Raw genomic sequence first — 134,293 nt, 5'->3', positions numbered from 1 at the left:
ATTTTTGTTAAAATGGATAAAAAAAATATAAAATTTATAGTTCCAGTGTCTTACGTTAGCACTAGGCTAGGATATATCACTAAAACTTCCTAACCACCCCCATTATCTAGTAGGTATAATTCAGCTTTACATTTGTTGTGGGATAATGTACAAAACCCATAAGTAAGTTGAGTGTTGAGATGGGGCATTAAGTACCCGGACTTCACTATATACTGGTAAAACCCCCCCCCCTCCTAAAAGTCATCAGTGTCCAAAATCTTTTAAAAAATAATATATGCTAACAACTTAAAGACTAACAAAAGACTATTATTGTTATTACGTATAAATGTGCCTTTACTTTTATATATGTACTATATGTTTTTTAAATTTTAATAAATAATTTCACATTAATGAGTAATAATTTCACCCAAATTGTATTCCTCCCCCCAGTCTGCTTACAACTTTAAATAATATTTAATTCACATGAATACTATAAATGATATTTAAACTATAGTAATAACAAATTGTAATTTTAATTAATTTGTTAAAATTTTATTATATTGAAGATATTTAATATCAATCAAAAGAATTTTAAAATAAATAAAACAACCATATCTTAATACTAAATTATTAAGTCTTTAATAAATTATGACTTAGTAGATAATACTAAAAAAAAATCTAATATGGCTTAAATCCTACTGAAAGGTTAGGACTTGTGTTGCAAAACCTAAAATCACAGGCAGGAAGGATGGGGTACATAGACAGGGGAGTAGGGCTCATGATGATTAAATAAGCTGCTAAGTCTTGTTTAGGCTGGGAAGGTATTGAAGCAATAGAATACTAATTGTTCATTTTATGACTAAAAAGTTCAAGGTATCAGTTATAGTAGTATATGCCCCTGTAGAACCGACTGGATGGCGATGGCGATGATGGCGATAGTCGTGACTTTCAGATGAATTTTTGCTTACAATTCGGAGCAAATAGAGAGGGTCCCAGGCAGAAGTATGTTATTTTTACTAGGAGGATTTTAACGCCCAGATCGGTAGAAATAGGGATAGATGGTATCCCCAGCCTAGGTAAACTTGGTGTAGGAAAAGAAAACAGCAATGGATACAGACTTTTGTAATTTTGTAGGTAAAACAATCTAGTTATATCCAAAGCGGTGTATGGTCATAAAATGGCTCATAAATTTACATGATATTCACGTGATGGTAAGACAGCAAACCTTATTGATTATGTTATGGTAAACCGAAGCACTGGCAGGATCAATACAGGATGTTAGGGTATATAGGAGTGATGTTATTGATGCTGAAAGTAAATATCTCCATCTGGTTGTGTCAAGGGTTAATTTAAAGCTCAAGTTTCGGATGGGTAACTACCTTCCGGGAAGTTATGATGTTGAGTAGACTCCAGGATGAGAATTTGAGAGAAACTTTCCAGGGACAGTTGAATACTAAACTTAAGAGTTTAAAATTTGATAATGTGGAAGATGGTTGGAATAATTTTTTGAAAAATCATTTGTGAAGTTACTGAAGGTGTCGTAGGGAAGAAAGCATAACCTCCGACCCATCCCCCCCTACCAGAAAAAATCCCCCCCTGAAAACTTCTGTATACTTCCCAATAGCCAATACTGTATGTCAACATTGGGTAAAGTTCATAACTTTCAGCCCTCCCCCCGGGGACTTCGGGGGACTAAGTCATCCTGAAAGACATAGTTATCATATTTTCGACCACGCTGAACAAAATGGCAGTCTCAAAATTTTGATAGGATGACTTTGTGAAAAAAATGAGCGTGAGAGGGGGCCTAGTTGCCCTCCATTTTTTTTGGTCACTTAAAAAGGGCACTACAACTTTTAATTTTCGTGCCAATGAGCCCTCCCAAGATATTCTAGGACCACTGGGTCGATACGATCACTCCTGGGAAAAAAAAATCAAACAAACAAATAAACACCCATCCGTGATCGTTCTTCTGGCAAAAATGCAAAATTTCACATTTTTGCAAATAGGAGCTTGAAACCTCTACAGTAGGGTTCTCTGATACGCTGAATATGACGGTTTGTTTTTCTTTAAGGTTCTATAATTTTTAGAGGGTCTTTCCCCCTTTTTTCGAAAATCAGCCAAATTTTTTCAGGCGCGTAACTTTCGATGGGTAGGATTAAACTTGATGAAACTGATATATTTGAAATCAGCATTAAAATCTGATTCCTTGTATGTATCTATTGGTATCAAAATCCCGTTTTCTAGAGCTTCGTTACCATTAAGCCGGATCGCTCCTTACTTACACTTCGTTACCACGAACTGTTTGAGAACACTGTAATTGTTCCATTTTGAATATTAGAGTTGCATATGTTTTAATTTTATAAGCTTGCAAAATTTTGAAAATTTAATCAATTTAAGAATCGTAGTTGTGTAAAATCTTTATTCAGGGTGATAAAAAAAAAACTTTATTGATCGAGAAAATAAAAATAAAAGTTGTACGAGTAAAATTTGCATTTACCGGAATTATAATTCACTAGAGTTCAGTAAACTATTCTATTCGCAAAGTCACACAGAGTATGAATAAGCTGGAGGAGATTTTTACCAAATATATCAAATGCCAAATTCACATTTGACCCGACCATGTAGAAAAATGGTAGGAAATACTTACGAAGTACATTCTTTAGTAAAGAACGATGTGGCCGCAATATATTCTTTCTTATCCCCTCCCCCCTGCTAAATTTATATAGAAGGGATGTCATAATCATTGTCAAAATATCTGATCTACTATTCGGCCTGGTCATAATCATGATTAGACGGAATAATAGTAAAAAATTGTATCGGCATGTCAATAAATTGAGAGGGAGTAGTCAATCCGGACTTGGCCCAGTTAAAGATGGGAATGGGGCCACAATCAACGATAAGGAAAGAATTAAAGAGAGATGGGCAGAACATTTTGAGAATTTGCTAAACCGAGATAGAGTTGCAGGTAACGATATAGAGGAAAAAGAAAAAGTATGTGATACCTTGGATGTGAGGGAAGATTTGTTTTGCGAGGAAGAATTAGCGACAGTACTAAAAGGATTAAAAAATAATAAAGCTCCAGGTGCTGATAGGGTAGTAAATGAGTTTCTTAAATAGTGGCTCTGAGGTTACAAATAAGTTTCTGAAGATTATGAATATGATTTTTGAAAAAGGGGAAGTACCAAATGATTTTAGGAAAACCTTAATTAAGCCACTTTATAAGAAAGGTGGTAAAAGTGAGTGTCGTAATTATCGAGGCATTAGTCTGGTCTCTAGGTAGCAAATTACTTAGTAATATGATACTTTTTAGACTGAGAGAGGGTGTAGACAAAGTTTTAAGAGAAGAACAGTGCAGTTTTAAAAAAGGTAGAGGATACGTCGACCCAATTTCCACTCTTAGGTTAATAATTGAGAAGTGCCTAAGTTTTCAAACACCTTTGGTCCTTAGTTTTATAGATTATGAGCAAGCGTTCGATTATGTTGATAGAAGAGCTTTAGCAAAGGTTTTATCCTTGTATGGTATACCAGACAAATACACTAAAGTGATTAGTGCTATGTACGAGAATAACACTGCTGCGGTTAAGGTAGGAAATGACGTTAGCAGCTGGTTTTGTATTAAATCAGGAGTAAGCAGTGTTGTGTTCTACCTCCCTTTATATGGATTATTTTGATGTATTTTGTATTAAGAAGCACAGGAAAGGCAATGGGAGACAACGGAATCAAATGGGGAGGAAAAAGTCTCCTGGACTTAGAATATGCTGATGATTTAAGCGTGAGCAAAATGAATGAACTTTTAGAGGTTTTGTGAGTTCAGGGTGCTAAAATAAGTTTGAAAATTAATGTTAAGAAGACTAAGTCACGACGGCTAGGAATAAGTGAAGATGAAAAGGTTACGATGGGTAATGAAAAGATTGATCAAGTGGGCAGCTTCACTTACCTTGGTAGTATTATTAGTAAAGATGGTGGGAACAATGAAGATGTTAAAGTAGAATAGCCAAGGCTCAGGGTGTTTTTTTTTTCACAATTGAAAAAAGGTTGGAAGAATAGGAAGATAAGTCTGCTAACCAAGATTAGAATATTAGAAGCTACAGTGATAACAGTAGTCGAATGGCTCTGAAGCATGGGCTCTTCGAAAAGCGGATGAAGATTTGTTAGACGTTTTCCAGAGAAATTGCCTATGGATTTTTCTGGGTACCTGGTGACTGACCGTATTTCAAACAATAGGCTGTACGAAAAATATGGTTCAATTCCGCTCTCTAGGGCTATAATGAAAGAAAGGTTGAGATGGCTAGGGCACGTTGTGCAGATGAAGATGACAGATTGCCGAAGATTGTTCTGTTCGGCCAACCGTCTAGGGCTAAACGGAAAGCAGGTCGTCCTCGTCTGGGGTGGGAGGAAGTCATAAAGATTGATTTAAAGGGAATGGAAACTTCGTGGGAGGGGGTAAAAGGGAAAGGTTTGAATAGATTGGGATGGAGGAGGAGCGTGCGTAGCTGTGTTAGCCTCAGGCGGCTTGGTGCTGCGGTGAGCTGTTAGTAGTAGTAGTAGCAGTATAATCATGATTACAGTAATAGCTTCCACCTACTGTTTCTAAGAAATAGTTTAGTAAGAAGCATTTCCGTATTGACGTTAATTCAAAAATATGAACTATCATTCAGATTTAACAGAATAGTTATTTGTAAAGATAAAAATAAGTAGAATTAAAAAAAAAAGAGCTAAGAACCCTCAAAATGACGACAAAACAAAATGAAAAATGTACTTTTTGTATTTTTTTTTTCTCCTGGGGTGGTCGGGCTGAACTAATGGTCGTAGAAAATCGGGGGAGTGGTCAATTGGACAAAAATAAAATATTCAGTGCCTTTTTTAGCTAGCAAGTAAGTTGTACCAATAGAAAGTGCCTTGTTCTGCAAGTTTGTGCCGCAAAACTTCAATTCTAACCAAAACATAGTTAAAAATCGGGAGAATCTAAACTCTGAGATAGCCAAGTTTTGAGACAGGCATCAAGCCCCTTCCCTCATCTTAGGTTGAAGATACTTGTCACAGATATTAGTCACGGATGGGTCTGTGATTTTTTTTTGGGGGAGGGGGGTCATATCAAAAAAGTGAAAGTAGAATGTCGATGAAAGAGCGCATAAGAATCGAAGTCTTAAGCTCTACTGCCATTTTCCGGGTTCCAGCGGTAGCTAGCAACCGAGTAAGAGACGATCACGTCCATTACTAGGAAATATAACAACCCATAACTCCTAAAAACAGAATCAGAAGAAAACAAGATATACACTATTAGAACCGCCTTATCCGAGACCCCTATACAGAAATCTTACCGTCCCTTGGCTTGAACAACAAGGGAAATATACTGGCTTGAATATCGAGAAAAGTGGCTGAAACCACGATATTCTGTATTCTGTATGCGGCATCCTTTTTTTATTCTTTTTTCGTTTTCTCCTTAAATTGCTTGGCACTGGAGCATCGTAAAAAGTTGCTTAATGGCTCATTTGAAACTAAATTGATGTGGTTAAAAACCATTTGTAATTAAAAAAATAGTTCTTAAAATAAAATAAAAAATTTTACCAAAAACTCCATTTTTCTATAACACTGTCGTAGCTCATGTCATTAACAACAGGAATTTGTCACATCTACGTACTTTCGTATTTAACAAAAAAACTATTTAAAATATAATCAGTATTTTTACAAAGAACTTTTACCATTATTAATAAATAAATAAAAAAATCCGAAAAATAAGTTTTTCAAAGAAAAGTAAAGGCCATTTTAAACTTAAGCTCAGCAGATAGAAATACCTTTTAAAATTCAAACTCAAAACGGCCAGAAATTACTATTAGACAATAAATGAAACCCAAAACGCACAGAAATTAAATAAACAATCGTATCAAAAACATACAACAAGAAATAATATAAATGAACAAATAGATTTTAAAGTGAGTAATGTTTAGACTGAATATGAAAATGAAACTTAAAACGAAAAAAAATATTTTCCTATTGAATTATAAATGAATCTTAAAACGAACAGAAATTAAATCAAAAATAATGCAAACAAACATTCAATAGATATTAATGTATATTAATAAAAAATCTTAAAACGAGTGAAACCTAAACTTAATTTTCAAATAAAGGTTGAAACGCACAAAGATCACAACAAACAAGAGTTTGGGTAAGACCTTCTTCTCTCACTCTATAAGTCTAAAACCTACTGCGTTACTAGTGCTCTACTGAAAACCAATTTTATTTCGCATATTTTCTTTTGTATTTAATATTGAAAATAAACATTAAAATTATAGTAACATTTGGAACTGATGAGCTCTCAGCAATTAATATCAATATACATCAAATATTCAGTTTAATTTATTAGCTCTTTTTAAATTGTTAAAGACGAATATAATTTCACTACAAACAAGTGTTTGGATGCTGCCTTCTTTCCTAACTGTAAATAAAAACCAAAAGCCTACTGTGTCATTGGCTCTCGACTAAAAAAAAATTATATTAAAAATATTTTCTTGTCCAGTTCTTACAGAACTGAAAATAAAAATACAATAACTGTAGCATAGATATTTGAACTGAGGGATCTTTCAACATTTAAATTGTTATACATCTAATATTCAATTTGATACTGCGTATACTTTACAATACGGTTCAAGACACATATTATTTTTCAGTAAAGCGCCACTGACGCTGTAAGTTTTACACTTATATAATAAGAGAAGGGGGTGATGTCCAAGTTCTTGTTTGTGGTGACTTTTGTTCATTTCAAGCTTAACTCGCATATTCAATTTAAGTTTCGCTCGTTTTAAAAAAATTTATTAATTTACATTAATATCTATTGTATGTTTGTTTGCATTGATTATTTGTTTAATTTCTGTTCGTTTTAAGTTTCATTTATACTTTAATAGGAAATTTTTTTTTTCGTTTTAAGCTTGATTTTCATGTTCAATCTAAGCAACACTCGCTTTAAGATCTATTTGTTTATTTATATTATTACTTGTTCTATGTTTTTGCTATGATTATTTATTTAATTTCTGTTCGTTTTGGGTTTCATTTATTTTCTAATAGTTTTTTCTGGTCGTTTTGAGTATGAATTTTAATATATATTTATATCTTCTGAGCTTAAGTTTAAAATGGCCTTTACTTTTCTTTGAAAAACTTATTTTTCGGAAAGCTTTTTTTTTATTAATTTTTGTTCGTTTTTGATTGCAAAAAGTTTCAAGTTTTTAAAAATTCCTTATTTCAAAGTCAAACTTAAAAAAATCAAATATTCATCAAAGTATCATAACTGATATCAAAGTATTGAAGTTTATGCGACGACCCCTTCTATATGAAGTGCCTCTGGGGAAAAAAATAAATGGAGTGTGGCGGGAGGCTAGCTACCCTCCAATCACTTTTAACTCTTAAAAATTGAATTACAACTTTCAATTTTTAATCAAATGAGCCATCTAAGAATTTTATACGAGCATCCCCTCCATAACAACCATATATGCCCCCAGGGCATAACTTACAACGCCTACCCCCGGGTCCTTGGGGGCTGTGTTGACACCGGAGTTTTTTGTTATCAGAACTTTGAACTATTTTTAACAAAAAGCTTTTTGAATTTCCAATCGAATGAGCTTTTTCTGAAGTTTCTAAGACAACACCTTCTATAAAAACCTTATATGCCCCTAGAGCATAATTGAATACTCGTGCCCCGAGGGTTGTAGAGTATTCTCTCCTCAAAAACACGTTTTCTATCGGGAAATCAGCTATGCTGAGCAAAATTGTAGTCTCAAAATTTTATTGATTATGTTTGAGGAAAAGACGGACGTGGGGAGGGGGCTAGTTGCCCTCCAATCACTTTTGACTATTAAAAAGTGTATTATCCCTTTGAATTTCCAATCGAATGAGCCTGTTTTGAAGTTTCTACGACAACGCCTTCTATAAAAACCTTACATGCCCCCAGAGTATAACTTAAAACCCTTGCCCTGAGGGTTGTGGGGGAGTGTCCTCCTCAAAAATATATTTTATATCTGGAAATCAATTACGATGAACAAAATGGCAATCTCAAAATTGTGTTTGGGGGAATGATGGGCTTGAGGGGAGGGGATAGTTACCCTCCAATCCCTTTCGACTATTAAAAAGAGTACTATCCCTTTGAATTTCCAAGCAAATGAGCCTGTTTTGAAGTTTCTACGATAAAGCCGTCTATAAAAAACTTATATGCCCCCAGGTTATAACTTAAAACCCTTGCCCCGAGGGTTGTGGGGGAGTGTCCTCCTCGAAAAAATATTTTCTATGTCGAATTTAACTACGCTGAACAAAATGGCTATCTCAAAATTTTGATTGGATGTGTTTGGGAGAATGATGGGCGAGGGGTGGGGGGGGGGGGCTAGTTGCCCTCGAGTCACTTTCGACTATTAAAAAGGGCACTAGAACTCTCGATTTTCAATCGAATGAGCCCCCTTTGAAGTTTCTACGACGACCCCTTCCGTATGAAGTGCCTCTGGGAAAAAAAAAATAATAGTAATGATAATAAATAATCAAACAGTTCGTGGTAACGAACTGTAAGTAAGGAGCGACCCGGCTCAATGGTAACCGAAACTCTAGAAAACGGTATTTTGATACAAATAGATACATCAAAAGAATCATACTTTAATATTGATTTCAAAAATACAAGTTCCATCAAGTTTTCTCCAGTCTATAAGAAATTACAGGCCTGACCTAGTGTAACTGATTTTAGAAAAAAAGGGGGAAAGACCGCCTAAGATCTATAGAGTCATAAATAAAATGTCACCTTCATATTCAGCGTATAAGAGAACCCTACTGTAGAGGTTTCAAGTTCCTATGTACAAAAATGTCGAATTTTGCATTTTTTGCCAGAAGAAAGATCACGGGTGCGTCTTTATTAGTTTTTTTTTGTTTTTTTCTTTCCCAGGGATGGTCGTTTTGACCCAGTGGTCCTAGAATATCGTGGGAGGGCTCATTGGAATGCCAATTAAAAGTTCTAGTGCCCTTTTTAAGTCACCAAAAAAATGGACGGCAACTAGGCCCCCTCCCACGCTCATTTTTTTACCAAAGTCACCCGGTCAAAATTTTGAGATGGCCATTTTGTTCAGCATGTTCGAAAGTATTATGATGTCTTTTAGGATGACTTAATACCCCGAAGTTCCCGGGGGAAGCGCTGAAAGTTATGAACTTTACCCAGTGTTAACATATAGTATTGGTTATTGGGAAGTATACAGAAGTTTTGAGGGGAGATTTTTTCTGGTAGTGGGGGGGGGGTGGTCGGGGAATATGTGGGAGGATCTTTCGATGAAGGAAGTTTTCATGGGGGAAGGGACATTGCTATGAAGGGGACGCCGGACTTCCCAGCATTATTAAAAAAAAGATCAGAAATTAAATATAAAAAAGAAGTTATTCAGCTGCAACAGCAGCAACATCAAAACTTTAAACGAACAGAAAATAATACAACTATGATTGGGTTCATCCTCTAGTCAATACCTCGCTCTTTAAGCCAAAGATTTTTTAGTACTTTCATAAGAGCTATTTATTCTAATTAACGGCTTTTGTGATTAAGCGGTCATTTTTAAAGAATTGGAACAAAATTCGAACTTTAGCATAAACAGCAAGGTATTGACTAGGGGGTGAACCCCCTAATAAACGTATGAAAAATATATGAATATAGAAGTTCTATAGGTAAGTTAATTCGTAAGTTACGTAAATTTACTACTAATAAAAACGTTCGTAAATAAATTAAACAAGTTTCGAGAAAGCCATTTAACCAAATAAAAGTAGAATTAATATGCAAATTTTGTTTTATTATTCATGAACGGTGAGCCAAGATCAAAACCTGCATTAATTCAAAAACGTTCAAAAATTAAATAAAAAAAAACAAGTTTTTTTAACTGAAAGTAAGGAACGACGTTAAAACTTAAAACGAACAGAAATTATTCCGTATATGAAAAGGTTTTTTTTATTTAATAAAACATTGGAGCCGTATGACCTTTACTATAGGCAACGCAATAGCGTTGCCTCTGATAGCATTGTTATTTACTATTTATCAAACACTCGCGTTTTTATATTTAATTTAAATGCAAAAACACTAATTTATTAGTATACAGAAGGAGAATACACGCTGTGAATATATGTCATAAATACTAGATTTATAAATTCAATAAAATATGCCGATAATTCAAGTTGAATTTTTGACCGCGTTCGATTAATGACTAAGAATAAAGTATAAAAGAATAAAGGTGGGTATTTTTAAGACAATTTGCTTTCGGGATATAGGTCATTTAGACATTGCTCCACTGATGTTTGCATTTCAGTGCGAAATTCAGACTGTATGAACAAGGTTTCTTAAATCAATTACAATCGTATTTCCAACGTGTAACTGTGTTAAAGTAGTTAATATAGATTAACAGCCTACTTAGAAGTTGGCTGTCCCAACTTCTGACGAAATTTGCAGCTGAACTAGCGTCCTTTTCTAAAGAAAAGCAGATACAAATCAAATGATGAGCAACAATTATGATGGGCTCCATTTTTTATTGTTTTTTTTTTTTTTTTTTTTTTTTTTTTTTTTTTTTTAAGAGGAATCTGGTCCAGAACAGATCCAGTTCATTAAGTTTATCAAAGAGTTCATGGGGCAATTTGCCCATATTGTTCACATATAGTATTTGTTATTGGGAAATATACGAACATTTTTCGGGGTAATTCTTTGCGGGGAGGGGAGTATTTTTCAGGAGGAGGATTTTCCATGGGAAAGAAATCTTCCGGGAGAATTATCCAAGAGATATTTTACACAAGAGGGGGGGGGCTAAGGGGATTTCCTGGCATATTTTGAAAAATTAGTCAGAAATTAAATAAAAAAAACAAGTTTTTTCAACTGAAAATAAGGAGCAATATTATAACTTAAAACTGACAGGAATTATTTTGTATATGAGGAGGGGCTGCATCTTCCTCAACCCTCACTCTTTACTATAAAGTTTGACTTTGTGACCTAATTCTTTGGGAAAAACTACTCGAACACTAGGCCCTCGATTTTGAATGAGAAGTATTTTTAAAGGTTTTTAAGGCTTTAGCGTAAAGAGCGAGGGTTGAGGAAGAGGCAGCCCCCCTTATATGCACAATAATTTCTGTTCGTTTAAGGTTTTGATTTTGCTGCTTACTTTCAGTTGAAAAAACTTGCTTTTTTATTTAATGAGAACCAGGAACATAGTTCGAAGTTTATTTGTACTTTGTGTATCTCATTATGCCATTAAACAGTTTGACCATGTTAAACCACAACAGTCCAATTTTTCTCTTTTAGCAATTTGACACTATTCTAAAAATAAGACTAAATTCAATTTCACAGCTTAGCATATGCTATCTTGGTGTTAGAAATTGACGTTGTCAATGCCCAATCTATAGCTAACTTGAATAAGAAATGCCCATGCTTGACTCCACATTTTACGTAAAAGCGAGAATAAGCTCAACACCCGCCCTCATCTTAACTTAGGGCTGTTTCAACTTCAAACGCAATTCTCAGCCTGACTAGCCTTGGAGCCCTTTTATAAGAAAAAAAGAAAGAAAATCTGATGCAAATCAGATAAGGGGCAACAATTCATGTAGTTACCATTTTGCTTGTTGTTGTTTTCAGTTCTTTAGTGGACGTTAGCCTTTAACCCTGACTTGGAGCTTCATTTGAAGAGAGAAAATAACTTTAAAATATAATCAGTCTTCATTTAATCGAAAAAATAAAATAAAAAATACTGGTACCAAACTTTCTAGATATTGATGAGGAATTCATGGAATTTCCAATAAGTCTAAAAGGGAAATAATTTCTGAAGTGTTCGTAATATTTATAATGTTAGTGTTCTACGTTTTTTCTTTCTCCTCCCTCTCCTCTCCTCTCCATCCCTCTCAAATCGGTACTCTAGAAAGGCGCTTGTCTTAGATGTTTTTCTAAAAATTAATTAAAAAAACTTTTTTCACAAAATAAGTTTTTCAAAGAAAAGTAAAGAACTCCATTAAAAAAAAATAACCAAAAATAAAATCAAATAATCTACCAAGCGTGAAACTACCATAAATCAGCATCGATAAATAAATGATTACCCAAAACGAGCAGAAATTACAATAAGTAACCGAGTCAAACTCAAAACGAGAAGAAATTAACATAAGTTGGGCTCAAAACCCCTATGCCTTCCCAAGGCCAGAACATAATTTGCACTTTACAAAACAATACAAATGTATGTGCATTGTCAGTTTAATATACATTTACTGATGTTTAGTAATCAAAATCTTAATATTATTTGATTTATTAAAGTTATAAAAGTATAAACATTTATATTTTTTTCAGTAAAGTGCAAATTATGGACAACACTTCCTATAAACACCTTATATGGCCACAGGGCATAAATTACAACTCTTACCCTAAGGGCTGCGAGGGTGGTTGTCATCCTCTAAGACCTAGTTTCCAAAACTTTCAACTACGTTACTCAAAATGGGTATCTCAAAATTTTTATTGGATGTGTCTAGGAATATGGTGGGCGTGAGAGGAACGTTAGTCTTTCTCCAATCACTTTCAACTATGAAAAAAGGCACTAGCCCTTTCAATTTTCAATGAAATGAGCCCTTTTGAAGTTTCTACGACAACGCTTTCAATAAAAACCATATATTCCACCAGGGGATAACTTAAAACCCTCGCTCTGAGGGTCGGGTGGGGGGGGGGTTGTCATCCTCACAGACCTAATTTCCAGAACTTTCTACTACGTTGAACAAAATGGCTATCTGAAATTTTTGATTGAGTGTGTTTGGGGGAATGGTGGGCGTGAGAGAGGGGTTAGTTACCGTCCAATGACTTTCAACTACTAAAAAGGGCACTATCCCTCTCAATTTCCAATTGAATGAGTCCTTTTTGAAGTTTTTACGACAACTCTATGATTAAAAACCTTATATGCCCCCAGGGCATAACTTACAACCTTTGCCCTGGGGACACGCGGGGGTTTGTCATCCTTAAATACATAAATTCCAAAACTTTCAACTACGTTTAACAAAATGGCTATCTCTAAGCTTTGATTGAATGTGTTTGGGGAAATGGAGGGTGTGAGAGGGGGGTTAATTACTCTCCAATCACTTTCGTCTATTAAAAAGTGCACTAGCCCTTTGAATTTCCAATCGAATGAGCCTGTTTTGAAGTTTCTACGACAACGCCTTCTATAAAAACCTTATATGCCCTCAGGGCATAACTTAAAACCCTTGCCCTGAGGGTTGTGGGGGAGGGTTCTCCTCGAAACATATTTTCTATGTTGAAATCAACTATGCTTAACAAAATGGCTATCTCAAAATATTTATTGGATTTGTTTAGAGAAAGGATGGGCGTGGGAGGGGGGCTAGTTGCCCTCCAATCAATTTCGACCATTAAAAAGAGCACTAGCCATCCCAATTTCTGATCGAATGCGCCCTTTTCCAGATTTCTACGACAACTCCTTCGATACGAAGTGCCCGGGTGGAGAAAAAACACATTGTGCCCACATCGTTCCTAACTTAGGCAGCGCTAGCGCGCTGCCTATGAAAAGGAATTAATTGTGGGAAAAGAAAACAAGATCTAACTATTATTACATTTTAAAGTATTTTTTGGATATATTCTTATTTTCGTTTTCGTGTTATATTCTTTCTCTAATTCTTGAAACAGAAATACAGTAGCACCTAAAACCTGTTTCTGTAAACAACACACAATGTTTCCATAAAATAATATACGAATATAATGAAAAAAACATAAATATTTTCATTTAAAAACAAACAAAGAAACACCGATAATTCTCATAATCATGATAAACATTATTTTACAACTATGCTATTCAACAGCGCTGTTGAATCTACTTCTTCAAATATTTGTTTTTGTTGATGAGTTAGAAAAAGAACATTTACTCAAAAACCTATATTTCTTAATCTTAGGACCTTCCAATAGCTCGAAAGATGGTGTTTTGCACAGACGCCATTCTTACCTATCACGTAGAATCTTAAGTGGTAATACAGATTTCTGACTTAGCTACACAAAGTAAGCGGTGGCGCCAATTCACTATAATTAGAGGGGGGGATATATTTTTTCAAAATTTAAGGGACATTTTTCTTGTGTTTTAGTTTTTCAACTCAAATACAGGAAACAGGAATTTTTCAATGAAAACGCAAAAAAGGTATTTACAAAATCTAGGAGCAGGCACATACCCCCAGCCCCCCAATTGACGCCAGTGCAAGGAACAGAATTCACAGATATACTCCCAGAGCAGGGTAGGGATGGAGAGCTAGTATACATTTCTACAAGGGGGCAAAGGTATGAGGAAATTGCTTGCTTCCCTGAAAGCACCACATCTCTTTCGAATTTCTCAAATTTTTGAAGTATTGGTCTTCCTTGTGGGAGCGTCCACCTTCCTGCTCTCTATAGGCGCTTCTGGTAAAATGAGAAGTCTATAGTATTTATCATTTTTTTCTATTTGACATATACAAACCGAGATCCTTATTTAACCTTCGTCTTTTTCTCTTCTACTAAAATCTCTTCTTTCCTCATATTTGTTTATTTTTGCTTTAAAATTTGAAATAGCCCGAATTTAAGGTCTTTCTCCCTCAAAGTGCTAAAAAAAAGCAAAAACAAAAAGGCGCATAAAATACTTTTAATCTCATGAAAACAAATTAAAACAAGGCATTATATAATTTTTAACTATCATAGTCTAGTCTTGACAAAGACCGATTCTAAAATTTAGCAACGATACTGCATTCAAACTAATGACTAGTATACAAAATAACAATGGAAAAAGTGCTTCACAAACGAAATCACAGTTTTATATAATCATTTTATTACCTTCGTAATGTCTTAAAAGATACATTTGAACTGAACATCAAAACCTTAATCGTTTTTAGTAGATTCGTTGCCGACGCTTATACGCTATTAACCAAAGCTTAACTTTATATTTTCTGTTCGCAAAAAATGGACAATGAATATTAGGATGTACTAATGGAAAAACAGCTCCATCAATCCCTTGAAAATCCATGAAGATAGTAGAAAAACCTTTACTTGAAATGCAAGGCCGTATCCAGGGGGGAGGGGTGGGGGCTTGATCCCCCGAAATATTCGTCCGACTCTTAAAACGTAATAAAATGAATATAAAAAAAATTTATGCGTTTTTTTGTAGACCCTCCCCCCAAAAAATTCTTTTGTAACTCCCCCCCCCACCCCCTGGATGCAACCTTGTTGTAGTGTATCATTTTTCACTTCCTTTTTTCTACAAAAGTGGTCGTATTCTCGTGGGCTTTACGGGGATTCTATTTTGAAGGGGTTTCATAATTAATTCGAGTTGGGATAAGGAGTGAAGCAGGGTTCTTTAATGTAAAAACAAATATGACTTTTCAGATTCCAGAAATAGTACATATAAAGGATATTAAGGTAATTTACTTTTGGGAGGAGGGGAAAAAGTTCGAAAAGAACTTGAGAAGGAGGAACTTTGTTGAGAATATATATTTAAATGGAAAAATCCTAAGAATTTAGAAATCTTGATCAAGTGTAAGGGCCCGAAAGCATCCCTTCCTCTTCACATTGTGCCTACCTTAGACCCCTCAACTGGCTATACTATTGTTTGTAGCCAAGAGCGGATCCCGTATTTTTGTACGGGAGGGGGACCTACGAAAAAACCTTTAAAAACGCATCAAAATTTGTTTATATATATTTGTGTTAAGTTTTACGAGTTGGACAAACTTTTCGGGGAGGTTCAAGCCCGGTTACCCTTCTCCCTGGATACAGCTTTGTATGAAGCTGTTTAATTGCCAGTTAAGGTATTTCTCAATGTGGTGAAATAAACTAGCCATATCTAACGGTTTTTTGGTTAGCTGTCAATTATGACGTCACTTCGCCTACTTTAATTAAAACTTTACCAATGAATTTATTGTTTTATACGCTTGATCATATTTTTATATTAAAAAATATGGTGTCTGGAGGAATTTTGTCATCTAAAATTTTTTATTTCAAGAACTTGGTTACACTCTTAAAATCTTTCTATTTTGAGCAACCTTCTTAGAAAGTTCATGCATTTCACAAACCGTATGAAAAAATTAAAAGACATTAAGACATATCAGTATACAGAAAGATGAAAGGTAGAAAAAGAGAGTAAGAGAGAGGGGGAAGACAGAGAGAGAGAGAGAATCTTACAATTAATACTGCAAATAACGTTACTCAGACACCATTTGGTCTTTTTTTATTTGACGGCCTGGCCATTAAATGCCGAAAGACCGAACGTTACACAGAAGTTTAGTTTAGATGAAAGAAACGTTTGGTTTTTTTTAATAGTTTAATAGTCATTTTTTGCATAAAACATGTACTTTTTAATTGTGCCTATATTTTGGGCAAATAAAAATCTTTTCGGGTAATATCAACCCCCTAAACAAAAGTGTACAGCTATATACACACGTAGATTGTAAATATAGTATTCTAGATCAATTGGTTTGACTTTTCAGAAATATTTAATAATAAAGAAAAAATCCTTAACAAATCACACTCTCATTCAATTTTTAACAGTACCGAATTATTAATTGCAGTATATACGGTAATACAACTTCGAAAGTGATACTTTCCACTTATTCACAAACAAAATATTCTTGTATATAAAACTAGATCTATGCGACCAACTCAGTTAAATGGTTTCTTATATCACATATTCGCAAGGTTTATGCACACTATTTACATTCTGGGTAGCTTTTTATCTCCTAAGTTTCAAATATTGGGGAGCTGGGGCTTCCATAACCACTAGATGACCCTCCTTCCGGTGAGCCGGATGGCTTTGGTCCTCCTTGTAGTAGCTTAAGATTCAACAGGATGTTGGAAGTTCCAGGGTGCATTGGAGGTTGTAAACGTGGATTAGCGTCTATATGTCGGCCAGGTATTTTGGCGGAAGAAAAAGATCCCTCATTTGACGGCTGCTAAAAGAAAACAAAATATGATAGTTTACTAAACAAAAACGAATATGATGTTTCTTTCCAACGAAATAGCCGAAAACGTTATCTCCCTTTCAGCGTTTAGGCGTAAGAATATAGCTGGGGGAGGGGGACAGCCTAAACACAAGTTAGTATGTAGAAATTGAGGTATTTTACAGTATATATTTATGATAGTTTACAAAACATGATAGTTTACTAAAGAAAAACGAAATTGATGTTTCTTTCCAACGAAATAGCCAAAAATAATATCTCTTACTGAATTTTTTTTTTAGCGCAAGAAAGGCTTATGAATATGACTGGGGGAGGGGGACAGCCTAAACACAAGTTAATAGGTAGAAATTGAGGTATTTTACAGTATGTATTTATGTACGTTATACAGCTGTTTAGTCAAAAACAACAACATCCTCAATATCATATATGATTACTGAAAAAATAATTCTTCGGGGTAAAATAGCCGAAGTATCAAGATTTTCAGACATTTTAATGTTCTTGCTCCATTCTTAGGATGGGGTTATCGGATGGAGCTTACCGAAAACCCTTCCTTCTCCTCTCTGTAGATATGATCTTGACTATTTCATGAAGATAGGAGTCTCAAACCTCAGTTCTATTTCTGAACTTGTATCCAGATTTTTTCCCTTAAAAATGAAGATACAACGAACGATTTTTCGTTTTTGAGAAAAAAAAAAGAAATTTTCCTTTCTATCACGTTTTAAGACTAATTTTCCGATTTTTAATATGAGCAATAGGGTGACAGCTCCCCCTGATTATATCCTTTCTTATATTTTCATTTTTACTTCATATCTCATCACAATGAGGTCACGGTGCACCTTTAAAAGCATACATTGGATCCTGAAAAACATGTATCTTAACTTATCATCATTAGTAGAAATTTTAAAGAAATCATTTTCTTAAAAAAATAGTAATAATAATAATCTCCATTAGTCACAGAAGTGCGAGACTAATTAACAGAGTGCTGATGCAGTAAGCTAATGCTGGTTTATTCGTAATTCCTTTTTTATTGTCAACGGAAGTAGGAATTAACAAGCTGAACTTGCGAAAATTAATCTCATTTGGCAACAATACACAGCCGTTAACAATAAGGAAATGACTATGTTAAAACGAGGTAGCAAAAATTTGGAAAATTGAAAAAAATGGTTCCTGCGTTGTTTGTCCAAGAAACAGCAGAGTAGCAAGAGGAAGAGGTTTCGATTCTTGAAAGATAACATCATTTCTACTAAATCAGAAAACCATAGGCACGTACGCATGATTATTTTTCTAAGAGGGGTAAATAAGAAAATTATATTTAATTAAGAAACAACCAGAAAACCCCGAAAATCTTAGGATTTTCTTGGTCCTGGGCAGTGGCTTCAATTTCAGAAAGTTAGGGGGTGAGGTGGGGGGTGGGGTGGCAATATGTTTTCTAAAAACTAGGGGGCAGTTTTGTTGTAAGCAGATATTATTTCAGAGAAAAAAATTAAACTTATTTTGACTTTTAGATAAGAAACGCTGAGAAAGTCACGATAATTTTAGGATTACGGGGTCCTGGGCAGTGGCGTCAATTTATGGATATTACATGCTGTGGGAAAAATTTATTTTTCAAAACCTAAGGAGGGGGTAATGTTTTTGCTTTTTCAATTCTTTCAATGAAAATACCAAAAGCGTCGTTTTTCAATGAAAATGTCAAAAGAAGATATTTTTGAAAACCAAGAAGATAGGGAAAAAATCTCGCAGGAGGGGGCAAATTCTTCCTTCCAATCGAAGACACAGGTCCTGGGTCTCAGCAACCTCCCTCGCCGCCTGTATACGTCCCTGAGATACCAGACTTGACGTTCTAAGTCCAAATACAATACGTAGTTTTGCCTTAAATATTTAAAGTATTAAACATATTTACAATTTTAATTTCAAACTTTGAGACTGATAACAGATTTAAAAATCATTATAATTGTTTATATTCGAATCCTTTTCTATTGTCCCTTAAAGCAGATGAACAAGCTGAATTTGCAAAAGTATCTATCTTTATAGTAAGTATACATCGGTAAAATACAGTCGCTATAAAAAAAAAATATGACCATACAGAAAAGAAGAGAAAGAGCAAGAAAAAAAGAGCACAATTGAAAATAATTACGATCCAACAAATTCCCAGAGTATCAGGTATTAAAAAAAACTATCCTGTAAATAAAATTGTCCAATGGTAAGATGGCACATTTGAAAGCTCTCGATGGGATTCAAATAACATATATTGATTATCTTCTTACTTTGTTTTCGTTTTAGGATTCCATATCGCAATGTCGCATATCGCCATATCGCAAAAATCATAAAGAAAGATTTAAAGGAACTTCGTGGGCGGGTGTAAAAAGGGAGGCTTTGAATAGATTGGGGTGGCGGAGGAGCGTGCATAGCTGTGTTGGCCTCAGGCGGCTTGGTGCTGCGGTGAATTTCTAGTAGTAGTAGTAGTAGTATATCGCAATGACACCTATGTAGTGAGTTAACTCAGAAGAGTTTGTATTCAAACAAGTTCGGAAATTCGGAAACTATTTGTGACCTATGTTCACAAATTTGTGTCAGGTAGGTTCACATATTTTATGTCTAATAAAAGAAAAAAAATGCGTGAAGCTCTAAAATAGTTATGATAAAATGGTGAAATTGCTACTCGATCAACATCAAGTGCAAAGTATTTTTTCGCTGGAGTTTTTTTTTTATTGGAATCAAAGTATATTTGATTAGTATACTTGCAATGGAATTGTTGCTGATTGCACAAGGGCAGTGGTATTGTTTTGGGGGGAGGGGGTATTTGCCCCCAAAACAATTTGGAGAGAAAAATTATTTTAAAGCTCATGCCCCTTGACTCTCCGGATGTGGACCCCTCTTGCCCTCCAATAAAAGTGCTGGAGCTAAGCCCTTGCACAAGTGATAGCCTATTGTCAGGGTTTTTCGCTGCTAAGTACGAAAAGCCAGATAGGTAAGGTGTCTTAAAACTTCTTCTTTTCACTTAAACTCTTCTTCTTTTTCCTTATTTCTCTTTTTTCCCATTTCTCTCTAACAGGGACGTGATCTTCCAAAAACTAGGAGAGGGCCAACATGCGGCTCGAAGTTGTTCCATTTCATGCTCAGAGTAACTTATTTCCAGAGCTGTTTTCGTGACGTGACGGGGGTAGTTTGTGCACATCTTTTACAGAAATGTCATTTCAGTTTCCTTTTTGGGGATGCGAAGGTATTAGTAGGGTGTAGATAAAACTGAAGGAAACCACATTTCAATCCAGCTGAGATAATATTCTTTATTTGGCATATTTTATTTGTATTTCGAAACTAAGGCGTATGTGGCGTTTCTGGCAATCGTGAAATTACTTCCAGGAAATCCTGAAAATAAAAATTAAAACCGACTTACAGGAATATCACTCACTTGTTTTCGGGCTTGAGCTAAGGATCCAGGACTGTAAGCCATACTGGCAAATACCATCCTTTCTTCATAGTCGTATTCACATAGTATTTTATTGTCACACAAATAAAACCGATCCCCCACACAGAATCTGAAAAAAAGGAAGTAAAATCAAGATGTTGAAATATTCCTCAAAAGGTTATCCGAATAATACTAGTACTGTCATAACTTCTGGTGTGACTTCTTCAATTTATTGTGTGTTTGTTTGTTATTTGCTCTTTTTTTCGTTCACTTTTTTTTTAATTATCACTGTAGATTAACTAAATATTCTTCAAAAAGAGCTAATTATTTTTTATGCAGCCAAAATTAAGATTGAACAAATTTAGTTCGGCATTTAAGAGATTTATTTTATTTATTTATTATTATTTATGGTCCACTTTCTTCACGGGTAATTGTACCGGGCATATGTTCAAACAGTTCGTGATAACGTACTGTAAGTAAGAAGCGACCCGGCTCAATAGTAACCAAAACTCTGAAAAACGGAATTTTGATACTAATAGATATATCAAAAGATAAAGGTCAAGTGATCTTAATGAAAATCACATCATCAGGTTTAGCATATCAGAGAACCCTACTGTACAGGTTTCAAGCTCTTAACTACAAAAATGTGGAATTTTGTATTTTTTGCCAGAAGAGAGATCACGGATGCGTGTAATTTTTTTTTGTTTCCCTAGGGGATATCGTATCGACCCAGTTTTCCTTGAATATCGGGAGAGAGCTCATTCGAAAGAAAACTAGAAGTTCTAGTGCCCCTTATAAGTGATCAAAAAATTGGAGGGCAACTAGGCCCCGCCCCCTTTTTCCAGAAATCACCCGACCAAAATTTTGAGATAGCCATTTTGTTCATCATAGTTGAAAGGCCCAATAACTATACCTTTGGGTATAACATGACCCCCCACAAACCCAAGGGAAAGGTCTTTAAATTATAAAATTTGCCCGTTGTTTACGCATAGTATTTGTTATTGGGATGTATGCATACATTCCGGGGGGGGGCAAATTTTCTGCTGGGGGGTTTCCACGGGGGGATTTTCCATGGGGGAAGCTTCCAAGGAGTGAACTTGTCAGGGGATATTATACACTCGGGGAATTTGCCAGAATTGTTGTACAAAGTTCTTTTTATGTGTCTTGCTTTCTCTTTTCCGTCTCAATTTTCCGCAGGCGTTGTTAAGAGTAATTGTCTGGGGGAAAGTTTTCACCGGAATTGCATGGTCTAGAGGATATATCCGTGGGAGGGGTTTCTCAGTAGAGGTGGGGCATTTTTATATATATATATATATATATATATATATATATATATATATATATATATATATATATATATATATATATATATATATATATATATATATATATATATATATATATATATATATATATATATATATATATATATATATATATATATATATATATATATATATATATATATATATATATATATATATATATATATATATATATATATATATATATATATATATATATATATATATATATATATATATATATATATATATATATATATATATATATCAAATTCTAGTGTCAATCAAAAGCTAGCAAAACATGGCCGTGCCTAAATAAATACTGTCTTGGAATTGTTGTAGTCCCATGTTAAAATATATACAAATATTTTTGCAACTACCAGTTTTTCGTTCTTTAGGCAATTTAATGTCTTGTCATACTGAATCTATTCAAAAATATTTGACTATTGCAGCAAGTCCAATTTCTAACATCGATTTCTACTAAGCTTCCAACTTTTGGTTTTCTTTTTTAAGGTTTTGAATTGTTGTAATCCCTTGTTAAATATATATACAAATATTTTTGCAATTAGGCTACCCGTGTTTTGCTCTTTCCCCAATTCAATGTCTTTTCATACTGACGTCTATTCAAAGATATCTGATTATTACAGCAAGTCCGATTTCTCAAAACGATTTCTACTGAGCTTCAAACTTTTGGTTTTCTTTTTAAGGTTTTGGAATTGCTGTAATCCCTTATTAAAATATACACAAGTATTGTGTATTGCAATGACAACGTCATTGCAATTTGGCTTCAAACTTTTAGTTTTAATATTTTTGTAATTACTAGTTTTTTGCTATTTACACAATTTAATGTCTTTTCATACTGTGTCTTTTCAAAGATATTTGATTATTAAGTAAGTCCAATTTCTAACAGTGATTTCTACTAAGCTTCAAACTTCTGGTTTAATTTTTTAAGGTTTTTGAATTGTTGTAATCCCTTGTTAAAATTTAAACCAGTATTTTTCAATTACTAGTTTTTTTGTTCTTTAGGCAATTAATATCTTTCATGCTGCAGTCTATTCAAAGATATTTGATTATTACAGTATTTCCAAAATTAAGGCTTTTAACGAATTATCCCAGACTTCTGACCTATCTGGATCATTTTTTATGCAAGAATATCCCAGGATACCAATTTTCCCGAAAAGATATAGAGCCGTTTTTGAGAAATGAATACAATTATTGCTCACATGTAAAGATAATATATATATATATATATATATATATATATATATATATATATATATATATATATATATATATATATATATATATATATATATATATATATATATATATATATATATATATATATATATATATATATAATACATATATGTATATATAGCATAAAAATAGAACATAAAAGAAAAGACTAACCTTTTGAAGTGAACTCTGACAAGACAGAGTTTCCTCTGTCAGTATTTCATCTGTCTTTTTAGAGTTTACTTCAAACGGTGGTGATTTTTCTTTTCTATTCTTTTTTTGGTGTGTTGAGCAGTGAGGACAACTTGGCGGAGATCTTTGCCGAAACATTTGCCTTTTCTTTTCGCTTTCACTTTTTTTTCAACAGGCTGAAAATGCCCTCGTTTTTTGGTTCCTTAATTAGTTTTATATTGTTTTGTTTTATATCAAACACAAGAACAATAAAATTTGCTGCCAATTTCAAGCGTTTATTTATCTATTTCCTTTCAAACAATTTGCTCTTAAGGTTTTTTTTATTTCCAGCCTTACTGAAAACCATTCATTTGAATGCACTTACACTGAATGGATACATTTAAAAATATTCGCCGTTTATTTTTTTCTTTAGAGGGAGAAATAGAGCAAAATATATATTTTAAAGCAGAAATACTGTAATATAAAGAGCCAATAAGTTGAATGACCCAAAAGCCGCTTTAAAGTGCAAGTTGAACTTTAATATAGAAAGCAGGGAGCTGAAGGGTAGTAGAACCCTTTATATTTAGAATAATTTGATTTCATTTTAAATTTAAACGTCACTTTTTGTTTTCACTGTCTTAAATGCCTTATATTTCCATAATTACTTCGCTTATTTCATTTTTCATTTGTATCTTCTCTACCGACAAAAACAAATTAAAAAGTTACAAGCAATCTAGAAACAATCCAGAAGTAGTGTATCACGTACCCCACTTTTGTTGATTAAATAACAAAATGGAATTTTTCAGAATGAACTCATTAAGTTAATTGCGTTTCCTCGAGTTTGTAAAGACGGGAAAAAAACTAAAATTCTGAAGCAATTTCGAAAATAAACAGATACATTCCATTCTTCGGTCTTAAGTGCTGGCATTGTTTTCTGTTTTGATTATGAATAAAATATTTCAATAGAGTAAAAGTTATCAAATTATGTTTTTTATACTTGGACCCCACCCCATCCAAAATGAATCAAACTATCTTGAAATGTAATCCTGACTGCGGCCCAATTATCATGTTTACTAGTACAATTGTTATCAGCATGTCTGCTTCTGTTGCAATTGCTGCTATACTAGTTCTCAGCATGAACATATTGGTAAAGCAATTTGATAAAATAATGACAATATTACCACTAAGGTTATTAAGATGCAATTAAAGTTATTTCAATAGAATGTGCCCTCAACGCAGGGTTTTATTTTAGAGTAATTGAAAGCTTTTCATGTGCAACATTTAATTAGCTGAATTTTAGTATCAAGTGATTTGGGGTTGATAATTGCTTCCCAGACAATATTTTCTTTAATATTAATGAAAGTCATATAACGAGTCAAAGAGAAGGAATGGGAAATAGATTTACATATCTTTAGGTATTATAGCATCAAGCCTTGTAAAGGCAAAATTTTCCCCCAACGCTTTTACTAAATCAAACCACCTTTTAAACTAACAGTGCCTGACAAGTAGCTCAGCAGCTATTCAAAATAAACACAGTGTTGGCACATACTCAGTATATGACACGATCAATAGCAATACCCACCTGTACCGCATCAGTGGCTTAATTGTCTTTAAAAATATCGATACTTTTGATACACACATATTACATCATTTGTCTAAATATACATATATTCCAAGTTTTTCTCGAGGGAGCCTAAGGTTCTTCAGATACAAAATTATACAAAAATATAGCAAGGTTCTTCAGATACTTCAGATACAAAAATATAAGAATTTTTTTTTCAGTACCACTTTGGAAAAAATGAAAGAGCACAGCTCAATAACTGTAAGAGCAACAGAGAGCTTGGATTTGACTTCTAAAATAAAAAAAAAAAAAATTTCAACTGAAAAAAAGGAGCGACGTTAAAACTTATAACGAACATAAATTATTACGTATATAAAGAGGGTTGCCCCCTCCTCAAAACCTCCCTCTTTACGCTAAAGTTCTTAGTACTTTAAAAAAAGCGTCGGTAATGTTCTATTAACCGGGCTCTTTTATATAGTGCTAGTTTGGTTAATGCTAATAAAATAAAATAGGATGACTATATAATAGTTTAGAAGCATATTTGGGCTATATATTTGCAAAATAGGGGCTTGGGGGGTAAAGCGCATAGCATACATTAAATACGTAACCAAATCTAACCTAGGTAACTTCCCCTCCTCCCCCCCCCCAAAAAAAAACAACACTTTAAATATCGTAAACGCAATTAAAACCACGCTACACATTGTATTTCTCTACAGCGGTGTCTTGTATCATCCCGTTGAAAAACAGGTTTTTCAACGAGTCTCGAGTTTGAGATATAAAAAGAGTCTGGTTAATAGAACAGTACCAAAGCGTCTTATTGTTCCAATTAAACGGGCCTTGTGTTTCAGAAGTCATTATTAAAGAATTGGGAGAGCGAGGTGTTGAGGAGGGGCAACCCCCTTTACATACGTAATAATTTCGGTTCATTTTAAGTTGTAATGTTGCTCCTTACTTTCAGTTGAATAAACTTGCTTTTATTATTTAATTTCTGATCATTTTTTAAATAATGCCAGGAAATCTAGCCCCACCTTCACAGAGAAACCCCCTCCCCATGGAAATATCCGCTAGACAATTCAATCCCGTTGAAAATGTACCCCGGACAATTACCCTTAACCACTCTGCACGTAAAATTTAGACGGAAAAGAGAAAGCAAGACATAAAGATTTTTGAAGAAGAATTCTGGCGAATTCCCCCAGAGTATAATTTCCCCTGACAAGGTCACTCCCTGGAAACATCCCTCCCCATGAAAAATTCCCCCGTGGAAAACCCCCCAGCAGAAAACTTGTTTTCCCCCACCCGCAAATGTATGCCTACATCCCAATAACAGATACTATGCGCAAACAATGGGTAAACTTTATAACTTAAAGACCTTTTCCCTGGGGCTGTTGGTGGGGGGGGGGGCTCATGTTATACCCAAACGCAAAGTTATTGGGCCTTTAAACTATGATGAACAAAATAGCTATCTCAAAATTTTGCTCGGACGTTTTTGGGAAAACCGGGGCGGGGGAGGGGTCTAGTTGCCCTCCAATTTTTTTGGTCATTTAAAAAGGGAAGTGGAACTTTTGATTTCCGTTTGAATGAGCACTCTTCCAATATTCCAGGACCACCAGGTCGATACGATTACCCCTGGGGGAAATAAACAACAAATAAACACACATCCGTGATCTTTCTTCTGGCACAAAATACAAAATTCCACAATTTTTGCAGATAGGAGCTTGAAACCTATCCAATTAGGTTATCTGATACGCTGAATCTGATAGTATGATTTTCATTGAGATCAATTAACTTTTAGGGACTATTTCCCTTTTTTTGAAAATCAGGAAAATTTTCTCAGGCTCGGAACTTTTGATGGGTAAGACTAAACTTAATGACATTAAGGTTATCTGATACGCTGAATCTGATGGTGTGATTTTCATTGAGATCACTTAGCTTATGGAGGCTGTTTCCCCCTTTTTGAAAATCTGACAAATTTTCTCAGGTGAGCTTTTGAAGGGTAACACTAAACTTAATCAATTTTATATATTTGAAATCAGCATAATAATTTGATTCTTTTGATATATCTATTGGTATCAAACCTCGAACTATTTGATGCATGACCTGCAATCGTGTTTATTAGAGACGCCCGCGTCAAACAAACTGCAGTCGTTGTATGAAAAGGTCACAATCGTATCTGGATTGTCGTTGCTTCTGACATGGAATTATCCACCCTAAGTTGGTTTTAGCCCTTCAATTATGTAGCATTTGGGTTATCAGCGGCTTTATTTCTTTAACATGGTTTATCTGTAAGATGTTCAAAAAGTCCATATTATACAAGAAAGTTTAGAAGAATATTAGCAGAGGGATAAACAATATTGACAGCACCTGGAAAATTAGTGCTTTAGAGGATGGCTAAGAGCATCAAAAGTGAAATAGTAAAATAAAACCGAAACGATGCAAGGTTTACTTTGATGACCAATGAAGATAGGGGTGTTAACACTCAACCTTGTCAATAATTCAGCTTGTTAATAATACTCATAATAATAACTACCACAAAATTTTCCAACTGAAAGGGTGTCTAATATAGTGTTGAATATAAAAATTGATTAGAAAAAATTATTGGCGACATTTTTAAAGAGTATTTATTGCGATAATAATGCTGGTGTTGAGGTTAGTTGAGGCTAAATACGGCAAAATAGTTGTTATTTTTTTATAGAAGAATAGTTAGAGAAGGTCTTAAATTGAAAAAAAAAAAAAACAATAGCGACTAAACAAACTGACAGGGGCAAAATTAACCTAGAAATTGGTTACACAAATTTGTACCTGTGATTACACTGCTGACAGGCGAAACATTCAAGGTGATAGACATTTGTTCTCGCACGCATTACCATTTCGAATGCAGGAATAACCTTGCCACATGCTGAACACGACCCAGTAGTCCCAAAAAGTCTAGAAAGCAATTATGGAGATTGAAATATGCTTAAAATCAAATATAACGTAACAATCGTCATCAAGCATGTGCACTGGAGGGAGGAGGCTCCAATCCATCCCCTCCCAAACACAAATATTTTGACAACTTTCCCCACAATATTTTGAATATTTTCGTTGAATTTGCCTTTTTTCTTGGTGTTATTTTTTCACATTTTAGTATCTCTTTCGACAAGAGCTCTGGCCTATTTGCCTGCTGGCCATCAGTTTGACCTTTCCTATGTTTATGCGATCACAGATGAACAGGAGGGAATGTAAAGTTGCAGCAATACTGCTGATCAGCCGCTGATCAAAAAAACTATAGGCCTAGCGCCTTTATACAACAATCCCGTAAATTTGGAGGAACATTTTAAGTAAACAAATAATTGCCGCTAAGAACTATATTTATCAGGTCAAGCATAGATATTTCCGTTTGGCTGACATTTACTCTATAGCTTTACCATCCTGAACCAAAGTACTTACGGTTAAACCATATGTTATATTATCCTGTTTCTCTGTCTCTTATAAGAGGTGGTTGATTTCGACATTAAAGATCCTCCTCGAATTTTTTTACTTATTATTCAACCATATTACACAAGATGCTCGAAGATCTTTGACCGTGGCCGTACATCGTCGTAACTAGAGTTCAGACTTTACTAGAAGACTTTTAGAGATAAATTGGCATCAGTCTTATATATGGATCAAGTTCAAACACAAAATGGTTTAGTATTTATTGTATTTCAATATGACATTACTTGTTAAAGGAAGAGTTCTTATAAATCCTATTCTAAACTCCTTCAAAACGGAAGTCAAGACTCAAAATTAGATTAAAACGAAAAAAGGCATTTGATTAACAGCATACGCCGTGGATAAAGACCAGAATAATATTTGTTTTTGTGTCAAAAATCGTAATTTGTTTATTTTGCATTATCTGCATGTAAGCATAAAAAATTAGAATTCAGTTTCTTATACATTTTAAGAACAATATTCCCTTCAAGAATTGTCAACAGATACTTCCAACTTGAGATAATACAAATCTTTAAAGAACCGTCTTAATTAAGGGGCGTATGGATTCTACTCCTTAGGAAGCTTATACACAAATTACGTGAGCAGATATCGCCCTGCCTTAATTCACGAATAAAACTATTAGACGGCGCCGTCCCCCGCATCCTCTCCTTTATTACCCTCCTTGTTAATAGATAATAAAAAAGACCACGCCTTCCTCACTTTCCGAACCAATAGCCACTCTGACCTTGTAGCCGAATATTGTTTCGGTACTAAGATAAATAAGAAAAATATAAAGGTCTGCTACTTGAGCGTTATTAGTGCTTTTCGCCTTGTTTGTGCTATTATCAAAAATGAACGATCGTTATTAACGTTATTTGACAATTAAGGAATGTCATTAAGCTAATTAAGTTCAATTTACTTGAGGAGGGGAGGCACTTTCGGTACAATCCCTTTATATGGGCCTTTCTAAAAAATCAAGTTTGGTTAATGGTAATGAAATAAAATAAAATAGGATGACTATATAATAGTTTAGAAACAAATTTGGGCTATATATTTGCAAATTAGGGGGGGGAGGAGCATTGCATATATTAAATACGTTACCTAACCTGACCTAGTTACCTTTTTCCCAATCTAAACACCAAAAAACAACACTTTAAATATCTTAAACCACGCTAGACAACAAGGCCGTATCCAGGGGGGGCACCCGGTTTGAACCCCCCCCCCCCGAAATTTTTGACCGAGTCGAAAATAAGTCAAAAATTAGCAAAACCTAGGTGAAAATCAGTAAAATTAGTCGAAAACTGAGTCAAAAATTAGTAACCCCCCCCGAAAAAGTCAAAAATTAGTAACCCCCCCCCCCCCCGAAAAAAAAATCCTGGATCCGCCCTTGCTAGACAAGGTATTTCTCTCGGCGGTGTCTTGAATAATCTTGTAAAAACGGGTTTTTCAAAGCGTCTCTGCCGTTTGACTGTAGCATTTCTTGTAGGACTTCTCTAGAGAGGCCCATATAAAAGGATTGTACCGCACTTTCCGCCACCTAGTTTACATCTTAGAATGCTAGCTGTGTCGCTAATTCCCGCCACATTTGACACAGTTTCCACCACGCTTTGCACAGCTTCCTCAATGCTTAGCACAATTTCTGCCATGCTTGCCACGAGCCACCTAATGTGAGTGATCTCTCAAAGTGGTTCCAAAAATATCCCCCATAATCAAGTTCGCCTATATTCGTGTTTTTTTTTTTTTTTTTTTTTTTTTTTTTTAATTAATATATTCGTGTTTCTTTGGAAATGCTCCTGCCCTTGCCGAAATAAACTTTTTCGTACATGTCTGACCAAAGGAGACAACGCAACTACCGGTACATCTAATCTTAAAAGGTGCTGTGAATTATGATCTAAAAATAAACAGCATATTTTTTTCGTAGAATATTTCATTCGTTTGTTTTGTATCACTTGAGTTAGAGCGGAATAAAAATGGATTTCTTGATGACAATTCTTGCCATCAAATTTCAAAAATAATTACACGGTGTCACGAAAGTTAATACACGGTATCCAGCTTCGTCAATTATTTGATAGTAATCAAACACTAGTGTGAATTATTCAAGTAAATTGTTTTTGTTCGTTTTTCTTGAAATCCTATATCAATCTCATTATTTATACTAAGCACACACCCTTCCAATTTCCTTCCAGTTTTTTATACGAACTTAATAACCGCAACCACAAACAAATCAACTTAGAAGTTGAACTAACATGCTTCATGGATACAATGCAATTGAAAAAAATGAAAATTAATTTTCTTTAGATTGAGAAGTGTGACCACAAAATAACATGAGCTGTAATCTTTAGTCTATAATTGAATAAAAATTTTATCATTTCCTCGATCTTTTACAGATCTAGGTTGCACCACTGTCTGGCACATACGCCTGAAAAAAGGGCGGGTGAGAGGAGTTAACTTCTCAGAGATTTACAGTAAAAAAAAAAAAAAACATTTTTGTGGTAGTTTTGACGAATGTGCTCCAAGCAATAAACTCACAAGTACGTGCTTCTTAAACCCTTCTAATACAAATTTCGTTAAAAGGTAACAATTCTCAATATGGGCACCCACTAATAGGATATATCAAACAGTTCGTGGTAACGAACTGTAAGTAAGGAGCGACCCGGCTCAATGGTAACCGAAACTCTAGAAAACGGCAATAGATACATCAAAAGAATCAGATTTTAATGCTGATTTCAAATATATAAGTTTCATCAAGTTTCATCAATCCTACCCATCAAAAGTTAGGCGCCTGAGAAAATGTGGCTGATTTTCGAAAAAAGGGGGAACGACCCCCTAAAAGTTATAGAACCTTAATGAAAATCACATCATTATATTCCGCGTATCAGAGAACCCTACTGTACAGGTTTCAAGCTCCCATCTACAAAAATGTGGAATTTTGCATTCTTTGCCAGAAGAAAGATCACAGGTGCGTGATTATTTGTTTGTTTGTTGTTTTTTTTTTTCAGGGGTGATCGTATCGACCCAGTTGTCCTAGAATATCGTGGGAGGGCTCATTGGAATGAAAATTGAAAGTTCTAGTGCCTTTTTTAAGTGACCAAAAAAAATGGAGGGCAACTAGGCCCCCTCCCACGCTCATTTTTTACCAAAATCACCTGATCAAAATTTTGAGATAGCCATTTTGTTCAGCATGTTCGAAAATATTATAAGTATGTCTTTTAGGATGACTTAATCCCCCGAAGTTCCCGGGGGAGGGCTGAAAGTTATGAGCTTTACCCAATGTTAACATGTAGCATTGGTTATTTGGAAGTATACAGACGTTTTCAGGGGAGATTTTTCCTGGTAGTGGGGGGGTCGGGGGATATGTGGGAGGATCTTTCCATGAAGGAAATTTTCATGGGGGAAGGGACATTGCTATGAAGGGGACGCCGGACATCCCAGCATTATTTAAAAAAAGATCAGAAATTTAATATAAGAAAACAAGTATTTCAACTGCAACAGCAACAACATCGAAACTTTAAACGAACAGAAAATATTACATATACAATTGAGTTTACACCGTAGTCAATGCCTCGCTCTTTAAGCCAAAGATTTTTTAGTACTTTCATAAGAGCTATTTATTCTAATTAACGGCCTTTGTGATTAAGCGGTAATTTTTCAAGAATTGGAACAAAATTCAAACTTTCGCTTAAAGAGCAAGGTATTGACTAGGGGGCGAACCCCCTAATAAACGTATTAAAAATATATGAACATAGAAGTTCGTTACGTAATTTACGTATATTTATTACTAATAAAAACGTTCGTAAATAAAATTAAATAAGTTTCGAGAAAGCCATTTAACTAAATAAAAGTAAATTAATATGCAAATTTTGTTTTAATTATTCATGTACGGTGAGCCAAGATCAAAACCTGCATTTTTTTAAAAACATTCAAAAATTAAATAAAAAAAACAAGTTTTTTAAACTGAAAGTAAAGAGCGACATTAAAACTTAAAACGCGAACAGAGATTATTTCGTATATAAAAGGGACTGTCCCCTCCTCAACGCACCGCTCTTTACGCTAAAGTTTTACTCTGTCTCCCAACTTTATTTTTTAAAACAATAAAAAATTTTAGCGTAAAGAGCGAGGCGTTGAGGAGGGGACAGTCCCTTTCATATACGGAATAATTTCTGTTCGTTTTAAGTTTTAATGTCGCTCCTTACTTACAGTTTAAAAAACTTGTTTTTTTTATTTAACCCAAGGGGCTAGGCACAAGGCTGCATCGTATAACAGTACGTAAGAAAGCCAGCCATTGCAGCCTATACGATAGTGGTCATGACTATGAACAGGGTGGAAAGTTGTTACCACCTGGCTACATTAGCAGCCGACAACGTTCTATTACGAAGGGCTACAAAACCTAGTGCCTTGTTGAAAAATAAATGTTTAAAATAATTGTAGGGACTATTTTGAAAGATGGCTTATTATATTTGTACATATTCCTCAAATAATTAGTTGTTTTAATATGTATCTAATCTGTTGTTATCGGACGACTGAAATTCCTTTCTGGATGTCTCTAGTGCAAACCCAGCTGGTTACGTCTTGTTTTCTTCTTCCCTACTTAGAATACGTTTCAATATCACAAGGATTATCTATTTAACTAATCCTAACTTCCCCGGATACAGTCCACATCGACAATGCTTAACCAGCCACGACTTATCAGAAATAATTTGAATGATGGGTACACTAACCTAGTAAAAAGCAAACCATATATAATACTAATCTAAAATAAAAAAGAAAACCTCTTTGAATAAATTTTCAAACATAAAAGAATGACTATTTGACATTGATTAAGGAATGGTAGATATTATCTATGTTAAGCTTAAAATTAAAAAGTAGTGATGACAACAAATTTATGGGCATTTCGAAAAAGTACTTCAAACCCCTTGAAAACGGTGACAGATCAAAAAAAAAAGTATACAAGTGAAGCCACCGTAGTTGAAATCCTTCAACCATAAATTTTCAGCCCCAAATTTTTGAAACTGAAGGAAGTCACATTTTAGTTGGGGTAGCAGTAATGTCTCCTTTTTTCCGGGCGCTGGTGCGCACCGAGATATCGTAGATAGTTGTTCAAGGGCTCATTTGAAAACTACGGTAATGATTTTACATATGGACATTTTGGAAATTTTTCTTGATGTAACTAAAGTGAAATGCAATTTTTTCTAAAGTGAAGATCCTAGTAAAGATCAATGGCTTCAAAAACACCGTCTAGTAGATTCAAGCTAAGACGTAACCGAAAAGTTTTCCTCTGTGTGATATGCATTATACTTTAGAAATTATGGTCTAAACGAAAAACAACCCTAAAGACCAAACTCAGGGTTTGTTCAGTTTATACAAGTAAGGAGCAACCTTTGCGAATAGAACTGAAAAACACCCAACAACCCTGAACGTAATACTAACATTGAATAGCAGAAAACAGGAAAGGCGTAAGTTACTATAAGTGGACAAGGACTACGAGGTTAGCCCTTTCATGCTTATATTCGTTCTAGGGAATAAAGTTGTTGTTTACCGGCCAGTTTATTTTGAAGGTGCTAGCAAATAATTAACGCGCATTAATGATAATTGAATTCTTGAACCTACTCTTATAGTCTATGTAGGTGATCTTTCTCCGTAGATTTTGCTGAGGCAAATTTTACATGAACAAGGTTAAATGAACAAGGTTACATGAACAAGGAACACTGGTTAAATTTTTCGTGGGTTTCATTTGAATTTGTAGAATTTGAGCTTTGTTTGGTTAAAACTGTTTGGGATGAGTTTTTTTTAAATTACCTTTTCCTTAGGTTGGGTCTTGCCGGGTTGAGTTCAGCTCGGTAGACTTTTACTGCAGGGAGGAGGGCATTTGGAATTGGTTGAGTATCGTGAGAGTTAAACTTTGTTTGGGTTGAGTATTGCTCGATTGAGTTTTTCGAGTTTTCTTTTCTTAGAGACGGAATCTGTCCAATGTCCAAGGTAGGCTAGAACATTAGCAAACTGAAAAGAATATGATATCAGCTGTATTCCTTGCTTGGCTTGCTTTTTTCCAGGATTAGGAGGCGTAAGTCATCCTGGCCATTAAGATGATTCTTCTAACCTCGGGTCCTTATTACTTTTGAAACTCCAATGACAAGTAATCTTGCCTAGTGGATAAGGAAGTTCAGTGGAAAATAAAATGCCAACGTCATTGTTGTTAATAGTTGTCATTTCACAAAAATTTAGGCTACGAAAAATCTAGGCGTCTTCTGACAATCAGACTTCTTCAGTATGCTAAACGATGAGATATTAATCGCTGCTGCTTTTACTTGCTAGTGTTCGATAAATTTGAGTTGGTTAGGAAGAAAAAGCAGTTATGTAACACTAACATATATATATATATATATATATATATATATATATATATATATATATATATATATATATATATATATATATATATATATATATATATATATATATATATATATATATATATATATATATATATAAATATATATATATATATTTATATATATATATATATATATATATATATATATATATATATATATATATATATATATATATATATATATATATATATATATATATATATATATATATATATATATATATATATGTATATATATGTATATATATATGTATATATATATATATATATATATATATATATATATATATATATATATATATATATATATATATATATATATATATATATATATATATATATATATATATATATATATATATATATATATTTTGAGCAGCTATGTATTCAGACGGTGAGATTGGTTATATTTATTCAGTCGATATTAATTTGCTCTTAATCTTTATTCATTAAATATTCTCTTAAAACTCTTTAATGAATATTTCTTCTTTTCAGGTTTGCCTGATCTTACTTTTTAGTGGAAATATCCATTGGAGTTTTATTTGAACGCTTGTCGATGTCATTTTGGGTCTTATCCCACTGAGAAGCTATTCGATGAAACAAAAAGGTGTATATCTCTTAAGCTTTTGGCAACTTAAAAATTGCCTATTAATCAAGTATTTCGCCTAAAAATTTTTCTCAAAGGCCAGTGCCATATTACATCAATACGGCAAAAATGCGCAGGATTCCCAACTAAAAACAGTTTCAGGGGATAAAAATAAAATGTTAGAAATATATATATATATATATATATATATATATATATATATATATATATATATATATATATATATATATATATATATATATATATATATATATATATATATATATATATATATATATATATATATATATATATATATATATATATACATATATATATTTGTAATTGATTTATTATTCAAGGTCTAAATAAGCTTTCATTCCTCTATAATTTATTCAATTAATTCTAGTGCTTGTAAGTACATACTTACAATAGCATGAAACCATACTACATGTAAGCAAGCATCAACGAACGTTCTAGTGGGAATTTCTAAGGGATCGTTAAGAAAAAACATCAGCTACGTTGAGCAAACGTCAACTCAACATTCTTTCAGTAATAGTCCTAATTGTTTTTTGTGAGTTTCACAAGAAATCAAATAACCAGTTGCACGTTACAGTCAAATCTAAATCAGTGAATTACATCAATGAAATGTTTTACTTCAGAAAACTCAGAGATACGATGAACCCGTTAAACCCCCATTCCTCAGTAGCCAAACTTTAAAACTAGGTTTACCATTACTACTTTGCGTAAGACGGGCGGTACCTTGCTTTCGATTAATGGTTTTATTCACCATCCCCCCTTCACTAGACAAAAATTATCATTGTTCCAGAAGAGAGTTGCTAATGACGTAGAAAAGGGCTGTACTGAAGATTTTTGCTCAGGGGAAGGGGTTTAAAGTTCTTTTTTACCTGCATTTCAAAATCAATTTACAAGTTGGAGTAATATTTCTGGGGGGGGGATCAAACCCGGTACTCTTCCCCTCATGAGCAAGCCCCTGGCGTTGAGGTAACCTGAAAAGACACCAACTTCACCTAGACATTTCTCAAATCGTCTTCTTCAAAAAGTAATTACTCTCCTAACGGTCGTATACCACGTCAAGAATCACAATCCTGGACAATAACGCTTTTCCGTCGATGCATACGATGTCGAGTTTAATTATAAAGGAAAACATTCCACCTCCTTATAAATTCCAAACTACTACCTTACTTAGTGATGATACAAGATATATCACATGATATCAAATAGCAGACCATACAGAAAAAAAAGTTAATACCACTTTATTTAATAGCCAAATGTTAATTACTACTGATACGTTTTTTTTTCTCAGCTCAGTATGAGATAGTCCAATCGATTTCATTTCCTATCATGGATATTGCAATTCTATCCGTGATCCAAGCCTAGCTCATTTATCAAAGTTTTTATGATCTCAGCGGAGGTTTGTCTTTCATGGAAGCAATCTTTTCTTATTGAGTCGTCGAAAAAAAATTCTTATATTACTAATATGATTTGTAACTCATTTATAGAATGCTAGTAAAAGAATTTTTTGCTGACTTCGTTACCAATTCTATTAGCAATTCTATGAAAACACAGTTCTAGTCCATGGTTGTCGAATACGATATGCAAAGGATGATTCAGATTTTTATCAGAATTTAAATCATATTTTAATCATATATAATAAAAAGTATAAAAGAAAGCTGCGTAGTATTTAAAAGAATACATTATCTCTTTATACAGAATAAGAATACAGAATACAGACTATATGTCAGAAAAGACGCAAGTGTTATAATGGGATTAAAGGTAGAAACAATAAAAATTACAAATTTTAAGCCGCTAAAAATCAGAAAATAATGCAAATAATTCGGTCTAAACCTCCGCTCAGCCTTCCTTGGTACAAAAGAAATAGCAAATGGAATATAAAAACTTGAACAATTCGGTCAAGAAAAAAAAAACGTGAAAAAGATCAAAAATACTTCAATGTGACTAAATATTAAATATATTTTTAAAAAAGCTTATATCTTGAAAAATTTTTTTAAACCAACTTTCCCTGTTTTGGGAATTAATGCCTTCAAACTTTTTATTGTTGGGTGATAGCAGGGAGAGGGGTGCCAACTGAGTTGCTCCTTGACTTTAGAGGGAAACATGCTCTTGAAAAAAGACCCTTCTCTGCCAACTAAAATGATTTTTTTTTTCATAGACCCTTGTTGTGGTAACTGGTGACTTTCATATATTAAGTTCCGTAACAAAACTCGCAGTCCAGTTCTCTTTTTTTCAATTAAAATAATTAATAGTAACCCAGGCTTATATTTCAAATTTCCTTTCAATAATAGCTTGGCCAATTTTTATATCAGGGCTTGGTCCTAATTGAAAATTTTGTCTAGTAGAGATTGAATTTCATGTGGGTCTGATTATGACGGGAAGTTGTGAATTGGTGTTTCTGATTAATACGGACGGATCAACTTACATTACATACTATGTTCTCTGAAATTGTTTGTGACATTATCAAATTGTCTAGAGTTTGATATCGTTTGATACTATGTTTCTTATAAAGTTTTGAGCCGAAATTAGTAGAATAGCCCGTCTTGCTGTTTCAGTAGCCTGCCAAGGACAGTAAAATGAAATTCGATAGTTTGAATTGGTCAAATGGAAATTTTAATAACCTTTTAATAAGAAAAAAAACACCGTATGCTATTGTGCACAGATACTGCTATTAGTGGCAAAAAAAAAAAAAAAAAAAAAAAAAAAAAAAAAAAAAAAAACTGGGGGTGTGAAATCAACAAAAAAACAAGCCAAACACTTTTATCACCCAACAACTTAACAAAGCCTAGCTTTTGAAGCTGTAGTTGTCTTTGGAAATCACCGAATTGTTAATGTTTGAATTTTCATGGACAAAACTTATAAAATTTGGCATATGAGTTTTGCTTATTCCTTTTTAATGCTCAACTAGGCAACACTGACAAAAACAAACTTCCACAACCACATGAAAAATCTTAGAAAATCGTGGTGACCATGTATTAACAGTCTTAAGAATAGTCCAGGGGGGGGGATATATTTTATTTTGATAAACTTTGGTACTATTACTCTTCACTTTAATAGGAGACAGACTTCGGTCGATTGATTTTATCTGCGACCTGGAAGTAATTATTTCGTTCTGTATAAGTATCAAATAAAAAAACAAGCTTTTTCAACTGAAAGTAAGGAGAAACATTAAAACTTGAAACGAACAGAAATAATTATGTATATGAGGGGGTTCACCCCCTAGTCAAAACCTCGCTCTTTGCGCTAAAGTTCAAATTTTGTTTCAATTCTATAAGAATGACCCATGAATCACAAAGGCCGTTTTTGATAGTGCTAAAAAAAAACTTTAGCGTAATGAGCGAGGTATTGACTAGGGGGCGAACACCCTCACATACATAATAATTTCTGTTCGTTTTAAGTTTTAATGTTGCTCCTTGTTTTTTAATTTCATTTCTGATCGTTTTGTAAATATTGCTGGGAAATCTGGCACCCCCTCCATTGAAAATTCCCTTCCCCCTTGAAAAATTCCTCCATAGAAAGATCCTCCCACGTAACCTCCTCCCCCACTAGAAAAAAATCCCCCTGAAAACGTCTTCATACTTCCCAATAACCAATACTCTATGTAAACAATGGGCAAAGTTCAAAACTTGCAGCCCCTCCCCTGGGGACTGTGGGGGATTAAGTAATCCTCAAAGACATAGTTATTAGATTTTTCGACTATGCTGAACAAAATGGCTATCTCAAAATTTTGATCGGGTGACTTTGGGAAAAAATGAGCGTGGGAGGGGCCTAGTCGCCCTTCTGTTTTTTGGTTACTTAAAAAGGACACTAGAACTTTTAATTTCTGTTCGAATGAGGCTTCTCGCGATACCAGTTTCTCACTTCACATCTGGTTGACAAGATTTCTCAAACGAGCCATATCCTTTAGCTAATAGTATGTTTGCTGTTTAAATATCGTTAATTACCACGGGAAAAGCTGTCTTGGTCATTAGCAAGTCTATACCAATCCTTTAAATCCTGCATGTTCATTCTTATCACAACTGCAAATACGAGTCTATGTATGCACACTATTATTTGAATGAAGGGACATTCAAACGTCGCTTTTATCACTTCTGTTGACAGTAGAGAGCTTTCAAATATTTGCATATAAAAACAGGAGGATGATCTCATTTTTCCAAGTGTACAAAGCCTTTTTTCCCCATCTTTGATAATGCACTTTTCTAGATTAAAAAAAAAGACAGCTTTAGAAGAAAGCTTTAAGTAGCTATTTGATATGGGAAGCAGCAATCCGCTCAAAAATGCTTTTTTTCATGAAAGTAGTTTAAGAGGCATTTCGTCAGAATAATTTAATTGTACCATCGACAGAGATGGGGGCAGGATGTCCATTGGGATGGGGGAATATTTTTTAATGACTGTGCGGTCTACCAAGATACATACCCTAACTGGCGGATCCAGGGGGGGGGGGCCGGGAAGGAACCCCCCCCCCCCCCCAAGATTTTTTCTGGTGCCCTCTTATCCTGTTTTTTCTTCTTTTTCTACTTTTTTTTTAATAAATTTGTCAATTTGGTCAATTATCGGCATCTTTGTCACATTGGGCCCCCAAAGATTTTGCTCATAGGTGCCCTTGTCAGATTGGGCCTCTCCCAAGATTTTGCTCTAGATCTGCCCCTGCATACCCCTATTTTCATGATATTCCAAAATTATCACAAATGTCATTTTGTCTATTCTCTTCTCTAATAGAATATTCCTAAAATTAATCCCTTCTCCCAAAAAAGTACTACGCAACGGCGCAAGGATTTGGACGCGAAGTCTTAACCAAGTATAGCCACTTGCTATCTGATTATCAAAAAGTTCGTGGTAACGAACTGTAAGTAAGGAGCGACACGGCTCAATAGTAACCGAACTCTAAAAAATAGAATTTTGATGTCAATTGATACATCGAAGAAGTTGGCTTGTTTTGCTGATTCCAAATATATAAAATTCATTAAGTATAGTGTTACCCTTCAAAAGCTAAGCACCTGAGAAAATTTGTTTGATTTTCAAAAAGGAGGGAAACACCCCCTAAGAGACAAGGGATATTAATGAAAACCACATCATCACATTCAGCGTATGCAAGAACCCCCTTATTGAAGTTTCAAGCTCCCATCTTCAAAAATGTAGAATTTTGTAATTTTTTTTTTTATCCCGAAGAAAGATCAAAGATGCGTGTTTACTTGTTTGTTTGTTGTTTTTCCCCAGGGGTAATCGTATCGAACCAATAGCTCTAGAATGTCGGGAAAGGGCTCATTCAAACGTAAATTAAGAGTTCTAGTGCCCTTTTTTAAGTGAACAAAAAAATTGGAGGGCAACTAGACCCCCTCCCAACCCCTTTTTCCTCGAAGTCGTCCGATCAAAATTTTGAAATAGTCATTTTGTTCAGCATAGTTTAACTGTCCAATAACTATACCTTTGGAGAAAACATGACCTTCCACAGCCCCTAGGGAAAGGTCTTTAAGTTATAAAATTTGCCCATTGTTAACGTATAGTATTTAATATTGGGAAGTATGCATACATTTTTTGGATACAGGGGGGGGGGGTATTTTCTGCTGGGGGATTTTCCACGGAGAGAATTTTCCCTGGGGAAGGAAGTTTCCTGGGGGTGAACTTTACAGGGCTAATTTTACACTGGGGGAATTTGTCAGAATTCATATATGAATTTCTTTTTATTAGTCTTACTTCCTCTTTGCCGAATCAATTTTACAAGTGGTGATGTTAAGAATAATTGTCTGGGGGGAAATTATTACCAGGTTGGAGTTGTCTAGAATATCTAGAGGAGGGATTTTTTACGGGAGCAACTTTCTACTAGGAAGCGGGGTATGTACGGAAAACTTTTCCACAGGAGGGGATTTCCAGAATGATTTTAAACAAAATCTTTTCAAATGTAAGTCTTTTCCAAATGAAAGTGCAATAAGAAAAGAAATTCACCTAGAACCGTCTCGAAGAAATTTTTCGGGGGAAACTTTCAGCTAGAATTGAATTGTCTGGGAGAAATTTTCCTGGCGGGGGGCGCAGATTTTTCGTGGCAATAACTTTCCATGGAGTGATTGTCCTTGGAGAGAGGGCATTTTTAATGGAGGATAAGCCGGATTTCCCGGCATTATTTAAAAACGATCAGAAATTAAATAAAAAAAACAAGTTTTTTTCTCCTGAAAGTAAGGAGCAACATCAAAACTTAAAACGAACAGAAATTATTAATTATATGAGGGGGTCTGCCCCTTCTCAATACCTCACTCTTTACGCCAAAGTTTTAATTTTTGTCCCGATTCTTTAAAAACGACTCCTGAAAAACAAGGACCATTTAATTAGAATAATAAGTTTTTTTTAAGTTCAGAAATACTTTAGCGCAAAGAGCAAGGTATTGAGAAGGGGGGCAACCCCAGAAGCGCATCCAGGATTTTGTTCGGAGGGGGGGGGGGGGGTTTTATAAATTGTTTTTAGGGAGGGGGGTTACATAAAAAACCTAAAAAAACGCATACACAGTTTGTTTATGTCCACTTTTGTTACGTTTTTACGAGTCAAACAAATATTTCTGGGGGGGGGGGGAGTTCAAACCGGATAACCCACCTGGATAAGGCCTTGGGCAACCCCCCTCATATAATTAATAATTTCTGTTCGTTTTAAGTTTTGATGTTGCTCCTTACTTTCAGCTGAAAAAAGCTTTTTTTTTATTAATAAGTTTCCGAGAAGTCACCTTGGTATTGGTGTTAACCAATACCAAGTTTTTTTCAACTAAAAGTAAGGAGAAAAATTAAAACTTAAATCGAATAGAAATTGTTCCGTATTAGAGGGGGGCTTCCTTCTCAATACCCCACTATTTACGCTAAAGCTAGGTCTTCTGTCCCATTTCTCAAAGAACGACTACTGAAACACAAGGAGTGTTTAATTGGAATAGGGGACTTTTTTAAAGTTGCTTTAAAACTTTAGTGTGAAGAGAAGGGTATTGAGGAGGAGAAAGCCCCCACTCATATACGGGATAATTTCTGTTCGTTTTAATTTTCAATGTTGCTCCTTACATTCAACTGAAAATGAATGTTGTTTTTATTTAATCACTGTAAAGGCCTATACAGCATACAGTTATGTTTGTTGTTTATTTGTCTCGATCCAATAGCATGTCCGAATTCATACTGTTTATTTCAATAGAAGATAAATATAAATGGTATACCACACCTTTTCGCTTAAACTTGGAAAACGAATCTTACCTTAGATAATCCCTTCGACACAATATCAAATTGGCTCGAGTGAATAACGTAGACCCAACTTCTCCAAGGCGACAGTCGCAACATCCACATTTTAAACAGTCTTCATGCCAGTAGCCATCCAAAGCCTGTAAAATTAAAGGTTGCAAGGAGTGTTTGCGATGAGAAGCATGAAGAATTTTTTACATATACATCTACGATCCTAGGGAATAATTTTGCAAAAAATACACGAAAATAGGGATTTTTGAACCTAAGAACGTAATTCGCAGAATGAGTACTCACTCTAGATTTTATTTTGAGTAGAGAGAGGGAGGAAGATCTAAGGGATTCAAATTCTTCAAAACAGACACTTCACATCTAAATTGGGAGGAAAAATCACTAATCATGGGACTTATTGGAGGACTAAAGCCCAGGCCTTCCTTACGCGCATATCAGTTTTGCGCGTATCAGAATCTCCTTTGAAAATCATCTACCCCCACCCCCTCTCTTTAAGTTCTAGCTTCCTACCGATGATTACGTGATTAATTTTTCATATGAAAAGAAATATAATATATGAGAATAGAAACACAATATATGAGAATAAATAGAACAAAAGAATACATGAAAAAATAGGAAAATACAGAAAGTTTCGCATGTGAAAAATTTCTCCGAAAACTCCAGAAAGATTAACAAAACAGAAAACAAGTTTCAGTGCTTAATATTCTCAAATATCCTCTCTGGCACAGCTTCTTTTTTACTTATGAAAGAAAAACCTGTAGATAAGACAAATTCTAGAGAGGGGGGAAATGTGGGGGGAAGATATGATGCTTCAAAGGGGTACTTTTCCTCTTTATTTCTATCTCTGGTTCTACTCTCAAACGAACTATATTACGTCAATTTAATATCGCAAAGAAAAAAAAACTTCAATTTAAAACAAGGGGGAGACCGTGGGATTCAGCCATCTTACTATCCCTTAAAAAAAGTTACTATGTTTGCTTTGAGAAAACTATGTAGCAGTGTTGAATGTAACGTCTCCGTTAAGCAATTGCATACACACCAAAGCCAGATGGCCTTACGTAAACGTTAATCTCCAGATTTTTCGATTAGTTTTTGTTCAAGTCACTGGTTTTTAACGGTTTTTGGCGCCGCTCCGCTAAGTAGACATCGCCATATTGTCTACTTAGTACTGAACTGAGAGGTCCTAAACTCATCCTCTTCACCAAATGTGGGAAGTACGAACCTGACAGAAGAACCCTCTAGTCGAGTCTCACCCCAGAGGGGGAGGACATCTAAGCAGCGGACCACTTGAGGGAAGATTGGAGGCTATTTACTGATGCCCTGTGTGCCTCTAGACCCACTGGAAGAACTAAAGTCTAAGGAAGGATCTGGCCTTCAAATCCCAGTTATTCATTGGTTAAGAAACACTACAGTGCCGGTAGACTGTATCATGTTGCTTTAGAAAGAATTTTCCGACATTTAGAACAATAGATGAATAATTTTTTACTACTTTGTCTTATTAAAATTTTAATGAGTTTGGCTTAATTTATTTTAATTAGTTTATTATACAGCTTGGTGGGCATATCCTTCCATGTTAAGAAATAATTAAATAAAACATCAAGTAATTTCCTGGTCATTCAAAGGACTGCGAAGAGGCGGATCAATTAATGAATTTCAATTATCAACAATACAAAGAAACAATTACCACCACAAATCTCATCTGAATTTCTATTAACTTCCTGTAAATATTAATAAAGCGAGAAATTAAATTTCCAGCCCAGGACTCACCCAAAGAACATCATGAAATGTGAAATTTAATAAGAGGGAAGCGAACGTAAATAAACCAAAAGAAATGGGAGGTAGGGAGACTTTAATTGTGTTAAATATGAAACTGTGACGCCAAACTTGGGGATATAACCTTCTTTTATTAAATTTTGGTCCAGGGCTTGAGAAAATTAAAATTTTTAAATTATAGATTTTCCTGTCTTAACAAGACTGAAAGTTTTATGGTCCAAATTGGGAGATTTGATAGATTTTTTCAATAGGATTAATTTCGGAAACGGTGTCGGCATATCACCGGAGTCTTCGAAAAACTTAATTTGAAATTGGAATTGTGGAAATTTTAAAGCCAATTAAAATGGACCCTTTAAATAGCTTCGCCAGTGGATCTATTTTGGCAGTGGCAATATTTAGGATCAAATGATGCAGGATTTAAGTGTGAAATCACCCTTCTCAAAGGAGAAAAATACGCAACTACCCGTACCCCCTAAAAAGTGAGCTTTTGGATTTTTACCTGCAGGTAGAAAGCGGATTTTGAACAATCCCCATTCCAAAGTTGATCCCCTATCTCCTGGAAATATGACCAGAAAAACGTTACTTTGTTATCTGCTGCTAATCAAGCCTGAACACTAGTCTTAATAATGTAAGTTCAGGAGGAAGGTGGGCTAAGTTTGTTTAATACATTCGGGTTTAATCCCATATCAAATTTTAATATTTAAAATGAAGTGCCAGGTTGTGTGATTTCAAATTCTTATTGGTACTCGTTTAGAACTTGTTGCTTGTCAGCATTAAATCGATCAAGTAAGCATTGGCACATTAATAAGATTTGCTCCCTCCCTCCTCTTTCTTTTAACATTGAATCCCCTCAAGTGTAAAGGTAAAGAATACGGCATTGGACTTTACAGTCCCTACCGGCAGTGCTGATCTCCATTTCTTGGCCCTTCAGCCAGGAAGCTCAATGCGGGGTTGGGGACCAACCATCCTGTGCTTTCACACACCCTATCTTGTTTACATTCCCCATTTCTCCAGGTACCATTTAGAGCAGGGTCGACTCTGGCTGAGCTTACAGAGTCACGCCAATGACTCCCGTCCCAAACCAAATAATTGGGTACACTAGGATTTGAATCCTTGCCCTCTCGGTCAAAGAATCCTAAATCCAGCACGCCAATCCACTTGGCTAGGACGGCTTCCCGCTAAAATTGTCTTAAATCTCAAGTAAACATACCAGTTTGTTATTTAAAACGTATATTAGTTTCTCAAATCATTCTAAATGTTTGTTTTTACTTTATAAAACAAAAAACCAATCCTTTACCCTTGATATACCTTCTTGCATCTTAATTGCTGACGAAACGCGAGCATGCAATTTTGACTATTGTATTTTGATACCTGCCATTATTATGCTTATTTTGTTCTGCATTTTTAATATATTAACATAACAATAAGGGATAATAATATTGTGGCCTTAGTTTCTAGTCCTCACTAGTCCCCACTAATACCTGCACTAGGGCATGGAATCACACACTTACTGCTGATAATTAACAGCAATTTAGTTTTTTGGGCCATTGGGAAAAAGAGTAACATCATTCAAAATTAGCATGTAACTTAACAATATTGTGCTGTCTGTATTCATCTTATCAGCAAAATGAATGAAAAAGCCCGTATTTTTCGTCTTCGCATCCGGAAACTTTTATAAACGAATAAAAAACTAGACTAAACAGCTAACACTCTAGGAACGATATCAATCTTCCAATGAACCATTGAATTTCGTCGTGTTTGTATTATTAGTTACTTTGATGCATTTTTTTTTCATTTTAATGTCTCACTTAGTAGTACTACATGAGAATAAGAAAGCTTGGCTCACAGACAATGTTCCACTGTAAACGACAATTCCCTTATCCTTCAATAACTGAGATTCAGATTTACCTGTCTACAAAATTACATTTTTGAAAGTTGCACTGGTTTTTCTATAGATTGAAAAATATGTTGAAAACAGACAAATAACATGGAAAAATAGAAAAATTCTTCTGTTTTTCAAGTGTGTTCAGATCATTCTCTAAGAAAAAGACTATACAATATCATAATTCTGGCTCGGTAAACAATAAATATAGAACTACTGAATCCAAAGATATGATGTCCTTTCAATGCAAGTTACAGGTGTAGTGTAGACTTGTTGTGAAGTTGCACGTTTCAGAGGAAACATAAGCCTTAAGCTGTCTGAGCTAAAGACGTTGGCACGCACTTCTCCTCCGCCGTGCCCTAGCAATGTATTTGTCCATCCACTCTTTGCATAATATTCTGCAACTATTCTAAATTGTTTTAATCATTTTATTCATATTTAAAAACGTATTTATTATGAACTTAAGGTTTGACCATGGATATGTTATGTTATCTTAGAGATTTTTAATACCAAATTTTTATTCAAACCTTCATGGACCTTCCTCTTCGTAGAAAATTTCTCAGGAAAACCCTAAGAAAATTTCTACATCCACCAAGGTGCCCTATTCAATCTATTTTACTTCTGTTGATGACTCGAAACCGGCAACAGTTGACAGCTGTGGTCAGGTGATGGATGACATGACAAAACTAAGCAACTCCATTCGTATGGTGCCATACTAAAACAAACTCAAGGATTGTCTCGACATGGTGACTGTCAGTTTTGGACATAATTATTCATAATTATTGCGTTTGAAGGAACGTGTATGACCGTACGCAGCAGACTAGAACGAACCTCCAAAGCATTTTTCTTGCAGTTGTAATAAGGGGGTGTCCACTTTTAGGAATCACGTACACCAGGTGGTACGTACCAAGCGTGACGTAAGTAAACCAAGTTGGCGCAAACTGTGCCAATGCGGGTGGAAACTGGAATAAGCGTGGCAGAAACTGTATCAAGTTTGGCGGAACTGCTTTACCGGCGTGGCGTTCTGATATATGTGCCAGGTAGCTTAAAGTGTCCCCCCTGAGTTGTTCCACATAAATTATTTGAGCAGGCATATCTGAAAAAATTCCATTCCACGGGTTCATTGATTTTGAAAACTATCACTTTGCGGAACGATTTACTGAAGAACTCTCACATAAACTATTTTAAAAAAAGAAAGTTAAATACCTGTTTTGTATTTCCATAGAGAATTTTGAAAAAAAATAGCTCACTGCACATTTTAAAAAGTACATTTTGTCTACCCCATAATTTTCGCGAATCGACGCCATTGCACATACAGTGTAGGGTCTGGTGACTTCATTTAAAAATAAAAGATTCCATATTTTGCGTGATTAATCTGGATTGCAATAGTATTAGAGCTGAGACTTATCTCTGAGTGGTCATTTATCAGTATCTTTTTATTTTAAAGAATGATTTAAGCGAAAATTCCGTCTGCACTAAGTAAAGCTAGGCCAGCTTAGGGAAATTTTTGGAAGGTTAATTAGGCTAGTTGACTGTAAGCTGGCAAGCCAACTAGTGACAAAACCTTCTTTCTTTATCCTTTCCTGCATTTCCAAGTATTTGAAAATACAAATATGCAGCAATTTTGGGTAAAAAAAAATCGCCAAAAGCTAGATGGCGCTGGTGATTTTCCTTTTCGAAAACTAGCCCCAGTTTTCACTCTCACAGTTTCCCCTATTCTTTGGTTTCTGTCAATAAACAGTGAACTAAATGAAAAAAAGAGTAAGGTAACGCACCGAATTTTGCGTTAATTACCTGAAGCAGAAACCTGTCAGCAATGATCTTTCCACATCCGCAACACTTGTGTGGTTTGTCGGATGCTGGTATGGAAATTATCCCAGATTCCCTCTCAGAATTCGGTGCACTTGAACGCACCATCCTTATAGCCTAAAATAGTAAGTTAAAGATTTATTATGGCAGTCTTATTTACCCAGAATGAAAACTATTGACTTTTCTATCCGTAATATAAGTTATCTTTTGGGATTTTAGCTTTGGCTCCCTGTAAATAAGTTTAAAACAAGAAAAAATTCTATGCCCTAGACGTTCCTCCAGGTCTAGGCAACGGAACGCTGTAAGTCATGATATTACTGACACTTTTATACTAATCTTGTTTTATTGCAGTCTTCTCTTATCATGCTTTACAGACGTCCAATATTCAAAGACTAAATCCCAAGACTAAAACAATAGAGAGAATGTAAATTCAAAAAAAAGCTTGTTTGAGGTAAGCAAAATTTCTGACGTTGGTAGGAATATATAAACATTTGTAGTATTGCTCGGTAGAGGGCTTATAAGGGAAAGGGATGAGCTTTAGACGTTCCTTAAATCCGGAGAACAACTTGTAAACAACAATTTTGAAGACAGTGAGTATTTCAAGGCCATATTCAAGGGGGGCTATGGGGTTTGAATTCACCCCCCCCCCCCAATGTTTTTCCGACTCGTAAAAACGTAACAAAATGCATATAAACATTTTTTTTATTTCTTTTGTACCACCCCCCCCACCTTCCCCGGAAAAATAACCCCATCGAAAAAATCCTGGATACGGCAATGAATGTGTGGACATCAATATTTAAACCGAACAAGGATTAGCATAAGTAAAAGCGAGGATGCCAGGAGTGTCGAATATCCAAATTGGACACTCCTGATTATCAATCGGCTACATTTTTTACATTCTATAATGCTTTCAGTAAAAGTCCAAGCTAAACTTTGGTTTTGAATATTCTACTTTTTACATCTTCACTTCATTCAACATCCTTACTAGTAACATAATCCAGACAAGAAAAGCTACCCGCTTGATTGATATTCTCGTTAGCTAGCATCACCTCCTCAACTTTAGCATGACATTCTCGTTATAAGGCAAAAAATGGCTGAAAACTGCGATTTACTGTGGGATTTTATCTAACAAACAGTTCGGGGTAATGAACGACTAGAACGACTCTGTAATACAAGGGTGGTTTAATTAGAACAATAAGACATTATTTTTTAAATTACTAAACAATTTAGCGTGAAGAGTGAGGTATTGAATAGGGGGCAACCCCCGTCATATACATAATAATTTCTGTTCGTTTTAGTTTTAATGATGCTCCTTGCTTTCAGTGTAAAAAACTTTTTTTTAATTTAATTATTATTTAAGTTTAGTGCTAGAACTAAAAATATATGCTGAAATGACACAACTTTCAATATTTTATAATCACTTATTTATTACGATTATCCCTGAGGGGGGGGGATTAAATAAACACTTGTTCTTAACCTTCCTTGAACACTAGTACAAAATTTAATATTTTCATATAAAGAAGACTGAAATACTTCTTTGAGGATGCCCAGATATGTAAACCTAGACGGCATAATTTTAATTAAGATTACACTAATTTCAGAGGGCATTCCTCCTCCCTTCTAAAACCCGGAAATATTCTTAAAATAACTTTGGTTAATATTTACACAGGTTTTTCATCACTTACAGATCATTACCATGACGGATTTGATGTAGAATAAGGCAGAAGAAAGGCTGATGAATGAAACATAGTTTTTATTCACAAAAAGTGAATTATTTGTCCATCCTTCTAACATATTCCGGAGAAAGATGACGGTTTTGGAACGCTTACTCATTCTCTAATCTTATTCAAGCTCCATTACCCTCCTCAGAAACCGCTATCACCGATAGAAACTCCAAAGGATAGTATCAGTTCCCACAGAATTCAGCCATGAATTTTCTTGGTCTATTTAACTGAATAAGTTTAGGGTGACAGTCTTGGGTGAGATAGAACTACAAATACTGCCGTAATGTAGAAAGTAGCTAGCTTTTGAATCGATAGGGGAAAAAAGAGAAGTAAAGGCATAGGAATAATTCAAAAATGTGTTTGAGACTTCCTTGAAACGCTAAAAATTATATGCAAGATAGATATCGAACTAAGTATAGGGACAATGTAAAAAGTAACCAACTTTTGAATCACTATGAAAAATTCGGTCGTAAAGGCTTGGGAATCACTCAAAATTGTTTTCGAAAGCCACTTGAGTCCCTAAAAACAATATATGAAGTAGCTCTGACACTATATCTAGGTTCAAAACATGGATGCTATTGGATTTGTAATAAACAAGAACAGACGTATAATTTGAAAATTATAAGTTTCATAATGCTTCATTAGTATAGTTCAGTGGTTCTCAAGCTTATTTAGACACTGTACCCCTTTTTACCCAAGAAACAATTTAGGTACCCCATCTCAGTTACCGGTACTAATTAAAATATAGCTAAATTGTAAATACAATTACCAGTCCTAGAGCTAAAGGGTTGCTTTTTTTTTTTGGCTGGCCGCATACCCCCTAAAAATTGTTTGACTATTCACTGACAGTTCATGGATGAGACAAAAATAAAACTACAATCAAACAGTTCGTGGTAACGAACTGTAAGTAAGGAGCGACCGGCTCAATGGTAACAGAAACTGTAGAAAACGGAATTTTGATACCAATAGATACATCAAAAGAATGTGATTTTAATGCTGATTTCAAATATATAAGTTTCATCAAGTTTAGTTCTACCTATCAAAAGTTAAGCGCCTGAGAAAATTTGGCTTATTTTCGAAAAAAGGGAAAAAGACCCCCTAAAAGTTATAGAACCCTAATGAAAACCACAGCATCATATTCAGCGTATCAGAGAACCCTACTGCGGAGGTTTCAAGCTCCTATCTACAAAATGTGGAATTCTGTATTTTTTGCCAGAAGAAAGATCACTGATGCTTGTTTATTTGTTTGTTTTTTTGTTTTTTTTTCCCAGGGGTGATTGTATTGACCCAGTGGTCCTAGAATATCGTGGAAGGGCTCATTCAAAGGGAAATTAAAAGTTCTAGTGCCCTCTCTAAGTGACCAAAAAGATTGGAGGGCAACTAGGCCCCCTCCCACGCTCATTTTTTTCCCAAAGTCACCCGATCAAAATTTTGAGACAGCCATTTTCATCAGCATGGTCGAAAATATGATAACTATGTCTTTTAGGATGACTTAATCCCCCAGAGTCTCCGGGGGGAGGGCTGAAAGTTATGAACTTTACCCAATGTTAACATATAGTATTAGTAGAGGAGGGGGTCCGACTCCGACGATCACCACGTGGTTTATGGTTTTCTCAGTGAGAATGAAAAAACAGGAATTTTCTCACTTGAAAAACCATGAATTTTGTCACATTTATGGTTGTTTTCATGGATGGTTATGTGTGTTGTTCGATTTATTTGATGTTTTTCTCAGATGTCAACATCAAATTATGGATGTTTTATGGTTTTTGTCAGTGAGAATTGGAAAAACAGGAACTTTGTCACATTTATGGATGTCAACAGCAATTCATGGATGTTTAATGGTTTTTGTCAGTGAGAATGAAAAAACAGGAATTTTGTCACATTTATGGATGTCAACAGCAATTCATGTCTGTTTCATGGATGGTTTGTGTGTTGTTCGATTTATTTGATGTTTTTCATGTCTGTTTTATGGATGATCCAGAAATAGTATTTGATGTTGTTTCTCGAGCCAAATGTTATGACTTTCCCGGAAACAGTTAGATCACGTGTTTCCTTCTGAGCCAATCAGCGAGTCGGATACATCCTCCTTCTCAGCCAAACAGTGGGCTTGTTTACATATTAGCTGTGATGGGAATATAGGCAACGGGTTTTTTTTTGCTATATTTTTATTAGTCTGTGAATAGAATTCAATGGAGTGAGAACTGTTTTGACTTTACTCAGTTGGATATATATTTGTGTTGATGGCGATGAGTGGAATGTTTACTCTATTAGAAGTTGATAGTGGAGTTGATGATAATAGTACAAGTGCACCAAACATTGCGATGGAAATCACGAAAGGATCGCGGATTTGTCTGGAATGGGATGCAGTATATGCAAGAGATGTAATATCCTTGAACAAATTTAAAATGGAGGATCAATTATGTTTCGCTGCAAAAGTTGATATAGCACATGTGAATAGACTTCAATGTGCTTTAAGTTCATTAGTGAAACATATTGAAGACAATAAACTCTATCACTAATTGTACATGCTTTTCTGGTTAGAGCTGACGAATCAGGGTCAGTCTAGAGTCACCAGTCAGAGTGAAAGGACCGAAAAATGAATAAATTTGAGAAAGAGAGAATTAGATCAAATCTAGTGTTTATGGAAAAACATTTGATTTTGGATGATGATTTTCTCGAGTTATCTCTTAAACGCAGGATATTCTCTTGTCGGGCAACACTTGACAATATAATGAGGAGTGATTCCCCCCCATTGGACTATTGTATGAAATTTTTAAAATGTGATTCAAATGCTTATAGTCAATTTATTGATATATTAATTGGAACAAAGCAGAATCATATTGTGGATATACTTTTGAAAACATTGCCAATGGATTCAATGTAGATGGCTCCCCCATCATTCGAAAGAGTTAACGTCACAGAGCTACTCCTCTCTCCCCCATTTCCATCTCGTTGAATTTATCGAACGAAGAGGATCAGTTTCGTCTTATCTATGAGTGAGTTGACATTGGAAACCGAAAAATGTTCTATATATGTCCATTGTGCATGTACACTCTTGGCAGTTGGAATCAATGTGAGAATTGTACAATTATTGATGACTATAGTGAAAAGTTTAAATTATGTAATCCTTGCAAATTACATAGAGGCTATGTAGTACAAATTAAAGGATGTAATTCATGTCTTGAGGAGGTGTGTGACTCTCATCCTAGAGGGCACCTGTGCTCCAATTATCACTATGATAAATGTGATCAGTGGGAGAATACTTACCCCGCTATGATTGGAAAGAATCCCAAACGTGATTTTAGTTTATTTCTACGAGATTGGTATCTTCCTGGATTTAAATTATTCTGGGAAGAAGAATCTGGTCTGCGACTCAACTGTTGGGGTAACAAGACAATTTGGTTTCTACGTCATCGTTATGCTTACACCACCTACTATGACTATAAACCAAGCTATTTTTATTTGGCTGTGACGGAATGTGATTCACCACTTGAAAACACTGTATGTGATATTGCTTCAAATAGACAGATTGAAACTCGTGAATTTCATAATATGAATGTAAATAGAATCATTGACTATACAAAGAGATATGACAAGAGTGAAGTTACATTGTACTGTAGAAAATGTGACCCTGACTTTGCAGTCAATCAAGATCAATATACAGTGAATCCAAATGATTTATCGGCATTAGTGGTTCACGATAGTTGCCTATACATCAAAGATGAAGAAATCTAAAGTGAACATTTATAGACATTGTTGTATATATATATACATTTTATTAATAAACAAATTCACAAACATTTTTTAAGCACTTTACTCATAGGGCACTAAAATCAATACTATATAGGTCTGAGAGGATATTTTCCACTAGAAAGTCGTTCAGACGTAGATTGTCACCATAAATGTGGAGAAACTGCTTGTAAGTATAGCCACGACATTGGAACACAAAATATTGGAGTACATGGAGACAACAGCTTTTAGTCGTTAGATCCTTTACCCTCTTTCGATTTTGAATAATACTATTGAAAGTGCACTCAAAATAGATGATGGGGTGAGGTGTGTGGAATGTATAGGATAGGTACATGGGATCAACAAATTCGATCGTCTTGTTTGTTTGATAGATGCACACCCAGTGACCCGTCAGCACAGTCGATGGACTGCTCTTAACAATAATCAAGGTCTTGTTGACACGTTGAATTTTTCCAAAGAAAGTCCGAGGGCAGACAATAGGATTTGTACTGGGACATGTAGGGGTCCATATTAAATACATTGATTATTTGACTGGTGTTCATGGCGCCAAGTCTAGTAGAACACTGCCTTCGGGAGTGATTTCCCAATAGGTTGCATATTGATTTAGTGAGATTAGTGCAATACTCTCAGCCAATGGGTCGGTAAATGTACACTCTAAACGCACAATCCCTGTACGTACTATACTCATATCCTGTGTGCCGGACAAATCCAGTACAATGATTCCATGTGTTTTATCAAACATATCTCCAGCTATACCATTTTCAAATAGTTGCGAATCATGATCTAGGGTTTGCATGGTCAACTCATACAATGTTCTATAGGATTTATTAAAATATAGATTGTAGAGTGGGATGCCGTTTACTTTGCACACAAGAGATGAAAGTCCAAACATCTCGAATTTATGTGGGCATTCAGTCCATGATCCTATTCCACTGGCGCTCTTTACAAAGGTCAAAGCCAATTTCGAGGGGATTTCACCATTGATAAAGGATGAATCGGTAAAGGTGCGTGAGCCCATGGCAATATGACGCTGAGTGGTGATTGTATGGGGAACAAGTAGTTTAATGTTGTTGCCATTGGCTCTCAGTTTTTCCACGGCCAAAGCAACAGAACACATAACCTGTTGTTTGCGTACATGAAGTATTGCCGAGGTGAGGGAGAGACTTACATCAGGATTGGCAGCAAGTTCTTTTCTCAATATGAAATTGGAGGGTGCAAGCGTTAGTTTTATATCCACTTTAACATTGGGTGGCATCCATTGGGGTATATTAAATATTTCATGATATAATTTTCCAACTAGACGTAATTCACTAGTTGTAGCATTTTTAAGTGCATCTGTACTATCAGTATTAGTAATATATTCATATCCATTGGAGGTGCCTCTCAGTTCCTTGTATGACTTGGGTGTCATCAGCATGAATTGCATATAGCTGGTATAATTTGAGAGATTGGTGCTTGTGCTCACCAGCGTGCCATTGATGTAGACACTAATTTGACGAAATAAATTATGTAATATACAATTTTCATAAGATTGTCCATCGGCCCGAATCGGCATTGAATTATCGGATTTCAGGACTTTCATTTGCAAATCTATAAATGTTGAAGACATGTCCATAAAGTAGTCTTTATTGGACTAAATTTGAAAGTGGATATTATCGGAGAGGGGTTGTTGTGGATAAAATTGTTCATATTATCAATGCTTGACACTCACATCAACATATTCAGCATTGAATAGATTCAATGAGGCGGTGATTGAAGGTTGAGAATCCTGATATGGTAGGTAGGACATTTTAGGAGAAGAAATCTAGTTTCGATCTGACAATTTTCTTCCTGTGACTTCTGGTTACACTACGTGTCGGCTTTTTCCTTCTTTTCTTTGACAAGAGGGATGTCATACGTTTCCGACCTGAGTGGAGACTGATGAGGGATGCAGTGTTTCTTCACCTTTTTAAACCTTTACCATTCTGTTTTAATCTCTCGCCAAGGGTTTGCGCACTGGACCTAAGATTTTCCGTAGCACTTTTTTTAAATCCTTGCCAGAGCCCCAATCGTATAGTGTAAAGGAGGTAAAATCTGTTACAGCCGGTACAATATTTTTTTTTAGCCAGTGGTAGTGCAGAGCAAAACAGCTTAGCGAACCAACTGCCAAGACCATAACCAGACATTGACGAGCGACCGTTATAGAAGTCCATTCCATTACCATTTTTTCTTGGGCCAAGAGTATTAACATAGCAGTCAATATCTGGACAAGTGAATATCACTTTTCTATTAGGCATCTTGCTGTTGAACGATGGGTCGAAAATGACATGTAATCACAGCCAAACCTTTTGAAATTGCTATGGGATCACCCAATTCGGTTCTTAGTGTTAACTGACAGAGTTCCAAATAGGAAGTGTTTACGGGGATATACTGAAGATGCTTTATAAAGTAGTGATGAATATGTTCTTGATTGGTTTTTCGTTCAAGAACTCGTAGGAGGGGGACATTTGTATTACCAGCCCAAGATGTTTCCACAAATGAAGCATAGAGAAATATACAAGTGTCTGTGGAGAAGGAAGGCGTGTAGTCAGCAAAAATGAAATTTGTGTTTCCGGCACCTTTACCATTGATTATATTGAGCTTAAAGCCAAGAACATCTTTTAGATTATCATTGAGAATAACCTTTTAACTGGCAATGGGTGAACTAATGTAGATCTTGCCCTCTTCCTTTGAATAGTTGAAATAAAATGCTCCTTTCTTACGAGCGGAAACTCTTTTATTGATAGAACGACATAAATCATTCATACAGGTGATTTCATCGTAGGGTAATTCAATAAATGGATAATCCATCCAATTGATTTTTTGAATTTGTTCTTGATCACCTGGTGGTGTCGGCCAATAATAGGGTCTAATTTTTATTTCATATTTACGATCCTTTCTTAGGATGTCATAGGTATTTTTGAGAATACAGTCGACACGAGCCACTTCATACTTTCCGTCAAAATTGATGGCGGGGTAGAGTTTCGTCCAAAAATCACTTGTTCTATTCAGATCATTGTATAGAGGATCAGAAACATTGGACATGAAAGTCACATAGAAATCATTGGGCATTGTTAATATCTTCAGCACTGACCCAAGAATCAAAATCTGAGTTGTATCCTAGCCAGCGAACAAGCAACTGTTTCTTACCATGGCGTGTACGACTCTTTAATATCTTTTCTAATTTGATAAATTTCACTAGTGTTTCTAACTTTTTGCAGTTCATATTCATAAAAACCACCGAAAATCTTAACATCTTGGGTGTCTCAAAGTCGTTATGTTATTTGTATGGTATCTAGGATTTTAGACACATTAAAAAGTTAGATGCTCAATAAATAATTCCACTTTTAAAAATCATAGGAGGTTCTATTAACTCGAACATTATCAACTGTCTAGACTTTCTTCTTCTTTTTCTCCTTTTCACTATTGGAGTATTGCTTTAGAAAAGTATCAAATGTAATTTCACTATAGTGAACATCCGTTGGTGTAGAGTTGGACAGAGATCGATGTGGTCGTTGATTATAAATCAACATTAATTTATATAAATAATGAATAAAATCAGATGTATTTTTCAATGTGCAATATCTTGAAATTAATAGACGAATCGTTCTTATTAATCGTTCAGCCAATGCAGCCTTTATCGGACTGTGACTCTGATAAAGTGTTGTATTATATTTCAAAAGAACCTTTTGCACATGGGGATTAATAAATTCACTGCCACGATCCGATTGAATTGTTCTATATGAATCGTGTTCTAGAATACTTTCAATGGCCCAAGAAGCTTCAACACCTCTCTTTGACCGTAGTTGAATGGCATAGGCATAGCGACTAATGATACTGATTGCCACTAGAATATATTTATAGTGCGCATTGTGACGTTGTTGAAGCGTGTCTATAGTTAAAAGATCCGTTTGCAGTATATGCAGTGGGAAAAAGGCTTTAGTTTGTCGATATTGTTTACTGCGAAGCCTGTGATTTCGATGCAGTGTGTAACTCGATTCATTTTCTAGATACTCTTTTGCATTTTTCAATGTGGTGGTGGTGCCGGAGACAGCTTTGGAAAGCGTTTTGGGGGAACTTAAACTCCCCGCTTCACCAATATTTTCATAGACACCTTTCAGAAATTCATCCATTTTGAGCGTAAACACGTTGTGTAATGTCCACTCCCCTTTTGCACACTGGCGGGCGAATCAATTCGCCTTCGCTTTTGACTAGCAGCCACAGGTGTTGTAAAATCAGTGACGCTGCTGATAGTGTCTTCAAATATTGAATCTTCTTCTTTTTTAAATGGTGTTGTTGTAGGTGGACTATATTCTTTTAGTTTCTTTAGAATTTGCCTATTGCCAATAAGACTTTTGGGAAAGTTTGATACACACAGAAAGGTGTATAGATTATTGTCAAAGGATATAAATCCTTTACGATTCATTACCATATCGCAAATTAAAGCAGCTAGTTTATAAATTTTTCCTTGAATTATAATTCGTTTCCCTGTGCTCTCGACTTGAACTTGATCGTCAGTTTCCAACATGAGATAAGATAATACTCTGTTACTCTGTTCTCGATAGGTTAATGGCAAAAGGTTTCCAATTTTCAATACAATTGAATTCAATTCCTTCTCCATTGATGCTGCTGCAGAATCCTGAGGAGATGTTTCCTGTTTAGAGGGATCGGCGACGGTGGGTCTCTCACGATATGGTTTATTTTTTGTCCACACGTCGCAATGCATCTTGAAGTAAAAGCAGTTTTTTGTCGTCGGCAATATTCTCGTCATTAATGAATTTGCTTAGATTGTCTTCAAAATGTTCGACGGCCGAAAGTAGAAGTTCAAATGGTGTCAATTTATATGGTTTGGCTATTCTCTCTCTCTATAGAAAACTGTTTATAAGTCCTGCAATTATCGGCAGTAAAAGTGTGAAAAAGCTACCGCTCGCCTGAAGGAGCCGTGTTCTTTTAAATTTTTTTACCATTTTTTTAAAATCCCAGGCGCGGACAGTGGAACGATGTTGCTTTGTCTGTTGTCTAAAACCATCTGGCAGTTGAACATTTCCCTCAGTTAAATTTAAACAAAGTTCAGATATTAGATTAATGAAATAATTGTCAACCCCATGTCTTAGTATAGCCTTCCTAAGCAATGGTTTTGAAGTGCTTAAAACGGAAAACAGATGCCGTTGTTCGTGTAGTTTCTTCAGTGTCATAATGGTAACTAATAGCCTTTTCTACTGTTCACTGGTAGATATACTGTAATTTCATTGTTGAAAATGTCAGTGACTACACGTAGATCCTCGGGCGTGCTCTGATTAAGATCCAGCAAAATGTAACCGTTGGGCTTGCTAGTCGCCTGTGTGTACGCTTAAAAAATAAATTTTGGGGCGCGGGGTTATATCTGCTTTTTGAGATTTTTGAGTGAGCTAGAATCACGAACGACTCGATAAATAATATAGACAGTGCAATTCAAAGCAAGGGTTCGAATACATTTGCTCTGATGAAAGAGATTGTGTAGAACCAGAGTAACGGAAATGTGTTCATGATGGGAGCAGACAGTGAATAACTGTAACATTTCATGCAATAACTGTTCAATGGATTCAGCCAAATCATCAATAATTAGCCGCGAGTCCGGTTCAATACTGTTGAAAATATTAAGTCCCCTTATGAATCGCATCTGTATGGCTGTGGCACTTGCTTTTATTTTATCATAGGATTCCTGCCAAATACTATAGAAATAGTAGATTTTTTTCGGCTTCTTCAAAAACATTATATCGCAATTTTGAATTATTCTATTTAAAAGTGTTGTTTCCCCGACATTGAGGGATCACACAGAAACGATCTGAAGAGTGTTTTAAATTGATACATGCTGCTGCTGACAACAGTCGGACTACAACTAACTGTAAATCGTATGTGCTCAATGAATAAGTAGCAATATTATTCCCCATAGATCTATCTATTCAAGAACAAAAAAACAATATTTCATGGTAGCATTTATTTCAAAACTGCATGAAAACAAATATTTGCAGTCAACATGAACAACGATAAAAATAATAACACTTGTTCAACAAGAACAATTGACAAAATTTCATGGTCAACATGAAAACTCTATTTGTTCAACATGAACACTTTATAAATAAGCACTTTATAATAAAGCACTTTTTGTCTTTAAACACTTTTCTGTACGATACTATATGTACAATAAAAAACACTTTTTGTCCATCATCAACAACACTTTTCTGTACAACACTTATTGCCAACTTAAAAACATTTCTATATCTAACACTTTTTGTACCACAGAAAATACACACACACACTTGGAACAATAGCACAGTTGAACTTGATTATGGTGAATTTAAAGGTGTGGGGGCCCCCCCCCCCCCGGGGGCTGTCGGGCCGAAGGCCGGCCACGGGCGGGACCCCCCCCCCCCTGGGTGGCCGCGGGAAGGGACCCCCCCCCGGGAGCCGCGGGGAGAAATACTATAGTGGTTATCCCTGCGTTGGGGTAGTTGAGGGTGGGTTAGTGGTGAGGTTAATGACGAGGTTGAGTTAAGGTGGTTAGTGAGGTTAGGTTCATTTATAAAGACCAAGTTGATTGTGATAGTCTATGAATTCAACTCGATCTGAAATACGGTAGTGGCCGTGGGGTAGGACAGTCAAACCATTCTCGAGCACATAGACCTTGTCGGATATACACGACATTGCATTCTTTTCCACTCTCACAGTATAATTTCTATACTGTAGAGAGCGAATTGCAAGCACTTGTGCTCTCGGCACTAGGCTACTTTCTACACAGTCTCTGTACACGCTCATGTTGAAATTGCTCTTTACAAAATGTGTAGGCACCCCTTTACACGCCTTCTTTTCATCCCCACTATGAGTTTCCACGCAATAGACTTTGGAATCCGGGAACACCCCCCTGGATATCAAATCACTCCCCGTCTCTGATTTTAATTTTAATAGTTGGTTGGGGGCTTGACGTTTCACCAGCTTGGGGCAGAGTGACGGATTCTAGTTGGTGAAATCCATTCGTGAGCTGATGTGCCCCCCCTTTTGCAAATCACCCAATACATCTAATTCAGTCCCATTTACCTGGAACAGCAGAGAATCCGTATCACCTTAAACAACTTGAACCTCCCCCTCCCGTGGCCATTGCACCTTGCACACATTGTAAAAGAACGACACCATGAGCTTTTTTGAAATTTCTAGTACTGAACTGCCTCCTGCAATATTCTTGTTCAGTACCACATTTCGCTTTCGCCTGTGTAGAAGAACCATGCCGGTCTCTATGCTCGTGAACGATGTAAAATTGGGGTCTGCAATAATTCGTGCACACTCTAGAGGGTCAGTCACGACGTCACAACGAGATCTATTACGTACACTTTCACACATTTTGCCAAACGCTGAATTTAGGATGAGCTTATACATTTCCTTCTCCACCTTTGAATTTGCCCTAGAGCGTTTATCGACAAAAATGTCAATAAACGTTTTCAAGTAGGGTCGCTGAATGAAATGCAGGAACCTGTGTATTTTGGTTATTTTTAAACCATTTCTAAACATACAGTTCAAAAGCACATGTTGAAAAACGATATTATCTTTAGGGTCCAAATCAGCAATCAGTTTCTGTTTAGAGGGGTCCAGTGCATCCCCATATCCTCAACCAATGAACGATTGTAGGGGCTCAGAGAGTCCCTGCTCACGGGCCGATTGATACAAGGAAAGACAAAATCTTTGACTGAGTCGTGAAGCGCCAGCGGAATGTGACCATCAACTTCAAAGAACCATCCTTGTGGCCCTTTGTCCTCGACGGTGGTAATGTCGGGGAACTCACAAGGATTCTCAAGCCATTGATAGTTCCCACACGGCAAGGAGTAGTGTGACATTGCCGAGGGGTACAACGAGTTCATGTCCAAGAACACTGCATTTGACTTTGCACCGGTGCTTTGTCCGCTCGGATCAGTTGATAAGATGCGGTCCCCATGAAAAACATACCCACCCCACAATTAAAGCGCTACAAAAAGGTGCTGATCTACATCGGTGATTAGGCCTATTTCCTCCCTGCTAATTTTTAAAATTAAATCCCTCCCTACCTGAGATGTGAAAAATTAGTAGTCTATATCTAACCCGAACTCCGAAGGGATCTGGTCTGTGTTCTTACAGATTATATACATGCGACTTAAAGAATTACAGGATTAGTAGATTCTACAATCATCCCACCAATCTTTAAACCTCCCCTCGGACCACACCTTCTTGGCAATCTCATACTCCGCGGCTGTGCTTTCACTGTTGGTCAGTGAATTGCGAAAATCTTCCATTGGAGTTAGTTTCACCTCACATAAGCGAGCACCAAAACAGTAATAGTCATACGCATATATACCTTTGCAGGTCAACAGGTCATACATTTCACTGTCTGGAAAGTGCTGTTTAAGCAAGGAAAAGCTATCGAAATTGTCGCTTTTTTGCACTTGAATCAATTGACTCAATGACTTGGGGAAAAAACTAAAATAATCTAAAAACCTGATTTTATTCCAGCACATATGCCCATTATCCACTGCCTGCCATTTCAGTTCGAGAAGCAACAACTTCTCAGCCGATTTGGGAATAATGTTGTAGGTAAATGAACTATTTACCCATGGACAATCTACTCCCCCTCCCTCCCTGTGCATACGTGCCAGTGCCGGTAAAATAAATTTTAGATCATAATTGGAATTATGAATAAAAACAGTGATAAAAAACTGTTGGCTAACATTTAAATTACACGATTGCTGCACTCCTCCTCTACACGTACGAGCTCCCCATGCGAGGTATACCTCTCCAACGGCCTGAGGGCTAAAGGGCGCACTGCCCTCAAGGGGGCCGGGAGTTCCCTTATCCATCGCGGCCCACTATCTCGTGCAACGCCCCACGCATTGGTTTATTTTAATAAATCGTCTAGCCGATTCATAAAGAACCCGTTGAAAATGGGTATTTCTAAAACGAGAAATATAAACATTAGCCGTGCCACTCAGGTTAGTCAGTGCCTTGTCTATGCACTCCCCCTCATCCAATGTTGTAACTATTTCTAACAACTGCGTGGTGTTAGTACTGTCTCTTTGCGCATGAGCGTAGGACACTGCAATAGCCTGATGTTCTTTGACTCGGTTTGGAAATTGGGGTCGTTCAGCTCCACCAGCTTAGCCTCACAATCCAAAGATATTTTGTTGCACTGGAGAAGGGTATTTTGAAAATTTTTGAATCGTAGAATGGACCTATCCCCTGAAACCGTTTCCACTGTCTGAAAGCCATGGCGTCTACAATTCCTCATATGATCCCGTAGTTTTATATCACTACGGACTTGCGACAAACATGTTGGACCGTCGACGCGTGGGCCCCGTGGCTTACCCCTCCCCCGCACTCTACTCAGGTCAGTGATAGGGTTAAAATGACCGATTGCGTTCGGTTGTCTAGGTGGTGTGTATAGCAACCAAACCCAGTGTTTAACGAAATCAACTGAGGGACCCCTTACGGGGAATACCACCCCCTTCTTTTTAGAGCGAGTTCCATCTTCAAATTCTGTTTCATACTGAACCACAGTAACACCAATATTCAAATGAGCATTAGCCCTTTCAAACATGTCAATAGATCTTAGCGTTACTGGGTATTTTCCCTCTAAGCAAGAAAAATCTACAACTGGGAAAACGGACCCTTCCTTCCCATGTATAGCCCAATTGTCCAAATTCGTCTTGGTAGCGTCATCTGCTAGAGGCTGAAAGGCTGATATGAGGAAAGCATATCTGAAAAACATATGACCTGTTTCAAAACAGATCCGCTGGACACCCTTAAAACATTCTAGATCTGGATTATATTTTAAAATTACTGATCTTTATCCCCCGGCCCCCCCCTCTTAAAATAACATTGGTTTTTATAGTTATTATATTAAAGCTGAAAGTTTAACCAAATAAAACTAAAGACCCCCTCCCATTTTAATTATAGTTCTCGAGATACGTTATAATTTGATTGACCCAATCTAAGAAAATTCCCTCAAAATTTTCTAAATATGAATAAACCAAACGCATCTCGGAATGTATAAAATGATAGTAAACCTCACTTTTTCCCTCATTCAAATAAAAAACTTTTAAAACAATGGAAACCTTAATTGAATCCCTACCTCCCCAAAACTGAATCTGGTTCTCCAGAAGTGCACGAATTTTATCTACATAGTTGTGTACAATTTCTATAGGGTCATAAGCAAATTTTCCCCCCCATTAGTGTATTAAAGGGATCACCAAACATTGCAGTGAAAACAACTATATTATTTAAAATTCTGTTGGACAGCTGAAAGTCTGGGAGAGTTGTACCTTCCTCTCCCTCTTGTATATTACCCAATCCCCCAAGTTGTTCAATAATAGGGCCTTGGGAAGCCTCTTTAGTTGATTGAAGTGGGGAAATGTTCATGTAATCTGAGGTGGAAGGGTTTCCCCTCAATCCACCGACAAAATCATCCAAAAGCAACATAGTATTTGGACTTAGCAATGCTAAGTCTGAATCTGAATTATCTACATCACCCAGCTCAACTGCGCTATTATCTACATTTATAAAATCACCTAAAAGGTCGTCAATATTATCTGGAATTTGATGTAAATCATCCCATAGTGAATTGTTGGGGGGCTCCACGTGTGCCTGCTCTCCTTCTCCAACTGAAGAGCAGGGGGGAGATGGCGAGTATGGAACCAGGACAACCTGTAAATGAAAAATAGCTTTTCTTCAAAGTGTTCAAATCATCCCTACTGCTTTTAAAATTTGGATTATTATTGCTTAATAACATTTGGTTAATTCAACTGAAAGTTCCAACTTAAGATATGACATAGAAGGCAACAATTTGGTCGTTTATTTTAAAACATTTAAAAAAATTTTTTTTTTTGGCGCTCGCCCCACGGCCCCCCCCCCCTAACCTTGCCCCACAGCGCGTCCCGGACCATCCGTGGCGCTTTTCGGAGCCACAGCGCATCCCTGTGGCGCTTCTCGGGCCCCGCATCGCTTCCCGCGATGCTTTTCGGAGCCACAGCGCATCCCTGTGGCGCTTCTCGGGCCCCCGCATCGCTTCCCGGACCCATCGGTGCATTCCGGGCTCCGGTTATTTACATAATGCCACAAAAAACCGTATTGTTAGGCGGCATAAGTCGTTTCGCCTACTCCCCGTACAGGTTGTCTATGACTCCAAATGAGCCTAGATTATTTTTAATCTCGTGTCTGCTCTGTTTCCAAGCGTATTCTCTGGGAAACAGTACAATTAAATTCTAGAACCGTTAATTCTTATTCAGGAATGTCTCTTCATCACTAAAATTTTGGCAAGACTTTGTAAGATTGAAAGTTATTGTAAAATATCCTTGCGCAGATTACGGGATTCATATGTGACAAATAGATAAATGTGAATAATCTCACTCAGTTCCTTCTCTTGAAACTATGTGATAATCAATTGTGAAAAATATGGGGATTTTGAGTTTCAAATGGTGAGCATTAATTGAAATTACCTAAAAATATTAGCTTATGAGATATCGAAGCGATAGCAAAGATTAGAAAAGAGCGGTTTCTTTGCAAAAAATTACATTTAGATATCTCCGAGGGAGGGGGAGCAGAGAAAAGAGTGGTTTCATTGTAAAAAATTACATTTAGATATCTCCGAGGGAGATAAATTTAAAACAATGGTTGGGGGGGGGTGAGGGGTTAAAATCTAACAGAGATAAGTTTATATTGGGATTGAAAAGGACTAAAAATTGGAAGAAATAGAAAGGTAGGAAAAAATGATTACGGGTTTATATCCCGGCTGCACTTGGGCATCCGAAGGACCAGGTAGTGCATGCTGGAGAGCCACGTCCTGACCATGCATAATTGGGGCAGCTCTTGAAGGCCCAGGCATTGTATGATGGAAGTTGGACGGGCCGGCTGCGTTACAGTCTTGTACAGATGATTGCACTTGTTTTGGAGGCTTCTGCCAGCTACCATATTGCCGGACAGTAGCCTTCGCATGGCCCGCATTATTAACCCTCGCGTTCTTGGAAGGAGGGGGTATGCATACTTCACAATTTGCCTTAAAAAGAAGATAAATAATTAGTATCTAAATAATTTGCCCCCTTTTTACAGAAAGAAAGTTATTAACTATAATTTTGTCTGTAAAAGACATTTATCATTAAGAAAGCACAACGTAAAAAATGTCGTTAAATGTACTAATTGCATCCTTTTTGAATCTGAGAATTACGACTCACTGAGCCATTCAAAAGCCAGCCTAGTTTGTATATTTATCACACCCCCAGAAAAACAGCCCACGGAAAATAACCCCCACGGAAAATATCCCTGAGAAAAGACATGGAAAAATATCCCCTCCCCCCCCCCCCCACCGAAAGATATCGCATCCTTTTGAATCTGAGAATTACGACTCACTGAGCCGTTCAAAAGCCGGCCTAGTTTGTATATTTATCACACCCCCCGAAAAAAACAGCCCACTTAAAATAACCCCCACGGAAAATATCCCTTTTAACAGACATTTAAAAATTTCCCCTCCCCCCCATCGAAAGTTATCAAGTAAGTGTTGATATTATACTTTAGAATACATTTGCCGTTCAAAGGCCAAACTTTGTTTTATTGTTTTAAAAACTCAAGAAAAAAACACCCCGCGGACAAAAACCCCCACGGAAAATATCCCGGATACCAGACCTGGGCAAATACACCCTCCCCCACCGAAAGATATGGTAAAAATGCTCTTCAATTTACGCATAATAAAGCAATGTATCTTTTTCTTAAACTCAAACCCCTTACTTTTCACGCGAAGAACCAGTTTGTTTTCACCTTACAATGGAGGTGTTAGACTTGAGGCATTGTCAAACCCCCCCCTTTCACCAATGTCCTAAAAATATTGTTAGGCATTAATTTTGGAAATAACTCATTTCCATGCTTCCATACCACATAGAATTACGCAAAGCCTGTAAGCACACAAGGTTAATTAACAATAATGTCTCTTTTCACGCGAAACTAACTTTCTCAGAGAAACCCTTTGGTTAAGCCGCTATCCAAATTCTTGTATATTTATCAAAGCTGGATGTACTTTAAAGGGGTGTCAGTAATTATCAGATATTTAAATCGTTGCGAGAAATCTGTAAGTCAAGCCATATCGGACAGTATATTAAGGGAATGACAGAAAGTTGACAGTTGCTTTTAGATAAGATACGGAATTTATCAAAATCAGAATTAAGGTCGTAAACAGAGGGGGGAGGAAGGATGGCGCTTATGTAATGAAAAAAGAGCGTATTTTACACTTTTTATCGCGTATAAAAATCATCTCGGGACGTTTGCATAGGGGGGGGGGGTTACCCGAAGAGAGTATAGGGTGACCACTGAAAAAAAATTTATTTTTAAAATAAAAAATGAAAAAATAAATTACATTGCTAAATTTGGATGCCAAGGCTTCAAGTTCATCAATAATTTATATTTTAGTTGCTTACACGGTGTCAAAATACTTTCTGATAATTTAATCACATTGCATGTCCGTTATATACGAAATCTCAAGGGTGAATTGTTATGTAACGGGGAAAATCATATGTAAGCACGTCTCTGATTGGCTGAGAAGGAGGATGTATCCGACTCGCTGATTGGCTGAGAAGGAAACACGTGATCTAACTGTTTCCGGGAAAGTCATAACATTTGGCTCGAGAAACAACATCAAATACTATTTCTGGATCATCCATAAAACAGACATGAAAAACATCAAATAAATCGAACAACACACATAACCATCCATGAAACAGACATGAATTGCTGTTGACATCCATAAAAGTGAGAAAGTTCCTGTTTTTTCATTCTCACTGACAAAAACCATAAAACATCCATAATTTGATGTTGACATCCATAAATGTGACAAAGTTCCTGTTTTTCCAATTCTCACTGACAAAAACCATAAAACATCCATAATTTGATGTTGACATCCGAGAAAAACATCAAATAAATCGAACAACACACATAACCATCCATGAAAACAACCATAAATGTGACAAAATTCATGGTTTTTCGAGTGAGAAAATTCCTGTTTTTTCATTCTCACTGAGAAAACCATAAACCACGTGGTGATCGTCGGAGTCGGACCCCCTCCTGTACTAGTATTGCTTATTGGGAAGTATACAGACGTTTTCAGAGGGGATTTTTTCTGGTAGTGGGGGGGGGAGTGGGTCGGGGGTTATGTGGGAGGATCTTACCACGAAGGAAGTTTTCATGGGAGAAGGGACATTTGCTATGAAGGGGGCGCTGGCTTTCCCAGCATTATTTAAAAAAAGATCAGAAATTATATATAAAAAAACAAGTTTTTTAACTGAAAGTAAGGAGCTACATCAAAACTTAAAACGACAGAAAACATTACGTATATGATTGGGTTCATACCTTAGTCAATACCTCGCTCTTTAAGCCAAAGATTATTTAGTACTTTCATAAGTGCTATTTATTCTACTTAACGGCATTTGTGATTAAGGGGTCGTTTTTAAAGAATTGGAACAAAATTCGAACTTTAGCTTAAAGAGCAAGGTATTGAAATAGGGGGTGAACCCTTTCATATACGTATTAAAATATAAGAATATAGAGGTTCGCTACGTAAGTTAATTCGTAAGTTACGTATATTTATTACTAATAAAAACGTTCGTAAATAAAATTAAACAGGTTTCGAGAAAGCCATTTAACCAAATAAAAGTAAAATTAATATTCAATTTTTTTTAATTATTCAAGTAGGCCTACGGTGAGCCAAAATCAAAACCTGCATTAATTCAAAAACATTCAAAAATTAAATTAAAAAAAAACAAGTTTTTTTAACTGAAAGTAAGGAACGACGTTAAAACTTAAAACGAACAGAAATTATTCCGTATATGAAAGGGGCTGTCCCCTCCTCAAGAAACATGTAAATTAGAAGCAGTTATATTTTAAATTTGAAACTACTTAATCAACTCAAAATAGAACGGTAATACAAAACAAATCATTCAAAATATCTTATTGAGAAAGCGGCATACTGCTAATAATTTAGTAGCCTAATCCTCAGCTGCGTTTGTGCCAGCAGTATTGCTGAATTACGACGATTCACTGTTAGCATTGAAGCTGTAATGCGCTATTTACAATCACTAAAAATACACCTATGGTCATTACCCCCCTTTTAATCACTTAAGTGGCCACCAGGATGCGTTAGCGTCCATTTTGGGAATAATAATGTCTCTTATGTCTCAATAATCTGTTCTTCCTTTTTCTTAAGGCAGCCGCGTGCGTAGAGTGGGCGCATTCGGGTTCATTTACTCCCCATAATATAAACATTTTTGCGATTATTTTATATTTGCCCCCTGATTCACCTATTTCGCACTCATGCTCCGCCCCAAATTTCGCGCCTCGTTCAAAATGAAATACTCCTTATATGCCCAGCTGAGGGGTCCAATTCCTTTTAAAACCGATCTAAGATCTTGGGGACTTTGTATTTTATTCAACGCTATGGGCGTGTTCCCGGTCCGACGGAAAGTTAATAATATTTAATAAAAATTTAATATTTCGTTCCAGGTGAGAGCGAATTAACAGCTAGAGCGATCGAAAACTATATTAGTATTAAATTTTGTATTACATTTTTATGAACACGGTTAGCTAGCGTGTTTACTGAACCAACTTCTGCATATTCATCACCAAAGTTGGGAAAATGGAGACAAATGACCAATGTAATAGTAAACAATGAGTATTAAGGGATCAAAACTCGTATTTTTCATATTTTACTCACTGCTCATTAAAATTACTCCTGTTTTAATAATAAATTACAATGCATATTAGGGCATTAGTTAATAAACTGTTTCAGGTTGGCAGTTAATTCGTATTAAATTTGAAGTACATACGAATTAAATTGTAATTTCCACCTGGAACACACTATATTTTGTTAGTGGTAGGCCTACATATAAGGCGTTTTTCTTGGCCTTTGATAATCTAGATCTTCATTCGTTGGTTGCTGTTTTTTCGGCTTGTTTGCCGCCAAAGGGCCTACACATGAACACCCATAACCAATAAATTCGTCTATTTAACTTACAACCTATCTTATAGCAAAGACATGTTAATTGTCTCAACGATAGGGCTAACCACCTGAATGTTATAAATCAGGCTGCAGCACAAGAGACATGACTTGTCAGCTAATAGCTATTGGTTCTTTGTTTCCCCGAATATCGGCATCATAATAGGGTGACAGAGGCTGTAAATTGGAGGGTGGTGATTCTTTGGTGTGTCACGGCCTGCCAACCGTGGTGTTTGAGGTGCAGCCACATTAGGGCACATTGATTGTTCATAAGCTTATTTCACGTCATCCATTTGCTAGTATCTGTGCCTAATCCATCTTTGTTTCAACTTAAATTGAAGCAACTTAATCAACGATTAAGTAGCAGTATAGGTATAACGGAAAAGATCCAAAAATTGAAATGGTTTGAAAAGCTTGTATCGACACTAATTGTTCTGAACTATTGCCTACTATTACTATGTTCTTGTATTATTCGCCACATTCGTCTTGAAGACAGGAAGACTGCTGTTCCAAGCTTCAGTCTTTTTAGTTTCAAAATTTTATATCTTTATTCTTACTAGTCAATCGTAAATTGTGTACTTGAAAGTTTTTGTTCAACTCGTGCTTGTTCAACTCGACAAGCTGTACTAGTTCAACTCGACAAGCTACGAATGGAATACGAAATTGCGTTGTAATTGAGCGTAATTGTGATTGATTTTATCCATGTACAACTACAATGGTACCCGTTTATTATCCTTGTGGGTTTGAATAGCAAGATTCGTGGCACCATTGAACAGACGGTGGATTGTCAAAGGTAATGACAATCAGAAAACTGTTAGTTGTAAAGTTGGACAACCATTCCAAGAAGCAAAAATTCTACGGAAAGAACAAAGCTTCATAAAATTAAGAACAGTCGACAGCCCTGTATATATCTCCAGGAAAGATAATGGTAAACCTCAAAAGAGTCTAGACCTGTCACTTATGCTAGGGTCATTAAGCCCCCACCCTCTTTTAAATATTGTGTCTTTTTAGTTCCAAATAAATGCGTATGTGTTTTATAGAAATCACGACTTGCACTGTTTTTTTTACCGTTGATCCCTCACCACCCGGCCGTTTCCAGGGGGGGGGATTACCCGGTTTTAACCCCCCCCCCCCCGAAATTTTTGACCGACTCTAAAATAAGTAAAAAATTAGTAAAACCTAGGTAAAAATCAGTAAAATTAGTCGAAAACTGAGTCAAAAATTAGTAAACCCCCCCCCCAAAAAAAAGTCAAAAATTAGTAAAACCCCCCCTGAACAAAAATCCTGGATACGGCTCTGCCTCACCACCTAAAGAAAAAAAAATATATGCACATTAGCCTGATGTCGACTCAGTGGGCTATCTTACTGCATCCGGCTACCGATTTTTTTCAATAATGTTTCCATAACTTACCTGTTTTTTCTCTTTTTTTTGACTAATTTGCCATCCTCTCCCTGGCAATCACTTTATTTCTACCCTCATCAAGCAAGCGGTAAAAGAGCATTAATGTGCTGGCAAATTGGCAGTTCCAGTACCCTGGGACATGCCCAATGGATACGAAGGAGAAGGTTTAGGAGGTACTCTCCAAATCTTGAAAATGTTTGGTAATATTGGCAAATTTTGGCACCTACCCGCAAATGAATTACTACGTACATAACTATTATATAGTATCTCAATATATAGTAGCTTCAAAAGTGTTGCAGAAAAAGAAGGTCAAGATATACTTCAAAATATATATTTAGTATATATAGTAGCTATATATAGTAGCATATATAGTAGCTTCAAAAGTGATGCAGAAAAAGAAGGTCAAGATATACTTCAAAATATATATTTAGTATATATAGTAGCTATATATAGTAGCATATATAGTAGCTTCAAAAGTGATGCAGAAAAAGAAGGTCAAGATATACTTCAAAATATATATTCAGTATATATAGTAGCTATATATAGTAGCATATATAGTAGCTTCAAAAGTGATGCAGAAAAAGAAGGTCAAGATATACTTCAAAATATATATTTAGTATATATAGTAGCTATATATAGTAGCATATATAGTAGCTTCAAAAGTGATGCAGAAAAAGAAGGTCAAGATATACTTCAAAATATATATTTAGTATATATAGTAGCTATATATAGTAGCATATATAGTAGCTTCAAAAGTGATGCAGAAAAAGAAGGTCGAGATATGCTAGGAGAGTCACCTATTAGACAATTAAATAAAACAAATAAGTTCTTTCTTAACTGAAAGTAACGAGCAACATTAAAACTTAAAACGAACAGAAATTATACCGTATATGAAAAGGACTGTCCCCTCCTCAACCCCTCGCTCTTTGCACGAAGTTTTTTTATTGTTTGAAGAATATAGGTGTGAGAAAGAGTCAAACTTAAGTGTAAAGAGCGAGCCTTCAATAATCACAAAGACCGTCAATTAGAATAAATAGCTCTTATGAATGTACTAAAAACATCTTTGGCGTAAAGAGCGAGGTACTGACTTAGGGACAATCCCTATCATATACGTAATAATTTATGTTCGTTTTAAGTTTTGAAGTGCTCCTTACTTTCAATTGAAAAACTTGTTTTTCTTATTTAATTTCTGATCGTTTTTTAAATAATGCTGGGATATCTGGTGCCCCCTTCATAGCAATGTCCCTTCTCCCATGAAAACTTCATCCACGGAAAGATCCTCCCAAGTAAACCCCGACCTACCAGAAAAAATCCCTGCTGAAAAATGTCTGCATACTTCCCAATAACCAATACTAGGCTATATGTAAACATTGGGCAAAGTTCATAACTTGCAGCCCTTCCTCTGGGGACTGTGGGAAATTAATCATCCTCAAAGACATAGCTATTATATTTTTCGACCATTCCGAACAAAATGGCTATCTCAAAATTTTGATCGGGTGACTTTGGGAAAAAAACTAAATTAGGAGGGGGCCTAGCTGCCCGCCATTTTTTGGTCACTTAAAAAGGGCACTAGAATTTTTAATTTCCATTCGAATGAGCCCTCCCTCAATATTCTAGGACCTCTGGGTCGATACGATCACCTTGGGGAAAAGAAAAAAAAACAAATAAACACGCGTCCGTGACCTTTCTTCTGGCAAAAAATACAAAATTCCACATTTTTGTAGATAGGAGCTTGAAACCTCCACTGTAGGGTTCTCTGATACGCTGAATCTGATGCTGGTTTTTCATTAAGATTCTATAACTTTTAGGGGGTGTTTCCCCTTTTTTCGAAAATAAGGCAAATTTTTTCAGGCGTGTAACTTTTGATAAATGTGACCAAACTTGATCAAACATATAGCCTATATTCGAAATCAGCATAAATCTTATTCCTTTGATGTATCTATTGGTATCAAAATTCCGTTTTTTAGAGTTTCGGTAACTATTGAGCTGGGTCACTCCTTACTTACAGTTCATTACCACGAACTGTTTGATATTGCATTATGCTAAAAAAAAACATTTTCTAAAATGACTTTTAACAAATGGTGCCTAATACACCGGAAATGTACTCAGTAGAAGAGGGAAAGGTCCGTCAAAAAACTGCCTAATGAAGAAAAAATATTTCTTTCGAATTTGGCGCAGGAATAGTAATAGTTAATTTTGTTTATATTAATAGTAAATGTTAATCACGAAACAAATTTTTGTGGATTTTCTGAAAAAAAAACTTGAAATGCTGATATTTTGTTGTTTTGATAAATTCATCTTGATAACGTTATCGTAAAGAACGACATGTCATAAAATGGCACTTTTGACGCCATTTCTGGAGTGGAAAGGCTTTGAATCATTACAAGATTACCATTGAAACCTCCATCATCGAAAACCCTTAACTAGAAGTCTACAATTCCTCTTCTTGAGCACTCTTCCTTCCAGTCCCCTTAGCAAGACAAAATTGAAAAACGAGTTTTGAAAAAAAAACTGCCTGATGAAATTTGTTTTTCAGTTTTTCTCCACTGTGTTTGATTAATTCAAACTTGATTCAGGAATCCTTAATGTTATTTATGCTTGTCTTAACAATAAAAGTTAATCATGTGAATTACTTTTTTAGTCAATCCCATTATTGTTTCGCTCGTTGTTGTATCTACCTGTAATTGCTACGACGAATTTTGACCCAGTAGAAAGAGTGCAAAGCTTGATTGGTTTTTACGCATAAATTTTTAGTGCAATAAAAACAACGATCTGTTTTTGAGTCACAACATTTTTCACAAGTAAATTTTCTGCTTTTCAGTGCTTAAACCCTGCTGGAACCAACCTTGTCCAAAACAGCATTTTGGTTATTTTTGCTCTTTTTGCTTTGGCTCTATTTCTTTCCGTGCCTTATCCAGGGCTGGGGTACCCGGGTTGACCCCCCCCATAAATTTTTGTTCAATAAGCAAGTGACAAAAATGCAAGGCTAATAATTTACATAATTTGAAGTGCTATAGCCTAAGCTAATTGAAATTATATTTCTCTTTTTTCTTTTATTTCTTTTATATTTCTTTTTTTTAATTTCATTCAGCACACACCCTGATATCTATCCTTGTAGAAATGCAGTAAAACAAAAAAGTAATAAAATGTATATATTATAGATACCGAGTGATGTTACTCCCTTTTCTAAATAATAAGGAAGTAATAACTGTAAAAGACCAATATTTGCCCATTAAAAACAATATCAAACAGAGGAAATTAGAAAAAGTAATTTGTGGTGATATATCCTTGATTATGCGATATAATTTATTAAACAGATGTTCAGCCTTACATAAACTTGGAATGTCTATAGTAAAACTTGATTGCTTTCATCATATATGAAGATTAAAACACATCTTAAAACCAGGCAGGTCAATTGGGGGCGAGGCGGGGCAGGGGGCAATTGCACCCTCTAAATTTTGAGACATACCTCCTTTGGTATTTTTATTGAAAAATCCCTTTTTTTAATATTTTAATTTGGAAAGAAAATCTATAAAACAGCCTAATTACCCCTCACCCCCAAGGTTTTGAAAAATACAATACATTTCTCAACCTATATTTTAGTGAATTGACGTGAATTTTCGTGAGTAAAATAGAGGAACAGGGGGAATTTGTCCCCCATATTTTTGCCCCCCTCGTAGTTTTTGAAAATATATTTTTTTGGTATTTTCATCGGAAAATTTAAAAGAAGTCCCCCACGGATTTTGAAAAATACATCACCACCCCTAAATTGTCATGGACTCCACTGCTCTCTGCTTAAAAGTAAACAAAATATTTTTTTTCCGCGATCTTTCAGCTTTCAGCTTCTTCAAATTAAGAAAAAGGCTTAAAGCGTGTTTCTCAACTATCTTATTTTTTTAAGCCCACAAGGATTGACTTTGAATGAATAGAATATTTTATTGTAGTAAAAACCTTCTTGCCAGTACCAAAAATATTTGTACAATTATGTACAATAGAAATTTATATAAAGACAATATAAAATATACACGTGTATTTCAAAGCCGATAAATCCATATATAAAAAAAGAAACTAATACAATTATGAAAAAACATTTCCGATTTACGTGCCGCTAAGCCTTTTAAAACAAAATTACCTATTGCTAACGTAATCTAGTAGAAGTTGATTTAAGGATCCCCAGTGGAAGCTCATCATTTCCCTTGTTTTCTCTTAAAGTAAAGGGTCACCATGTTCTAAAAGAAACTGTTCCTATCCATCGCTTAAAATACTGCATGGTCGGCAAGTTCACAGTCAATTCAAAAACTCAAACCCCTCCAATTTGTTACTAGTGGTAGACATTGGCACGCACCTGAATCTAAATTCTAACGCACTTAACTGGTAATTTTAACTTAAAATAACATTCTTGATCAAAACTCTCTTTACTACTTCAATAGAAAAATAAATTAATCAAAGCACTTGCATCAGCAGCCCAGCCCCGGATCTCTTGGTCTTCCAGCCTAGGCTTTTACATCCATAAAAAAAAAAATATATCTCCTACTTTCTGTAGGAGCTTGACCATTATATCATATATAGGAGAAACCCCCCTCATCCTTATATTTTATTTGGGACTGCCGCGAGTTTCTGATTCAATTTCAGCAATTCTTCATACGCAGCCCTGGCTAGTCATGTTCCAGAAATTGTGATATCATTAGCCAAAATTTTGCCATAAGCAAAATTCTATAAGCAAAAATTCCGCTTTATGACTATATTATGTGTTGTTTTCTGCAGTTCATTGGCTCGTTCAATTTTGTTTATATACAGCAAGAGTGCATCAGAAGAAAAAAAAAAGAAAGAGTATTACCCTATAATTTTGTATTTAAGAGTATGCTTTAGTTACAATGGTTTGTTTATGTGGCATAATTGTCACATTTTTTTTTAGACAATAAGGATATTTCTTGAAAGTAAGTCAAAAAGGGAAACCACATAAAACCACCTTTTCACCTGTCGCTGTAGTCATCTGTTGCTGTTATGTGAAATTTTTGGCGAGTAAAAAGAACTTGACTTATGCCCCGGACGTCCTTAAGGGTCGCGTTGGGGCCATCTCCTTCACACGTTCCTGAATCAGTTTCCTGTACAAAGCCCGGTCGGCAGCTTGTCTCAGAAGGCATAAGAGGTCACTTCCGAAGTTGTCACGCTATCTCTTCCTAGGTTTTCCAGGTGGGCGACAACCGTGGATCCTTCCTTCGAAGGCAACTTTTGGCAGGCGCGAGTTCTCCATTCGCTGTATGTGGCCCCGCTATATGTGGCCCAGGGACGGGTTTGGGTCTTTTGTGGTGCGCATCGCTTTGGTCTTCTTTGGGCTTATGAACACACCGAAGCTATTGGCGGCTGTTTCAAATTCGGAGGCTTGGGTTGGCAGATTGGAATCAGTTTCTGCTTGCTTGTCAAGGCCGTCAGAATAAGCTAGGGTATCAATGTCTGTACCGTTAACCGTCGCTCCTAGATTTTTCTCAAGCTGGAACAGTATGGCATGTAAATCGAGCTTGAAAAGTTGCGGTGAAAGTATGCAGCCTTGTAGCACGCCCGAAGTTTTCGAACTCTGTACGAGCACGAACTCTTCGAACTCTGTAGCGAAGTTGTAGTAAAAAGAAAGCAAAATCTTATTTGTTGTTGTTTATACAACATTAAGATAGCAAAAGGTACCAAATTTTTGAGTTGGAATTGTCATTTACATCTTTCTGTTTCTCTGTGGTCGAGTATTGGTGCTTCGCTTGGTGCTCTCTCCTGATTAAACGTATAAAATACTGACTTTTTATAGCTTAATATCTACAAATATAGCATTGAAACCTCAAAGAATAAAAAAGTTTGTAATGTTTGAGCAGGGATCCCTTCAGTAAATAATAAGATAAGACATCTTCACAAACAAAACACAAAATCGGACAATAAATACATGACACTGTTTGGAGAGGGAGAATACCTCCTAAGGTGTATCTCTATTATGTACATCTTCCCCTCCTCTGAAAAAGAGAGGGAGATATACATACTATTTAAACGCTAACTCAAGAACAAGACAGAGAGAGAGAGAGAGAGAGAGAGAGAGAGAGAGAGAGAGAGAGAGAGAGAGAGAGAGAGAGAGATTTATAAGAGCTTGTTCTGATCACTCAGGAAGAATTTTACCGACTCCAATGGAGGCTAAATATTTATAATAGTAATGAGGAAAGTGATACTAATAAACAAATAAGAATCATATAAAAACAAAAACACTTTTTAAGGTTGCCAAACAATAGGCCACACTGCCGTCCTTGTTTTTTCATTTAATATGACAACAAAGACATTACGTTTTCTGCCTTCCAAAAGCAGTCGTTATACGGCGTTATATGAAAGATGGTTAGCAAAGCAGGCTTAGCTTTCCATCTGATATCGAAATACGTGAGAAGACAAAAATTGGCTAGAATTTGAAATCAAATCTAGCCTGCATTTGGAAAGTGTTGCTTGTTAGTGTTTTTTTAAGCACCAAATACAAATGAATACATACAACCATGGTTTAGGGAAAAACCTAAAACTTTCACTGTCTTCTTTATTTTGCAAATCAATAACTTCATAAAATAAACAATATTTTCGAAAACTTTGCAGAATTATAACTGAGACCTAACTTAAAATGTCAGTTTACTGGCATATGTTCCTTAGGATAATAGAAGCGTGGCTTATTTTTGAATATCTTGCTTTTTCACCCGTTTTTAACGATAATTTTCACTACCCCGTATCACAAGCCAAGTGAGGCCCACCTTCAGAAGTCATGTTCACCAGGTGGCACCTGCCAAGCGTGGCGAAAGTACGGCAAGCGAGGTGGAACTGTACCATGTGTGACGGAACTGTGTGGCCAAAGGACAGCAAAGTCAAAGTCGGTTTTCCATCGAATAGTAGTGGCAGGCACTTTCTTTCCATTAAGACGCGCGTTGTTGCAAATAACTCCCTTTAAGAAGGAGGGAACATACGCATGCGCTTCTATTTCTTGGATAAACAATTTTTGAGATTAAACAATAGGGAAAATGTAAAGAAAACAATAAAATCTTAAGATTTCTGGAAGAAAACGAACCCGAATGCGGGCCTTCTCCCTCGTGCAAATGCTTGACCAACAGAAAACAATCTATAATAAATGTGGTAACTCATAATTTTTTCTGATAACATAATATAGTTGTTGCAACAGCTAAGCATATTCAAATAGTGTCTTATTATTATGTTCAGTGTTGAATCAATGATAGATTCAAAATTTAATTGAATTTGAAAATAACTGGAATATCCACTTAACAAAAAAACCATAAAAAACTCAAGTACATGGCCAGACATTAGAGCAGAAACTTTAACATTCGCATGAACAAGTTGAAATTTGAAGTTGACATGTTTTTGAAAGACAAGAAGTGAATCTGGAATAAGATTAGTTTCATTACACCCCTGTCACTCCACATCAGTCTATTCATTATTCTCATATTTTCGCTATAATGCGTATATCCGTTAACAATTTCAAGTGCGGGCGTGAAAAATCGCTACAAGTGTCAAAGAATACAAAAGCTTAGTTCGTTGCCTAATATCCGGCGACAGCTACTAGGCATGCACTAAGTTGAATTTTCATTTTAAGCTGGCATTCCTAATGCTTGTGTGCAAGGGGAACGTGATCACAAATACTGCTTGGACGCAGCAGGATCCCGCTGCATTCTTTGTCAGATTTTGATAATCGACACTATCAGTGACGCAGCTACATCGGAGGAGGGGGTTGGCCGCAAAAAAGTACTTCATTATGGCACTAATCTTATAGACACAAGAAGGTACTTTTGTAGAGTAGCCTATTTGCCATGCAAATGATAGCGCTTTTTGTTATCAGAAGTTATACAAAACGCATTAAACTTTGACAAGAATTTGTAAATTATAAACATACAAAGAAAAATTAACTCGTTAGTAAATGATCGGGCTTTATATAATAAATATATCAAACTGACCTAGGTTATAAATGCATCAATAAAGAAAGTCAGTGAGATAAGAAAACAAGTTAAAAGTTTATGTTATACAAAGCTCTATCCGTTTCAGCCTCACCTTTTCACTTATATTTACAGACTTTCGAGAAAAAATTTCTACTTTTTAGTCTATTTGGAAAACGAGTTTAAAGAATTATTGTTATTATTTTCGGTTGCTTAGTCTTCTTTAAGACAAAATTTTTTTTTAGTCTTCTCTCAGACAATAAATTCTCTTATCTAATATTCAAACCTAAGTTACCACGGCTACAGGCAAGTATACTACCCCTTTGCCATCAGGCCTTGTATGATAGCGCTTGTTTTATATTTTCTGTCGTCCCCAATTTATGGTTCTTTACCAGCCTCTTCCTACTCATGCTCAAGGCTTTCAACCTTCAGGGGTTTTAATTTAAGTCAGCAGAAGATTTATGAAAAATAAGGGAGCTGCGAGGGAGAGCATGTACGCGACAAAAGTACATAGGCCTACAAGAAGGTGAATTGAGGACAATAAATGAAAGCTTGTTGGCCTCTAGACAAGCCTTGAAGATTTACCCTCGAATTCTGCCATAAGATGACTACAAACTATTTCTGACAAGTCTACAACGCGCCTCCCTAAACTGCATCTACACCCCAAGACCGTATCCAGGGGGGGGGGAGGGTTACCCGGTTTGAACCCCCCCCCCCCCCCGAAATTTTTGACCGAGTCGAAAATTAGTAAAACATAGGTAAAAGTCAGTAAAATTAGTCAAAAACTGAGTCAAAAATTAGTAACCCCCGCCCGAAAAAAAATCCTGGATCCGCCCTTGCTACACCCCCCCCCCAAACGAACTCAGAGGGCGTCAATGCTTTTAATAGTTTTTTTTTAACATAACATTTTTACGTATTATGGTGACAGGCAGCAAGCTTCATGTATGATTAGTGAAATGATCCAATTCCAAAGAGGAACTACGGATTACACAAGTCATAGAATACCTTCGTCATCTAAAGATCGGCAAGAATAATTAGACATTGAATTTGTGAACCCCTCCATGAACAGATGAGGCTATTCCCAATTAGTTTTAATGAGTGTCTACATCAGGTTCCTATTAATGTTAGTGACATGAGTTTTATAAATGATTCTTCAGTCTCAGCTTGTTATAAAATGAACCAAGCTTTGCAATTGATTTTAAAAACAAGTCAGTAATTTTAATTAGGAGAGTCGTTCAGGCGCTCGTGGTAGACAACAGAGTTACAAAAAATGGAGATTATTTTAAGACCTGTTTAAATCATTTATATCGTTTAGGAGATGTAAATTGGTTATTCTTAATTTGGAAATAAGTTCAATTAGGCTATGCATTGGATATTGAGCAGATACTTTCAACTTTGAAGGAGCGGTGACAGGGGTCATAATACCGTGAGTCATGAATGATACAAAAATTATCGAAGAGCATGGCGAAATTGCCAAATCATGAGGTTCATTTATAGGCTCATTTACAATGATGTTCTACTAATACCGAGATGGTACTTGTGCATAATATGGTACCCGCGAAAGAAGTCAAGTTTGGTTAATGCTAATAAAATAGGATGAATATATAATAGTTTAGAATTTAGGCTATATATTTGCTCATTAGGGGGGGGGAGGGGGTAAAGCATACCATATATTAAATACGTAACCTAACCTAGGTATCACACACCTAAACCCCAAAAAACAACAGTTTAAATATCGTAAACGCAATGAAAACCACGCTTTGCATTCTATTTCTCTATAGCAAATACCCGTATGACGGGTTTCGTCTCTCGTTTCCTTGATACAGTTATAGCGGTAGTACCAGATAGTTCACAAGTACCACCGAGGTTTTGTTAGCGCTAATTTCGACCAATCAGATTTTCATTGAATTTACCGACTGACTGAAAAATTTAATGAAAGTTTCCGAATGGCATTAGCGCTAGCTAAATCCCAGTATTAGTAATACCTCGTTGTGAATGGGTCTTGTTTGAGATGAATAGGAACATACGCAGAAAACACACAAAAAATATAAAGACGACAAACGGGTCTATGACCAGACATGAAAACGAAGAAAAAAAAAAGAATTTCGCCCGTATCTAACAAGGCGTCTTCAGCGTTGAGAATTTTCTCCGAAAATCTTGCGAGATTTTCGGAGAAATACTCGAAAATTGTGGGATAGTGGAAGCGCTGAACAAATCGCAACTGATGAGCTAACAGTAATCAAAGAGAGAGGTGATACCGAGCTCTCAGCTGCCATTCTTGGGAGACATTTGTCAGTTTTTAAGTGGCCACGGAATTCCTGTGTTGTTTTAAAATCACATTTCTGTGAATAGGCAGCGCAGCGGCGGAGTGCACCTGGCACTTTGAGAACATAATCACAACAGTCCAGTTTCTGTTAAGAAAAAAAATCACTCAGTGATAATTTATTGCGCCTCCCGACCACTGTGCGCCCTTAGGCCCGGACCTAATACGCCTAATTGGTAAATCCTGGCCTGCCTAGGAGCATACAGGAGACGTTTGCACGACAGAACTCACTTAAAAAAATAGTTTTTTTTATTTTCCAGCCTCATTACATAACAAAAATTTCCATCGAAATTTCAATATTCTCATAACAGAAAATAGATTCAAGAATAATTAACATTGAAGTGTTAGATTCTAATCTGTATATTCTAAGACAATAATTTTCTGGTATCGCGCTTTTCACTCTTTCAAGGAAATTAATATTTTGCGCTCCATGAAATCCAAACGCTTTGGTGCATAAAATGAGATAAATACCGACAGACTGGAACGAACCAGCTTACAATGGGGTTCAGAATTCAGCAACCATTTCGTGTTCTTCTTTGTTTTGTACATACAAAAAAAAGAAGAAAAAAAAAAATACAACCAACTGCTTTGTTGATTTAAATCGGTTGTGAGCTTTGAATTTCAAAACAGGAAAATTTAAACAATCACCATTGCTTTTGTTCAAGATTTGACAGTTTTAGGAGATTTCTTAGGAAAAGAAGACTAACAGTAAGAAAATCTTTCATGGGATATAACCTTTCAGTAATACACATAACATATTACAATGTGATCTTACCTTGACGATTTCTTTAAAAAGGATATGATTAGGTGGCAATTAGGTTAGTCGGTGGGCCTCTGGTCCGTGCCCACTCCTCCAAATATCATTTTTACTTCTATATTTTTCATAGAATTTGCCTGTTTTTCATAAATTTTCTGAAGTTATGCGCCACTCTGTAATAAAATTCTACGTACGTGCGTGCCTATGCCGTCGCACAGAAATTGCGGGGGAAAATGAACCCTTACCCCTAATGTGCAAATATATAGCTCAAATTATGCAAGTCTAATGCATTCTTTCTAAGCCCAATGCATTGCCATCCGCATCACTTGTTTTTGTAGCTATAAAACCGGTTTTCTGAGATGTAACCTAAGCGTAATTCCTAAATGTGTTTCCAATAGCCGACAAGTACCTCAAGGTACTTATGTATTATAGCGACCCCTTTCAAGAAGTGAAGTTAGGTTAATCCTAATGAAATCTATCTAAATATGATGAAAATATAATACTATATTAACATTATTATGGAAACTACAACAAAGAATTATAGAAAACAGACCGTCCAGAACCCGTTATATTAAATACCTAAACTAATCAAAATACCAACTCTATATATTACAAATTTAATTAAAACATACCTATATAGTAGTTTATCTAACTGTGCCTAAGCTAACTGCCTTCGAATGCAGGTAGACAAACCGGTTTTACACAGACAGATAATATCAAACTTCTCGAGTAAGGTCGCTATAATACATAAGTACCCTCATATAATCGCTGAGGTGACTATCGTCCAAAATCAAACATATTTCATACTACTCATTTGGGTCAGCTGCCTTCTGCCGAAAGTTTTTCTAGAAAAAATGTTCAAATTTGGATGTGTTGGCCGAAACTATGCATGCGAACAGGAGGTTTCCCCCCCCCCCTTCGTAAAAATCCATAGTTTTTACGATTTTGCCAGCATAATTGTAATGTTCAACATGTTTTCTATTCAACCTATCTCCTCTCCCAATAAATATATGTGTGTCTTAGAACACACAATCCACAAATATAGTGTGTCTTAGAACACACTATCCACATACAGTCACATTGATCCTCTAACGATTATTAGACAGCTAAAATTAATATGTTTTTGGCTTTTCCAGAACCTACAACATCTCTTCATAAATAGATGTAAGACCGACATTCGATAGTTTTACTAATTTTGAAACATCTGTGTTTCATTTGCGAAGTAGTGGGTATTGAAAGCCATAGCTTCCCAGGAGGTAGCCCAAAATCTCTTCGGCTTGATTCATTACTCTAAACAGCCACATAAGGGGCTAATCACGCCTGACATCAAGCGCGACACAATTGTGAATAGCGGCAAATGAACGCGGATATCTTCGAAGACTTTGAATTAGACTTGTTTTCTAGCTGAGAATCTCTAATGAGCCTTTTCAGTTCAAACTTGCAGCAAATAATGCTACTGTTCCTTGCAATCACGGGCTGTTGTGTTGAAGAAATTCTTAATTCAAGTTTTGACTTGACAATGATAGTTGATTTTCACTCATCTGTTTGGTAATGATGTTAAAAATGATTATTGCTTGGTATACATATAATAAACCGGGTAAATTGTGGCATATAATGAGGTTGATTTATGCTGTTAAGTTGATTGTAAGCTGAAGATGTAATTATGTTCTTCGTTAGCGCACTTCAAAAGCGATTCTTCAAATACCCTCGCTAATTTTACAACAAGGGAGAGCATACAAAAAGTTGATGGATGTACAGAGTCAGGTAATTGGGTTTAAAATATCTCATTAATTTTTAAATGAGGTAAATTGCTAAGATTCTGAGCATTATCAAGGACTGTGGCACAGGAGTTTTTTTTTTCAGAATTTTATTTCGGAGATCCTAGCATATTTCTCAGGGAGGGAAGTTCAATTACGGGAAAGAAATTAGCCACTAAGTGTAAAAAAAATAATAATAATAATAAAAGAAATTAGTTTACACCTAATTTCAAACATCCCAGAGGAAAAAGAATCTGGACAAACAATGTCTACGTCCTTGTCTTACCTATTTTATAATATATTTATAATGTCTTCCCCAAGAGGCAATACAATTTTGTTCGGGGAGGGAGGGATATTTTTTCGGGGAGATTATAGAAAAGAATTAAGAACGCATTACAAATTTGTTTATATGCATTTTTGTTACGTTTTTTCGATTCGAACTAGAACTTTGGGGAGGGGTCCAAACCCCCTAACCCCTCCCCTGGATACGGCCTTCGTCTTACCTGTATTTATATAATATATTATAACATATAATGTGTTGAATTATAATATAAATGAAATGTCTTGAAATATGTTTTTCAATTTTTTTCGGTTTGTTCATTTCTTATATATATATATATATATATATATATATATATATATATATATATATATATATATATATATAGCATATATTAAATACCTAACCTAACCTAGGTAGCTTTTCCAATTTACCCCCTAAACCCCGAAAAACTAAAATTTTAATTTTGGATGTTGTGACGGTTGGTGGTTCGGATGGATTTTGTTTGTCGACGTTATGACGGATTTTTTGGACGAAATGACGTTGGTGCTCCTGACGGTTGGATGTTATGATGCCTTCCCATTTTTTATATTCTTATTCATGTCATTGACGATTTTGCATTCACTAAATTTAAATATTTCTTTCTTTGTTTAAAATCCAATCACTACATTATTGAATTTGAATTTCACCTTTCTAAGTTTTACTGCATGTGTGGCGAAAGATACATTAAGTACATCATGACCTGCCATGAGCACAGGGGGGGGGCAAGAACTCTGTGGGAGATTTTCGGATTTCAGTGAACGGAAAAGGAGTGAGCTTACATGGGTATTCAGCACCGCCAGGTCTTCATAAGTTTGAAGAAAAGTTTTTTTTTTTTGCCAGAATAGTTACACATTTCCCAAGTGCCTGAAATCTTTGCATTTTTTTTTAATCGTGGGTATCCCGGAGGAGGAGGCAAAACATTTAGTTACTGGGGGCAATTACGGAAAATTATTACAAAATATTTATAAATAATATTTAAAGGATTACAGACACATCTTGTAAAACTTCAAGAATTATTTTCAAAGCTAAAAAAAACGTAAAAAAAATGTGGTAAAAAATAAAGCGGTAAAAAACGTGTAGACTGACCCACGGCCACCATTACTATGGGGGAAGGGAGAGACAAACTGTCTATATGCAACATCTATAATTTAAATAGTTGAAAAAGGGGCGTAATGTCTTGAGTATACGGAAGAAACTGCTAATACATATACTCCACCACTGGCCAAGGCTGGAACTCCCCTTAGTTATAGTTTATGAAGCTGTTTCATTCGTGTCCCCAGAACTAAATGTCATCTATACTATAATTTCACAATCTGAAAGACATTCAAGTGAAATAGAGCCAAAAACCCCGATTGAACATTTATTCTTAAACAAAGCACATTTCTGAGTAAATTAAAGAGTTTTCCCCCTGTAAATAAATGTGTGGGCATGATCCTTCTGAAGAAATTTTAAAATTTGATATTGGCTTAAAAATAACGAAACTTTTAGTTGAAGAAAAGAGGTCAGTATTCAAGCGACCTCTCATTATACGAGATTGTATCTGACGGTTGACCAAAGTTGAGTCTAATAATCTAGGTTCGCTTAACAATCTCATCAAGGAAAATAACAAGGAAAGTCCTCGCGGCATAAGAGCTGATCTTTTCTTTGTCATAGCCCAAACTGAGCACAGTGTACTGAACCGGGGATTCGTTATATTTGTTACGTTCCTTGTTAGGAAAAGGCTGAAACTCAACTCAGGGATTTTGAAAGAGCCTTCGCCCCTTAGAGTAATTAACAAAAGACGACTTAGTAATAGAAGAATGATGATAGAATCTCATTAGTAGGAAGCCCGCAATTTATTTTAGAAAGTTCTATAGTAAGAGCTTTCAAAATAGGTTCAAAGAAAAGTTGCACTGCATCTCACAATTAAGGTGAAAGAACAGATAAGACTTTTAATTGGTTCATGCTTTATCAAACCTGCCGAACTGATTTTATGGTTGTAGCTCTAATTGCACTTTCTTCCCAACGAGAATGCTAACAATATACTCAAATCAGGGGAGGAGCCAAATTACAAGTAAAAAGGGGATTTTTCAATGTAAAAAATAGCTTTACACTGTAAAAACTTTGTATTTATGTGTAATGTTTTTCAGACTTTGAATGGGTCTAGTCTAAGTGCATCAAAAATATTTAGTGTATTTTTCAGAACTTCCCAAACTTTTTGGCTGTTTTGACTACCCGCTCTCCCCTGAAACCAATGTCTACATGAAGTCCTGAACAGTGTGGGTCCCAAGGGCTCATTTTATTACTAAAGAGCTTTTGAACAGGCTGTATACATAGACAAAAGCAGTAGTCAGGCGTCAGATCCTTCCCCAGCAACTTATATAATTTTTACTTTTGACGAGCGTCAAAAGTTACTGTAATGAAAAATGGACCTCCAAGATCAGAGTCACAACCAGGGGACGGTATAGGGGGTGTGAGACGCCCCACAAGCTTATAAGTTTTACTGATTTTGGTTGATTTGAATTCTTTATTTAATTATCTTCCATGATATATACCTGGCATCAAATGATTCTGTTAAGACTTTGGGAAATGATATGAAAACGTAATCGCAACTTTGCTTATCACCAAAGCTTTTTGCATAATAAATTTTCAGCTTTTTTTTAATTTTTTTTCAATTAAATTTTATTGATTTAATATACGAATAGTTTTCAAATGTAGTTTTGTATAATGAAATTTTTGAAAATGAAACCAGATCCTTTTTTTTGCAACATCCATTGCTTTTGGGAACTGATATTTTTCGAGTTTTTTTCTTTTTTGTCTGAAACACCGAACAATCCAGCCTAACAGCTCCAACAATCATTACTAAAAATAATGAGAGCTAGAAAAAAAAATATCACGTTTGTAGACTAGTAGGCCTATACAGCAATACATTAGAAAACTTTCCTAAGCATTTCATTTTTTTTTGTTATCTAAAACACGAATAATCGCACCCCTGTGAGGAGGAAGTCAAAATTATAGTTAAATGTAGATTGTTTGCCAGTTACTAGCAGACAAAAGCATGGTCTTGACTTCAAATAAAGAGTTTGACTTTCAGTTTCCTAAAATTTAAGAAGTAGATCCTTCCCCTGAATCTTCTGTGAAATACCTTTTTTTTGTCTAATCACGAAATAAAGTATCTATCTGCATAAATCTCTGGCTGTTCAAACCGATTGAGGACCAAAATTTAATTGCTTTCCCCGTTCCAATTCTCAAAATAATATCTACGTACGCACCCGATTTTCAAAATAAGCTGAGAACCCCAAAAAATAACGAGGAGCGGAAAACCTTAAAAATGGAGGGGGAAGGGGTATTTTTGTAATCTAGAAGGGGGGTCAATTTTTTGAGCTTTCAATTATTTTTAATCGAAACATCTAAATTATTTTTCAATGAAAATGCCAAAAAAATGTATATTTAAGAATCTAGAGGGGGTAGGCGAAAATTTTCTCGGTCAATTACTCCTCCTCACCGTGGACGCCTCTTTAGAGTATAGCCTTCGACTAATCACTATTAAGGTATGGCATTTCCTGTATTCTCTTATCAAAATGGCGTGTATAAACATTACCAAACGATTTGATTGTCTTGGAGGGCCTTACCCGATACGCGGATTTCCCCACTATGCAGACCTACTCCAAAATTTCTGCTTGGTCTGCTCGAAATAAAGACTGGCATTAGTATATCAAAACTTGCTTGTGATATTGACCAAATGTAAAAAATATAAAATAATAATTTATTGTATAGTTACATTGGAAACAATTTGAAATAATAAAATCGTTGTATGTATCTCATCGAGCTAAAAGCAGAAGGAATCCAATTATTTCAGACCACTGACAGAGATATATTCTCTTTAAGCATCATGCTTCATATAACTTACTTTAATTAAGAGAAGAATTCCAATCAGTATTTGGATTCTTAATTATCTCTACTGTAAACTCCCAATTTTTTGTCTGGACAGACACAAAAATGTTAACTAACCTCTGATGCGGCCAAATAATTAGTAAAAGGACCCAATTGGGGCTTATCTGTCATGAGTCTCTCTAATTGAAAGAGCAGAAACTTGCTCCAAATACGAAGCTTATTTTAACAGAGTTTCCGGGTCACGTCACACCCTATTAATTCCAATGTCCATCCGGGTGTATCACCTGTGTATGTCCATCACAGATATTAATGAAAATGATTTTGGTTTTCTAACCACGCTGGATTCCAATAATACCAGAAAAAAAAAATTCTAAATAGCACGTTTTAACCAGACACGTATGCTACATACATATCTGCTCAAAAACGAAAGAACGTTTCTCCCGCCCACACTGCCCTAAATAAATGTGGACGAATTTATTCTGGAGTAGCCGGGGCGGGAGACACACGTTCATGACAACTTAAGAAATATCCATTAAATAGGATTAAAAATATGTAGTGTTTTTTATTTGGGGGGGGGGGAGGAGGAAATGGGCTTTAGTTAAAATGTTTTTCATGGGATCTAGTAGAATATTTTCAGTAAAATACTGAATTAGATAAACCAATTCGTTATAAATTTTATGTAATTCAGTTCCCCTGTCTATCAGGGGAACTATTCCCCTGTAATTCCCCTGTCTATCACTCCTCCTTTCTTCTAGATCTAGGTTCTGTATAAGCTATTATTTTACATTAGAATATAATCATAAAGGTTAGAAAAAAAAATTCTTAAAGGAGTGGAAAAAGAGAAAAGAAGGGAAAGATAGCAAAATAAGCAAAACTGTTCGAGGAAGAGAACAATCGATACAGTGAAAAAAACTTCTTTTTTTATTTACGCTAGTATAAACATTGGCTTTGATGATGGTGTATCGTTGAAGGACTTTTCAAGCTCCTCCCGATAACCAGCACTTAATCCACAATGGCAAGGAGGAGCACCAGTTAGAGGGGTAAATTTAGAATATGCTTCTTTGTGTATCTTAATAAAAATCCTTGCCCCCCCCCCCCCGCAATGGCATCGTGACACCCCTAAGAGCAAGCAAGGTGGTGATTCATGACCGCAGACTTCGAACACAAAAACACTACAACATCCATACAAAAGAATATTCGGTAGCCTACTTATGTACTATCTGTAACACACGCGCCATATTATATAAGGAAGATGCTTAAGAAACTAGTCAAACGGGTTTCTTTCAATGGACAATTAGATTAAAAACCGTGGTTTGTCATTGCGTTTACAATACCTAAACTATTGTCTTTTGGGTTTTAGGGGGGAAAAGGTACTTAGGTTGGGTTAGGTTACATATTTAACTTATGCTATGCTTTACCCCCCCCTCCCCTAATGTGCAAATATATAGCCGAAATTTATTTCTAAACTATTATATTTTCATCCTATTTTGTTTTATTTCATTAGCATTAACCAAACTTCACTTTTTGCGTGTGTTCCAGATAGTACATATGTACCGAATATTCTAGTAAAAATCTAGAAAAAAATAAACCGTGGGTCATCAGAGAGGTATCAACAGCCTGCATGAGTTTGGTAAAACAAAATTTATCCTGAAGTTAATCCTTCAAATTATTGCGTAGGTTTTAATGCTCGTTTATAGCAAAGTGCCAGAGAATGGTTTAAAGTGTTGTAGTACTTTATGTCTATTACTTCTAAGAAACTTCAATAGTGCATAAATAATGATTATAAAGCTTGGCATATTTTTAAATAATATCCCTGGCGTTAATCAAACAAAACAAATACCCATTCAGAAATGTTCTTCATTTGTTTTAATTTGTCTAAAAATAAAACTTATAAGAATAGCTTACAAAATGTGAAAATTAGTTCCACAAGTTATTTGCTAAAGTAAAAAGAGTAAATGCTAATTAAAAATGGTGTCCAGTCTTGGCCCCACCGTGGTTGCTTGCTATTCGCTTATTTTTAGTTATCCGTTTATTTTTTAATTTTTTCTTTATTTATAATTTATATATAACCTTAATGGCTTGACTTAAATACACCCACAATCAATTTCCAACAAATTGACAAAAATAGTGTTTCTTAAAATTTTGTCCTTTCCTCATAAATAATGCTTTCACTACCACCCTCCCACCAGTCAAAAATAGATATCTACAGAATCCTTTGGTGTCCATATACCCTCTTCTAGGAATACTTTGTGAAAATAATTAAGGGTGGCCACTCTCCAACCAGGCACGTACGCAGGGATTTGTTTCGGGGGGGGGGGGGGGCAAATCCTTCAAACCCATTATTCTGTGAGAAAAATCAGAAAATAATGGGAAAATGAAAAAAATCGTGAGATTTCGGGGGGGGGGCAGGCCCGGAGCCCCCCCCCCCTGCGCACGTCCCTGTCTCCAACAACTGGTGTACATCTCGAAGCACAACAATTCCGCCATAGGTGGCATACTTTACACCAGGGACGTACGCAGGAGGCGGTCCTCGGGGCCCAAACCTGTATTTTCCAATTCAAATGATCAAACAATTCTTTTATTGCCCCACCCTGAAAAAAAGATACCGCGTGCGTGCCTGATTGGCATACTTTCCGCTACGGTTTGCTTACTTCCGCCAAGCTGCATCTTTCTGAACTACGGCTCCCTCATACACAACCTGGTCTGCACGGCTTTGAAAATAAAACATAACATAACAGACAGGTTGTATCAGGGGAGGGGGGAGGTACCGGGTTTGAGCCCCCCCCCCCCCCAACAAAAATCCTGGATATACCCTGGATAAAAGACAAATTATGTAAAAAAAAAATGTGGAGAACTACGGTAAGACAGATAGTCACGGGGTTTCAGCTTCGATGCGAGCCCTAAGACTTTCTTCGTATGTGCCTAACTTGAGCAAAAAAAAACAGTTTTGTGGCTGAGTTAAATCCCTGGAACAATGTTTCGATCCCCCCCCCTCCCAAATGCACCTCTGTTCCTGGTGAATTTGTGCTTTAAAACTTTCGTTTACAAATATAATTAGCCGACAGTGCGCAATATGGTAATTTTTGACAGGTAATCAAAAAATACCTTATGCGAAAGCTTATTAAAGCTTGACAGTCTATTAGAAATCATTATAATTACATTTTTAGCGGTTTGCTTTTCAATTTCCTTTGGACATAGGATGATCTTCAATTTCGGTCATGAGACAACCACAGTATGAGAATTTAAATTGATTCTCAGCGTGGATTATAAATTAGTAGGTGCTGAAAATTAACTCCAATCAACTTGGATAATTAGTTTCTACGCTTAATTAATTCGAGTTCAGCTGATTTTCGATAAAGGAAGAATCCAATTTGTGGCTAGATAGAATTAGAAAATGCCAAATGAATCATAAGAAATAGCAAAAAATCGAACTTGAAAGTTGATATCGAAGTCATAAAGTGATCTAATTAGTAATAAAAAGGAAGTTGGCCGTTAATGAAATTAGTTTTGCTTGCTTTACTTTATAAACAATAGCAAATATTCACGACTTAATGAGTCTTTTTCTTACTGGATCAATATGGGAAAACGAACATGCTTGAAACTTCTGAAAAAGGAGTTTCAAACATAACCCTTCTCCAAAAGCGTTATGCCAGCCTCAAAGGCCGTATCCAGGGGGGGGGGTTACCCGGTTTGACCCCCCCGCCCAAATGTTTGTTTGAATCGCAAAAACGTAACACAAACGGACATAAACAAATTTTATATGCATTTTTTGAGTTTTTTTGTGTACCCCCTAAATTTTTTTTTAGTAAACCCCCCCACCCCCCGAACAAAAATCCTGGATGAGCTTCTGGCCAGCCTTGCCTCTCACTCATACCATCTGTCTGGGCCTTTTCTCCAATTAGCCAAGGCTCTCAACTTTTTTCATCGCAGTCCACCAAGTTGATTGTAATTTAAAAATGAGAAGAATTTATTGATATAAAATAGTTATTGGTTACTAATTTCGAAGACTAGCGAGAACGGGTTGCAGGGACTAACTTTTAGTCAGTAGTTTTGAATACTTCCATTAGTACAAAAAAAACCTATCAGCTTTGTTCAAAAAACCAAGAAAATGAAAAGTATGACCAAGAAAGGGAACTATCAAAAAAGTAATGTAGACAACGCGTCAATATAAGGAGCAAGTTAACCAACTTCAAAGACAATTTCCTAGAGGATAAGCCAAACTGGAGGAGGGAGGGTCAAAAGGACGATCTGGCAATAGGTGCAAGTTTAGTCATTACACATTGACCATCCGTGGCTTAACCATAGGAGTTTTCTGAGGATCTGAACATGTTGCTATCCCCAAAAAGATAAATTATGTTTGTTTTTCTCTCATGTTTCAAAATAACTATTTAAACTCCTTCTCCTGACGGGGAGACGGGGTTTAGACTCCTTCTGTTTTGAAGTGGACCCAAACACGCCACTCCTCCATGCCAACCTATGTAAAGTTTCACTCATACCACTGCCACAAAGTTCCAATGTCCGATATAACCTTTCTTTTGACCTCTTCCCATTCCATTTGGGAACGACTTACTTATCATTTGACCCCAGGTAGACAGCATGGAAGCACAATCTTTGGCAATCTTCATCCGTAAAATGGATGGTTAGATCATCCGTGATCTAACCACCTTAACTTTTTTTTTCTCTAAAGCCTTAATAAGTGGGATAGAAGTACAGTTTTGCAAAGCTTACTGTATGATCAGCAGTATGATATACCCTCAATCAAACGTCTAGCCTAGAGTCATAGGGTCAAACAGTATAATCTAAGTCTAGGAGAGTTTTGTTTTCAACCCATAGAATCAGGTCGACACATCCTCTCTCATTCTGAAAACCCAAAACGTTCTTCCCTTAAAATCTTTTCAACAGCATCTCTTAATTTTGACTATGAAGTATGGAACATATGTGATTTCAACACATTCAGTTACATCAATACACCTTCCACACATCACGGGCCAATGTTTAGTTTATTCAATATCTTTTGTTCCTCAAATGAACCCCTTCAGCGATGAATTTCAAGCATTTCTGGATTACAATTCAAGAATTATAGCACAGAATGGGCTGCAACACAGAATCCTTATCTTCCACATCCTCGAAAATCTTATCCATGGCCTCCATTTCCAATATCTTATAATCACACTTTAGTACCTTCTCTGTTTTCCTCAATTTCTTCTTATTCTCGAAGATATGTCACTCAGAACGAACAAGTTCTTTCACTCTTGTACGAAGCTTAATGCCTTCCCGCTAATATTCCTAGCAGTGTTTTTAATTTACTTCCCAAAGACATCCTCTGCTACTTTGCCAACTATTTTCTTAAAATTGTTTTATTGTCATATTCTAAACTCGCGAGTCTTGTAATGGCAATTACAATTTTTACACAGCTGTAAGCGTTAACAATGACTAGTTATCATGTTTACTGCGTCTTCCATAGCTTAACAATTTTTCTTTGATTCCTCAACAAACTAAAATGAGTGCAATGCCAGATTGCCACTACTCCTTATTCATAGTTTGTCCCAGAACCTCTAAATAATGTGTTTTTTTTTTGTCTAAAATGGATACCAAATAAGCCTCAAAGTTTGCCTTTCCCCGAAAAAACTCTTTCAAGTAAAATTCCATTTTTTGCACGCTAAGCCCTAACACCCAAAGCCCTAATTTTTCCATGCACATTCCTTTTACTAATTTGTGAAATGACAGAACTAATATTACAAGGTACATCTATATTAGTAAATAACTAAAACAAAAGTGTGACTATTTTTGGAGACAAGTAGCCCAATTTCAAATAACACTTATTATTCCTCTGACTGCAAAGGGGAGAAGATATTATGCCAGACACTCGACGTTGAGCATTTTATTAATTATGTCATCATTTTACAACTTATCACAATGGCGAAAAGTAATGATATAGATATAGAGAGTCATCTTTAGATGAGAGAGACTCCGTCTAATCAGAGTAACATACTCAACCAGAAATTTCCGAGTAATGACTAGGAATTACTGGTGGAGGAAAGGCACAAGCAAAACATTCTTAAAATAGGAAATTGACATGACAAGTCCTCTGATCTAAACGCCATGATCCCTGGGACCAGGCTTAATCCAGCAAAATATAAAAGCAGGGCTGAATCGGTATAGCTTTGTCATCTAACTCAAGGTTCACACACAAAAAAAAGTTTACTGCTATATGTAATGTTTGTGAATTACGTCAATAAGCAATTATAGTTGCCGTTCTGTTGGCTAGAAGAAATTTTGCCACCAATTTACATGACTGTTGCTGTCGTGTGGAGAAATTACCGAGAAGCCTGATAGAAGTTGAATTTCTTCCACAAACTGCTTGAGAAAGCACCTAAAATTGAGTAATTTGGCAATTAAATTGCCATGACAAGCAAAAATCACTTATACTTGAACATCTGTCTGAACCTAGAGTATCTTTACCTATATTTTTTATTACGGGATAGGATAATCTACAAAATTAAAATCAACATTTAACTGTCGAAAAAAGGTAGCATGCTGTCTTAATAAGAAATAGGCTGTATAATGAGAAAATGCAGTTCGAGACACAGTACATGGTTCTCTGGGATTAAAAAGTCCTTGCGACATTGAAAGATATTTAGGTTTAGTTCAAACAATTTTTAATATACAAAAAAATGTCTTATTTACAGATATTGTCTTACTAATAATTATTAAACGCGAGATTAAGTATCCAGATATATTAATTTCAATTAAATTTCGAAGCATTGCATTGTAATGTAGTCTTTGTGTAAATAACTTGAACTTAATTGGCTTTTTTTCAGAGCTGAATCTTAAAAGGCGTTTGGACTCTATTTGAATGGGGACTTCTTTTTTAATTAAATAAAAAAACAAGTTTTTTAAACTGAAAGTAAGGAGCGACATTAAAACTTAAAACGAACAGAAATTATTCCGTATATGAAAGGGGCTGTCCCCTCCTCAGCGACTTGCTCTTTACGCTAAAGTTTTTTATTGTTTTAAAAATAAAGTTGTGAGACAGAGTCAAACTTTAGCGTAAAGAGCAAGGTGTTGAGGAGGGGACAGCCCCTTTCATATACGGAATAATTTCTGTTCGTTTTAAGTTTTAATGTCGCTCCTTACTTTCAGTTTAAAAAACTTGTTTTTTTGTATTTAATTTCTGATCGTTTTTTAGTTAATTCAGCTTTTATTTTAGTTCATTGAATAAGTAAAAAAAATTGTTTTCCAATTCTTTAAAAATGACCCCTTGATCAGAAAGGCCGTTAAATAGAATAAATAGCTCTTATGAAAGTACTAAAAAATCTTTAGTTTAAAGAGTGAGGCATTGACTTGAAGGTGAACCCAATCATATATCTAATATTTTTATTCGTTTTAAGTTTTGATGTTGCTCCTTACTTTCAGTTGAAAAACTTGTTTATTTATTTTTAATTTCTGATTTTCTTTTAAATAATGATGGGAAATCCGGCGCCCAATTCATAGCAATGTCCCGTCCCCCCTGAAAACTTCCGTCATGTAAAGATCCTCCCATATAACCCCCCCCCACCCCCCACTACCAGAAAAAAATCCCCCTGAAAACGTCTGTATACTTCCCAGTAACCAATACTATATGTTAACATTGGGTAAAGTTCATAACTTTCAGCCCTCCCCTGGGAGCTTCGAGGGATTAAGTCATCCTAAAAGACATAGTTATATTTTCGACCATGCTGAACAAAATGGCTATCTCAAAATTTTGATCGGGTGACTGTGAGAAAAAAATGAGCGTGGGAGGGGGCCTAGTTGCCCTCCATTTTTTTGGTCACTTAAAAAGGGCACTAGAACTTTTAATTTCCGTTCCAATGAGCCCTCCCACGATATTCTAGGACCACTGGGTCGATACGATCCACCCTGGGGAAAAGAAAAAAAACACAAAAAAAAAAACAAATAAACACGCATCCGTGATCTTTCTTCTGGCAAAAAATGAAAAATTCCACATTTTTGTAGATAGGAGCTTGAAACCTCTACAGTAGGGTTCTCTGATACGCTGAATATGATGGTGTGATTTTCATTAAGGTTCTATAACTTTTAGGGGGTTTTCCCCCTTTTTTCGAAAATCAGCCAAATTTTGTCAGGCAAGTAACTTTTGATAGGTAAGATTAAACTTGATGAAACTTATATATTTGAAATCAGAATTAAAATTTGATTCTTTTGATGTATCTATTGGTATCAAAGATCCGTTTTTTAGAGTTTCAGTTACCATTGAGCCGGGTCGCTCCTTACTTACAGTTCGTTACCACGAACTGTTTGATTGAGGGCCTCGATGCATGAAACGCTCGTGTTATATGGATTTTGTTCTTTAATACTGTTTCTCGCGTAACAAATATTGAAAATACTGAATCAATTGAAAATGTATACAAACAGCATAGTTTTGTCCCTCCTGGCAACCATGCTACGGCAGTTTATGTTAGGAGACCAAGCTCCCGTTTTGAAAGGTTAGCCTCATAGAGGAAAAACCACCTACAAGGGAATAAATTATTGAATCACGAGGCTGTTTAAAAAATGACAGCCTTGTTGGCAGAAACTCGATAAGTCTCTAAGGGTCGTTTAACTAATATATTTGAACATTCTACCTTTCATGCCGGCCTAAAAACTTTAGCTTACATAATGGGAGACATTTCCGCTTAATCCAATTTTACTCAGATATCCAAGGCAAAACTTTAATTGAATGTCTCTTGGATGCAGGGGCATAATTTGCTATGGTGCAGGGGAGGGGAACTGCCCTCTCCAAACCCCACTTTGCCCCCCCCCCCCTCCCAGCTGAAATTTAGTTTCTGCAAAAAACTTGTAAAACTGAGATAAGTCTGTATAATTGAAGTATCCAGAGAAACAGGTCAGTTTTTTTTAGTATATCTTTGCTCTTATGGTACTATATGGCTCATTTTTCCCTCTTCACTGTCATTTCCACTTTATTTGGGAAAATTTGCTCAAAATTTGCCCCTCCACCCGGATTTTGATGAAATTACGCCACTCCTTGGATGTATCTCACAACATAGCAAAAATTGAGATCAGGGAATGATCTCCAGGAAATTGAGGATAAGGAAGTTTAGCTCCATTGGGAATTATATTCCAGATTTGCATTCAGGCTTAACATCCAGGTAGAGGTTTAGAATAGCAGTTCTTCAGGAGGATACGTGGTAGAACAAAAAGAGGGATATTTCTAGATTGCTATTTCTATGTTACCTTTTATTGTTTTGTTAGTGATTTTGAGAATTCATTCCCAGCCCCCTTTAATAGTCTCATATAGCCAGGAGCGTCGTTTGGGAGGGGCAAGAGGGATAGTTTCCCCCCAGTAATGTAGAGAAAAATTATCATATAGCCCTTGCTCCTTGAATATCCGAAAGTAGACACCTCTTACCTCCCCCCCCCAAATGAAAATGTTGTAGATTCGCCCCTGTATATAGCCTTGGGCTATAAAAAAAACTAATTGATGAAAACGGATTCAAAAACGGACAAAATGTGGAAAAACAATCTAAAACTTCTTCTATTTCTGTTTAAGCATGTCTCCTTCTGGAGAACCGGTATTCTAGACCTTTATCGACATCCCAATGTCAAGTTTCTGCTCCATATGATAGTTACGCTATAAACTCTACCATATCTAATATGCCTTTTAAGCCTGTCGACATCGACACCTACACCCGAAGGGTCATTCAAGGGCAGCTTAGTCCTATCTGGTTGACAAGGTCAGGAAGTTTACTCTCACGACGAATTGTATCAAGAGATATTTCTTGGAAAATGATCTGTTTATTCCAATCGTATTTTTTTTTAACGTATCCTAAATTTGACTGATTCGGTTGCGAAATATTTATTCCAGTAAAGGCAAAAATACTTACAGTTATAGTATATTTATTTCCCTTGTAATACTATAATCCTTTACAACACTTGCTTCCAGTAGAACATTCAACAATCAACTGAGCCTGGAATCCTCATCATCTCAAAATGTCCAGAAGAGACGGAGCAGAATAGGCGACTGGAATCTGCGCGAGGATCAGTTACAATCACATATTCAATCACTTAGATCAATTAAGTATGAATAGGGGGATTGCCTTGATTGGGTTTGAATAAGGTGATGGGAGAAAGACACGTTTGAGTAGGTCTTTTCATTACTAAAGTGTGTTGTCAAACGCGAAGGGGGGCAACGGAATAACTGCGTGTGAATATTGTTGGGAAACGTATTTGATCATTCAAATTCCGCGAGTCATTATTTTAAGTTTAGAAATTAAAATAGCTACCCATTTTTGTGAGTCTATCAAGGCGTAAATTCTGCCTTTAAAAACAAGTGCATATTCCATAAGCCAGGAACGTAGGAAGTGTTAGGGCCTATGGGCCCTAACACTGTATTGTAAAGATATTACAGTAATTATTGAAGACAATCCCTTAACAGTAAATATTAGGGTTATCTGAAACCCCTTCCCATAAGAAAATTTAGGGTCGTAAAATAAAATTTTTTATCATGCACATTTTACCCAATGTTAAGACCATGGGCGTAGGGAGGGAGGGGGCAGCTGCCCCCCCCCCTTAGACCTTCAAATTTACATTAGACATGGCTGAAAAAGCTGATGTTTTGTAAAAAGCAGTTGATAAAACTCCATCACACTATCGACTGCCCCCCCCCCCTAGACAATATGCTGCCTACGCCCATGGTTAAAACATCTTGTTCTCTTTTGCCCCAAAATTCACTCTTAAGAAAAAAAGATTAACTAAGCCCGTAAAATCCAAAACACAATCAAACAGTTCGTGGTAACGAACTGTAAGTTTTTCAACGTATCAGAGAACCCTATTGTAGAGGTTTCAAGCTCCTATCTACAAAAATTTGGAATTTTCCATTTTTGCCAGAAGAAAGATCACGGATGCGTGTTTATTTATTTTTTCTTTTCCCAAGGGGTAATCGTATTAGCCCAGTGGTCCTAGAATATCGTAGGAGGGCTCATTAGAAAGGAAATTAAAAGTTCTAGTGCTATTTTTAAGTGACCAAAAAAAATGGAGGGCAACTAGGCCCCCTCCCATGCTCATTTTTGTCTCAAAGTCACCCAATCAAAATTTTGGGATAGGCATTTTATTCAGCATAGTCGAAAATCTAGTAAATATGTCTTTTAGGATGACTTAATCCCCCACAGTTCCCAGGGGAAGAGCTGCAAGTTATGAACTTTGCCCATTGCTTACATATTGTATTGGTTATTGGGAAGTATACAGACATTTTCAGGAAGGTTTTTTTTTCTGGTGGGGGGGGGGAGCTGGAGGAGGGGGGTTATTCAGGAGAATCTTTCCGTGGAGGATGTTTCTTTGGGGTAAGGGATTGAGGTTACCTTAACTGCTAATCACTTTAACCCTTTTTCTCCATCTTCATACGATCCAATTCGCAAATGTTATCTAGCTCTGTTTTTTCCCTATTATTCAAATAAGATCGTTCGTACAGTCCAATTCGCGAATCCCTTATCCCTTTTTGCAAATGTCAATAAAACAATTCTGATTGTAACATCCATGAAAACGTGGAGTTGAAGCAAACTTGTGTAACAAGCTAGACTTCAGGAACCAGTGGGGAATCCCTACTCGTACTGCCAGCTTTTTACAATGTACACGTGAAACTGAAGTGTATATTCTTGTGCAAATCCTTGTATAGTTGAAGTATATAACAATAACCAGTCTGCTTGTCTTATACAATCAGAACCATACTTCCAAAACGTGTTTGACCACTTTATAGGTAAAGGATTGCTCGCTTTTTTGCAATGTGCACGTGAAACTGTGTTGCACATTCTTGTGCAATTCCATGTATTTTTTCATGTATTTTTCATATTCCCTATTGCCTTACTACTCCAGTGCATTAGGCTAGAGATATATGCTAAAGAATTTTCTTCATTGTTATGCTTATCTTTAGGACCATGTTTTCATATTATATGGAAATATTGAGTGGTGTTTTCTGGATACAGGGCCGGATAAAGGGCAATTGGAACAATTGGGCCTCGTGTTTGAAAGGGCTTTGCGCTACCATCAAAATGAAGAATTCATTTTCGAAATTATGAAATGTTCTTAACAGTTCCAATAAACGTTGCTTCTGGATAGAGATCATTTTCCAGGCTAGAACCAATAAAAAAACTATTTAATATCAGCAATGAATCTGGATAGACTAATAGTTTAGCCATTATGTTGATTGAAAGTGACGATGTAATGAAAATGATTTTAAAACTGTTTTAGAAGAACTTACAGAACAAACATTTAAAAATATGTAAGTGCATGTGCCCTTATTCGGTGATGTAAATTTCAAAAAGCACTTTCATCACTTTTATAATATCTAGGGGAGGCAAACGTAAATTGATGCAAGCACAGAATGAAGACAAAAATGGACAAAAGATGACAAAAACTTAATCTCAGTTTGAGCAAACTGGGCCATCAAATGAGACAAGATCAAGAGAACGACCCGATAAATGTAAATGTACGGGTGATAATGAATAGCCTAGACCATCAAAAGTGTCAAGACCAATCCACGCAGCTAAAGCGAAAGGCACTGAAAAAATGGGGGAACCATTGAGAGATGAAATTAAAGAACAAAGAAATATGTAGTTAGAGTACTAGCGAAAACAACAATTAGAGCAAGTCAAGAACGAAACTGAAGAACATAAAAAAATATGCGGTTACAAGAAATGCGTCAATGGGGATCAGAAGGAATCAAAATGAAAATGAAGAGCAAAGAGATGTGTGTTTAGAAGACATACGACAGCGAGAACAAAGAAACATGCAGTTAGAAGATAATCAGCTACGATAATTACAAGCAACATTAGAAATCAGAACGTGTCGAAAATGAAAGTGAAGAACAAGGAATTGTTGGGTTAGCAGACACGTGAAAGCGGGCATCAGGAAATGTAAAAAATGACTTTGAAGAACACGGAAATATGCTGTTAGAAGACAGCAAGAATCCAAACGAGTCGAAAAAAAAATGCAGAAGAAAAAAAATTTTTTTTAGAAGAACAACACCATCGCAACCTTCGATGCCAACAAACTGTGGCGTAAAGCTCAGTAAAAACCTAAAAAGATGCCGTAAATTGCGTAAGTCTTATGTACAAGTCATTGGGACTCTTCAACTCTCCTCCATTGACCCGCTGAAAAAGTAGCCAACAAAGATGATTTACTTGGGGGCGGCTGCCTGCTTGGTCGAATCGCATTGCCGCATCAAAAATTTCCAAATGAATTACTTTGGCCTGTGATAAGCAGGGGGAGGGTAGGGGCGTGCCACCCCTCCAAATTTTCTGGCATTCGGTAAAATTTTTGCCGAAGGCGAAAATTTCGGCAGAAATTTTGCAAAACTGGCCGAAATTTAGCAAAATTCTTAATTTCTGCAGAAAATTCGGCATAAATCAGGTAGCGATTCGGTAAAATTTACGAAGATCGCCCCTCCAATGAAATGAGTCTCGGGACGCCCCTGGTTACAGGACCTACTGGCTGGTTTCCAGATAGAAGATATGTTTTTGAGGAGGAAACTCCCCAACAAGCCTCAGGGCCAGGGTTTTAAGTTATGCCCTGGGGGCATATTAGGTTTTTATAGAAAGCGCTGTCGTAGAAACTTCAAAACTGGCTCATTCGATTGGAAATTACAGGGCTCGTGCCCATTATAATAGTCGAAAAGGATTGGAGTGTAACTAGCTGCAGTGAGGCGATAGGCTTCTGCAGTAAGGCGATACCCAAACTCTTGTTTGTAGTTATTTTTATTCGATTCAAACTTGATTTGCATATTCAATTTAAGTTTCACTCGTGTTAAGATTTCTTTATTCATTTACATTAATATATATTGTATGTTTGTTCGCATTCATTTTTATTTAATTTCTATTCGTTTTAAGTTTCATTTATACTTTAATAGTAAAATATTTGTTTTCGTTTTAAGCTTGATTTTCATATTCAATCCAAGAACTACTCGCTTTAAGGTCTATTTATTCATTTATATTATTACTTATTGTATGTTTTTTGCTATGATTGTTTATTTAATTTCTGTTCGTTTTGGGTTTCGTTTATTATTCAAATGTTATTTACGGCCATTTTGTGTTATAAATTTACCAATCATTTGTATATCTTAATCTTGAATTTAAAATGGGCTTTAGCCTAATTTCATACGAAAAACTCATTTTTCGTATAGTTCTTTTACATCAATATTATAATAAACCCACTAACTCTCATCATCTTTCTTATAAACAGGTCTTGTTAAAGGCTCCTAGAATCCCTAGGCACTTCCCCCTTTTTAAAAAATCATATTCATAACCTTCAGTAACTTACCTCTTAACTTCACAACCACCCATATTTCATGAATTTTTTAATTCTTTTCTATATCATCTCCCGTAACTTTATTACGGTGACATCCTCAGTATGTTCTTCCCATCTCTCTTTACCAACGCTTTTCTTATCACTACTTGAGGTCCCTGTTCTATCATTAACTGGGTCAAGTCCAGTTTGACTACTCGCTCTCAATTTTTTAACATGTCAATATAATTGTCAATATTAACATGTCAAAATATTAACATGTCAATATTTGTATTGCATGTCAATATAAAATTAATAGTAGCTGAGTACTGCTGAGTCATCCTCTCAGTAGGTGCCTCCTCCAGGCCAGTCAATGCGTCCCCAGGTGGTTGATGGGCAAATGCCGTACAGATATGCAGGTTACCTCCATAGAAGGCAAGGACACGGGGGACCCAGTTCCTGGGATTCATAATAGAAACTGGGGTACCCTCACCCGGGGGACGTAAATACGGGAGTTGGAGAAAAAAGATCCCTCGAATGGACACTCAGTAGGGCCCTCTGGTGTATGGATACGTCATATGACCTAAGAACCTTCTTCCAGCATATGGTGAAGCAGAACATCATCGTTGGAGGATCCTCTATAGAAGGATAACTGCAGCCGGGCGTAGGATCTAGTTCTTATGAACAATGGCCTCTGCAGAGGTTGCCTCGACCTTGTCGGGGTGCCATGAGTCTGGGGAACCCTTGGTAAGGAAAATTCCCATGAAATACTAATGTATATTGAAGATCAGTTAAAAAATAACACTACTACAACGGTCGCATCAATAACACTTCTTAATTATAGCTCTAGAACTCGGGCCCAACTAACAGCTCGGTCCAATATGGAATTGGATTCTTTGTAGATGCTCCTACTGCCAACTGTTTGGTGGCCTGGGAGCCAGTATCAACTCGTATCGCGACAGTTAAGCTCAGAGACCGCATAAGACACATAACCTTCATCGTCATTTATGCTCCAATAAGGGACACCAGGGATACACTCAAGGGTGCCTTCTACTACGATTTCTGAAGGATTATCGAAGAGACACCAAGGCAAGACATGCTCTTCGTCGGTTGAGATTATAACACTCAACTTGGCAGAGCAGCCCCTGATATAGCCTCTGTAATTGGGCGCTACACTGTTGGCGACAGATGCATTAATGGAGAAGGGCTTCTTCAGCTAGCCAGGTACAACAATCTATGCGCTACAAACACTTTCTTTGAGCACAAGAAACTCCCTCTCCTTACATAACACTCAAATGACGGTGGAGCAAAAGTTCAGATCAATCACATTCTAGTGAGCAGAGGATGGAGAAGCTCCTGCTTAGATGCCAGAGTATACAGAGGAGCTGACACAGGGTCTTTAAACGGATCTGATCACTATCCACTTTTATGCATGCTCCTTCATCGTATAAGCAGACAAAGGTGACAGAAAAGAGCAAATCGCTTTGACACGCCTAAATTAAGCTGCCCAGAAACCAAAGCTGAGCTCAAATTGAAGCTTAGCTACCGATTTGAAGTCTTGAAGCAATTGTCTGACGTTAGCCACGATAGGCCGCAGATAAAAGCTCTTACCCATAACGTAGCCGAAGAAGTCCACCGATTTGAAGTCTTGAAGCAATTGTCTGACGTTGGCCACGATAGGCCGCAGATAAAAGCTCTTACCCATAACATAGCCGAAGAAGTCCTTGGCCACACCAACCGGTAAAAAAAGAATCTGGAATTCTGGCCGCACCATAGAGCTATTTGAAAAGATGCACACCCTCCTATGTGGTGCAAAAGAACCCTTAAAATTAGCCCGAAAGACAAGTGCGAGTGTGAGGGAAATCATCTAATCCCAAGAAGGACAATTGGAAAGCTTGCGAGAACTCTTCTCTGAGCTATTGAAGCCCTTCAAAGCCTCATGTGATCTGCCTCCTTTTTTGGGTACTGCCAGGGAATCTTACAATATAAATCTAGGCCCAACGAGTATCACAGAAGTACTAAAAGTACTTAAGTGCATAAAGAGTAATAAGACACTAGGAGAGGACAGAATTCCTTTGGAAATGTACAAGGCTGTACCAACTCTATTTTGCACCCTAACCAACCTGTTTGCACTGGTCTGGACGACAAAGGCTTTCCAAAAATCCTGGAAAGTATCAGTCCTTGTTCCACTCTCCCAAAAAGGGTACAAGACTATTAGGTGGAAACTAACCAACCTGTTTGTACTGCTTTGGGCGACAAAGGCTTTCCCAAAATACTGGAAAGTATCAGTCCTTGTTCCAGTCTACAAAAAAAAGGGGACAAGACAGTCAACGGAAACTATAGAGGCATTTTCTTAATTGACTATGCAATGAAAATGGTCTGTTTCATTCTCTTGAATAGATTTGAAGATGTGCAAGACAAGGTAATCGGTCCTGAAAAGGCAGGCTTCAGACCAGGGAGGGGCTTTCCGTAGCAAATACTCACGACCCGGCTCATCCAGCAACAGTATGACAGGTATCACTTACCATTGCTCATCGCTCTAGTTGATCTAACTGCTGATGTCGATACCCTTGTCAGAAAAGAACTATGGATAATTATGGATGAAGGTGGAGCACGACAGGACCTAATCGACATATTCCGAAGCGGATACATGAATACAAAGACCTGTGTCTGCATCTCGGGTAACAATACTCCCACGTATACAGTCGAATCTGATGTCAAGCAGGAATGCCCCCTATCACCCAGATTATTTAACTATGCGATAGACTGGATAATAAATAATGCCCTGACCAACCACAAGGGAGTCGTATATGGTCAACTGGGTGGCTCTCCTCAATCACAGACAGACTTTGATTTTGCAGAAAATGTTGCCTTGTTGGAAACCACACCTGACGGCTTACAGGACATGATTTATCTTTTCTCCAAGACTTCGAAACGCATTGGGTTTACCATAAACAGCTCCAAGACCAAAGTAAATTGCCGTCGAACATTCTGCTCCATGTCAAATCATCATGGACGAAAAATCAATTAAAAACGTCGACGAAAAAAAGTAACTTAAAACACTAGGTCCATTGAAACACTAGATGGTTGAGCTGGCAAAAACATATCTGCCCGGATATCAAGGGCTTGGGGAATCTCAACTAGTCTGAAAAAGACACAATGGGGCAGACTTCAGATCTTGACAAAGACCAAAGTCAGAGTCTACATAGTGTCCATACGAACTGTGCTACTGTACGCCTGCGAGACATGGCCGCTAAAGAGGCTTCCGTAGACTTGGTAGGAGATGGGACAGACACTGGCTGAAAATTTTTGGGGAAGCTGCAACCGACAGATCAAAGTGGTCGTCGGACGTAATTCTAAAGTCCAGTGTTGCCGGGCAGGACAGTTCTTCATCTGGTTACGGCCAAAAGTAAAGTAAAGTATTATGCCGACTGCCTGCATCTTCCAATTTGGTCCTACTGATACTGGTATACGTGTTCCAATCACTCCTACCATAACTACTTATAACTACTTAAACCACGACTCTTGTTACCACAGCCGCTTCTTCTATGACGATTTCTACACTGAAAATTCTTACCGCGAATTCTCCCTGCCCCACGGCTCCTCCCTCTGCTGTTCTGGCCAGTTCTACTGCTTCAACGACTTTCCTTTGCAAATCTATTCTTACCTCGGGCTCTCTTATCACAGGTGTTCCTTGCATCATTACTCCTTCAACAACTCCTGTTTCAGAGCTACTCCTACCATGACTATCACTACTACACATACATGGACTGTTCTGATATTGACTAATTCTAACAATATACCTATCAAGAGCACGTATTACACCTATTATCGTTGCATTCTGTTAATTAGAGTTTCCTAAACTCCTATGCTCTTACTCCTATTGCTAGGAGATTACAATCTCATGTTAAGTAATTGGTTTTATGAACTAGATGTGAACTATGAATTCAAACAAACTCCTATATTTCCATAAAATTTACAGGAGATATAAATCTAAATTTCTAACTCATTTTCTAAAAGAAAGTGTCCAATATGCCTTTTCGTTTCGGATATGATTAAATCATGTATTTTTCGTTGGATTCTATTAGTCTCCTAAACTTCTTTACTACTAGACACCAATACTCCTATTGCTGGGAGATAACAGTCTCCTGTTAAGTAATTCATATTATGAACGAAACGTGAACTATGAATTCAAACAGTCTCCTATAATTCCAAACACAGCCAGTTCATATAATTGACAGGAGATATCAACCTAAATTTCTAACCCATTTCAAACAAAAAAGTGTCAGATATCCTTTTTGTTTCGGCTACAATGTAATTTTGTGCTTATCGTTGAATCCTACCAGTTAATTCTTAGATTCACTTAATTGTTTTTTTAAGTACTGCTAAATTTCCTGTTTTTAATTCGTGATCTCACCTACAGGCACCTCCACTGCTTCGTGACGTTAAATTCGTGACATAAACTTCATTTTCATGATGTTTCAAGAGTGTTATGGTCTTAATCTCGAGAAAAAACAGCAAATTTATTTCTTCACATAACAGCCCCCGTTTACTATTACAATAGCGACACTAAGATTTTAATTAGAGCTAAGCCAGTAGCATAGTCCTATTATATAGTTCCGATTACTACTAAATGAACAATAACACAGAGAAGGGGAAGCACAAATAAACATTAAAAAATTTTATTATCGAAAAACATAAAGATTTCACTACGTTTTGATGCGACATGAAATACCGATCAGACAGGATTCGTACAAGAAATAATGAAATTTAAGAGTTGGAAATGATAAGAACGCGTAATAATCCTGGGCTAGTTGAGTCGTATGGCACGGAATTGCAGTAATTTGATGGGCGTGATGACTTAGTTTTAAGGATCAGTTTTATGATATAGCCTTTGAATCCTTATGACTTAACGCGTTAAAGAGTCAGTTTTAAAATTCAAAACATAACATTAAGTCTCAAAGTTAAAGTTTATGCTAAATGTTAATTAGTAACCATTCGGCCTATTTGGCCCTCAGCCTACCCGTTTATTTAGTACCATTTTTTCTATTTTGGATAGCTCTGTATGAGTCAGATTCAAGTCACTTTAATTCATAATTGCAATTGCACGCACATCTCAACCTTTTTGATTGGCAAAAATCTGCCAATGCCAGTTTTATTTATGGCAACTAATGCATTTTTTTTTTCAAAAACAACTTTCTCAAAGTAAAGTAAAGACCCATATTAAAATCCAAGATATGCAGAAAAAAAAGTCATATGATAATTCAAATTCAAATCGAACAGGAATTACTTTGAACCCCAAAACGCACAAAAATTAATAAAATAAACACATCCAATATAATGCTAATAAATACTACTATAGATGAAAAAAGTAAATCCTAATATGAACAGAAAATAAAAAGAATAATCAAGTCAAGCATAAAAAGAACAGGAATTACCGCAAACATTAGTAGGAATAACACTCACTTAACCTTCAAAGGCGGTTAGGGTGTCATTTGCACTTTAATGAAAACTCTTTTTATTTCGAGCAGTGTGTCTCATAGTCATCATAGCATCAGCAACAACACAGACAAACACAAAAATATCTTAAGGCGGATCAAGGTAGGTAAGTAAGAGCACTTTGCAGTAAGAGCAAGTAAGACTACTTCTCCCTTTCCCTTTTTCCCAAACACTCCAAACGATGGTATTTGTATGTCATTGAAAACAACATCTATTTTGACCAGTGTGGTTTTATTTACTAAAACACCAACAAAAAAAGAAAATCACCATAATAATCAACATTACTGAAAATAATTAATGAAAGAAGACTGGTTGTTTAATATGTAACGATATTAATTCCAGGAAGTCTTAGGAATGTTTATGTCTAGAACGTTTCCTACTGTAAAGAGCCACATGCCTTCAATTCAGTTTTTTAACCGGCCACTTCGTAGCTAAGGGCCGGTCACAGGAACTCATTTAATGCTTGACTGGAAATTGGAAGTACTTGTACCTTTTTAAGGGTCAAAAGTGATTGGGCGGAAGAGCGGAGGGGGGGGGGGTCCACCCAGTCTAGAACCCTAAAATCCTCAAAAACGGGGTTAGATAATGAAAATTGTACCATTGGAGATACCACGGCCGAAAACCTGATACAGGATAATTACAGTCCCCCATCTTGAACAACAAGAGAAAACACATTTTTCTATGGGGAGCACTGATGTTTGCTTTGCTTTACTCTCTCTCTCTCTCTCTCTCTCTCTCTCTCTCTCTCTCTCTCTCTCTCTCTCTCTCTCTCTCTCTCTCTCTCTCTCTCTCTCTCTCTCTCGCTTTTCTTTCCTCCGCTAGTGAGTAGTGATTCACTCTATCGTTACAGAGAGATTTTCAAGGACTCATTTGAAACTTATTTTTTACATCTACGTTGTTTCTTATAAACTGAACATGATAACGCCATTATAAAGTGTCATATGGCACTTTTAGGCCCAATTACAAGGTTGGAAAGGCTAAGTAGCATGAAAAGTGTACAATATTTACTATGGTTGAAAAACCTGATCTGATTTTTACGATCTATACTCTTGTGTACTCTTCCTTCCAGGTCCCTTAATAAGTTTCATAAGTCTTCTGATAACTAGCAGAACTAGTAAGCTGCTGCAACACCACAGGGATATGTTTAATGGCTCATTTCAAAGGTCTTGATTATATCAACGTAATTTTCGTAGATTTGCATTGATAATACCACCGTGAAATACCATATTGCAACAAAACCAACACTATTTGCTACCACTGCTGGACTTAAGAAACTGGAAAGTAAAAAAAAAGGTATCATTATATTTTCCTTTTACCATTTCCTAAATTCGTAAAAATGTATAAAATAAAAATAAATTCGTTTTTTTCCGAGGGTGATCGTACTGAATATCAATCAATCAATCAATCAATCAATTTATTCAATCAATAAACTCAACAAAATACACTTCAATATAAACTCTCCCGTAACGCTCTATGGCCAGGAAAAAAACAGGGGAGAAACAGGGGAATTTTGATATCTTTGAAGTCATGCGACATCATACAAGATGACGAATGAGTCTGAACAGCTAAAGCATAAGGCATGGGAAATGTTTAAAGTAAAGATGAACAAAAATAAAACGAAACGAAATGTGCTGCTAGAACACATGCAACAACGAGCGGCACAGCGAATTACAGATGCAAATGATGCAAAATCTTTAAAAATTGATTCTCTGGGATGTGATGTATTATTTGAGTGACTCTGTTTTCTGACTCCCTGGAGTTCCTTCTTTACTAGATTAATACCGTTAGCCTTAGCAGCAGTCGCAGTAGAAATAGTAGTCGTAGTAGTAGTGGTACTAGTAGTAGTAGTAGCAGCAGTAGCAGTAGTAGTAGCAGCAGAAGTAGTAGAGGCAGTAGTAGTAGTAGTAGTGGCAGTAGCGTCTACATACGTTCCATTTTAGTAAATTGATCACTATTTTCATCATTCCCTGAAAGTTCCAATTAACCTAAGAAATTCCTAAGATAAGCCCCTTTGAAAACTTGCCTAGACATAGCGTGTTTTGATTTAGTTCAGCACCACCCTCTGGATCCCGAAAGCTTCACTTGAAATCTATCCTAGGTCTTTTTGGACCAAACATCAAACATTTCTCCCCTCCCTTCCCAATAACCCATATTATATCAAGCAATGGATGAATTGCATAACGTAGAGCCTTTGCCCCGAGGAATTTGGGGGTGGAGGGGTGGTTGAAATAAAAGAGTATCCCGCTAAAAGCGAAGAAAAAAAGAGGCCACATAAATGCTTCCAATTCATAAAAGTTATTTTCTTTTTCGTTCCAGCTAGGGGAATATAATTTTCTTCTCTAGGGTTTTCGGCGATGGCAATTTCAATGGTTTACTTTTTATTTTGATCCAACTTGGTTTCAAAATAATTAAATTTGGGTTACTATTGGTCGAAGTTCGTCCTTTACTAGGTTGCAGCTACCCCTACAACCGCAATATGGCTAAGAAAAAGCCGAAGGCTTTTTCAATGTGCGTCTTAAATTAAGAATGAGTATAGTTCGTGATTTTCGGTGCTACTGACCAGGGGATATTGAACACCAGTGTTGGGAAAATATGATCGAATAGGTGATAAACTGTAGATAAACCGTAAAGCTCGTCATTTCCAGAAACAGATCAAGCATGACCTTTTGTGCCAAAGGTCAATAATTGATTCATGCAAGAAGAAGATTGTTATGGCTTACAGAATACCAAGTTTATTTTCGGTTCTGCAAATATTTAAGCCCAGAAAAGAAAATTGTTTCAAACTCAGAGGGGGTGAGAATACTTTTTAAAATGTCTTTATCTCCAAAAATTTGATTTTTAAGCCCGAATATAAGAAATTTGGCTTAAGACGATGACAGGCTAGGTGGTCCTGAAATCTCAGGATGCTTACAACTGTTTTCCTTTTATATTTTGTTACGTATTTTGTTTAATTCGTTCAATTTTTCTCTATTGGCAAATTACTCGTCCCTCTTGGGAGCAATTCATGAAGACGAGTATGATTATGGCCTTCAAACCGAATTCACCAATGCCAAACAGTTGGATTTCCAAGCTCTAAATGTCTACGAGACTTCTAACGAGAAGAACAATTTATTGTGAAGTAAAAAACAAACCGTAAGAAAATCGACTCATCACATCAACAAGGCCAAAAAAAAAAAAAAAAAAAAAAAAAAAAAAAAAAAATCTCAGAACATGGCTTGAGGCTCTAGACATAACAAATACTGAAAAATGTAAATAATAGCGGCTTTCAAAAAAGATTGATGTTGGTCTATGTAGACTATCAGAGCATGTAAAATAAATCAAGGTCCTACCTTCAGGCACGTTCACACAGAGGGGGTGAGTTTTCTGCCATGTGCAATTCCTCTCCTAGATTCTTGAAATTCTCACAATTTTCTTATAGTTTATAATTTTCTCCGTATAATTTGACATTCTTATATATTTTCCGAAGTTGTCACCCCCAACGCCCGAAAATTTTGCATACTTATTTGACATTATTCATATTCCTAGTTTCTGTGTTAGGCCCGTTGCGAGCTCAAATGAAGAGGCAGTGAATGCAGTGCACCACTGTCAGCCCTCTTTCATACCGAGTAGTTTCCCTGGTGAGGATTTACGGCCTACTTAGGTATCAGATATTGTATATTTCTTCTTTATAAAGTTTTTTTTTTAATGAAGATATGGCGAGCTAAGTCAGTTTGAATATCATTTTTTTTTTTTTTTTTTTTTTTTTTTTTTTTTTTTAGAGCAAAATCAAACTGACTGCTGTATCATTAACGCTAAAAATTCTGTGCCAAGCAGTATGCAAGCTGAGTTTTACAAACCAAAGTGGCTAAAACTTTAGAGGCGTCTCAGATAAAGGAATTAAAGTTCTTTTCATTTTAGAAATATCTGAAACATGGCTACAATTCAGAATCTCATATTATTGGACTTGAATTAGAAATTCATTTTCCCCTTTTTTTCCACTTCCCCATGATAGACGGTTCGAGACTTTCTGTTTTCGAAGCTAGAAAACTTGTACATTATTCCTAAAAGCTATGTTGGTTATTCCCATTAACAGATTAGCTTTTAGCTATACTGCTTTTCACTCAAGAGCGTCCTTTAAAATTGATAAATTCTTTAAGTCTAAGTAAAAAGTTTTAGTTCTTGTATCTAAAGTCATAAAAAAAGTACCACCTTAAGCTTTGAAAAGAAACTAGGGAATTAGCTAATTAGAAAGCCGAAACCTTTGCAGGGACCAAAAAGGTTTGAGTCTAGAAGACAGGTTTGGAGTTAAAGAAAATAATAAAGACAAGAAAAACAAACATTTTCCAGATAAATTACTTTACGATGTTATAAGGCTTAGGAAGATAATTTGTTAGGCTATCCCCGTTAGAAATTCTTGAAAGAAGTTGTATAAGCTCATCTGTAGCTATAAATAATCAGGTATCAGTTGGAGAATCAAGATGTGTTGCTATGTAAGTAAGTAATGAGATTAACAACGCTTCTCGACTACTAAGGTCCCTGCGTTGGCGGTGCAGTGCGTTATTACAGCCGGATTCGATCTCTGGGTCTCTAATTACCAAGTTGAGGTCAAACCCACTGCGCCACCACATCTTTTGTTGTCCTTTGTATTGCATTGGATTAACGACGCTTCTTGACCATTAAGGTTTTTGCGTCGCATTTTTGTTATGTCGTCAGCAGGTTTCTAAGATTTAATTTTGTTTTGCCAAAATGTGGAGGAAAATTGAAATTTTAACTTCAACATGCCTGATGATTTAACGTCATAGATCTTACGATGAAACGACATAAAATCTAAGGAATTAGGCCTATAGCTTTGTTCTCCAATTGATGCCTGAGCATCGGTCGCAAGGTTAAACACCTTGTCTCAATTATGAGGCTTTCAGATACCAAACACTATTCATTACAAATAAAAAAAAAACTTGACCAAACGAAAGTAGAGAGCAACATTAAAACTTGAGAAGAACAGAAATAATCCGAATATGAGTAGGGTATATTGAGAGCATTTTTATGAAAAAGAAAAACAGCCAGTTGGTTACCGAAAGTGCTTTCTCTCTTTCTCTTTCTTTATCCCTCTCTTTCTCTCTATCTTTCTCCCTATCTCTCATTTTTGACTTGACGATTGCTCTTCAAAACACTAGAACTGACAGTATTACTATTTAAAGCAAATGAAATCCATCCTTTCTACTTTTGGGTCATTATGAGGATACTTTTTGCCCTATTTCCATCGTCTTTGCATTAGGGAAAACGTCAACTTCAGCGTAAATAGCGGGAGGGGGATAAGAGAAGATGCTGTAACCCCCATAGCATATATATAGCCGATCAATAGGCTGTAATAGATAGTTTTTATTGAATGAACGGTCGAAAATAAAGGCCGTATAATAAAGGCCATTTCTATTGACTACATGTGTGTTTATGACAAGCGCTATACCGCACGCCAGTACAGCCTTTGAGACTAAGAGGCAATTTGAGACTTTGAGACATGAATTTTCTTCATCATTCGGTCTTAAGATTTTTGCCTGGCAACTTTTCGGCATTATTTGGGCCAATATGCTGGTATGCAAAAATAGCGCCAGAAATTAGGACTTCACTACGGCGTGACCTTTTTGTTAACTGCCGCATCCAGGTTTACCCTAATATGAGGAGGGATACCGCACCCTCAAAACCCCTCCTTAAATTAAAATTTAGTTTTTACAAACCAATAAGTTGAGAAAAAGAGCTCATTTACTTTATTTGCTTTTGGAAATAATGTAAATTCTCCGAAATAAACTGCCTTTTTCGAATAACACGGGAGCTGTTGCCCTCTCAGCGACCACGATGAACGCTTCATGCTATATTAATTCACATCTTTGATCTTCCTAATTAAAGAAGGTCGATGAATATGTTCCTGACCATTTGATATTGATTCAGTTCATTTGAAGAACTTCTAATAGGAAGTTTGAAAAATTGGGCTTAAGACACTTTTTAACATCTTCCCATAAAAATCCGCTAGTCATCATCCTTATGGATGGTGTCCAACAATGTTACACTCCATATCTTCCGGTTTTACTGGTTACTGATATGTTTAAAAACTTTCTGAAAAAGAAGTTTTTCAAAAAAAAGTAAAGAGCCGTATTAAAGTTAAGGCGAGCTAAAATAAAGTCCAATAATAATTCAAGCTTAATACGACGATAAGTTACAATCAAAGAATAAATGAAAGTCATAAAGAACAGAAATAAAAACAAATTATTATATGATATGACATGATATGATTTATTAACACCAAAAGCCCTACTGGGCCATGGTTAATGCACAATACACTTCACAAATAATAAATGAAAACATCCTTATTGTAAACAAAACTAAAATAAAATAAAAAAAATCTAAAGAAAATGATCTCTATGCTCCATACCCAGTCCAATAAACCTTCCCAAATTCTTTATCCCGACCCACCCATTCCTCCCTTTCGAACGACCCCGGAAAAATTTCCTCTCTTAAACCTCTTAACTCCTTACATAAACATAAAAAATGAATTGAATCATCATTTTCGTCCCCACACATCGGACAAAAATAGGGACCAGCCTTCGACCTAGTCTTCCCCAAATACTTTCTCCTGTCTCCAAATGCTACAGAATTTTCTTTTACCAATATTACCCACTTTAATTCCTCCCTACTAAGTCCCGCCTTAAAATACCCTTGCTCCCCCCATAGGTTCTTAATGCTACCATACAGAGATAGAGAAGGTGACGAGGATATATCACATTGCTATTTCTGGATCTCCTGACCATCTAAAATAAACGTAACTTGTTTTGCTACCGCCCCCCCCCTTTCTACCACTAAACCTTTTCCCCCTGCCCGTAGCCTAGCTTCTCCACAACTTTCCAAAATATGTTTAACTTGGCTAGCCCAAGAACCTTTCCTCCTATCTCTTAAAGATTCTTGGTAAGCTGTTTTTAGTATCCTCTCCTCTGGGAGCAATACTGATTTTTCCCATACCTAATCGTACTAACTAGCCTTATAACTCTTTCACTCCTCAACCCCAAATCACCCCTTAAAACTAACCCATTAAACTTATCACTTAAATCTATCAATTTCTTTAAAAAAGCTTAACTGGATCCTCTCTAACTGAGCCCCCTTTTCAAATCCCCAAATTTCACACCCATAACTAAATACTGGGCTTATTTTACTATCAAAAATCCTCTTCATTAATTTAATATTATTTAGGCCTATGTTTTTTAAACTACTTCTTACCACACTCCACATCGCCTTAACTCCTCTTCTGTCCATTAAATCAACATGACTGCTCTACCTTTCATTAGATGTAACCTTACACCCTAAATACACAAACTCCTTTTCAATCTTTAACTCACTACCATTCACATAAAAAAATTCATTTGTTCTCCCTTTTTCTCCAAATACTACTACCGCTGACTTATCAACATTTAAAATTACCTTCTTCTCAGCTAAATAATCATAGGTCAGATATAACAATCTATTCAGCTCTTTTCCTCTTTTTGCAACCAACATTATATCATCTGCAAAAAGGAGAGCAAACAAAGATTTACGCGATAACTCAATACATGGTGCAGCCCTACTCCTAAAATAATCCTCTATATCATTTATAAATAAAGAAAAATAGTCTAGGAGATAAACTACAGCCTTGCTTAACCCCTATAATACTTTTAATTACCCTAGAAAACTGTTTCCTAACTCGAACTACGATCCTAACTACACTATACATAGCTACTAATATCCTAACAAATCTCCAGGGCAATCCTAATTGTAGCAGACTCTCGATATGGTGCTTTTAACTACTTCATCTATAGCTCCTCTCAAGTCCAGAAAAGCTGCACATAACCTATTTTCTCTTCCTCTAGCATATTTTCTTATCAACACAATCAAAATAAATATCTGGTCTATAGCACTATACTCCTTCCTGAAACCTGCCTGTATTTTTATCATCTTCTTCTGTGATTATTACCTTGAACATAATACCTTACAAAAGAGCTTACTAATACTATTCCCCATACTGATACATCTATAATTACTATGGACTAGCCTGTCTCCTTTCTTATGCAACGGCACCAGAATAGATGTCGACCATTTCCGAGGCTAACACCCTTTTCTCAAAAATACCGAAAATAAAAGGCTTAAATCCGAAATAATCCATATTCTACTCCACTTCCACGCTTTCAGTGGACTTCCATCTCTTCCTGGCGCCAATCCCCCCCCCCTTCATTTTCTTCATCTCTTCCCACAATTCATTATCCTTCACCTCAATAACCAACTTCGAATCATCTTCACTCAACAGTAAATCTATAACCCTATCTAGATCTGAAAGCTTCTTATCTAGCGGTTTACCTTCCTACTTCCTGAAACTTACCTTCCAAATATTCAGCCCAGCTCAGCAGGGGGGACTTCACCAACATCCCGTGTCCCTCCAACGGAAGTCTTCACAAGCTTCCAAAATTCCCTAGAGTCCGCCTTACTAAACGCTTCCTTAATGCTACGCGCTTCATCTAACCTAAACTTTTTTTTTTCTTTATACTAGCTTTCTATTTTCCTTCCTCTTCTCTCGATACAATTCTAATCGCTCATACATTTCATGTGGCACACTACCCTTCAAACTCTTTAAAGCTTCTATCACTCCCCACCTACAATTCTCACACTCCTCATCAAAAAATTCCTCTTGGGCCTAACTTTACTGCTATTCCCTAGCCTTGATTCCTTCATTATATCATATACTCTACCACAAAGTTCTTTGAGAGAAGATTCAACAATCAAGATCACTCTCTTTTATGAACTGAGCGCTCTTCCCTAGTCTTTTCTCTGAGGTTTCCTCAGAAAAATATAGCCTAAGTATTTCCCCATTATTCTGATCTATTCTAAGGGGCTTATTTACTTTCACTACTTCACTCTCCTTATCTTTTCTTCTACCCTATTTATCCTGATGACGATCTAGTGTACCCTTCACATTAAAACAAGCTCTTATAGGCAAATGGTCTGAATCCTGTGTCCCCCTAACCTCACAATCAATGCACCGAGTAAAACGTTCCTTGCTAACAATCAAATAATCTTTCACACTTGGAGAATTCCACGAAAAACATGTACACCCCCCCTCCCCCTTACCATCAATTCCGACCCTCCCATTCAAAATAACTATATTCTCGTTACCACAAAACTCCAAAAGCTTACTTCCCCATTTATTTTTTCGTCGAAATTGGTCCCTACTCGTCCTCTGCGGGATAATCAACTTCCCAAAAATCCGAAAACCTCCCAGTGGTTCCTCAGTCTCAGGCATGGCATGTAAAGCATCCTCCTGCTTAACCCCAGTGTAACCATTAAAGTCAACTAAATAGAAAAACAAATCAACAGTAAACTAGACAAATCACACTTTTCTTCTTCTAAGATAGACCACGTATCTTCATCAGAAAAGGAACTCGACTCAGGTGGTACATATACTGAACAAAAAATATCATTCACACCTTGTAATTGCACTCTAATCCCCACAATATTTACCGATTTGCTTTTAACACGCGCAATACAAAGTTTATCAATCCAATTTTCACGCACAAATAATGCTACACCTCCGTATACCCTACCATTACGCGACTTTTTCCTGTGGCTCCCATAACACTGATATCCCGGTACAGAAACCTCTTTTTCTAGCCACGTCTCTACTAAAGATACTACATTCCAATTCCTTGACATTGTCAACTCCGTCACTTTCCTAGAACAAAATCCTTGCATATTCCAATGGGCTAAATTCACTTCAATTAATTTACCATGGCCCGCCTTTACCTATCCGTCCGTAATTAATTCTTCCGTTATCATTCTAACCGGAACAACTGAGCTGGCCAGATTACTGTTCGGGCTATTATCCACACTTCCACCATCGCAGACAACTTTGCTCACATGCACATTACTCGGACTAGGTGTACCCAATTCTTGATTACTGCGCTTAGCCGCCATGTTGTTATTTCCTGTAAATACTAAACTATGTGCCGACGACCTAGCTATAGCATTCTCTCCCGCCATCCTACCCTGTGCCAACTTTCTGCGGACCGTCTATCCTTCCACTTCCACTATTCCTCTTGCCTTGCGACGGGGTGAATTTTTGGTTGTGCAGCCCAGCCATTTGCGATGGTGTTTCTATTAACATTTTCTGGTCGAATTCATATGAAAAATACTTGTTTTCAATCTGCAGTTTAGTCCCGAGCAGCTTAGCGGATTTGTTATTATTTTTCGCTGCCTCTAAAAACAGCTTCAGCTTATTCCGGATCAATATCTCATACTCCATGTAATGAGGACTCACAGCCAAATTAGCCTCCTTGAGGTTACGACTTGATTTCAGGATAGTATCCCGAAAAAATGTTCTGTTAAATTTCACAAGCATGGGCCTAATACCGTTGGTTGCTTTCAATCGAAAAACGTCCTTAATATCAGGCTGCCTTAGGCCTAAGAATGGCATCATCGAGTTAAACATTAAGATAACTTCTTCTCTAAGGGATTTTCCAGGCTGAAGTGGGGGTACAAAATTATATAAAACTAAGTTTGCTCTCTTGTTCTCTGCCTCCATCTGGCTGATTTTCCTTTTGGCCGACCTCAATTCCGAATTTAAATTCGCTACCTCTTTCTGAACGGCCTGGGAGGCGCATTACAACTTCATGATTGGAGCGTTCATACTTTGGGATAATGTGGAAACCCCTGACTCGATTCCACTGATCTGTCTTGTCATAGGTTCCAATCGGTCCAATTTCTCCGATTTGGAATTAATTTCTGCCGAAATAGTCGCTAACGCTGTTGAATCAATCATTTCTTCCCCTATTCAAATCACCAAATATCATTAAACGGGACTTACAGGCAGGGGGGGGTGTTTAACGACCCCCCACCAACAAAAGGACGCTCCTTTTCTGAATAATATCCAAATTCGCCACTGCTAATCTCTGGCTGTCTTGAACATCGATGTAACAATCCAGTTCAAATAAAATAGGTAAATATAACCAGAAATTTGTTTTTTCGCATAGGCAACTCTCCTAGACCTAGTACACAGAGAGATGTTCACTGAATGAACATCTGAACACTTAATGATTATATTAAACAATTTGTTGTAACGAACTGTAAGTAAGGAGTGACTCGACCCAATAGTAACGGAAAATCCAAAAACGATATTGTGATAACAATAGATTTATAAATATATTAGCTTTCTATGCTGATTCCAAATGTATAAAATCATAAATTATAATTTTACCCATCAAAAGCTAAGAGCCTGAGAAAAATTGACCTGATTCTCTAAAAAGAGAAGAAAAATACCCCAAAAATCAAACGATCTCAATGAAAATCATACCATCACATCCAGCCTATTAGATAACCCTACTGAAGAGGTTTCAAGCTCTTATCTATAAAAATGCGGAATTTTGCATTTTGGAAGATCACGGATGCGTTTTTTCCCAGGGATGACCGTGTCGAACCAATGGTCTTAGAAGATTGGTAAAGAGCTCGTTCGAAGGAAAAAAAGAGTTATAATGCCCTTTTCAAATGATCAAAAAGAATGGAAGGCAAATAGCCCCCCCCCCTCAGGCCATTATTTTCCTCCAAGACATTTGATCAAAATCTGAAGATAGCCATTTAGTTCAACAGAGTTGAAAGGTCCAATAACTATGCTTTTGGTGATGACATGACTCTCCATAGTCCCTGGGGAAAGTGCTGTAATTTGCACAAATTGCCCACATTGTTCACACTTAGTATTTGCTATTGGAAAATATGCGAACATTTTTGGGATAATTTTCTATTGGGAGGGGGATGATTTTTTAAAGGGAGAATTTACAGTGGGGGCAGAGTTTCCGGGATGGGTGTGGCCTTCCAGAAGAAATATTACATAAGTTGGTAGAGGGAAGTGGATTTCCTGGCAGGATTTAAAAAATGTTCCGACTTAATACAAAAAATAAGTTTTTTTTTCTAGTAAGGTGCAATACAAATTTTTTTTTCGAGTAAGGAGCAATATTAAAACTTTAAACGAACAGGAATTATTCTGTATATGAGGGGGTTGCCCCTTCCTCAACCCTCACTCTTTACGCTAAGATTTGTCTTTTTGTTGTGATTCCTTAGGGAAGACTATTCACACAAAAGGGAAGTTGATTTTAAGCGAGAAGCATTAAAATAAACTTCAAATTTAGCGTAAAGGGCGAGGTTGAAGAAGAGGCAGCCCCCCTCATGCACAGAATAATTTCAATTTGTTTTAAGTTTTTTTAAAGTTGCTCCTTACTTTCAGTTGGAAAAAACTTTTGTTTTAATTAAACATAAAAATAACAGACACTAATATAGATGAATAAGTAAATATTAAAAGGAGTAAACATTAAACTGAATGCTAAAATCAAATTTAAAACGAGCAAAAATTGGTTCTCTTGCATTAACTGGGCCTTTCAGGTTAACCGCTAAGAGTAGGCAGTGATAAAACCCGTTTTTGACGTGTTAACCGCGATAGAGTAGGCAATGATAGCGTGGTTTTCATTGCGTACACGATATTAAATTGTGTTTTGTTTGGGTTTAGGGGGAGGGGGTGAAAGGTACCTAGGTTAGATTAGGTTACGCATTTAATACATGCTATGCTTTATCCCCCCCCCCCTAATGTGCAAATATATAGCCCAAATTTGTTTCTAAACTATTATATATTCATCCTATTTTTTTATTTCATTAGACTTGACTTTTTAGAAAGGCCCGCATAATGCAAAAGTACCCAAAAATTACTACAAATAGGTGCTTGCCCGCTGTCCCCTCTCAATCTCCCCTAACCGTAAGGGTTCTAAGCCATTGCGTCATTTGCATTTTATTAAAAGTCATTGTGCTTTGACTTTTCAAAATATATACGAAAAAAAAAACACAAAAAAAAACACCATGACTAGATGACTTATAATCAAGATGACTAGAAAGAAGTAATGAAGACAAAATGAATATTTAACGCATAATATATTCCTGGAAATCTCAACAATTCAAGATCTAATCTAACTTAATTTATTTTTAATGTTTTAGATGTAAAAAAATATTTTTAATTTGACGCAATATGCTCTAGAATCGTAACTTAGGAGAAGGGGGCAGTAGCCAAACTCCTGTTTGTAGTAATTGTCGTTTAAATTTGACTCGAGTATCCAATTTAATTTTTACTCTTTTTCGATTTATTTATTCATTTGCTTAGTATTTTGTATCTTTTTGTTTGATATGATCATTTATTTTAGTTTCTGCTTTTTTGGGGTTTCATTTATTTTTTGATAGTAAATTTTGGTAGTTTTAAGTTTGAATTATCATAGGACTTTATTCGTGCTCACCTGAAGTTTAATATAGTTTTTGTTAGAATTTTTTTCTTTCGGAAAGATTTTTTGAATTAATTTCTGTTCGTTTCCGATTGCCAAAGTTTTATTAATGGTTAATGCAATATTTCTCTAGTTTTTCCGGTCTTGGGCTTAAGAATTAAAATTTAGAATTTTAATATAAATCTTAAGTTGCATAAGGAGATCTGAGTTCTGACTTTGATTATATTCAAAATAATTATTCTATACATTTTCATTAATCTAGAATTAAAGTTTGGAAAGGTTCTTCAACTAAGAGTTTGGTTCAACAGTACTTTACAGATAACATACTGTAAAGAATCCTCTCGGGGGAATGTTTAGACATTACATATGAATGAAAATGCAATATGACACATAAGCCAGATTTAACTTAATGATTATAGCCGTTTCTTAGATATTACAGTTACACCAATTGACAGTCGGGATGTACATAGTGTCCTAAAGTTCAACCTCCCCCTCAAAATTCTCTGAATATTTCAACTTAATATACTTCCGTAACTGTTTTTGAAATATGTTTAGATATGCTGTTTTGACAACAAGTAGTTCTAGCTGTAGTAGTAGAAGCAGGATTCGTATTTGCAATCACATTAGCAATAGCAGTAGTAGTAGCAATACAAGCAGTTACAAGGTGTCGCAATAGTAGTCGTAAGTAGTCGCGTCCGCAGTTACAGTCGCAAGTAGTCGCAGTCGTAGTCACGAGTTGTCGGAGTCATAAGTAGTCGTAGTCGCAAGTGTTGGCAGCCATAATTAGTCATAGCCGCAAAGAGTCCTGGGAGCAAGTTGTGAGAGTTGCAAGTGGTTATAGTCACAAGTAGTCACAGTCGCAATCACAAGTAGCCTTTGTCGCAGTCATTAGTGGTCACTGTCACCATTAGTTGCAGTAGAAAGTAGTGACAGTTACAATTTGTCAAAGTCAAAAGTAGTCGAAATGTGCAGAATGAAGACGTCGTAGTCGCAGTTATAAGTAGTCACAGCCACAAGCAGTTGTAATCATAGGCAGCGCAATAGCGCTGCCTAAGTAAAGAACGATGTTGGCACAATGTTTTATTTTTTTTTTTTAGTTTTAGACCAGGGCACTTCGTATCGAAGGCGTTGTCGTAGAAACTTTGGAAAGAGATCATTCGATTGTAAATTGGAGTGGATTGTGCCCTTTTTAATAGTCGAAAGTGATTGGAAGGCCACTAACACCCCTTCTACGCCCACTATTTCCCCAAACACATCCAATCAAAATTTTGAGATATCCATTTTGTTCAGCGTAGTTGATTTCCAGATAGAAAATATGTTTTTGAGGAGGACACTCCCCCATAACCCTCAGGGCAAGGGTTTTGAGTTATGCCCTGGAGACATATAAGAACGATTTTGGCACAATGTATTATTTATTATTTTTTGGCTTTAGACCAGGGCACTTCGTATCGAAGAAGTTATCGTAGAAATTTCAAAAAGGGCTCATTCAATTGGAAGTTGGAGTGGCTTGTGCCCTTTTTAATAGTCGAAAATGATTGGAAGGCAACTACCACCTTTTCCACGCCCACCATTTCCCGAAACACATCCAATCAAAATTTTGAGATAGCCATTTTGTTCAGCGTAGTTGAATTCAAGATAGAAATTATGTTTTTGGGGAGGACACTCCCCCACAACCCTCAGGGCAAGGGTTGTAATTTATGCCCTGGGGGCATATAAGGTTATTATAGAAAGTATTGTCGTAGACACCTCAAAAAAGGCTTCTTCGATTGGAAATTCAAAGGGCTAGTGCCCTTTTGAATAGTCGAAAGTGATTGGAGGGCAACTAACACCCCTCTCACGCCCACCTTTTCCCCACACACATCCAAATGTTTAGATAGCCATTTTGTTCAACGTATATTTAAGTTCTGGAAATTAGGTCTTTGAGGACGAAAACCTCTCCCCCACAGCCCTCAGGGCAAGGGTTGTAAGTTTTGTCTGGGGGGTATATAAGGTTTTTACAAAAATCGTTGTGGTAGAAATTTTAAAAACGGCTTACTTCACTGAAGATTTAAAGGGCCACTGGCTTCTTTAATAGTTAAAGGTAAGTTGAAGGCCACTTATACTCCTTCTATGTCCACAATTTCCCCAAACACATTATGCCTTTGAACAGGACACTCCCCCCACAGTCTCCGGGACAAGGGTTGTAAGTTATGTCCTTGGGGCATATAATGTTTTTATTGAAATCTTTGTCTTAGAAACTTGAAAAGAGGCTCATTTGATTGGAAATTCAAAGGGCTAGTGCCCTTTTTAATAGTCGAAAGTGATTGAAGGGCAACTAGCCCCCCTCTCACGGTCACCTTTTCCCCAAACACATCCAATCAAAATTTTTAGATAGCCATTTTATTCAACGTAGTTGAAAGTTTTAGAAATTAGGTCTTCAAGGATGACAACCCCCCCCCCGACCGTCCTCAGGGCAAGGGTTGTAAGTTATGACCCGGGGGCATATAAGGCTTTATAGAAAGCGATGTTGTAGAAACCATTTTGTTCAACGCAGTTGAAAGTTCTGTAAATTATGTATTTAAGGATGACAAACCCCCCAAAGGCCCAAGGGCAAAGGTTGTAAGTTATGCCCTGGGGGCATATAAGGTTTTTATAGACAGAGTTGTCGTAAAAACTTCAAAAGGGGCTCATTCAATTGGATATTGAGAGGGCTAATGCCCTTTTTAATAGTCGAAAGTGATTGGAGGGTAACAAACCCCCTCTGACGCCCACCATTTCCCCAAATACCTCCAATCAAAATTTTCAGATAGCCATTTTGTTCAGCGTAGTAGAAAATTCTGGAAATTGGGGCTTTGAGGATGACAACCTCCCCCCCAGCCCTCAGGGTGAGGGTTTTAAGTTATGCCTTGGGGGCATATAAGGTTTTACTGAAAGCGTTGTCGAACATAATTTGCACTTTACTGAAAAAAATACAAATGAATGTGCATTGTCTGTTTTATATACATATACTGATATTTAGTAATCAAAATGTTAATATTATTTGATTTATTAAAGTTATAAATATAAAAACATTTATACTTTTTTCAGTAAAGTGCAAAGTATGTTCTGGCCTTGGGAAGGCATAAGGGTTTTGAGCCCAACTTATGTTAATTTTTGCTCGTTTTTGAGTTTGACTCGGTTATCTATTGTAATTTCTGTTCGTTTCGGGTTTCATTTATTTATCGATGCTGATTTGTGGTAGTTTCACGCTTGGTAGATTATTTGGTTATATTTTTGCTCATTTTTTTTGTTTAATAGAGTCCTTTACTTTTCTTTGAAAAACGTATTTTGGGGAAAACTTTTTTTAAAATTAATCTCATTCAAAGCCGCAAGTAGTCTCACTCCCAGTCGCAAGTAGTCGTAGTCGAAATCACAAATGGTCATAGTTGCAAACAGTCGCAAATAAACCTAGCTGAAGTTACAAATAATTGCAGTCGTAAGTAGTTACTGTCGCAGTAGTTGCAGTGGCCCTGAAAGTGTCAAGTTAAAAAACTTAGCCATTGTTAAGATATTGCATATATCCCCCTTTGATAACCTTGATGTATTTAGAGTCTTTGATATGGTTTAACATCCGCCTCATCATTCCCTGAAATTTGAGCCTTACCTTTTTCGGACACATCCAGGATCAAACGTTCTCCCCTTTCCCTATCATAATTCCTGCATGTAAACAATGGGCAAACTGCATGCCTGATAGGCATGGCGACTTTCAGGGCAACATACCCTGAAAGTTTCAACTTAACGCCCTTAGCCGTTCTTGAGATAGTGATTATCCGCACTTTTGACTATCAACGTGCCCATGGTGTGTTTTTTGTTTTACTCAATATCCCCCTCAAAATTTCCTGAAAGTAGACACAAAAAGTTGTGGCAGCAATTTACAGTCACAGTCATAGTCATAAATTTGTCGCAGTCAGAAGCAGTCACAGTTGAAGTCGCAACCAGTCATATTTGCAGCTGCAGTAGTAGTAGTAGTAGTAGCAGTAGTAGAAGTAGTGGCCCTGAAAGTTTCATTACAGATACACCTTTTTGATAATTTGGATGCAGATAGTGTCTTTTAGCGTTTTCGGGCACACCCAGCATCAAACATTGCCCCTTTCCCTATGATTAATTAAAACAACTTTTTCCACAAAATAAGTTTTTCAAAGAAAAGTAAAGAACTCAATTTAACAAAAAATGAGCAAAAATAAAATAAAATAATCTACCAAGTGTGAAACTACCACAAATCAGCATCGATAAAAAAATGAAACCCAAAACAAACAAAAATCTCAATAATTAGCCAAGTCAAACTCAAAACGAGCAGAAATTAAAATAAGTTGGGCTCAAAACCCCTATGCTTTCCCAAGGTCAGAACATAATTTGCACATTACTGAAAAAAATATAAATGTTTTTACTTTTATAACTTTAATAAATCAAATAATATTAACATTTTAATTAATAAATTTCAGTATATGTTTTACAACCCTTGCACTGAGAGCTCTGAGGGGGTTATCATCCTAAAAGACCTAATTTCCAGAACGTTCAACTACGTTGAAAAAAATGGATATCTCAAAATTTTGATTTGATGTGTTTTGGAAAATGGTGGGCGTGAGAGGGGCGTTGGTCGCTATCCAATCACTTTCAACTATTAAAAAAGGCACTAGCCCTTTCAATTTCCAATTGAATGAGCTCTTTCGAAGTTACTACGACAACGCTTTCAATAAAAACTTTATATGCCCCAGGGCATAACTTGCAACCCTTGCACTAAGGGCTCTGAGGGGGTTATCATCCAAAAAGACCTAATTTCCAGAACTTTTAACTACGTTGAACAAAATGGATGTCTCAAAATTTTCATTCGATGTGTTTGGGAAAATGGTGGGCGTGAGAGGGGCGTTAGTCACTATCCAATCACTTTCAACTATTAAAAAAGGCGCTAGCCCTTTCAATTTCCAATTGAATGAGCCCTTTTGAAGTTTCTACGACAACGCTTTCAATAAAAACTTTATATGCCCCATGGGCATAACTTACAACCCTTGCCTTGAGGGCTGTGGGGGGAGGGGTTGTCATCTTTAAAGACCTAATTTCCAAAACTATCAACTACTTTAAAAAAAATGGCAATCTCAAAATTTTGATTGGATGTGTTTGGGGAAAAGGTGGGCGTGAGAGGGGGGTTAGTTGCCCTCAAATAACTTTCGACTACTAAAAATGGTGCTAGCCTTTTGAATTTCAAATCGAATGAGCCCCTTTTCAAGTTTCTACGACAAATATTTCAATAAAAACCTTATATGCCCCCAGGGGGCATCACTTATAATCCTTGCCCTGAGGGTTCTGGGAGAGTGTCCTCCTCAAAAATATGTTTTATATCTGGAAATCAACTACGCTGAACAAAATGGCTATCTAAAAATTTTTATTGGATGTGTTCAGGGGAATGATGGATTTTTTTTTGGGGGGGGGGGGCTAGTTGCCCTCCAATCACTTTTGATTATTAAAAAGGGAACTGGCCCTTTGAATTTCCAATCGAGTGAGCTTTTTTTGAAGTCTCTACGATAACGCCTTCTTTAAAAACCTTATATGCCCCCAGGGCATAACTTAAAACCCTTGCCCTGAGGGCTGTGAGGGAGTGTCCTCCTCATAAACATATTTTCTATCTGGAAATCATCTACGCTGAACAAAATGGCTGTCTCAAAATTTTGATAGGATGTGTTTGGGGGAATGATGGGCGTTGGGGGGGGGGGGCTATTTTCCCTCCAATCACTTTCAACGATTAAAAATGGTCCTAGCCCTTTGAATTTCCAATCAAATCAGCCTGTTTTGAAGTTTCTACGACAACGCCTTCTATAAAAACCTTATATGCCCCCAGGGCAAAACTTAAAACCATTGCCCTGAGGGTTGTGGGGGAGTGTCCTCCTCAAAAACATATTTTCTATCTGGAAATCAACTACGCTGAACTAAATAGCTATCTCAAAACGTTGATTGAATGTGTTTGGGGGAATGATGGGCGTGGGGAGGGGGGCTAGTTGCCCTCCAATCACTTTCGACTATTAAAAATGGGACTAGCCACTCCAATTTCCAATCGAATGAGATCTTTTCGAAGTTTCTACGACAACTCCTTCGATACGAAGTGCCCGGGTATGGAGAAAAAAAAATACAATGTGCCCACATCGTTCCTTACTTAGGCAGCGCTAGCGCGCTGCCTATGATAAATTCAACGCGCAAGAAATTGTCAGATTTCATAAGTTATATTCCTTCCCTGGGGGCTGTGGGGGCTTTGCATACTTGGAGGCATAGCTATTAGACCTTGTGACTATTTTGAATAAATTGGCTTTCTGAAATTAAAGTGTTTAGAGAGGCATCTACAAAGGCAAGAGGGGGAGGGGTCGGTTTTGTTCCGTTCCATTTTCAACATTCTCCTCGACATGCCTTTTAAGTTTGATCTTCCTACTCTCAGTCGTTCCATAGACATTGCTGTTGTGCCCTTTTGACAATCCTCCTGTACATGTCATGTTTTGATTTTGTTTGACACCCCCCTCAACATTTTCTAAAATGTTTACCGTATTATCTTTAGCCTTTTTAGAGACTCAGGATCAAACATACCCCTTCTTCCCAATAACCAACATCATATATAAACAATGGAAAACTCATATAAATTACAAGACTTGTCCTAGAGGCTCTGGAGGTTTGTCATCCCGAGAGGTACAGTTCTTTGACTTTTTTACTATTTTGAACCAGATAATTGTTAAAATTTTTCGATCGTACGTCTTTGAGGGAGGGCATCTGAAAAAGGCATGGGAGGGGGACTGGTTTCCCTCCGACCACTTTTCAAAATCCCCCTCAACATTCCCTCAAAGTTTAAACTTTACACCTTCAGCCGTTCTTAAGATATTACAGGTACACCTTTCTGATAAAGTGGATGCACATAGTGTTTTTTTTTATCTAGTTTAAAATACCCCTCAACACTCTTTAAAGTTTCCCCTTAATACCCTTAGCCTATTCGAACGCACCCATAAAAACAAAAATTCACCATTTTCATTATGATTAATCCTTTATGTAAAAAAGAGCAAATTGCCTAATTTGCAATCTTTGCCCTCGACTGCTCTTAAGATATTGCAGATACGCCTTTTTGATAAGCTGGAAGCATGTAGCGCATTTTGGTTTAGTTTAATAAATCCCTCAACATTCTCCAAAGTTTCACCTTCACATCCTTAGGCCCAGCGCTCACGGGGCAACTGTTTCAAGACAACGATTGGAAACTAGTCTCATCTGCAACTGGTTTACGACCAGTGTACAGCCAAAACGAAACGTGTCTCTGCCCATGGACGCGAGTGGTTGGGGATCAGTTGTGTTTATTTAATTAAGCAGTGCAGTGTGGTTAACTATGTTGAGTTCAGACGAGGAAGAGCCCTATTCAAGCAAAAATCTCGACAATATCAAGAGGATCTTTAGCTATAGATTAAGCCGAGGGCGAAAAACAATAAAAAGTGTATTCAGAATGGCAGCAGAAAAGTTTGCTGTGTTAAATCGGCCCATACGATGTCGTGATCCAGCAACAGTGAATAACATAATAAAAGTGGTTTGCATCCTTCACAACTTCGTACAGAAACGAGAGGGAAGGGAGTACAGGACTCAAGACTATTCAATTAAGCAGACAGTGGTGGATGTACCATCCGACATACAAATCCGAAACCTGGTGATAAATGAAGGATCTTCACCAACTTCTTTAACGAATTATCTGGCAAACTACTTCCTTTCTCCTCGCGCTTCGCTACCCTGGTAGTGGAAATTCGTATTAGGGAGGCAAAACACGGAGTAGCACTAGGCTATTTTTGAAATGTTTATTTTGTTTTTAACTGTCAAATAAAAATTGTACCTTATCCTTTGGACGCATCCTAGGGGGTTCAATTATAAATTGTGAGGTATTAAGGAGACTTGGATCTATGAAGCTACAACTTTGGTTTCTATTAAGTTTAAAAAGCGCATTACTTACCAAAAAAAAAAAAATCCTAATAAAAATGGTATTCTTTGACTAGCCCGCCGTGGCGTTTGGAACTTTTAACGGGGACAGCCCTTTTCTTCTTTTTTTTTAACTGTCAAATAGGCAAGTTTGCAAAACTTCATATTTTCATAAAAAAAAGCAATTATAAAGTCTGAAATATATATTATAAACTTTCTTACCTGACATGTTTACTTCAGCTGCCACCATTTGCCAAGCTTTCTATGTTACGTCTTTCCTTGAGTACGCTAGAAGTTTATAGTTGTATAGCTTTTTATGCTTCTCCATTTCTCCTACGAATTTCACGTTGAATTCCTGGTCTGACATGTTGAGAGCCAAAATAATTTGGACAATATCATTGCGGTAGCTCCTAAAAATATGTAGGACAATACTACAACGCAACTGTGACCACGGCTGGAGGTTCATGCGGAACCGGTTTTAGACTGATTGGAAACCATCTCATCTGGATTGTCTCGTGGGTGGTCCCCTACTCTACTTCAATGCCATGGCCACAAAACAGTTGCGCGCGCAATCGGTTTGCAATTCTAGTCTCAACACAGTTGCCCCGTAGGCGCTGTACCTTAGCCTTTTCAGACGCACCCAGAATCAAATAATTCCCGTTTTCCTAATGATAAATCCTGCATGTAAGCAATGGGCAAATTCCTAATTTACAATCCTTGCCCCTGGGCTGTGTGGGGCACGGCATCCCTGGAGGCATAGCTATTAGACCTTCGGTTTAAACAAAATAACTATTTCCAAATTCCGATCACTGTTGAGGAGAGAGGAGGCTGTTGCCCTCCAATTACTCTTCAGCATCCCTCAACATTTCCCAAAGTTTCCCGAACATTCTCGAAGCAATGGGAAAAATACATAACTTAAAACCCTTGCCCTGGGCAAGGGCTATTAGACCTTTTAACTATTTTGGATAATTTTTTCCATCTCAATCAGTGTTGGAGAGGAAGTGTCTAAATAGTGTGTGGACGAGGGGATGGCTGCCCTTCGATCACTTTTGAGCATTTTTCTGAACATCCCCTGAAAGTTTCAGCTTAATACCATCAGCCCTCCCAGAGATATTGCTGATACGCCCTTTGGACAACCAGTTTTATATAATATGTTTTGATTTTATTCAAAGTCTCCCTCTAAAGTCCCCGAAAGTAGTTGCAAGTAGAGCAGTTGCAGTCACAGTCGCAAGGTTAGTCCTTTTGACAATTTTGAACAAAATGGCTTTTTCAATATTACTATTCTTGTTGAGGGGGAGCATCTAAAAGGGCAAGGGGAGCTGGCTGCCCTGCGATCTCTCTTCAACACCCACCTCAATATGCCACAAAAGTTTAACTTAATAACCACAGCCGTTCCTTAGATACTGCTGATAGCCTTTTTGACTGTCATCCTGCATATAAAGCCTTTTTGTTTTGTTCGACATCCCCCTCAATATCTTCTGAAATTTTCAGCTTAATACTCTAAGTCGTTTGGAGACCCAGGATAAAAAAATACCCCCTCTTCCCAATACCCAACCTTTTATGTAAACAATGGACACTTCGTAAAACTTACAATCCTTCCACAAGAGGCTGTGGGGGTTGTGCCATCCTCAGAGGCATAGTTATTTGATCTATGGACCATTTTGAACAAGACTGGGTTATTTCATCCTCAGTTGCATAGAAACCTTTTTGGACGCACCTAGAATTAAACGTTTCCACTTTGACTAATGATAAATCCTGCATGTAAACAATGGACAAATTGCATAATTTAGAACCCTTGCCTTGGGGCTGCCGAAGGGCATGGCATCCCCAGAGGCATAGCTATTAGACCTTTATTCTAGTTTGAACAAAATGACTGTTTTAGAATTTCGATCAGTGTTGAAGAGAGGGGTACCTAAAAATGGCAAGGAGATGGGGGGCTGGTTGCCCTTCGATCACTCTTCAACATACCCTCAAAATACCCTGAAGGTTTCAACCTAATACCCTAAGCTGTTCCTTAGATATTGCTTATGTAATAATATTATACTTTGCTTGCCTTATGTTCCTTCCTGTGTTATTTGCTTGCCTTATGTTCCTTGGTACCTTTCCAGAGCATGTACTTATGGATTTGGGTGGATTATGTTCCCTCCCATGCTATTTTGGACAATATGCCCCTTCCATTGTTATTCAATGGGACCTCTACACGTGATTAAACACGTTATAAAACTATGTGCTATTTGCTTATGTCCTGTTGGTACCATTCCAAACGAGTGGGGATTCCCCGCCTGTTCCTAAACATTGCAAAAAGATAACAGTATGAACGGGGGATTCCCCGCACACATTTGTTTCAACTCCAAGTTTTTTTCAACCAGTGTGGTTTTTTTTCGAGCTGACACCTGTTTCTTAGGCAGCCAATCAGAGACAATCGAGATATTTCCTCCTCCATCTCTCTCTCAGACAATTTTTGTTGTTGTTGCTAGCTCAGTTTCATTGTGACAGTGAGAGTGTTAACACATGGAAAAATGTTCCATACATGTCAACTATGTATGTACACACTTGGTAGCTGGTCATCATGTGAGAATTGCACAATGATTGATGAGTATGATGAAAAGTGTAGATTATGCAACCCGTGTCAATTGCATAGAGGATATGCTGTACAAATTAAAGGTTGTAATTCCTGTCATGAAAAGGTGTGTGACTCTCATCCTAGAGGCCACCTATGTTCCAATTGCCATTACGATAAATGTAATCAGTGGGAGAATACACATCCCGGTATGATTGGAAAGAATCATAAGCGTGATTTTAGTTTATTGCTAAGAGATTGGTATCGTCGTGGTTTTAGATTGTTCTGGGAGGAGAAAACGTGTTAACGATTCAACTGTTGGAAGAACAAAAGATTTTGGTTTCTACATCATCGTTGTTAAGACAATTACTACTATCATTATAAGACCAATGATTTTTATTTTGCTGTGATGGAATGTGATTCGCCACTTGAGGACACTATTTGTGACATTACTTCAAATAAACAAATTAAAACATGTGAATTCTATTGAATGAATGAGAATAGTATCATTGACTATACAAAGAGATATGACAAGAGTGAAGTTACACTCTACTGTAGAAAATGTGACCCTGACATTGTAGTACATAAGGATCAGTACACTGTGAATTCAGATAATCTACCTGCACTAGTTGTCGTTGACAAAGATCTATACCGAGTAGATGAAATTTAAAGATTAGAAAAATTGTTTAATCATGTATATAAATTCTTATTAATAAACAATTTCACATACATTTTTAGAACATTTAATTCGTAGGGCACTAAAATCAATATTAAATATGCTTGTAAGTATATTTTCCAATAGAAAGTCGTTCAATCGAGGTAAGTCAACGTAGATGTTGAGAAACTGCTTGTAGGTGTAGCCACGACATCTGAACATAAAAAAGAGTAGTACATGAAAGCCACATGTCTTAGTCGTTAAATCTTGTACTCTTCGTTGATTTTGAATAATGGTTTTCCCACTGCTTTCAATGAATTTGCTGATGTATGGTGTTTAGAATTTAAACGATAGGCCAAGAGGATCAAAAAATTCAATTTTCTTAGCTGTTTGAAAGATGCATAGCCAATGACCGGTCTTCAAAGTCGGTGGACTGCTATTAACAATGATTAGGGTATTGTTAACACTTTGAATTTTTTCAATGAAGTCCGATGGTAATAATAGGACTTGTACTGGGACATGTATGGATCCATACTAAATACGTTGATTATTTGGTTTGTGTTCATGGTGCTAAGTCTAGTAGAACACTGCCGTCGGGTGTGATTTCCCAATAGGTTTCAAATTGACTCAGTGATATTAGCGTTATACTCTCAGTCAAAGCATCGGCAAATGTACACTCTAAACGTACATTCCCTGTTTGCACTATGCTCATATCCTGAGTGCCAGACAAATCCGAAAAAATTACACCACGGTTTTTTGAAAACATTGAATCGGTTATTCCATCTTCAAATCGCTGAGAGTCTATACCTAGGGATTGCATGGTCAACTACTACAGAGTTCTATTGGATTTATTATCAAACAATAGAGTGTAAAATTGAATTCCATTTACTTTGCATACAATGCTAGATAGAACAAAAAAATTAAAATCATCGTGGGATGCAGTCCAGGCTCCAACAGCACTGGCACTCTTCACAAACGCCAAAGCCAATTTTGATGGGATTTCTCCATTGATAAATGATGAATCGCTATAGCTACGAGTGTATATTGAAAGTGTATATTTTCCGAGAGGGGTTGTTGAGGGTGAAATTGTTCATAGTAGCCATACTTGAGACTGACATCAACATTTTCAGCATTGAATAGAATCAATGAGGAACTAATTGATGGATATGCTTCCTTGTGGGGGAGATAAGTCATCTTAAGAGAAGAAATCCTTCTTTGATCCAACAATCTTCTTCTTTACCTTCTTCATCTGCTTATTGGTCTTCGTTGTTTTATTCCTCAAAGTCCTTGTTGATGTCCTTCGCTTCCCGCCTGGGTGAAGACTGATGAGTGAATGACGCACACGCATCTTTTTCAATCCCTCCCCATTTTGTCGAGATTTTAGTGGCTCACCAACGGCTCTTGCTGAAGATCTAATATTTTCCTTAACACTCTCCTTGAAATTCTTGCCTGACCCCCAGTCCTGTAGTGTGGAGGCAGCGAAATTCGATGCAGTAGGTACAAGATATTTTCTGGCAAGGGGTAGTGCAGAACGAAATAGCCTAGCAAACCCGCTACCAAGACCATAGCCAGACATTGTAGTACGCCCCTTGTAATTGTCCAATCCATTGCCTATTTGACGTGGACTCAAAGTACCAACATAGCACTTGATATTGGGACACACAAATGGAATTCTCCTATTGTTCATTTTAGGTGATCGTGCTATCGACGACAATGGGTCGAAAATGCCATGTAATCACTGCTAAGCCTTTTGTTATTGCTAGAGGATCGCCCAATTCACTTCTTAGTGATAACTGACAGAGTTCCAAATACGAAGTGTTTACAGGAACATACTGAAGATGCTTTATATTATAGTGAGAAACAAGTTCATGAGATGTTTTTCATTCAAAAACACGTAGGAGGGGGACATTTGAATTACCAACTCTCGATGTTTCCACAAAGGATGCATAGAAAAATATGCAAGAGTCAGAGGCAAAACCAGGCGGATAATCAGAAAAAATAACTTGATTCATCCCGTAACCGGTGCCAGCATTTTTCCCAGTGATCATATTCTGTTTATAGCCAAGAACGTCTGTCAAATTATTATTGAGAATAATTGTTTCAGTGTCAAAAGGTGGGGTACTGTAAATCCTAGCATGTTACAATGAATAATTAAAATAGAATTTACCATTCTTACGGTATGAAATTTTTCTATTTATTCTACGACACAAATCTGTCATATTCTCCTATTCAATATATTTCAATTTGTCATGTGGATATTCACTAGATTTAAGTGCTTCAACCCATTCATAGTCGACATAGCTCAACCCATTCATAGTCCAATCGAATGGTGTAACTTTTATATCATACACACAATCCTCTTTGAGGATGTCATAGGTATTTTGAGGATACAGTCGACAAAAGCCACTTCATACGTACTGTCAAATTTGATGGCTGGGGA

At 36.4% G+C, this 134,293-nt stretch overlaps 1 protein-coding gene across 5 annotated transcripts; it reads right to left on the bottom strand.

The window, feature by feature from the left end:
* Nucleotides 1–13,957: 13,957 nt before the first annotated feature.
* Nucleotides 13,958–97,623, bottom strand: Bx (LIM domain-containing protein Beadex). Of its 5 annotated transcripts, none has more exons than XM_089103029.1 (6): nucleotides 97,511–97,623; nucleotides 47,713–47,844; nucleotides 42,270–42,394; nucleotides 27,389–27,514; nucleotides 20,303–20,444; nucleotides 13,958–16,902 (listed from the first exon to the last, which is right to left on the bottom strand). In XM_089103029.1, exons 2-6 carry the CDS (start codon nucleotides 47,833–47,835, stop codon nucleotides 16,690–16,692), a joined length of 729 nt encoding a protein of 242 aa, XP_088959155.1. In that variant the 5' UTR covers nucleotides 47,836–47,844; nucleotides 97,511–97,623; the 3' UTR covers nucleotides 13,958–16,689. The 5 variants fall into 5 exon arrangements, with proteins under 5 accessions (XP_088959155.1, XP_088959131.1, XP_088959139.1 ...); XM_089103005.1 differs by having other exon boundaries at nucleotides 13,958–16,899; XM_089103013.1 differs by having other exon boundaries at nucleotides 20,318–20,444.
* Between the last annotated feature and the right edge of the window lie 36,670 nt (nucleotides 97,624–134,293).

Source organism: Artemia sp. Qi Xiang Cuo, chromosome 2 (assembly GCF_049724085.1).
Source record: "Artemia sp. Qi Xiang Cuo chromosome 2, ASM4972408v1, whole genome shotgun sequence".
NCBI lineage: Eukaryota > Metazoa > Arthropoda > Branchiopoda > Anostraca > Artemiidae > Artemia > Artemia sp. Qi Xiang Cuo.
This window is presented reverse-complemented; position numbering and strand designations above follow the sequence as displayed.

Coding starts and splice junctions, on each gene's coding strand:
- Bx (XM_089103029.1), bottom strand. CDS start 47,835: ATGGTGCGTTCAAGTGCACCGAATTCTGAGAGGGAATCTGGGATAATT. Junction 27,515..42,269: donor TGTCGAAGGGATTATCTAAG/GTAAGATTCGTT, acceptor ATTGCTTTCTAG/ACTTTTTGGGACTACTGGGT. Junction 20,445..27,388: donor TGTCAGCAGTGTAATCACAG/GTACAAATTTGT, acceptor CCTTTTTTTCAG/ATTCTGTGTGGGGGATCGGT.